Source organism: Anthonomus grandis, chromosome 1 (genome assembly GCF_022605725.1).
Source record: "Anthonomus grandis grandis chromosome 1, icAntGran1.3, whole genome shotgun sequence".
Classification (NCBI taxonomy): Eukaryota; Metazoa; Arthropoda; class Insecta; order Coleoptera; family Curculionidae; genus Anthonomus; species Anthonomus grandis.
Window position 1 is genome coordinate 18,949,117 of NC_065546.1, and position 144,179 is coordinate 19,093,295.

The window sequence follows — 144,179 nt, forward strand, 5'->3', positions numbered from 1 at the left end:
AATGTACGATGGTTGTCAACTCTATAGCGATTAAAATATCGTATTGAGGGAGTGATCACAAATATTAAATAGTTTTTTTAAGTATGGTGGTTGGGTTGGCATATATTTTCCATATTTAGATAAGAGTGAAGATTAAGAAAACGAGTTATGCGACTTGTATGAGATTCCATATGAAAACCTCATACAGGAATTTTGCAGTTTTTGGATAGAACTAGAAATTGCCCTAGAAAATGCATTATTATAAACTACATCACAATAGTCAAACAAAGAAAGTATTAATGTATTACTTAAGAAGTATTTAGTTTTAGCTGGAATGTGACGCTTTAGATTATGCAGACCCCTTAGACTTTTTTATTTATATGGGCTAAGAAACCTAACTTTCTTAGCTGCTATCTTCTTAGTTGCTATCAACAATTAATCCTAAATTTTTGGCTTCATCCACTACTGATATATTTATATATTGGATTTTTAGAGTATAGTTTATTCCCTGCTGCTTCGAGTTGAATTATATTGTATCCTATAAAAAAAAGCACATGATTTATTAACATTCAGTTTTGGATTGTGTTCAGGAAAGAGGTTGGGACAAAACGCCGTACACATCTGTGTTTCATGTCATTCAATGCATACTGCTGAAGTCTCGTATATGTCAGTTTTGTTTCCATATCACTATGCTACATACAAGGGAAATAATAAAGGTCCTAGAATAGAGCCTTCTGATACTCCAGTTTCTAAATGTACATAGTTCGATTTTGAAAGTGAGTGTTGATTTTCAATTACAACACAATGGAATCTATCAGAAAGATAAAATTTTAATAAAAATACCTGAAAAATCATAATAGTGCAATTTGGCAAGTAACATCTTATGATTAAGCGTATCAAATGCTTTACTAAAGTCTAGAAGACACCGGCAGATTGTTAGTTTCTTATCTTATTATGTCTTATATCATTATTAAGCTTTACAAGACAAGTAGTTGTACTGAATTGTTTTAGAAAACCGAATTGACACAAAATTCTATTATCTGATTATAAATATGTATTTCCAAGATTTTGAAAATAACCTGTAAAATACTAATAGGCTCTTTAAGCCCTTTATCTTTGAGCTCCCTAGGATCGAAAGCTTTAGCTAGTGGCTTGATCATAGCTTTATTCCATAAGTCAGAAAACGTATTTTTCAAACTACATGAATTAATGATATTTAAAAGTGTTTTTTTCAAAAAATGTAAACATGAGGTTAAATCTCTTATGTAAAGATTATTCTATATTATATTTCAATGAGTTGGTAGTTATTAAACTCATAGTTGTACTAAAGTTGATTCATTCATTAATCTAAAACTAAGCTCATTATTAATTATATTCTGATAAAAATGAATGAGATCATTTGAAGTGCTATAAGGTAAACTATTACAATCATCAAAGTAATTAGTATATTAGTATATTAGCATCATTTAAATTAGGAGGAATTTTGGAATTAATGCTAAGTATAATATTTAATTTTTTTACAGTATTCCAAAATCGTTTAATCTTTATTTCTGATAAATTTTTGAAGTAAGCATTCTTTTCACGGATAATTGCATATTTAGAAAATTTCTTAAATTAGGGTAGTAATTCATACAATTTTCTATTTTATACTTTAAATACCTTTTATATGCTTTATCCCTTAATCTAATAAATAATTTAATGTTACTGGTGATCCATGGAGTATAAGGCTTAGCCAGTAATTTTTTGAACTGCAATGGTGCATATTTATTAATTAGTTAATATCTATTTTAATATTAATGTTATTTGTGTGATAGAAGATTTCCCCTGGTAACTGAGAAGCTTTTTGTTCAAATAGAGGATTGCGATAATATTATTATACCTTAGATATTTCATTTTTTCTATAGATAATATTATGTTGAAAGTGGAATACACTAAACAATGATCTGAGAGTGTATCTGAAACAGGTAGAGAAGAAATTTTGTTGACACTAAATGCATAGTTTATAATAATTAAGTCAAGTAGACTAGAAGTATTATTATATGTACAAAACCGAGTCGGTTTATTCACATGTTGGGACAAACTAAATGTGTGAAGATGCCTCAAAAATTGTGTTAAATGTGTGGAGCCACTTCAAATTTTATTTCAGAATTGTAAATCTTCCGAAGGCGGTGAACTCTAACAGGTCCTTCTTTAGGACTTAGTAAACCTCCTTCAGATCTTGATGTAAAGTCACTAGAATAAAGGAGGGCGGTTTCACATTAACAAGTGTGGAAAAGATTATTAATGGGCAAAAAAGGGATAATTATGGGGTTTATATTATTTAAGTCCAGGCTGATTTAGTAGTCAGGGGATGTAAGGAAGATCTTCAGAATCTCTTCAATAATCCAAGAGGATTATCGCCTCTCAAAAGATGCGAAAAGGAGTAAATATCCATCAACCTGCACATTCAAGAAAGCAAAAATGGCATTCACATTATTGCATAATATGCAAATCCTGGGTAATAAACCCATAACAAATGTTTTGGTTGCATACTCAGGTCATAAGACATATATCAATATCAGAATTACAATAACGAGCTGATCTTGAAAGATCAATAAAAAATATTTCTTCTTGCATATGGGCACAAGAAAGTGTCAAGAGCCCTAAAGCGGCAATAAAACAATTGGCGTTACATTTTCTGGTAAAGACCAGAATACCAAGATAGAAATGTTGATTTTAGATAATTATATTATTGGACATCATTTCCCTCAAATGATCAAAAATATCGTAATTTTTTTGAATTTATTTTACCTGGACTATATTAGAAAATGTCCCGCTGGAAGTAAGAGGAGCAATGTGGCTCATGCATGATGGGGCTCCACCTCACTTCTGCATAGTATCTTTTTTCTACCAATTTTTGAATGCAACTTTTGGAGAAAACTAAATCGGGCGCGCAGGTCCACAGTCATGACCACCCAGGTCACCGGATTTAAATCCGTTAGATTTTTTCTTTGGAGGCATTGAAAGTCACTCGTTTACAAAACTCAAGTCAACACTGAAGAAGAATTAACCCAACGGATATGGGATTCATGTGATCAGATAAGAAAAATTTAGAGGTTTTCGTAAAATTTATGACTATCAGCCTCCATTGTACATATACAGATAAAAACGACCAGGAACATTAATAACATTAACACAATCATTCACAGTCGTCGCCATCTGTTATTGTCTGCGTGTAGTATTTTATAATTTCTGTTTTAAAAAAGATCGCAGATTGCCTTATGTATATATAATTTTATTGATGTTTCTTGTTTTGTGTTAAATAAAATATGCCATTCCAATGGATATTTTAACAAAAAAAACAAAAACGTCCAAGATATATAGCAAAGGATTGGTAAATTTAGACGTCTCAGATCGTTGAATCTAAATGCATTCAACACTTAAAGTGTATCATGTTCGTGTGTTTTGAACATGCAACTTTTGCTATATAGGTCAGAAAACTCGGAGCACATTTCCGCGATCAGATTTTTATATGGTCTCATTACCTCGCAGTTGAGGTATGTTTAACCGTAAAAATGTACACTATTGGTTCCAAGAAAATCTTTTCCTTACTGGTCCCTGAAACCCTCAAAATCAATTTAATATTAACATTTGGTGCGACGTAATAGAAAGCCAAATAATAGTGTATAAGAGATATGTTGACATCATAATATCTGGAGCCGCGGAAGATTATTTGGATAATATTAACTTGGAGAGGTGAAAATAAATCTATTTTTAACAGGATGGAGCTCTTTCTCATCAACTAAATGATGTAAGAATATTATTTAATATACTGTTTAACGATAAAAGGATTGCATCGTATGACCCCTCGAATTTTACTTTTGGGGTGATATAAATAATGAAGTGTATAAAAAAAATACAGAACCGTTCATGAACTTCAAACAGATATTAAGTAAATAATTGGATCAAGTGATGGAAGATCTACTTGAGGTTATTTATATATCTCAAAGCCAACTCGCCTAAATTTGGTAAAATTATTAATATTGCTATAACATTGTTATTTTTAGGTTTATGCTACTAGTGTAAATAAACATTTTATTAACGGCTAACTTACTGTGGCTTGCTTAATACAGGTCGAAGATCACCCCTTTGCGTCTTTCTTTTTTAATTTTCTGGATTGGCAGGAGTGAAACTAGCACCTTCCGGGCAATTTTTTTTTATGTGACCTGCATTGCTGCATTTCCAACTTTCAAATCTGGCGGCTACGTCTTCCATTAACTTCCCTAATCATCCGCTAAATCGATTCCTCGAAGTCGTACTCTCGTGGATTCACTTATCGGACAGGAGCATGGCGGCTGTTCGTATTCTTAACAGCTTCGAATTCAAGAGTTCTTTTTAGTGCATCTACTAACTTAGGTGGATGTGCTAGTAATAAGGCCTACCTCATTTCACCATCGCGCATTACGTTGCATGATCCTTTGCTGGATATCAGGATATGCCAGTCAAACGAAAAGTGAAATATCAGCTTCCAACTCTTGCAAAAGAACTCCCGTGATTTTTGTTACCAATTTTTCAGCTGCATATAGTACATATTCCTGGCGATAAAAAAGATACTGACTCACTAGGTCGTACACTTCTTGTTCTCCGGGGGACATTCGGGCATTCTTTGTAGGATGGTATAGCAGCATTTCATCTCACGGCCAATGTAAGGGCAATAGCCTTCTGTCTGGATGACCAACCGTTTGCATTTGGAGCCACTTCAAAGTGACGCTGAGAAATATTTCAGGATGTTCCATCAAATTGAGGTGCATCAGGGCAACAGATCCCGTATTGTCACAAACATCGTTCTTATGGTTCACTGCCCAAGGTCTACATGGCAACTCATCGAAAGTGTAGACGACTAATTGTGCAATTTTGTTTTGCAGCTATCTTCTTTTCCCTATTACTTAAAGAATTTCGTCTTACAGTAAAAAAGTCTTTTTCCAGAATTTCGTATTTTCTAAAATTTTGTTCCAACTTGGCTTAATTCTGTTTTAGTGTGTCACATCTTTCTTCCAGTTTTGCATTATTTTCCTGCAATTCAGCTTCCAGGTTGGCAGAATTTTCCTGTAACTTCACTTTTAGGTTGTCGGAATTTTCTAGCAATTTAGGTTTTAGACCTTACGACATTTGACCGATATCGCTTGTACCAGCAAAAACAAAGTTGTTTAGGCCATCGCCTTTCTCAAGTAACGCGTTAGGAGTCCACTATTTTTCTCCACTATTATTTATTTTTACCAATGTCCAGTTGACTGACGACCAATTTACACCCAACTCCTGACGCCAATGTAGAAGCTTCTATAAGCTTTTCCCGGTTAGTTAGGTGTAAATTAAAAAATCGAAAATATAAAAGATCTATTTAAATTTCGCGGCGATATTCCGAATTTTAAAACACACTTTTGTACCATTTAGCTTTTGCACTTTTAGTCGTAGCGATGTGTCCCAGTGAGATAAATTATAGATAATTTTGTTTTAGACAATTCTTCAATCTAGAATTATAGAATTCCTTCTCCACATTTTACTTGCTTCTGGTACGTTAAAAACCTGAAAACAAGATAGACATTTTTTGAATTTTCTAAAAACTTTCGAGGGGTCTGTATGCACGCATGTGCAGTATGTGCAGTTTTTAGAAACCACTTTACGAAGGTTATTTCAGATTTATTTTCGGGGAAAAAAATTGTAAGCTTACTGGACTACTAGTAATACCTAAAAAGACCTAAAACAATAAATTCAGAGATTTTCAGGACACAAAGTCAATAGTCTCAAATTATGTTTATTTTTTAAAAAACAATTACACGTGTTTCGCCCTGAGGCATCATCGGTAAAGCTATTCGTTTAACACCACAAACATTTAAGTTAGGATAAAAAATAAATTAATAAAAAATATTACTGACGTTCCCATTATATCCGGTTTCAAAACTAACTCTTTGAGAAAAATGGACTACTTTTTTAAATAAAACAACAAAGATAATTGGTTAAAATAATACGATTTAAAAAAATCAAGCAAATAGGTTTTTAAGAATATTTCGGTTTAAAAATCAATTATTGTCTGCAAAAAACACACTTTTACAAATTTCTTTTAAAAAATAACCGCAAAGTTAAAACTCCCGCCAAAAAAAACCCAGAACAGTGACGTCACAATTAAAATGACATCATCGATAACGTCCTAGACCCCGCAGCCAGTCTCCAATTCGCGAATGAGACTGAGAGCGTTTGGTCCGTGGCAGTAAATTAATTTTCTGACCCATCTCATTGAAAACCGAGTTCCTTTCAACTTTTATAGTTTGCCAGATTTCGAGTTTTCGTCTCATACGCTTTTCTGCATTTGACCTGTATGGTTGTTCACACCCAACGCGCAATCGCCTGCGACGTTGCCAAGCTGTGGTCGTTTTCGTCACCGGGTACATTATCTGAAAAGACCCGAGTGTTTATTTGATTGTGGCTGGTGATAAGTCTGGTGGATGTTTGGAGATCGTCGCTATAGTTTCTCTCGTTATCTTGAACTTAGCCGTTATGCCTCTAGAGAACCTAAATTAAGTATTGATTTTTCAAATTGATGTTTTTTGTTGAAAAAACACAAAAATCTGTTATGTTTCATGCTAAGTTATTAGAATGTGTGGAAAATAAAACTCAGGTTTTAAGTTTTAATATTGCCGACGTTTCAGCCTATATTAAATCATCCTCAAGGCGCTACAATGGATATAAGTAGTGCGAATTTAATATATATAACTAATAGTGTTTTCTTTTTCTGAACTTAGAGTAATCTAAAATAAAAGAAAATAAAACTTATTCATTTTAAATAGATATTACATTTTATACGGATAACAAAATACATTATTAAATACTCCCTTCTTCAAAATTAGTGTGGACGATATCATTGCTTGTGTCCCAACTAATAATTCAAACTGTTCTTTAAACATGCCACTCTTTTCACCCTAAATTACCACTGAAACAGAAAAAAATAATAAGATATAATTTTTGGATGTATTACTTATAAGAACTAAAAATAACACCATTATAACGGACTGGCATCATAAACCGACTTTTTAAAAACATTTTCTTCAAGAACTGCCACATCCGGATTTTCACACAAAAAATCGTAAACACATTACTTTCTAAAAACGGGTATTCGACAAAATTAATTAATAAAATTTTAAAATACAAACCGTCAATACATGATTGGCATAAAAACGATATAACGATATAAGCTACTAACACAAAAAAAAAATTAAAAACTCCTTATGTCAGAAATCTGTCAGAAAGACCGACTAATCCACCTAATAATGAATATTTTACTATAGCTTATAAATGTGGAAATATTATCAAACAATTGAACATTTCACAAAAGACAAGTACTTCTAAAGAATTAGTGCATGGGGTAGTTAAAAATAGGTATATGTATACAAGTTATAAAATTCCCTGGTTAGACTGTGAAGGAGTTAATGTTGAACAAACTGCGAGATACAAAAAAAGAAGAATTACAGAACATAAAAGTATCAGACTACAAAATCTCTTATTAAATTATCCGTATTTTATTTATTTATTATATTAATAATAATAATTATTATTATTAAGCATATTGTGTGGTTTTCTACATTTTTATGATTGTATATAATAATGTTTATACGGACAATAGGTTTTTACTTTTTATGCGGTACAAATATTTTACTAATATATCTTATTATCCGTATAAAATGTGATAGGTATGTATTTAAAACTAGTAAATTGTGCTTAAATTGGTGGTGAGTCGCCGAGCGAAACAGGAAAACCCATGTAAATTTTAAGGGGGTTAATTATTGGCTTCCCTGTACATTTGATAGAAAAAAGATAGATGTAAGATAACTTTTTGAAGAGACCAATCTGGCAAACCCTTATGCAAAGTTTCAAAAAATTTTAATAAGCGAATCTTGAATTATTCAATTAAATGTAATTGCAAAATTAGCAAATTTTTGGTTCAGGTAAAACCGAACGGGCACCAATAAAATGAATATTGTCACTGACGTGAGAAAAAGTGTCAATAAATCAGTGACAGTCGATATTTGAAAACAAGTATGAATTATTCAATCGACGAAAAAATTGCCATAATTAAGTAGCATTATGCGGGACTAGCATTAAACAGATAAAAAAGTAATGTTAACGTGTCTTACTTTGAATGTATGGTTGTGAGATTGATAAAACGAAAATAAAAACATTTCTTGTATTCGGCTGTACGTCAGATTTGACAAGCCTTATAACAAATTGTTTGCTGGCGGCTGGTGTCTGGTTTTACCTGAACCGAAAATTTGGTAATTTTGCAATTACATTTAATTGAATAATTCAAGATTCGCTTATTACAATTTTTTGAAACTTTGCACGAGGGTTTGCCAGATTGGTCTGTTCAAGAAGTTATCTTACATTTTTTCTGTAAAATTTATAGGGAAGCCAATAATTGACCCCCTTCAAATTTACATGGGATTTCTATGTTTCGCTCGGCGACGCACCACCCGGTAGACCGAAACGTCGGCAATATGAATTTTATTTGACCAAATCCAATTAACTTAACAAGAAGCATATTAATTCTAGAGAATTAATAAAGAATTTTTGTGACAGCTTTTGTATGAATTATAGTATGAAAAATGGTATTTTGTATGAAATATATATTAGCATTTTTGCATCAACCTTTCGCATGGTTGATGCAAAAATGCTACTAAAACTCCTCACTGGCTTATAAAAGCAAACAGATCAAGATAGAACTTTGGTATTGATATCTTAAGCATCTTGTAAGTCATCGATAATGCCACTGATTCAAATTCGTTAGACAATGTAATAACTTGTGATAAATCATAGTTTTTATATAATCCGTAAACAAAAAGTAATCCACGCATTAGAGGAGCCTAAGCTCACTCAGGCAAAAAGCCAGGTTGAGTAAATCTTCATTCAAAGCAATAGTGTGTCTTTATGATTTCGTCTACGTTCCGAGGATACGGTAGTTAGTCAATATTTTAATATCTATTGTCATGGTAAACGTATACTATATAAAACGTTTGTGATTAATTACTGAAAACCACCAAAATAAAAGACTACAAAAGTTAGATAATTCAACAGGAAACAGAGTGAAAAGATATTTGCATAGTAGTCACAAAATTGGTGATTAACTGCAGGTTTTTATTTCAAGCGCGTTGCTGTTCTTTGAAAATAGAAATATTCTAAAAGTGGTCTAACAAAATCGGATTGAACGAAGCTCTGAATTAACGAAGAAAATGAGAATTTCGTTTCACCAAACTCAGCTATTATAATTGAAGTATATTGTACTGGTGAGAAGTAAATATCATTTATATCGATTAAAAATCATAATGGAAGTTTTTAACATCATAAATCGTTTGCTATAATCTTCTAGCGAAAATTATTCTCAAATAGAAATTGATACGATAGTTTTCAAATTCCTTATTATATTTATGATCTTTATAAGCCTATTATAAAAACGCTCGATCAAGGAAGAATGCATTCGAGCAAACTGGATTCGCGCAAACGAAAAATATTGATTCTTTATCTATCACAGCAATTAAGTCATTTCCACCGATTTCCTTACACAGCTCCAGATAATATAGGATTTAAAGTCTATTGGGGATTATCAATAAAACTTCATTGGGAAAGTAAATGGAAAAAGAAACAGAAGTTAATTGTTTTGAAGAATGGAAAAGTCAAGACAGATTATTGGAATGAAAATACGCCACTAAAAGGTAAAAGCATACGGCTAACGTTGTTATGGTTAATGACGTTCGCTATAAGAAAATGAAGACACAGTTTTTGTACACTAAACATAGACATTGAGAAATATGGACATCGAACATACGAGGCTTTTAACATAATGATGCCACCTGCCCCACAACAGGAAAAAAATATAATTTTGCGAAGGTAAAAAAAATTAATTAAAATTAAGAGACTTCTCATCCTCCATTACAAATTGTAATTATAAATGCACATAATACCTTTTTTTATTTTTAGTATAATTAATACTGATTATATTGTATATACACTGTAAATAACATAAAACATATAAGTTTAACTGTGCATTTATATTTTTAAAAAGGTTAGATAGTATTAGCTATTAGAAATCCTTATTATTGATAAATATTAATTTAAAGGCGATTTACAATTACTATTAGATATAGCTTAACATAATTTTTGTCAAATCATTAACATTCTTCGCTATCGAATTAGTACATTACTAATCTATTAATCTAGAGAGGAAAAGAAAAGAAAACATATTCGCAAGGTCGTGTAATGTAAATAGGACAAATATGCGACTTAGAAATGTCTTTACTTTTATGGTGAGCCTACTATTTCCCTATTCTACGGGTAAGATATGTTATTGTGCTTTGCGAAGTGGTACTGAAACTGCTGCTTTTTCCGAAAGATAAAAATAATATTTTAATCGTAAGTTTATAATATATGTTACTAAACTTAAGTTTTTGGAAAACAGTAAACCAAGAAATATCACACTTGATAACATGGTCACAGATTTACAAAATACTAAATTATTCTGTAAATCTGTGACATGGTGGTGATAGCCATAGAGAGACATCACATAACTTTCTCGACTTCTGGAAGGAAAATCCTATTTTTCCTATATACAAAGTAGGGGCAAGGCATGATGTAAAAAGCTGTCTCAATGTTTCTATGCAGTCTTCTTTACGAAAAATGTTTTAACAGTTTAATGTATGACCATTTAAACTCGATGCTAAAATCACCAATACGGGCTTAGGAAAGGTTACCAACAATGGTTTTTCTGACTTTTAGAATATCTTTAAAAGTTTTTTAAGGGTAGAATGTTTGTCTTGGAAGATATTAACTTTTTATCAAGATTAATAAAATCGCCAAGATATAATAGGGGGAATTGTTCCTGTGCTCTGCGTCTGCGGATAATGACCGTAAGATCTCTTCAATGTAATAACCTCTTTACCTGTACATTTAACTTTCTTGACATATAAAGAGAATAATAAAAAAATGATGTTATATGTTAGAATTAATAATATTTATATCACACGAACTTTATTTAGATTTCGAATTAGATTTGGAAATTGAAAAATATTGTTTTGTCATATTGAATGTTCTTTTTCTTCTTTCTGACGATACTGTGTTATTGTACATATCAAAATTTACCATAATAGATTAAACATCATTGCAGCTAAAACTAAATATAGGATATTTAAACCATTATTTATTTATTTACCACATATTATTTACTTACAAAAGACTAACAAGTACAGATACCTTATATAGAGAATTAAAAATACCAAAACTTGCTGTGATACTAGAATTAGAACAAATTAAATTAGTACCTATATGAAGTTTTAAACAGTCAGCTAAGATCTATGTAATGTAGACATTATAAAAGTAAATGAGTGGAGCAGACTTTCCATATGCATTTTGTCCTTTTTTTCAAATTTTCAACCAAAGATGGCGTTGCAAACTATTTACACTTTGCTACAGTATTATGCCACAAAAGACGTTCCAAATGCACTTTGTCCCATGCAAATTAAATAATGAAAATACCTTGGACTTTCTATATGGTATATGTCCATTACCAGTAGACAAACTAACAGAAGTTTGTCCTTGCACCGTGGACTTATTGCCATTTGTTTGTCGTTACACTTGTTGCGGTTAGAAGTGTTTATTTTGAGTACTTTCAAGTTCTTTGTTTTTTACGGAATAAATTTAAAATAATGGATTTCCCTGTGACAGGGGATCATATAGTTGGTGATACGGATCGTGGTAGTAGAAAAAGGAAAAAAAATCTTACGTCTAAAGAGCGTAAAAGTAATGTCAGGTAAGTCTTACCTTTCCGGTACGCGGCCATTCGTATTTGCCAGCGGATCGTGTTTTCGGGCAAATAGAACAAGTTACACGATCCTACAGTACAATAAAAACACCTACAAAATATCATGAGATATACTCCAAGAAGGGAGACGTTAGACAACTTGGTAAGGACTGGGTTGTTTACGATATAAAAACTGCGTTAACCTCTTTAAAGAAAATTGAACGGATCAGTGCGGCCAAACGGATTATTATTAAGAGATCACAAAACAACAGCAATATTTTGCTTAAGACCGAGTTGTTCTACAGAAATGACGATCCATCCAAGCAATTTCAAACGTTATTAAAATGCGGAAAAAAGCTTTCGACTTTACAGCCACCAACAGGCTGTAAAGTTAGTAAAGTTAGTACTTAAAACTAAAAGGTATAAAACACACGTTAACATATTATTAAAAAAAAAATGTTACAAACTAAAAGCCCACTTCTAAAATGCTAAGGTGTAAAGTTAAAACTATCTTAACCTAGTGTCTCATTTATCCCCATCTATATAGGTTTATTTAGTATCCCGTTATTATATAGGTTTTTATGTATACTGTGTAATTTATATTTTTAAACTTTTTCTTTCTACAATTGTACCTATTTAAAATCATGATGATGAACTAGCTGCTGCTAAGCTAGTTCGTAACGATAGCTTATAATACCAACTTTCATCAAATAAAACCTAAAAAATTGAAAGTGAACAAGGAAAGGATTGCATAAAAGGGGTTTAGTTTAAAAAGTTCCTTTATTTTAAATAATTATAGGTATTCCTGTTTTTCAGTTAGATTAGGAAAAGTAAAAAAATTTTTCCACTAATCATCCCTTAGTTTAATGAGGGGATATTATCTTTTCATCTTTTTTGTGTGTTTACTTTTAAATTATTTTTTCTTAATTAATGATTTTTTTTAACGAACAAAATTTTTGTTTATTAATTGACCGAAATACCTATCTGTTTACCTGTTTTTGTTTGTAATTAAATTAATTAATCAAGTATATTTTGTAATGTCTTTGATTTTATTTTTAATTTTTTTATTTTTAAGTATAATTTGTTGCAATTTTTTCTACTTTATTCAACTAATTAATATTTTTGCTTGTTCTAAAGTAAAGCTCTCAACGAAAATTAACTATTTACTACTTCTGAACTGGTCTTAATTGATCAATCCCGTTCGGTCTGACTACTGGTTGTGTTTTATCCGATTACACAGCGCAAGTGTCCGATCACTGCAAAAATGAATTTTTGTAGGAAAAACGATATGTTCAAAAAACATGAACTATAAATTTTCAATTTGAGTTTCTTTATGGTAAATAGACACCTACAGGCATCAATTTATTTTTAAAGTCAATTTTGTCGCTAAAAAATATTCCTTCTTATATGTAGAATTTTAAAGTTAGGATTTCACAAGACTGTCCGACTACTTGGCGTATTCATCCTATAAGATATTGTGATTATACTGTGATTATACTTGTTTATATGGGTTTTTGGCACTTTAAGTGTAAGGTTATTTCCCATAAAGATCCACAGTCATTGAAAGCTGTAATAAACGTAATGTATTTTGTCGCTTATCAGGCTATGGAGGTGTATGTATTTAATTCATGAGAATTTTTATTTTAAATATGTATTAAGCGTCATTAATTGTTTTGGCATCAAAGAAGCGCAAATTTCTAAGTTGTGTGCAGTGTGTAGCCGCAGCTTAAATCTTAAATATCTATATTCTTTATATATATTATTCGCAATTTTCTAAATCTGCCACTGCCCAAAATTTTTACCCACAACACTTTGTGAGTATGAACATTTATCCACGATGCGATGAGAGACTTTTTTTTCCAGCACTGTATAACTAAAGGGACAAAACGCGTTGTGGGTAAATTGCTTTACCCACGTGGTGAAGGAAGCTTTGGCGCGCTGTTATTCTATGTTGTGAATGATTTATTTTGCCCACATCGCGTTGCGGCTATTAGGCTTTAACCAGAATAGGTTGAGTGTAGTTTAAGTGGTCGGTATGAGTCTGTGAGAGGTGGGTGTGGCTATTTCATTTATGGTTTACCATTTATTGTGTTTGTTTTCGAGAATATTCCCAAATAACCGTTTAACCGGTTACAAACCAAATTTCCACTGGTTAATGTAGGTGAAAAAATGTTTTAGCCGTAGTTGTGGAAAAAACTAATCAAGGTTTGTACATTCTGGGAACCAATGTACATGTGGGAGATTGAAACGGTTGTACAGTAGAAATAAATTTAAATTATGACATTCGCCATTTTTATCGCTATCTAAGGTTGCTGAAGAATCAGCAAAACGCTATGTTGTCTCTGGCTGTAAGTAAGGATTTGTTAAATGTAACTGCTTTAAGGGATGTGGAAATACGTCAAGTGCGTGTATAATTAAATTTATTATATAATTCTAAATGCCATAGGAGCACTACTTGTAAAATCAAATCATTTATAAGTACATTTCTATGATTAATTAGAAACGTATCATCCATTTTTCTCAAAGAGATCAAACGAAAACAAATCTACACAGATCACATTACAACTGTTGTAATGTGATCTGTGTAGGTCTAGGCCTGATGATGCTCCAATAGGAGAGAAACACGTGTAGCTTTTAAAAAATTATATGGATTTGATGAGACCGTGACTTTGTGTTCTTACCTTTGTTTTGTTTTAATTTGTATGATTATTTAATTAAAAATTAAAAGTGTTTTTGTATTATTTTTAATGCATCACTATCACCTACATATTACCTAATTAATAATTAATACCTAATGTAATTATGTTGTGATATGTTGCTGTAATAATAAATCTTTAAGTAAATTTTTTTTCATTAATTGTTTCATTAAAAACGTGTTTTGAGTAAAGCGCAACGAACAGAACGCGATGTGGGTAAAAAAGATGATCTATAAAGATCATCGAACAACACCAGACCAAGACTTTATTCGCATTGTGGGTAACTTAATTTACCCACAACGCGCTGTGGGTAAAAATTTAGGCAATTGCGAATAACGTATATATGGTTCTTCGTCTATTATATTTATTATTATATATCTAATGTAATTATTTGTGGAGATTTTAATTTGGACTCTCTCGCAACTATAGATTTTAATATTATTTCGCTTTAATCTAATTAATTCTTACGGGTTACATCTTCATGTAGACTAAACCTACAGGCATACATCGCACTCATCAACTTTAATAGATAATGTAATTTAAAATGATAACCAAGAAGAGACTATTTGTAGAGTAACTAGCAGTGGTTTTTCGGATCATGAAACTGTATGGTGTAGTTTTAAAATAGGTAAAAAGGGAAGTAGAGAGTTAAGCGGTATGGCAGATTGTTTACAAGCAATAATTATGGTAGGTTCTCGCAGCAGGCGGCCTCAGCAAATTGGAACGGTACTGTAAACTCAGGTGACCCTTTGGGAACTTTTCGTGTAATTTTAAGCAGTATATTTATTAAATCGTTTTGTGTAAAACTTCTTAAACAAAAAGAAAAATCTTTCTGGATAACCAGGGAAACACGTGTTCGAAAAAGAATTTAAAACCTCTTCACCATATAAGAAAATTCAATATGCATAATATAGCCTTTTTGTCAAATACTTTAATACTTATAGATCTATATGTCGTAGAATTCTAAATGCAGCTAAGCAGTAGTATTATTGTAGCAGGGTTCGAACTTCTTCTGATGGACAGAGGAGACCTGGCGAAGGAGCTTAGAGGTAAGGGGTCTCTTAACTAAGTAAATGCTAGTGCACTGAATACCTATTATTGTACTGTAGCTAAAAATTTATCAAATGGCATACAGTATGACACAGACTTATTATGTGTTCAGAATTTGTGCATGAAACGTGTTTCTTCTCAACAATATTTTTCAATAATTTTCTCACTAATCGCACAATAATTTTAGATAAAAAATAACAAAGCTTTAGGGTGGGATGGAATTTTCTGTAAAATAATTAAACAGCTCCCTGATAATGATCTTAAACCACTGACAGAGGCTAAAAATATTTCTTTTGCCACGGGTGTTTTTCTCATTGCTTAAAGGTTGCTAATATAATCCCATTGTTTAAGGGTGAGGATGATGCGAGCCTCTCGAACTATACACCAGTAGCAGTTTTGCTTACTTTTTCAAAGATAATAGAAAAAGTAATTAAGAAACAAATTTTAAATTGCGATCTAAAAAATAGTATATTGAGTTTTGATCAATTTGGACTTTTAGAAAAAAAATCTACAAGTGACGCAATTTTTTAAAATGGCTTTATCTGAAGTTAAATGAGCGACAGGTTGCAGCTGCACTGTTCTGTGACTTAACGAAAGCTGTCGATTGTGTTGCATCGCCAGGCGGGACATAGGAAATGCCATGAAATTTTTAATAGGGTCAAATATTGGCTTTCCTAATTATTTTAGACAAAAAAACGTATTAGAGTAATTTAAAGAGCAATTAAATCTGCAACTGACAAGATATTTTTTAATTTTATATAAAATAAAAAAATATCTTGGTTTTACAAAAAAATAGGTTTCTCCGTTTAGAAGTTATTGGCGAAAATTTAATGAAAATGTTGACTTTTTTGTAAAGGTAAACTCCCAATTAAAGTTATCATAATAAAATTGTGGTTTTAATTCAATTATTATTGAAAATTCGTACAATCGTACACATGCACACAACTTATGATAATATAAACCATGAAATATTTAAAAAAACTTTGTTCCTCAAGTAGTTCTAAATAATAATTTGCATTTAAATATCGATTGAGAAAGAACGCTCCTAAAATGTGGTGTCCGAAAATCACCGCCTAAATATTAGCTTTCTGTGGATACTGAGTTCGTGTTACATATCTATGCTGATTTTCTTTATCGCAAAACCGATAATTTTGAACGTTGAAATCATTGTTTAAAGTAAAAGTCCATTCATCTCTGAAGCAAATAATTCTTATAAAATCCCTATCCATATTTGCCTTTTACATCATATCCAAACAGAACGCCTGCCACCGTAATTAATTTTCATCTCTAAACTCCTGATGCCTTCCATATTTGTACGAGAAAAATTTAGGTTTTTTTAAAGCCCGAAACACAGTTGTATAATCAATGCCTATGATTTCTTGTAGCTTTTTTCCTTCCTTTTCTTCCACATGTAAAAAAACCTGCAAGTCTATCATTTTCTTCGTTTTCTTGCCTTTGATGATTGTTTCGTTCATTGTTTGCTTCACATTTGCAATTATTTACTACAGTTCCTTTCGCTCATGTTTGAAACAGTTCCATTAACTGTTGATTTTCTTGGTATCGGCCTTTTTAAAAGAAGCTACAAACAAGTCTTAAATTTCTCGGTAACCATTCCCTTGGTAAAATCATTTAACCATTAGTACCTTTTCTTTGTGTAGCTCATAGCTGAGTTTTTTAATGTAGAATTTTAATACACAAATTATTTGATGTTCGTCACCCGTCAAGGTAATAAATTTTGGTTGGCATACCTGTGAAAACGAGGCAATAAAAAAAGATAAATTTTCGAAAGATTTTTGGCTGTTACTCATAAACGGACAAATCAAAAATAATTAAAGCTATTTTGTTGATTGCAGATTTTGGTGCTCTTTAAATTATTCCAATAAATTTTTTCTCTCAAATAATTAGGAAAGCCCATACTTGACTCTATTAAAAATTATATGGGATTTCCTATGTCCCGCCTGGCAGTGCCGTCTGTATATGGTTTCAGGGGTAAGGCACTGGAATGGTTTTATTCATCTTTGAGTGATATAACTCAGTCCGTGTGTTTTAATGGTGCTTCCTCTGCCCAGTAAATCCTAAATGGTGTACCTTAGGGTTTGGTTCTTGGCCCAATTTTATTTTTATTTTATGTTAACGATTTTATGAGCCGAAATATTTCGGGGATTTTACTTTATTCGCGGATGATGCTACTGTCCTGTGGAGTGAAATGGATAAGCACATCTTGGCAAAAATTGTTAATAATGACCTGCCGCTACATAAAACTTGGTGCAACTCAAATAAACTTTATTTTAATGTCCCAAAAACTAACATTATCTAATTTAAATGCGACTTTTAAATTTGACTAGTGTTGACATTTAAATGTGAATAAAGTCGAAATTATACCCATTTGTAATGACGTCATTTTTGTTTAGCATATTCCAAACAGCAGCGACAATAAACTTTTGAAAAAAATTGGTGTCTGATGATTATTCATCTTTTATATACTAGGTTATGTGAAATATCCGCACTGTCAATCAAAAATATTGGTTTGTCAACTTGTTCTTGAAAGTTATTTCGAAAAGTGTTAGAGAATGCCTAAAAAAAGATATAATAGGTATAATGAACAACCGCAGGTGATGATTTTAAATATATTGGCTTTTTTTCAACTGGAAAAGGAACAAGTCCGAAACCGAATTGCACTTCAAATTGAGAGTGTGATACAGCGAGCCGCAGATGCAACAAAATTGAGCACAACAACGATCGCAAATATAAAGAAGAATGGGATAAAATCAGATCAGGATTACGCAGCCCGTATATCTTCCAAGCAAAAGACAGCAAAAACCAAAATTACAACATATTTGAAACATAGAATTCGGGACACAATTTATTCTATGTACGCCAGAAAAGAATATGTAATATTGGCAACAATAAGAGAAAAGTTCAGGGAAGAAATTGAATATTTTGAGTTTTCCATTGACTCCTTAAGAAGATGGATCAATAGTATAGGCTTCAAGTGGAAAAAATCAAATAACAGAAAATATTCGATGGACTTGCCAAATATTGTTCATAAAAGAATCAATTTTTTAAGGGAGTATATCAAAAATAGAAATGTAGGTCCGGAAGGTTTTACTCCAGTTTTCATTGACGAGACGTGGATTTTTAGTAACGGATCATTTCGTAGTAGCTGGCAAGATGATACCAAGCACACGGATTCAAGGAAAAACAGTGAAGGTAAAAATTATCTGGTTATCTTTTTAGATTTTTTTTGAATAAAAACTATTGCCCTTGTAAGAGCCCTCTAACTTCATAATTTCATCTGTTTCATAGTTTTATATAATTTCTCTCTAAGACAATATAAGGGAATTTAACTCCATACACTACTCGTATGTGCATGGAACATTACTTATTAATTATATTAAATTTATGTTCTGGAAGAATGATTTCTAAAAGAAGAGTATTGAATTATCTTTTATTTTTAAGGTCATTGTTTTGTTGCTGCTCCGCTGCTGGATCACCAAATTGTGTAGTGTCTCTGCTGCTGGGAACAGCAAGGGTTGTTTGTGGACTGTATTTTTTTATAGTTGAATTAAACAAACAAGTCCATCGTGAACCACTTCTTTATTTTAGAAATGCACTTAATGTGTAAAGAAAGTGGAGGGCTTATTTGACGGCGTTAGTTCGTCGTTGACAACAACGTGACGTTTATTCTGTCTGTCAAAAACGATTCAGGTGTTTTAATTAACGTAAACCTTAACATGCCCCTCACCTTGAAAGAATGAAAATACTTTCAATGAAAACTAGAGGTATACAAATCACTAAACATAAAAAACATGACTTAACCTAAGTAAAAAATGAAAATACGCAGGTTAGTTGAAATAAATGAAGTAAAAAATGAAAATGAACTTAATAATTATTAATAACAGACTTACTAAATTAGAACTATTCTAAACAATGTCAACTTTGCTAAATGTCAATTGTCACTAATTGGAAGAGGACACAGTTTGGTAACAGTGCATCTAATGTTACCCGATATAGTTTTCACGGATACAATGCGCACAACACCATCATTCCCTGGATAGAGGGTATTAACGCGACCTAATTTCCACTTAAACGGTGGCAAGTGATTGTCTTTGATAAGAACCATAGTCCCTAATTGAATGTTCGGTTGGTTCTTCTTCCATTTAAGTCTAGTTTGCAAATTACAAATATACTCTTTGGTCCAGCGCGACCAGAATTGTTGTCTTAGAAGTTCTAATTGCTCAAAATTAGATAATCTATTGATAGCAGTATTCTGTAAATCAGGGTGAATAACAGATTGAAGTGATCGCCCAATTAAAAAATGTGCTGGGGTGAGCACTTGTAAATCATTTGGATCTGTCGAGAGTGGCGTTAAAGGTCGTGAATTTAGAATAGCTTCTATCTGGGTAATTACTGTGTAAAGACCTTCGAAAGTCAATATTGTATTAAATAAAATCCTTTTTAAGTGATGTTTTGCCGCTTTAACACCGGCTTCCCACAAACCACCATGATGAGGAGAATATGCTGCAATAAAATGCCATGAAACTTCAAAAGATGATTCTAGATTTTCTTTAAGTGTGGGTGAATTGCTTTTTAGGAAGGTACCTAGTTCCTTCAAATAATTGCATGCACCTACAAAATTAGTACCATTGTCAGAATAAACATTCAATGGTTTACCACGTCTTGCAATAAATCTCTGAAAAGCTTCAAGAAAGGCCCACGTGCTTAACTCAGTAACCAGCTCCAAATGGATCGCTTTTGTTGTTAAACAAATGAAGAGTGCTAAATAACATTTGCTGATCTTGCAACCACGTCCCTTTCGATCCTTTATTTGAAAAGGTCCAGCATAGTCAATGCCAACATCAGAGAACGGAATTCGAGGACTGACTCGGGAACTTGGAAGATTACCCATGATAGGGTTAGGTGAAGTGGGATTGAAACGAAAACAAATGAGGCACTCTTTGATAATTCGCTTTGCTAAATTTTTACCAGATATAGGCCAGTAATTATCTCTGATGTGTGCAAGCAATAATTGAGAGCCGCAATGTATAAGCACTTTGTGTTCATGCTGAAGAATCAACTTGGTTAGGTGATGCTTGGGACATAACACTGCTGGATGTTTCTTATGAAATGAGTACGATGAGTTCTTTAGTCTTCCACCAACTCGGATAATTCCTTCTTTAATAAAAGGAGTGAGACTGAGTAGCCTACTTTTATTTGACACTACCCCAAATTTTAACAGTTGTTGATAGTCATCAAAAAATGACTCACGCTGTGATAGCTTGACTAACATGTCTTTAGCATTGCGAAGTTCAGATATTGTCAAATGGCTAAAATGCCTATCGAATTTTTTAATTCGGCAATTAAAAATGAACCTAAGGCAAAATGCCATAATTCGAGTAATACGAGTGAAAGTTGAAAATTTGTGGAAAGGAAATAAATTTTTATTTTCGATTTCCACAAATGTTTGGGTTGTTTTGCGAAGATCTGGCAATTCTGTAACAGCTATTGGTTTGTGCATGTGAATATCTAAGGGCCAATTGATAGATGGCTCACAAAGCCACAATGGACCATGAAACCACATATCTGAATTAATAATATCGTTGGGTAGCATTCCTCTTGTTAGAATGTCTGCAGGGTTCTGATCCGTAGAGACATATCTCCATGAGTCAATTGGAGTAATTTGTTGTATAGTGGAAACGCGATTTCCCACAAAAACCTGTAGAGTGTTGGGTGAACATCTTAACCACGCAAGGGCTACAGTTGAGTCACACCAAAAATAGACTTCACTGAATTGTAAAGTTAAAGAAGATTTGACCTTAATATAGAGTTGTGCCAAAAGTAAAGTGCCACATAATTCCAATCTTGGAATGCTTAAAGATTTGAGTGGCGCTACCCTAGTTTTGGATGTAAGAAGTTCGACATGAACTTTATTATATTCGTCCACAGTTCGAACATAGATACATGCTCCATATGCACTATTTGATGCATCCGAAAATCCATGGAGTTGAACAGTGACTGGATTTTTTACTGAAATACATCTTGAAATTTGTAATTTATTTAAATTAAACAGTTGCGATCTGAAATGTAACCACTTCTTGGCTATGTCAACTGGAACTGGTTCGTCCCATGAAAGTTTTAGTGTCCATAAAATCTGTAGAAGTATTTTCGCTTTAATGACAACTGGACTTAAGAGACCAAGGGGATCAAAAATCTTTGCCACTTCGGACAAAATAAGTCGTTTTGAGAATTGCCCAACTTTTGAGGGGATATCGATATGAAATGAAAGGTTATCTGTTTCACAAGACCAAAACATGCCCAAGGTTTTGTTTGTTTCTGAAGACCCGAAGAAATGATCAGGAGTACAACTTCCATGTGCAAGGTTTGATAAAAGATCTTTGCTGTTGGACTTCCATTTTCGTAAGTCAAAACATGCTGACTTTAAAATTGAGGAAATTTCGAGGCATAACCGAGTTGCATCTTCCACTGAGTCTGCTCCTGCGAGCAAATCATCAACGTAGAAATTCTTACTTATGATTTTTGATGCCTGAGGGTATGATGAGATGTGATCTAATGCTAACTGCTTAAGACACCGTGTGGCTAAGAAAGGGGCACTAGCCGTACCATATGTAACAGTGTTTAAAGCGAAAATCTTTAGATCATCCTTTGGATCACTTCGCCATAAAATTAATTGTAAAGGGCGAAACTCTTGCTTTACCTGTATTTGCCTATACATCTTGCAAACATCTGCTGAAAAAACGATTTGATGCTGTCGAAATCTTAAGATTATAGAAACTAAATCGTCCTGAACTACTGGCCCAACCATTTGAATTGAATTGTAAGATAAACCAGTAGTGCTTGGAAACGAACTATTGAAGACGACTCTGAGCTTGGTAGTTTGACTTTTCTCACGTAGCACACCGTGATGGGGAGAAAAATAACAAATTTGATCATTAGAAGGTATAAATGGTGACATATGATTTAAACTTTGATACTCGGACATAAATTCCTGATACATTTGCTTCAACTTCGGATTTTTATGTAATTTTCTCTCTAAGGATAAAAATTGTTGTGTTGCTTGAACCTTTGTATCACCCAAGACTTCTAAAGACTTCTTTAGTGGTATCCCTACAATGAATCTGCCATCTGAATCTCTCTCAACATTTTCGATAAAATGTTTCTCTGCTAAGAGTTCTTCTTCTGAAAGGATTGGCGATGAGGTTGAAACCTCTTCAATTTCCCAAAACTTTTGCAACTGATTTTGAATATCTAAGGTTTTTGAGAAATGACAAAGGGTATTCTTTGATGAGTTAGGAATGCCTATGGGACCTGACACCAACCAACCCAATTTGCTATTCTGCAGAATAGGCTTATTGGGGCCTAAAGTAATGCGTTCCGCAGAAATAATATCCCAAAATACTTGAGCTCCAATAAGTAAGTCAACGTGATTGGGCTCAAAGAATGCTGGATCAGCTAAATGATAGTTAGTTGGAATATCTAGAAATTCTGGATTGAAATATGTGTTAGGTAAATCACCTGTGATTTCTGGAATGACTAAACAATCTAATGAAACATTGAAGTTGTTATAACAAGACTTGAATTTGACTCGACATGATTTGTTAATATTAGACACTGAATGCCCAATTCCTAGGATTGAGGAATTAATTTTGTATTGTGTTATGCCTAATTTATTCACAAAATCTTGGGATACAAAATTAGACATTGAAGCATTGTCTAGGAGGGCTCTGCATGAATGCCCTTTACCATGAATATCGAAAACTTGCACCACTGCTGTGGCTAGTAAGATTTGACTCTTAGTTGAATTATATAAGGCAACTTGACCTTGAGTAGTTTCCTTACTTGAAACAAGGTGGCCATCTTCAACTGGAATTAAAGGTTGCTGTTTATGAAGTAATGAATTATGCCGTTGTTTACAATGTCTACAATGACCATACCGACATTTATCTAGTTTGTGGCCACTGCGCAAACAATTAACACATAATTTTTGTGATTTAATTGTAGACCATCTCTGATCTACTGAAAGAGCAGTAAATTTAGGACAATGATAGATTGCATGCTGTTGTTTACAATAAAAACAACATAAGCTAGAACTCTGATGAGTTGACGGTTGATTGACAATGAAGGTTTTGCGTGGTTTACCCTTGTGCATTGCTACCTTATCTAAGAAATCTGCACGAGATGACAGGAAATCATATAATTCTGCCAAAGAGGGCAGTTCTTCAGCGAAGCCTGATTGTTCCCATTCCCGGATTGACTCAACATCTAGCTTACTGGTTACTAAATATATGATTAATGGATCCCAAGAGTTCGTTATAACACCTAAATTGTTAAGAGAGCGCATATTTTTCGAAATAATGTCTAGTACATTGCGAAATGAATTGGCAGAATCCGGTCTTATATCATAAATATTGAATAAGGATTTAATGTGATTATGCACTATTAATCTTTTGTTTTCAAATCTTTGACAAAGAATGTCCCATGCTAAATCATAGTTTTCATTTGTGATGTTAATAGCCTGAATTGATTGTGCTGCCGCACCCTCTAGTGTAGCCTTTAAATATTGAAATTTCTCGATTGGCTCAAGGCAATTATTTTTGTGAACTAGAGAAGTGTATAAATCCCTGAATTCTAGCCACTTATCATATTGGCCAGAAAACTTAGGCAATTCAATGACAGGCAATTTTGTGTTTTTCCTTTTAATAGAGACCTGACGTTGTAAGGATGTAATATAGGGTAGTGAAGAATGAATGGATTCATCGTGTATAACTTGCTGATCACTTGAAGTTGTTTTAATTGAAATAAATTGTTTAATATCAGCAATTGTTTTAAAATATAAAGTTTCAAAATCATTTAGGTCCTGTTCAGTGAAATTATCAGGATCTAAACCTTCGAGTTCAAAATGAATATCTGAAAACTCTGTGAGCAATTTTGTTTCTATTTCTTTCAATCTCAATTCAATTTCAAGAATTGTTGATGGATTAGCACTTTCCTTTGAAGAATTAAAATAGTTTAATAAACGTGATAATTTTGAACTAATCATACCCTTCTTTCTTACTAGATTTTGAATTCGGGGTAGTGTTTCATCTTCATCTAACTCGTTTCCACCCTTTGCTCCTTTTCTTGGTGCCATTATGAAAAACTCGACAAGGTTTGTTTTAGTTTAAAAATGTGCTCAATTTCCCAAAGAAATATAAGAGGTGTGAAAAATGAGCAGCCCTTGAGGATCCAAATGAATTACAAAGATATGTATTTTGTACTCTGACACAAATTTGCTAATATGACAGAATTGCACTATTAGAACTTCTTTACAAATTCTAATTGTATATGCTAAGATTTAGCCTATATGCGATAAGATAAATATAATGTAAATATGAATGTAGCTGATTGAAACTATGTACATTAAATTCTAAAATAACACTTCATTATGAATACATGTGAATTTTGGAATGCAGTAGTGGGTATGAACGACGACGATGACTATGACGACACTTGATTACGTAATATATGAATTGAAATGCGATTAATTAAAAGTATTAACGCCTCTTTTAACACTAATTACTGACTATTGTATATATATGTTCAATACATTAATGCGGGCGAAGCCACTCAGCTTGAACTGCAATCCGATATTACAGGAGCACTTCTTTTCCCGTGATTGACCAAGTGATGAATAAAGGCTTACCTCCAATCCCTGGTTTTGTTTAAAAAGGATACTTATGGGTAAATTGTCCCTTTGTCTTGCAAATTGTTTGTTGACGTTGTAGAGGCGGCCTTGGTATTTGTCTTCACCTGTTGTGGCTACTGACCTCCCAAATTGTAATTGTATCGCCGGAAAATCTTGAAATCCGCTCGATGCGACCAAAAAATATTTTGTTGCTGCTCCGCTGCTGGATCACCAAATTGTGTAGTGTCTCTGCTGCTGGGAACAGCAAGGGTTGTTTGTGGACTGTATTTTTTTATAGTTGAATTAAACAAACAAGTCCATCGTGAACCACTTCTTTATTTTAGAATTGCACTTAATGTGTAAAGAAAGTGGAGGGCTTATTTGACGGCGTTAGTTCGTCGTTGACAACAACGTGACGTTTATTCTGTCTGTCAAAAACGATTCAGGTGTTTTAATTAACGTAAACCTTAACAGTCATCGTTATATCGTGGTCCACACCGGAACCAAAGATGGCTTCATCAAGGGTGCAAATTTAATATTCAAGAGTGGATTAAAGACGGGAGATTATCATGACAATATGAACAAGAAAAACTTCGAAAACTGGTTTAAAAGCTGGCTCAGCTGGCTCCAAATCTTCCCCCAAAGTCATTTATAATCATGGACAATGCAAGTTACCACTCTGGTTTATTAGAAGAAATCCCGAGAAACTCTTGGATAAAGCAGAGACTGACCGAATGGTTGAATATTGGCTTTCCAGAAAAAGCCATGAAAGATAAAATATAGAGTATTGCACGCAGAAACTGCCCTAGTGAAAAAAAGTACTTCCTTGATGAATATGCTAAACCTTTAGGACACAAAATTTTGCGACTGCTACCATATCATTGCCAGTTTAATGCAATTGAAATGGTATGGTCAGAATGTAAACGAAAATATGATCAATATATTTCCAATTTTAAGGGGTCACTTTCAGAAGTTCTAACTACATGGGAAAGGGTAATTAACGAAATTTCTATAAATCATTGGCAAAAATATGTTTTTCATACAGAAAAGGTAATTAAAAAGGCTTGGGAGGCAATACAAGTGTGTGATGCCTATGACATTCTGCCACTTGTGATTACGACTGACGAAGACGACGATGACGAAGACAATATCTCTGATTTCAGTTCTGACTCTGACAATACTGACGAGATTGATTAAGCTTTTTTTGTTCTAGAAAATTTTATTCTCTACTGCTCGTGCCGAATTCTACTTTTCAAATATGTTGTAGATTTGGTTTTTGCGGTCTTTTGCTTGGAAAATATATGAGCAGCGTAATCCTGATTTGGTTTTAACCCATTCTTCTTTATATTTGCGATCGTTGTTGTACTCAATTTTGTTGCATCTGCGGCTCGCTCTATCAGATTCTCAATTCCTCAAAGTGCAATTCCGTTTCGGATTTGTTGTTTATGTCCCATTATTTATGATTAATTATAATAATATTTGTTAATTGTTAAGTTTGTTAATAATACAATAAATACTAGAAGATTTTTTTAAATTTTTTGGGAATGAAAGTATATACACGAATATAAAAATATAATAATATGCTGCTAAAATAAATCATTTGTTAATTTCTGAACGTATAAAAATACATAGCAGACTATTAATTTCTGAAGGCGATGGTAAAGTTTTTAACCTAATATTGATTGGCAAAAATATCTACGCCATACGTTTTTTCTCACCTGGATGACGTAACTACAAATGGGTATAATTTCGACTATAGTTTACTTAGAAAGCCAATTGTTAATCACTATATCAGATATTAAATTCTTAGACATTAAAATAGATAATAAACTAAAGTTTTAACAATATATTAAACAACTGGGTAGAGATCTTGCATCAAACTGCTTTGCAGTAAGGATAATCTCCAATGAGTTAGATAAAGGTACAACTAAACAGGCATATTTTGCGTTAATTGAGTTCCATTTACGGTAGGCATATGTTTTTTGGCTTCTTGCTCTAAATAGTAAATGCATACATTATTCGTGTTGCAAAAAGGGCAATTAGGTACATGACTAAAGCCAAAGCTACACATTCATGAAATTCTCTCTTTGTTGCGGACAAAATTTTATTTCATATTGCCCTGTTTCTTTATACTTGAAACGGTATCTTTAATACAAAGATCTATGGTGGCAGTTTGAGTCAGGATTTGTCTTTTCACTCCACAAGGCAGATCCATAGGGTGCCTTTGCATTGCCCATTTTCAGATCAGTCCTTGTGCATGACTCTGTTGCTTATAATAAACCGATTTTAGGCGGATAACCACAATTTATTGGTAATTACCGCGGTTATACTTGGTTTTTACACGCCAAGCAACTACATTGACGTCATAACTTGTTTTCGGGTAAACGTTTTGGTTTAATCAGTGTTTATTCATTATAAATAGTAAAAAATAAACAAAAATAACTTTATTTGTGTGCTGCATTCTCATTTCTTATGATGTTTTCGCATTTTAAATAACCATTTAACCAAAAATGAAAAACTAATAGGCAGTTGGGTATTTACCGCTAATGTTGGTGACAACTTTGACAGTAGATTGATGACGTCACTTTTTAAAAACCAACAGCAGCTAAACGTTTTGGTAAATACCAATCGAAAATTGGTAAGAACCAAAACGCTTTGGTTATTCGCCTAAAATCGGTTATAGTCGTCAACTTTTTAAACATTTGTCTATCAGAATAAGATTTGTCAGGGTAATAGATTTAAAAGGGCAGTCAGGAAATTGCTTGTTGTAAGACCCTATTTAGATATTGAAGAATATTGTAATGATTCTTTTTAAAGTATTTAGGTTCCTACTGGTGGAAGTTTGTGTTTTTTTAGGTTTAGGTTGTATCAGCACTTCATTTTATTTTTGTGTGTATATTTCATATATTTTTTTGTTGATCGATCTCATCGACTTTTATTTTTTCGTATACAGCTTTGTTCACAACAACGAATGTTTAGAAGAATAAAACATATTTTCAATTTGAAACATTAGACAGACCCTATTCAGAGTTCCAGTCTCAATGGCTTGTCCAATTCCGGGTCTCGTAATAACCGTTCAGCTAGCTAAAAATTAAATTAGAAACTTAAAATCCCCAATATTTAGTATTTTTGTTCTAACAAAATGTAAATTAAACATATTTGTAAATTTAGTAGAGACTAAAAAACCTTTAATCTTATTTAACCCAGAAACTTGGCGAAATATACGTGGCAACGTAGCGTCGCATCCACGAGCAAATGCACATGCGTATATCATTTATCTTCAGTTCGGTCTCGGAAAATGGCGTCCGCAAAGTTTCTCGAGGAAGCTCTGAATACGGACGTCGACGAATCGGCCGTGAACGCGCTCGTGGGCTCTCTAGAGAACCAGTTAGGAACCGCGGCGGTTCCCCACACACAGCCCCAAAACTCGATTCTACAACAGAACCACGTAAACAGCCCCATTTCGAACGGCGGCACGACGGTACAGCCACAGGCCCCACAACAACAGCAGCAGAAACATGGAACGATGGCCAACGGTGATTCGATTATTACGACTAATAATAGTAATAGTGTTTCAAGTGCGGTCGATAAACAAATGAATAACGCGTTCATGAACGCTTCGCAGCCTACCGCGATAACGTCTCCGTATACCTTACAGCAGCAACAAATTGATCAAAAGCCCCCTGAAGGGGTGAAAATAGTTTATTCTCAAGGAGGACAAGTGATGGGGGGTCAACAAGGTCCCGCTGTTATGCAGCAGAGGCCCCAGGGCCAGATTCCTAATGGCACCATCGGGATGTCACCACAGACGGTTCGTTTTCTCTAGTTATATGGGGGGTGGTTTTACTCATTAAGTGTTGTCCCTGAAATGAGTTAAGTGCTAAAAACGTTGTTCTTAAATTGACAGCAAGCATAATAATATTGAACATCTCGAGCAAGCTTCAAACTGGTGATAATTTTCGAGCCCTATATAATTTCTGAGCACAAAGTGAAACTTTAACTAAGATAGATTATTCCTGGGATTATAACCCTAAAAAAAAAAACCAAAAAGGCCACTTTTTGTTTTGTTGCAAAACAAAACAAATTTTGACAGATGTCAAGTCACCTGTTCTGTGACAGTTTGTAAACCAATTAAAATTTTTTTCTATTGCAGGAAAACAATATTTCAGTTTGTGTGTTCTTGTTTAAAAAAAGGAAAAATCTTGGGAAACTCATATTTGATGCACCTTTGATATTTTTATCAGGTTCTATTTTTAAGGTACACAATTCTTGGCTTTAATATCTTCTTATTAAAATATAAATTTAGGATTTCATTTCTATTTGTTTCTAATTCCAAGCACTAAGCAAACTTTTTAAAAAAAAACAATTCTTCCTGAATACTGTACATCTATTAAAAATTGAGGTTTGAGACACTTTCAGTAGCATTGTAAATTCTAACAATTTTTATTTTTTATAATTTGCATGAAAATATAATTTTACTTATAAATCTGTTTAGTTGTCGAAAATCAACAAAACCTTCAAAAATAATAAACTTAAACCACAAAGTACATACATAAACAGTAGTAAAAAAATGTGAAAAAAAATGATTGGATCATAAAAATGACATATACCTAAAAAAAAATTAAATTTACATTATTTAGTTATCAGAAAAATATAAATATGTTACTAATTTAAGAAGACAAACATCTTTAATTTGTTGACATTTATATTCATTGGTATTTAACTTTGATTTTCTCACCTTAAAACAATAAGTGGCAAAAAGTTGAATTGGGTATCTGTCACTTACATAGCAAACAAAATATTGAGTCCTTATAAGTGACTTATATTTATATTATATGAATTCATATATTTTAATTGAAGTTTTGATCTTTATCACTTCATCCTTAAGACTCTAACAAATCTTTTCAGTCTGATAGAATTAGAGCCAAATCTGTCGTATATGTTAAATAAACAATAATAAAATGTGCAAAAGTAGCTTTAATGCTAAAAAGTGAATAGAAATACATAATTTCCAGAGACATATATAATATTCATGTACAATGTACATGTACTGAACCTATAATTTCAAAGGTTATCAGTCCAATAAATATCTAATAAGATCAGCAACCTTCTAACCTTAATCCTGCAATATCTTGTAATTATTGATCTGCCTTATTATGAGGGGTAGGTGATTAACTTATTTTACTGTCATAAATAAAAAACCTTTTCATGAAAGTCAAATGGAGAATTGGAAAAGGTATTTAGTGAGAGCTCGAAATATGTTTGATATATATATTATACAGGGTGTTACAAAATTCATTCATTCATTCATTATTGGAGTCAAAATAAGACTTTTTTCTTATAAACATGTCCTAAAATGCTCCTCCTCAAATATACTGCCCATGCCAATTGATTGATAAAAATGAATTATTTGGAACTGTGACTACAGTCTGCATCAAATTTCCTAAGAACTTATAAGTCACCATTTTCGGGAGGCTCTTTACATTCTCCATACCAAAAATGAAGTAAATCTAATATTAGAGGAGGATTCAGAGCACTTTTCCCATCTGATGGCCTCTATCTTATGTTTCCAATAAGACATTTAAAAATCTTGCATCTGAAATTTTGGTTTCAAGCATTTTTTCAGTACAATTAAACATTTTTGTGAAAATGCCTGATAAACAAAAGAGGAGCATCATTAAACTCGATTTCTTCAGACTTTTGTTTTATTTTTAAATTAATATCTGGCATGACTGACTGTGATTATCTTTTAAATAGGCTGAATTTTCATGTGCAGAAATTGACTAGACTGAAAAAACTCTTCTATATAGATTTTGATAGTAGTTCTTATGGACAGCACAATCCTATAACTAGAATGCAACATTCTTTCGATAGGTATAGTCTTGACTTGCATGTTTCTTTTAGCAGTTTTAGGAGTTCTCTCAAATTAATTAGTGATTTGTGACTTTAACAGGTTTCTTTAAATTAATTTGTAACATTGATTTATGTCTTACTATTATCTAGCTTAAGTTGTATTAATATTAGTATCTTTTGCATTTTTTTTTTGTAAAATTGGTGGATACCGTTAATAAATAAATAAATAGATTATATATCAAATTAGAAAAAAAAAGTGGGCTGTAACTGCTTTAATTTTTGTCAAATCAAATTAATTATAACTAAAAAATGCCAGAAACAATAATTTTAGATTGTCAAAAAAATTAAAAAAAGCACTTTCAAAAGATTGTATGTATAACTGTAATCAGTGTTCCAGATAATCAATTTTCTTCAAGTGATTTGCCCGGGCTGTAGCTCTGAGGGGGAGCATTTTAGTATACACACACATTTTGAGCACTGAATTTTGTAATACCCTGTATATATATATGAATTATGTTTTCTATAGAATATTATATAGAGAACTTATTATAAACTCCTGGACAAAATTATCGCACCACTAATTATTTTGTCAAGAAAATTTAAATAAAAATAAATATCAGTTAAAACAGTTATAATATCTTTTCTCATATAAAAAGCAGAACTGGACAAAAACTATGTTTATGCTTTATCATGGAACATGCTGCTCGTGAGGAGTGAGAATACATTCGCAGGAAAGTTTTCATAATTTGATACGAGGAATGCTGCGAAGACTTCAAGCGGTCATTGCAGCTAGAGGTGGCAATACACATTATTAAGAATTCATTATAGGTCTATTGTTTTATTTTTGTATCAAAATTGAAGTTAGTGAAAATCGATGCTTTTCCTTGTATTGAATTTAGTTGCTTAAATCTCGTTTTGTTAAATAGAATATAATTGTTTTTGTTAATTAATAATGCATAGTTAACAATGCTTATAAGTTTGCTTATTTTTTTATCTTAAATCTCTAAAAATCAAGTGGTGCAATAATTTTGTCCAGGAGTTTATTATATATAGTTGTTTTCTGCCAACCTTTTCAGCAAGCTTCTGTGGACTATACAACAGTAGACCTTAAAAGATCACAGTAGCACAATCACCCACATTAATACTAAGGTGTAATTTTTTAGGTACCTGAAATTTAGAATCGTTTGTCCTTTTGCAAAAACATCTTGAAAACCACTTGGAAGTGTTAAATATGTTATGCTTTTTGAGAAAGGGGAATAGCATACTGATTTTAAATTATTTGATATGTTTTTTAACACATATTGAAATAATATGCTATTTTTTTATTCAATAAAATATAACACTTGGCAGAGTAAATGCAATTTAAGATAAAGGAATTTTGGTTTGACAAACTTTTAAGCTTTGTTGAGTACTGTTAATGTTTCTATAAAATCACCAAATTTTAAATATTATTACTGCAAAGCTGCTTTATACAATTGCTATATGTCATCACTTGGTGTGTGCTTCCTTAAACTGTTATTTCATTTAAAAAAACCTGTGTGGTGTAACTAAATTTCCTTAATTATGTTCACCATACATTTTATTTCAGTTAAACTAATTTTTTAAATCCATACCTTTAAGGAAAGGAGGATAATCCATCCATATTGTGCCAGTGCAACATATAGTCTGAAAACCTTTTCATTTCTAATTTTGTTTAAATAATATATACCAATTGCAAGACTACCATTGATGGGGGGATTAAATGGCATCCCATTGGGTAATTCTAATTCTATTTAATACCCCTTAATCCTTAAGCACTACCGCAGGACCAATAATTCTAATACTTTTTGCTTTAGACCCTTGATCTTTGACAATGTTTTACATACATCTTGTTATGAAAAATGTTGACAGTACAGTTCTATATAACAACTTGTTACAATTCTAGTCAATTTTATGTAGCTCCTATTTTTTTAAATTATTTTTTAGAGGATAGGTTGATCATTGAATATATTCAGGAAAAAATCTCAAAATGAAGTTAGATGACATTACTATTGGGCACACCAAACGTTTCAAGTAATTTCTAGAATCATTGATTTATTTAAAAAAAATGTAGGCATGTGTTAATTGACAAAAAGTGTATCTTATGAGTTGAGAAATTACTTAAGAGCTATAAGCAGTGTTGCAGTACAAGTGGGTTGGATATTGTGAAACACTTTTTTAACAATTGACAGAAAACAAGAAAGTGAAATTTGCAATGAGAGTGACTCTACATTTTTTTTCATATTACTATTAGACAAAATCAAAACAAAAGTAAAAGGTCCAAGTCAGAGTCTCATTAAACACCTATATCATTTTCAAAATTTTTGAATAGTTTCGATTTGCTTCTATCTGAGCATCATCATTAGTTCTAATGTAATCTATGTAGGTTTATGTCTGGGCCTGATGATGCTCTGATAGGAGCAAAACACATGTAGCTTTTTAAAAATAAAAGAAAAATTATATATATGTTTAATGAGACCCTGACTTTGAGTTTTTACTTTTGTTTTATTTTTTTTGTGGTTTTTTGGTTTCTTGGAGAAAGAAATGGATAATATGTTTCTATTACTATTAGACAGATTTCAATATTTACTCATAATAGGTTAATCAAATAATTTTTCTTGCATCCTTTGTAAGCCACATTATCTTTCTCCAAAACCTGGTATATTTCTATTTATAGCACATATCAAAATTTTGAAATTTGCAAAACTGGACATATACAAAGTCAATGAGACCTGTAAATGACTGTTCAAATAATTTAAAGCTGTTTGGTCTCCTTAAAATATAATGTCTGACAATTCATAATTATATTTATATTAATGAATATGTTTTTCAAGCCTTTGATTGGCTTTGTTAAACAAAAAATTAATTTATTGTTAGAGTGGAGTGAATTAATTTGTTGTGTTGAGTGAATTGTGTGAACTAATTGTTCACATCTCCATTGAGATACATATGCACTAAATATGTATCTCTGTAATTTATTTGTATGTAACTTTATTGCAATTCATTCAATAAAGATATCTAGACAATACTGTAAAGCAATTTTCATAAAGCATTTAAAATTTATCTCTCTTGCTTGTATATTTTGTTTAAAGAAAGTTCAGTAAACTACTATTTTACTGGACAAAAGAACAAACATATATACAGCACAAACATAGATACAGAACAAACATATATAATCTCAAAAGCACTGATTCCAAAAATCATTTATTTATCATACCATTATTTTAAGTTAATCAATTTGACAATAAGAAAGGATAACAAGATAAGTCATTTGCAATTTTTTATATTTTGATCAATAAAGGAAAATAGCATTAAAACTACAATATTAATCATTTGTTTGACTAATCAGAGAAAATAATATTGGTCTACTCCTTTATGAAATCTTTCATCTTTAAAAATTAATTTGTTTGTAAAAATGTTATTTTAAAATCAAAAATGTTATTGATTTTGCAGAGATTATTTAATCAGTGGGTATATGAAACTCATAAATTTCTCAGTATCTATTAATCCAAAAGTAATTATTTTTTTATATTTTAGGTTCTTGGCACACCAAACTCAAACATTTCACAAGTTCCAGTCCAAAAGCCTCCAACTATAGTACTAAAAACTAACAATCCTGGGGGAACCCCAGGACTAGTCACAGTGCCTGTCAATGCAGTCCAACAAGCAAATAATGTATGTACATATATCTATGATTTCTTTCATATATGCATAGTGAGAAATTTTGGTATTTAAGTGCATTAATTTCATAGTTTAGCATTGTTGTTTCCTACACACTTAATAATAATTTTGTCCAATATATATGCAGTTCCTATTATTCTTTTAATATATGTCTGATGAAAGTAATAATTGTAACTGCATGTCTTTTACAACTCTAACAACAATTAACCAATGTAAGTTCATGCATTCCCTGTTTACTAACTACATTCTCAATAAAAATCTTTTAGACCTTATTGAACCTTTTTCCTATTTTCAATTTTACCTGTTCCTATATATAATCCTACGACTTTTCTATAGATCAAATACAGTGATGCTTAAAGTTAAATGAATCTTTTTAAACTAAGTGTCTACTAAGAAATTTAATCTATTTATTTTTTAATATATATTTTGCAGCCATGAAAAAAACACAAATTACAATTTTAAAGTTTTTTATGAAAGTTTGGTGGAAAACATATAAACCATTCTTTATCATCATGTTAGTAGCTATATTATGCACATTTAAGCATTATTTTGAGTTTATGCATATCTTTTTTAACTACCTTTTCAATTGCAGTCTTATCATAAACTGGAATAAATCATGAAAACTAAAACAATGCATTTAATTATAACACTACAATAGATCCTGTTAAAAATATAATTTATTTGAAATTTTATTGATATGAGTTGCAAAGATATTATATAATCACTAAGAATTTTTGCTATGTTGTCTATTAACGACACAGTATAGTGGTACTGTAAAAATAATTTTTTTTCATAACTACAAGAATTTTTAAGAACATTAAAATTGAAATAATTTTTTTCTATTTATTTAAATTTGGGAAAAAAAATATATGAATAGTCTGAATCATTGAATAATTCTGACACATATGAATAACTGAATCATTTTGGCAATGAATTGTTTAAAGAAGCCCCAAATAATGATGTTGCAAACCTCTCTTTTATTACTTTGATCTTTGAAACTCCTATAGCAAGCTATAACCAGAATAGCTTGAAACCTCTTATATATGAGCTGGGTGGTTATAACACATAATATGTGATAATTTACCTGCACATTTTCTCCACTAGCACCCAATTGGTTCATTTTTTTAGTTTTTCTGAGAAAAAAAGCCAAGCGACCCTGGGAACCGATATGGGATCCATTTATTTACTCATATTAGGTTCATTTATTATCCTACAGATATAACGGATAAAAATCGCATAATTCGTTACCAACCGTATATTTTCATAACCAAATTCATCAAAACTCCCATAATTAAAGAATTTTTATTTCCGATGCGGCCTTCCTAAGAGACCCTTTTTTTTCAATGCAAATATTCAATACTTTATAAGTAAATCTTCAGTAGATGAATATTTTTCACGGTTATGTAAAAATATTTACATAAACACGAAATATTTGTCTATCTAAATATACAGATTGCGGATTGAAGAATGCGCGAGAACGATTCATATCACTATTGTTTAGCATTTTGACACTCTACTTTTTGGATAGCCTATTTCTAATAGATACCTCTGTATCTATTAACATCTATCTTATTTCTTCTAATGTGATTGAAAAATACTGAATGCAAATACAACAGTTATGAGGCAGTAAGTCTAGTAAGCTTACTAAGAAACAACATATTTTGGTAGTTTCTGAGTCTACTCTCAAAGAGCTTCATTTAAAACAATAAAAAACTTATTTTGAGGTTTTCATCTTCATTAAGCAATAAAAAGTGAAAAATATTATCAGTAGTAGTGCCATTTCTAGAAAAATCTACTGATACTTATTAAGAGTAGAATCTTAAAAAAATGCATTAATTTTGTTTCAATCCTAGGGATGAGCAGGATATCAGTTTTGTGTTCTGTCAATATGAGCCAAGTAAGTTCTTTTTTTATTAGTTTCCAGTTGAACCTATTTCTACTAAAATATTTATACACCACTAGCCTAAACCTTTAAGTTTGCTCGTGTGGAAGTAGAATGGACTATCGGCTTTGTGTAGGTACTATTGAATAATGCCACAAAGCAAAGGGTGCTACGCGATAACGATTATATGAGTCTATAGTTTAACATTCGTGTAATTGCAAAATCGACGATGAATCCGTGATTAAAATTATGTCTACAGGGTGTTTCAGAACTATTGGATCAAACTTCTAGGGGTTGTTCAGTGCAACAGCAGAATCCATTTGAGTATAGGAACCCATGTCCGGAAATGTGTCACTACACCACTACGGTCTTAAGACGAGTTTAAATTTAGAAAAAATATTAATTACCTAAATAGGATCTGATGCATTTACTTTTACCTTTTGTATATGATACCAACACAACAATTGTTCAAAATGTCTTCCTCCAACCTCAATACACAGATTTAAACGCCGCATGATTTCGGCGGACTACACTAAAATTTTGATCCTCGTTTTGAATGATTTCAAATGCTGCTGTTATTCGTCCAATTAAGTCTAGCTCTGATTCTACTGGAGTTTCGTAGACTAAAGACTATACATGTCCCCACAAGAAAAAATCGAGCGACGTTAAATCGGGTGACCTAGGAGGCCAAGAAACTGCTCCACCTCTGGCAATCCAACGGTGCCCAAACCGCTGAGCCAAATACTCGCGTACTTGTACAGCAAAGTGAGCCGGCGCTCCATCATGAAACCACATTTGCTGTCTAACGTTTAGTGGAACATTTTTAAGGAGTTCTGGGAGAACTTCCTCCACGAAACGCAGATAAATAGGTCCTGTTAACCGTTCCGGTAGAAGGTATGGCCCAATTAAATAATCATCAACAATGCCTGCCCATACGTTGACAGACCAACGATTCTGATGTTTTCTTGGAAAAATTGCATAAGGATTTTCTTCGTCCCAAACATGGCTATTCCTACTATTAAAAATACCGTCTCTTGTGAAAGAGGCTTCATCGGTCCACAAAACATATCGTAAAAAATTTGGTTGTGCAATCCAGAAGCCATCGACAAAATTGAACTCTAGGATGATAATCGGCTGCAGTCATATCTTGAACTTTCTGGAAGTGGTAAGGATGGAGTTGTTGCTCGTGTAGTACCCGCCAGACAGAAGCGTTACTCGTATTCATATTCTTAGCGATGTCACGTGTGCTATTTGATTGTTCATCGGCAACTCGCTGAAGCACCTCTTCTTCAAATTCGACCGTTCTTACGGTTCCAGCAACACCAGTATCATGCATCTTGGTCTTAAACATGCCTGTCTCAGCGAGCCGCCGATGAACCGCATTAAAGTTTTTGTATCCAGGATGCTGTCGTTCGGGATAACGTTCATGATACAACCACGATGCTGCTCGTGCATTGCAGTTTGTTGCTCCGTATGCCAAATGATTGGTAAAATTTTGATTGGTACAGTTTTCCATTAGCAATAAATGTTTAAAAATTGTAAGCTGTAAAATTTTTAAAAATGACATTGAGAATTGACATTGATAAGCATTGATTTTAAACAATTGTTGTTATGGTATCATGTACAAAAGGTAAAAATAAATGCAGCAGATCCTATTTAGGTAATTAATGTTTTTTATAAATTTTAACGCGTCTTAGGGCCGTAGTGGCGTATTGACGCATTTCCGGACATGGGTTCCTATACTCCAATGGATTCTTCTGTTGCACTGAACAACCCCCAGAAGTTTAATCCGATAGTTCTGAAACACCCTGTATAAGCTTTCTTGGCAAAAACACATAAGTGTCTTCATTTTCTCATTATTTCGTATCGCAGTTTCGGCGTGATGCTGACACTGCGGGCAGACATCGACATTTACTTGTTGACAGAATTTTATTTCTTTTAAGTACAAGGTAAATAAAATTTGTCAATTCTATTTAAATCCAGAGATATATATTTAATTTGTAATACTGATAATGGTAAAGCTTCTGCTCTAATAGAATAAAGGAAGAGCGTTCAGCGTCATGATTTAATACAAAAAACTATTTGTTTGATACTTATCTTTCTAACTGAATGGGGTGCCTTAGAACTCAATATTACACCTGCTTATATTTATGTTATATATATATTATATAATGGATATTTCTAAGTATGCAAATGGTTGTGAAATACATCCACATTTAGAAGGTACACAGATTTACAGGGTGTTTCCTAATTAGGTCATTTTCAAAAATATGGCATCTGTTAAATATTACAAATATTTAACAGATGCCATGTTTTCTCCAAATTATGTTAATGTTAAATACTTATTACATTTTTGGCTTAACACTTTTTTTTATAACAAATTAGAGTCAAGTCCACACCAAACTATTAGTAATGTCAATGAAATATAAGGTAAAAGTTATGTTCATGGTTGACATTATACCCTCTTCGATAAGGGTATTTTCCCTATATCTCCGTACTGTGACTTTTCTCCCTGTAAAACATTTAATCTAGTTTTTGATATACAATTTTGGTTACCACTTCATGTTAATTCATAGACATTGGTAGACATATATTCTCTGGTTATGTTCTGAATGGTGTCTTGACCTGTGTTAATCATACTTATTAAATCAAGTACCCATTAATTTCATAATCATCCAACAAAAAACAACAATAATCTTGTGTCTGCAACTTTGCTGACTTAAAATCCAGATATGGGTTTAAGTATCTGTCAAGTTATTTAATGGGGTACCAGTAAAGAAAGGGTTTTAACTTTGCTTAGTATAAAATGGAAACGAAAAACTACACACCTTGAAGAAAAAGTGATTTTCTCATCTGAGGAATACTTCGAATCAATTTTTTTTTGTAAAACTTCCAGGTATAATTTTAGAATTAGTATAATTTTAGGATAATGATTATTACCTAATTAGTAATCATTGGAACAAAAATTATACACTTCATATTCTATTATTGGCTTGATTAAGTGTTTTCTAACACATGCAAACCAATAAATTTAATCTTGATTAATGGTGTGTTTGTGTGGCTACTTTTGACCTCAATAGGGTGGAGGATGATTTTTTTTAACGTTAATTCGAAATTGATGGATAATGATTCATCAGGCCTATCTATTGATATGTTTGAAAGGTTTTTCTTCTTAAACGGCTCTTTTTCACTGGTTAATCCTATGTTTTCTTTTCAACAGTAGATTCTTTGGGCTTCTGTTACACCCAAATATTTATAGGTGTCTCCATCTTCCATTGCTTCTTATTGACCTTGAAGATTAATTGACATAATTAGATATCTAAGAAAAAAATATTTACCACAATATGAACTTGAATAAATGCAGAATACACGGAATTAAAAGTATTTCTCTGTCATACCATAAAACCTATCTAAGTAAAAAAACCTTTGTCATTATTTTTGCAAAAAAAATTTGGAAAACTCTTGCAAAATTAAAACAATTCTTGTAAAATATTCTTTAAAAACCTTGAAAATATTGAAATTTCATTGAAAACATGTTCAAATATTTAAAAAAAAAAATCTCCAACATTTCCTTATTCCTTCCTTTTGCTCTGCTTTACTAACGAAACACAACAAACTAGCTAGAAGACTAAATTGCAGGGCACACAGGGCATTCAAACGACTCAAATAGGGGTTAGCTCCCAACAGATCTTGTCCAACCTGCAAGTGGTGAACGTGCGCCCTCAGGGGGTGCAGGCCAAGGGCCAGGCCGCCAGAGTGGTACTGAGTGCCGCCCCGGGCCTAGTTGGGGCTCGTCCCGGCACTCCTGTAAGTTTTCTTTTTTTTTTCTTCAGTCTGTTGAAATCAGTAGATAGATATATTATTATTTTAATGGGCAGTAAATATTTTGTAGATTCAATGATTGGGGGCTTTGTAACTTCTTTGTTTTCTTGTGCACAATATGATATTTTGTAGAACAATCAATTAGTTTTGGATCAAAATTTTTAGAATTGATTTTAAAAGTATTAAGTTGCACGGTAAGATATTAAGCTTTTTTAAATCTTCATTCATTTTCTTGCTTATATATTTTTGTTATGAAGACTGTATATTTTTTCTGAAATTTTAAAAGAGACGAATACAGAAATTAAGTAGTTTTTAGATACTAATTTAGTTGTTTGCTTTTATTTGTTTTTGGTATGAAATTCATATTATAAAAGCTTAGAGCCTTTGTAAATTGCATTTTTTTTCTTACTTGCTGACGAATCAATCAGAGCTTGCTTTTTAAAAAGAATTTTAAATATTGTAAAATGGTGACTATTAAACAAGAAGTTACTTAGTCCTAATTTTTCTTAGTAATTGTTTGAATTGTTCTATTTAGTAAAATTATGGATTTTTTTATATCTTACATTTCTTAGAAGAAATAGGCCAAAATAGTCCAAGAAAATTTTGTTTCCATTTCTTTTATTTACTTTATATTTTCGTTATTCCTAGAAACCAAAATGTTTCAAATTTAAAATAATTTGTGTTAATTACACACTTTACACTTTTTTCTGTTGCCAATTTCATTTATATTGTTTATTTTTTAGTACTATGACTTTGTTTGTTTATGTACTTGTATGTTGATAATGTATTTGTCTCCTGCATCTGCAATTTTGTCTTAGTTTTGTGTATTTTTCATCACTGCTTGTATTGCTTATTTCTAGATTTTTTTCACTATCTTGGTGGTGGACTAACATAAAACCTTTTCTAACAAATGATTGAATAATATCAGTCCTATAAAATTTTGTTTTGAAAATTACCTTGGAATTAATTTGGGACAAAAAATTACTTATATTACATATTAATATAATATATTATATAGATGATATACTATTATGATGAGATTGTGGTTTGATCAAAACTGAGTATAAGTCAAAAACTATTTTTTTTGGAGAATTATATGTGTTCCAAATTAGAGATATGATGGCATACATTTTTAAGCCTTTTATGTATTTTTTTTTGGGAAATCTGATATTTAACTTTTTTAAGTAACGGTTATTTCATTTCAGAGAAAAAAACTGTTTATCTTTTGACTTTCCCCATATTTGGCAAGAAACTTAAGATAGGTAATTTATCAGCTGTTTAGCTTGGAGAATTTGAAAATGGTAATAAAGAACGTTTGTTTGAAGAAGACAAGAATATTTAAATGAAACAATGTATTTATTATTACCTTTTATGAGATTTTTAAAAAATTCTTAACTATTTTTAAATGTTTTTGTTCTTCTTAACTATTCTAATACATCCCTGATCTCCCTGCAGTTCTAATCAACTGAGACCAAATAAAACCTAGAATTGAATCAAATGAAACCTAGAATTCTTATGACTTTTGAGAAAATATGGTTAATATGACCAGTAAAAGATATTTTAGCCAGTACTCAAACCCAGGTCCCTTATAGGAGCAACTTGAACCAGTGTATTATTAATTTTATAAGAAAAACCTTACATTACATATTCAGTGCAGATAATTTAGAAAAAGATATCTTATAACACATCAGTGTTGAGGTATATTCCATTTATAAAGCACCACTTATTAAAAATATCTATATACTATTGTAGAATTTTAAATATTAAAAAGATGAGATTTAACAAGAGAGTTTTAAAATGATCTGTAACAGACAGAAATGATTGAAAAAATGGGTCCCCAATGGGACCTTGTGGCACACTTTAAAAACATGGCACAACACCTTACTTAGTGTATAAGTCTACAAACCAACTGAGAAATTGATACATACTGAATAACAGGAATCAGTTTGATGGAGCATAAAGCCATATAGAGTATTATTTATTTTTCAGATTATATGAAGCTTAAGCTAAAGCATTTGAAGCAAACAATATCATAATATCCGCATGCAGTTATGGTGTAATTTCGTTGGCTGAAACATGGTTATTTCCAGACATTTTGTCATCTGAATCGGAGTTTACGGCATATGAAGTGTTAGAAGTACCCTTACAAGTGCTAAGAAAGATGGTGGCGGTGATTCACTCGCTGTAAAAAAGGAGTTAAAATCGCGATTGATTAACTCTTGTTCATCGTTAGAGCAAGATTTTGTTTCTGTACAACTACCTTAAGAATATTGTTCTTGGTGTAGTTTACCTGCCGGCCAAATCTGATATGGGTCAATACAGTGCTTTCTGTCATACACTACGGGAGATTTTTGAGGCCCATCCCAATTGCTTATTTACTATTGCAGGAGACTTCAACCTACCTGGCTGCACTTGGTTTAATGAAAATCAAAATTTTAAGGTACCTTTTCGGATGGGTGTTTGAATGTCGCACCAGTTTCTTAGCACAGGTATTTAATTACTTAGATGTTAAAGAAATGTTTCAGCTGCCAAATCCGGAAAGCACATTTCTTGATCTTTGTTTTTTTAAATATCAATGGGTCTTCTGGATTGGCAGATGATTCTTTATTGCCGGTGACTGGTTCTCGACACACTCCATATGAATGTGTCTTTTCTGTACCATATATGTCAAAGTCTCTAAAGCATACTGTAAAAATTTTCGATTTCAATAATGCTGATTTTGTATCAATAAATAATTTCCTTGCATCTATCGACTGGTCCTTTATAAGCAACACTTCTGATATAAATATTTCCCTAAATAAGTTTTATGACCTTTTGTATGAAGGAATTACGTCCTATAATACTGGTAGCTTTCCTGTATGGTTTTCAAGAGAGTTAAGAAGTTTAGTTTTACGTAAGAAAGTTGCTCATAAGAAGTTTAAGGTGTCTCAATTACAAAGTGATTACTTGTTTTCTTTCTGGGCTTCGGCAGTCATGCAGTGTGTTGAGCAGTCAGTGTTAACGCGATTATATTTTTGTTACGGAGAATAATCTATTGTTAAATCCTAGGTTATTCTGGAAACATGTAACAATGTTAAAAAGTCAAATACTATTCCTAAACATATGTTTTTGAATGATGAAACTAGTGAGGAGGGTGGAGATACTGTTAAGTTATTTGCCAAATATGTATCAAACGTATATTCCTGTAAAGCATTTCAAATACCTGAATATTAGATAACAGTATTAGATGCAGTATTGAGATGATTATATTAGATGCTTGTAGATCAATTTGATGTCAAATTTGTAGAGTTATCTTTAGTATAGGTTTTTGACGAGATTCTTAGCTTACAGCGCAAGATTTCTGCGGGTCCGGATGGCATACCTAGCTTGCTACTTGGTGAATGCGTATGTATTCTATCGAAGCCTATTTGCATTTTATTCGATTTGTTTTTAAAGTCGGGAGTATTTTCTTCTTTTTGGAAGAATTCGTATATTACGCCGATATTTAAGTCTGGTATTACTAGTGATGTCAGTGACTTGCATAATCTTTTTGAATGGTGCAACCCTAATGGTTTAGATTTAAATGTTCTGAAGTGTTATTCAATAACTTTTGGAAGGATTCGCAATCTTACATTGTTTGATTGTACTATAGGTTCCACTATTTTTTAAAAAGGGTAGCGGAAGTTAGGGATCGCTGAGTAATTTTCTGAAAAGTTAGTTCAGAAAGCGTATAGGAATCTAGGATTTATAACTAGATGCAGTCAAGACTTCTCATGCTCTGTTTATAAAGTTCTGTACTGTTCGTTAGTCCATTCTAGTTTGGAGTATGCTAGTTCTGTATGCTCTCTATTTTATAAATCGCATATTGAGAAAATATAAGTCCAAAATCAATTCTTAAGAAATTGTTCTTTTAAACAAGGTTCCATTAGCTAATGGTCATACTGAGTACAAATAAGTCATGTCAGTTCTCTCTTTGGACCCACTTGATTTAAGGCGTAATAATTCAGACTTGTGTTTTTAAATTAATATCTGGCATGACTGATTGTGATTATGTTTTAAATAGGCTGAATTTTCAGGCGCAAAAATTGACTAGACTTAAAAAACTCTTCTATGTAGATTTTGATGGTAGTTCTTATGTACAGCACAATCCTATAAGTAGAATGCAATGTTCTTTCGATAGGTATAGTCTTGAAAAATTGGTGGATACCATTATTAAATAAAATAAATAAATATATCATATATATAATATATATTATATTATAAATAAATAGTTATATCAAATAGTCTGGAGTACTACAAATACAACACAGATATTCTAAGAACAATGATAACTTGATACTTAATTTATAATGTTAAGTGTTAGGGTACATAAATTCGAGTTTATAAAATAATTATATAGTCACTCAGTAGTACCCTTAATTGTAGTGAGTATTGTTTTATTGCTCTGCTTTGTTTAAACTTTCCTATACTAGATATTCCCTGCTCATAACAGCAGATTTTTTGCTGAATGTTTAAAACAAAAGGTCTCTACTTCAAGATAACCGTGAAATATCAAGTTTGCCTACACGTGTACGTTACGATTTAATTTTATTGCAATTTGGAACCGAAATAATACTGACACTTATCACAATCATGTGTTTAGGCCATTTTATTCGCAGAGTTCTTATCTTATCAGTTTAACTTGCTATTTTCAGCGAAAATTCAATATGTTCGCAATTTTGGATAAGAATAAAAATAACGTTCTGAAAGATGACATTAAAACATCTGGGTGGACTTAAGACTGACGTATTTGGTGCATGGATTGTTCGTAGAGCATCCGGACAATATCATGTGACAGAAAGTTTCAATGATATCTGGAGTTTTTACAGGAATAAGACGTAATTTCGGTATTATGTTGTTTGATCTTGTATACGTCAAAATTCTTAAAATAAACATAAGGTAATTTTTGAATATCTTAATGGAGTATTTGCAGTTTTATGGATTTTTACAGGCGACTCTTAGAATAACCATCTGCATCTATAGATCTCATTTTAAATGTGAAGAAAAAATAGGAGAAGAAAAGTATTTACGATTAAAAAGTAGACAAAGTTATTAGGAATGTTCGGAACGATTTTTAGATACCTCAGTAAGCCCTTAAAGTGTCCTCAAACTTATTGTAAACCCCATTCTCTAATTTGGAACATCTTGTATAATTTAACAACTTACAGATTCAAACTCTCTAACATGTACTATTGAGACTCGAAAAATTTGATCCGAGCTAAAATACTTTTAATAGTTTACACGGCGACTATTAAAATTTTATTGCCGTAAAAAACCCTACTACTGCGCTTTTGAATGTCTGCTCTTCGTCTAACTGTTCGTACGTCTCTCTAGCAGCTAACCTTACAGTCGTTTCATGGTTTGCAACCCGGTCAACAGGGCGCGCTACTACTTAAAACGGAGAATGGCCAATACCAGTTATTGCGCGTTGGTCCGGCTCCTCCCACCGCCTCCAATTTGGCAACGTCGCAACCTGGTGCGCAACCGATGACGTTTCGTATGCAGACTGTACCAGCGGTGAGTATATATTTATACTACTAATTATGTAGAAAGAATAGTTTACATTTTTTATTTATAAAAGTCTTTTGAATTTGCATTTTAAATTTTTAAAAATTAGGTTATACTAGTTTTACTTTTAGAGATGAAGACAATATAGCCGGAGGAAACATAATTTTTGTTTTCTGCAGCAATTTGAAAAAAAAACACTTTTCGAGACATTTTCAGTTAAGGACGTAAAAATCTTTCGTTTTTCGAGATTTTTTTCAAATATTCTGGCTTGTTTCTTTATTGCTCTATAAAGAGAAAAAGGTCTGTCAAAGTTCTTTTTGAGCACATATCCTACAGTCAATAAAAAGCATCAATAGAAGTTATTAAGAAGACTTCTTAGATTTTGTCTGTCTGTAAAATACAATGTTCTTCTCCACCATGTAAACACAGCATCTTAATCTTATGATTAGCATCTCTACCCTCGGGTATATAATAATATATATAAATATTTACAAAGGCCTACATTAATTATCTGTGATTAGTGATCATTAGTTATCAGTGTGACTCTTAGACCTTCAAGATATCCATTTCATGGGACTACTGTGGATTTCACGAGACTGATCTTTGGATCTACCCCCTCCGTCAACTTCTCGTTCATGTTTAGAGCTGATTGTATTCATGTTCTCTACATAGAGGTCAACTTTGAATTTAGGTACCTTTTTCTGCCTGGAAAAAGTCTCTTTCTCTTCTAGCACTACTCTTTTATTTCTTGTTTCCATTGCTTTAAGTCAATATTATTGCAAAAGTCACTCTAGACTCATTTATGCATAATTTCTTTTCATTCGCGCAAGTATTTGTGGTTTCTAGAAAAACCAATTTTAGTAGATCCCCAGTTCTCATTTTCTTCGGTTTTTTGTGTGTGAAATACAAATTTTTTAAGTGATATTTGCTCTTCAATAAAAAAAATTTCTGTTCTGTAAAAGTTAAAAATAACTTTCAAAAATCAGTTTTGCAACTTTGTGTGGTCACTTCAACAAAATGTTAAATTTTGACGATCCATAGTGGCTTATTTAGTTTTAAATTTAGATAATAATCATGAAAATTGAAGGCTATCTTGCCTCATTTAAAAATTAATATAGACTAGTTAATTGAAATATACATTTTAACATCTTAAAAATGTGTTTATGGTTTGTCTTAATTTTTTTATTATTTTTAGCAAGCAGTATCATCAGCTGCAACAAATGCAGTTCAAGCTGGTAGTGGTACTACCACAGTCAGTTCGACGGCGCCCATAGTTCAAACAACGCAACCTGCTCAGGTAAAACTTAATTAAATTCTGTCATCACTTTATAATCTTATACATCATGATAACTAAAAAAAATTTTTTATATGTAAAATGAGGTGTTAAATCTCGTGATTTGCTAATTGCATCTTGGAATATAATAAAATATAGATGCCAAAATAATCTTATGATAGAAGAATATTCTATTGAAGCATCCAATTTAATGGTTTTTTAATTGAATTGGTTAAAGGATTGACTAACACTTTTAACCCTCAGAATCAGGGTTTCAATATTGGGATATCAAACCAGAGTTCTATATTATTCATTTGTCTTACTCTAAAATTAGTTCAATAGTAGTCTCCATTTCAAGGGAAATCAATGGAACTGACCTCTTGCTTAGGTATTAAATCTAATTTCTTTCTCTGCTAAGGCTTTCTTTCGATTCTGGCTGTTTTTCAGAAAACTTTAAGCAAGCTGTTACTATACTGTGGATCTGTGGATAGCTGGTTCTATATTATTCATTTTTCTTACTCTAAAATTAGTTCAATAGTAGTCTCCATTTCAAGGGAAATCAATGGAACTGACCTCTTGCTTAGGTATTAAATCTAATTTCTTTCTCTGCTAAGTCTTTCTTTCGATTCTGACTGTTTTTCAGAAAACTTTAAGCAGGCTGTTACTATACTATGGATCTGAGGATAGCTGTTATAGGAACAGCTTGCTTGAGGATTCCCAACATTTTTGAGAAGGTTTCGCTTTTATTGATGTAAAATACTAATAGATTAGACTTAATATAAAAAAACACAGATAACATTTGAATGAAAATATGTTAATAATTGTTTAAGACATGGACACTGGCAAATAACAAATATTGTATTGTATTGACAGTTGTGTACAGACATTGTGATGGGCATATAAACGTGCTAATTAATAACCTAGAAGGGAGGGTTTTGAACTGAATGATATTCTTCAGTGGTAGCTAAAGCTACTATTTTTACTAACTCTTACCCCATTTTATGCAAAATGAATATTTCGGAATATTTCAAATACTAAGACAGCTCTCCTTGTTTATTTGTCTCATTTAGTTTTTACCGGCAAGCAACAAATCTTATTGTTTTGTTTATTATCTTGCTTCTTTTTGCACTACTTCTTGTATTGTTCTTGGAGTATAATCACGACAGTAACAAAAAAACATTACAATAAGTATAAGTATATAATAAAGAATAATTCATTTTTACATCACAACACTGAAAGAATTACAAGAGATATAGACAGTTTGTCATGGTGTTCAATTAAATTGTAATTTATCATCAAAAATTGATTAAATGTTGACCATGTTAAAATAGTGAAGATACTGTTATCATAAGCTTTGGACCTATAGTTTATTAACTGGTACCTTAGATGTTGAAATCAGTATTGATAGCCCTTCCGTAGATATTCCAAAAAAAAAGACTTTGAATGCTTGAGGCATATTTTAATTTGTTCTGGCAGATTTAAGCTAAAGGAGGTAACTTGAGTACACATCTGACCATCAACCTCGTCAGATATGCATTTTTTATTTTTCTGTAGATAATTCCAGTAATACACATTCACAGAATATTATATTTATTCAATACATTCACTTTTACATGTAATTTTTCACTATTAGAGAACAGCCAACGACAATACCAAAGAAAAATGCAGAAAATTTCTAGCAAACTTGCTGGAGTTGAGCAGCAGAGAACCAAAGTCGGTAGAGAGGAATGTGAGGACGTTGATCCAGGAATTAATCGACAACAAGGTGGAGCCGGAGGATTTTTGTGATAAGTTGGAGCGTCTATTAAATGCTAGTCCCCAGCCGTGCCTCATAGGATTTTTAAAGGTTAGTATATTCTTAAAATTGTTTTTCAACAAACTAGATGGAGTCTAATTTAAAATATCATTTTAAATTGGAAAAGTATTATTCCTAAAATGATCGTCTATTATTGTCGTGAAACTGTTTCTTTGATCAATACCTTTAACAAATTTGTTTTGTTATAAACGTATACGAGTAGTACGAACTTAATAACTGTTAATAAATGTATAGACCTTTTCTTATTACATGATATTTTGTAATTAAAGTATAAAACCATAAAAGTATATAGTTTCTTCTTGTCTAAGTAATTAATATAATGTATGTTTATTAAAAATTCAAATATTTATGTACCAGTTTGAAATAGGATCATATTCACATATTTTTATTATTCGTTAATGGTTGTTGTAGATACATATTATTTGTATAAAAAGAGCTTTTTTAAACATAAAATACAAAAGTAGTATATACACTACCGCTGAAAAGTATTTGCCCACATATGACTGTTTTAAAGTTATAACTAAAAATAATAAACCCATCAGTTATACTTATGAAACGGTTTATTTATAACAAAATGAATATAACAATACATTTTTCAATTAATTAAATTTAAGAAAATCAAATGTTGGATTCATCTACATGTTCTCCTCGATTTTTAATAACAGCTTCACAGAGTTTCGGTAGTCTTCTAATTAATTTGTCCAAAGTTTCCTGAGGTATCTTGTGCCACTCTTCTTGGATGATCTTCCACAAGTCTTCTTTTGATGTGGGGCATGATTTTCGCACTTGTCTATGCAGTTCATCCCACAGTAATTCGATAGGATTAAGGTCCGGTGATTGTAGGAACCATACCATAACTTTCAGAAGATGTTGCCTTTGTAATTGACCTAATATTGCTTGCACAATTTCGACGTGTCCTTGGGGTCATTGTCATGTTGAAAGATGAAGTTTTCCCCAATTATTTGAGTACTAGAAGGAAGTACATTGTCACTTAAAATTGTTTTGTAACCCTCTTTTCGAAGAATTTCCTCTATTCTAATTAGATCGCCCACTGCAGATCCTCCGAAACAATCCTACACCATCACTGAACCACCACCGTGTTTAACTGAGGCCACCGTACAGTTCTCAGCGGCTCTTTCATTGGCATAACGGCTAACAAAAACTCGCCTCTTCGTTCCAAAAACCTCGAATTTCGACTCGTCACTCCAGAGAACTTTCTTCCAGTCATCAATGGTCCATTCTTTGTGTGATTAGGCCCCCTCAAGTCTTTTAGTCTTATTAATATCCTTCAGTAGCGGTTTTGATACAGCCAAACGTCCTTAAAGACCAGCATTATAAAGTCGCCGTTTTACTGTCGAAACACTGACCGCTTTTTTACGCTCCTTGTTGATTTTTGCTGTGATTTCAGGGGCGGTAAGGCGTCTATTGCGTTTGCTTGTAATTATAATATTTAAATCCTCCTTTGAACTTGTTGCCTTTGGCCTTCCCGATCGAGGTTTGTTGCTAATAGTCCCTTCTATGGTGAATTTCCTAACATTATAATCGACAGTCCGCCTTGGAATTCCCAAATCCGTCGAAATTTGACGGTTAGTCTTTCCAGCCTTATGAAGTCCAATGATAATACCTTTTAGTTCTACCAATAACTCTTTTGTTTTAGTCATTTTAAAGAATGTTGAAAAACCAGCAAAGAAACGGTGACACAATCGTCAATAAGCAAGCGAAATTATTTCCCAATGTTAGACAAAAACAATTCTTGATGACTAAACACCTTTAAATGTTTCAAATTTCATCGGAAACGAGCTGTAAACAGATTAGTTTTTTAGAAGAAGTGCATATTTTCACTACATTGTTATTTGCAAGACTATTTTTAAATACTCTACATATACTCTACTATACGACTATTTTCGAACCATAGTTGATAGGTATGCTGTTTAAGCATATATGCAATTTACAAGAGATACAATCTAAATATAGGTATAAAGATAAGATTTTTGTATCTAATTTAAAATATTAAAAAGAATGCATGGTGGACAAATACTTTTGAGCGGTAGTGTATATATAAAGGAAGCACACTGTATATATATACAGTGTGCTTTATTTTAATCCTACCACGTGAATAAAACTGATACCACTTGTTCTGTAAAAAAGAGTGGTATCAAAAAATCCTCAAAAAAGCATTTAAAGTCGAATGCTTAAGCAATTGACAAGGAGAGGTAGTTTGAAGGTTTATTTATGGATTTCTGAATGAATAGTTGGTGAAAAAAAAACTTTATAAAAATGATCATTATTATAAACATTTGTTTTTGACTCCATTTTCAAGGGGATACGTTGGGCAAAGTGGTTCATGCAATAGAGAACTTTTTTATCCTAGTTTTTAGGAATTAGAAAAAAAAACCAAAAAAAATTAAGTATCTTTTGGAACATAAACTTTTTCGCTCTTTCTGAATCGGATAGGCGAAATTGGGAATTCTATTACCAAAAAAATTGCATTTCAAATGACCTTGAAAGTTGACTTTGTCAAGTTGAAAAAGACTTGTAGAGGTAATTTCTTGATATCACTTGTTTTTGTCGAAGATATTTGCCTGGTGGAATTCAGATCATCTATATACAGGGTGTCACAAAATATGTGACAATCTTTGACTGGGATATCTTGTATGAAAAAAAAGAAAATTTGAATTTTTTTTTCTTACAGGACTTATAAGCCTCTAAGGACGCCTCCGAGAGTAATGTTTTTTTAAATAACTTTTAAAATTATGTAACACATTCTTACTATTTTTGACTTTCTGTAAAATAAGAGTAAAAATATAAGAAAAGCGACTAGAATTTTTATTAGTGAGTTAAAATAAATGCAATAATAAACTCGTATACTTACAGGGTAGTGCATCGCCAAGGAATGCTGGCCATAGGAAGTGCCATATAAATTAATACTTTCAAATATTGGGTACTGTAGACTTTCTTAAAGGTGTGAGTAAGATAAGCCACCATACCAAATTCATTACATTCTAATAAGCGATTTAGAATTTATTTAAAAAAATATTAACTAAAAACTCAAATATGAAACCACCCGCCAAATTATCAAAATGTTATGTTAAAGTGTTATCTATTTATTTAGTAGTCAGTATGAATAATTTTTACACTAACCAAGAGAAATAAATATGATTAAATTGTACTACATGGGGTATAGTTGTCGAAAAGTTTCCGAAGTATTCTCTGTGATTTTCCCTGATAGGCATTTCCAGAGTAAAACAACAGTGCAGAATAAATTTGATTCTAAGGGTACAATAATTAGTAAATGCAAATGCTCAGATCAAAACAATAATGATGGCAGAGCTGGAGAAAGTATTTCAAATTTTGAAATGTTTCTCCATATTGAAGAAAATAAAGGAATTAGCAGCAGAATTCTTGGAGAATAGGAAAAGATCAAAGTACAGTATTGTACACCCTAAAAAAATTGAAATACTGTTCCTTTAAATATCAAAAATACCAGGAACAAAGAGAAGGCGATAAAATATGAAGAGCAGATATTTATTTTGAAGTTATTGAAAGGGCGAATAACCACAGGGACTTTTTAAGAAATGTTTGTTTTAAGGACGAATTCACCTTTACCAATAATATGCCAAATAATGAACAACATCTTCGTTACTGGAGTAAAGAAAACGAACACAGTTCGATGTTCTCACAAGCATCCACTACCCTCAAAAGATAAATGTTTGGAAATTACTTTTTGGAACATTTACAAAATCAAATTGGATCAGCATTGAAAGAAGTTGCACCTGAAAATTAGATTTGTTTTCAAAAGAATGCCAGATCTCCGGCCCTTTGATCAAACGACTTTTTCCTGTGGAAATCAGTTAAATTTCTAATTTTCTGGAAATTAAAATTATTAGTTTTCTGAAATAGTTAGTTAAAGATGGAAATTTTAGCGGCATCAAATAACTGCGTATCAGAAGGATTGTTTGAGCATTTGATTAAGAAAAATTAGTTCACAAAATTATTTTGTATTTATTTTTAATACTTTTTGGTTTGTTTTGTTTTGCTTTCTTGTACATAAGTAGTTGTATTTATTAATAAAATCACTTAAAAACACAATAAAAAGTAATGAAATTTGGTATGGTGGCTTTATCTTCGGACCTTTAAAAAAATCTAATACAATTTTTCTGTAACACATACAGGAGCCAATATTTTAAAGTGTCTTATTTTATATGGGATTTCCTATGGCCAGCTTGGCAATGCACCACCAAATGCACAGGGTGTTTTGGGAGGAAAGGGAAATATTTTGGCAACATGTTCAGAGGGTCAAAATAGGATAAATTAACCCATATTTTAATGTTTAACGTTATATTTTAAACGTATAAAACATTTGAACGTTTTAATCCGATTCTCAACTGTTTCTGAAATAATCGGTTCTGAAGTTTTTTTGTAAGATTTTTTATTTTAAAAGCGACTATAATCCAGTGGATTTAAGTCTGGTGACCTCGGTGGCTAAACTTGAGGTCCTCCTCTGCCAATCCAACGATCAGAAAAACGATTATATAAGAAATTACGCATTCGGCGACTAAAATGAGGCGGGGCTCTATCGTGTTGAAAATACATTCTGTGTCGAACAACTAGCGGAACATCGTCCAACATGTGTATTAAATGGTCTTCCAAAAAGCGTAAATATTCTTCTCCAGTAAGACGCTCATTTAATACAAAAGGACCAAACAACTGGTCGTTCAGCATTCCACACCACAAGTTAACACTGATTTTCATTGTGTCGGTTATTAATTCCATTGCGGGTAAAATAGATAGATAGATAGGGTAAAATAGATAGGAGTAGCTTTAACCAGTGGCTCCGCTCGCCTTATAGAATTTTTACACATGCTACAGGCGAAGAGGGTGTTGCGCGCCTATGACCTTGAGTCAAGCAGGGTGACTTATTCTGTTGTTGCAAAATTAGCAATGCATTTGCAAATAGAATCATGCCCATTACCTTCCCGTGGATAAAAAAGTTAGTATGTCAAATTTCGTTCTTCATTCCGTATTTCTTAAGCTATAACTGAATAAACTACTACAGGGTTCTCATGTTTCTTTTAGGGATTTCAGAAAAATATATAATATAGATCTTTTTTGTAAAATGATTTAAACAAAAAAAAAAGAAATTAATGAATAGTTATAACTTAACTTTTTCTTCACATGTGGCATCTTTCACTTCTAAAACTAATAGCAATAGGACTATAGATAAATTCGTCACTAAAAGTAAAGAGGAAGAGACTTATAAGTGGTCACCAAAAGTATACAGAAAAAAAGGGAGAGATTCGGCTTAAAGTATTAGGGATTAAGGACTTTAAATTGGTCACTGACGGTGAAGAAGAAGAGAGAGAGAAAAACCTATATAGGAATAAATTGTGAGCTCTCTTTGACCGCAATTCGACTGCCCACTATATCTTTTCGAGGACCAAACTCAACTGCGACTGCAACTCTTGAAGCACAAAGAGTATTTTTAATATTTTATTCTATTCTATTTGGGGTACTGAAACCTTTGGTGTAGACTGCAAACCACTTCACCAAAATACTTTACCAGTTTTGCCAGAACTGTTCCTAAATATGTTAGACAAAACACGCAACTCGGGTGGTAAATAATGTATTTTGGTCTGTTTTGTGTATGAATTTACACAGTTTTGAGATATGATCTGTTTCAACTTATAGTGGCACTGAAACGAAATATTAATGGATACTCTAGGCATGCCATAATACTTTTTGGGTAGAGTTGCATTCCGATTAATGAAATTAATTCTTGTTTGTACAGTATTGCAAATGCATTTTTAGCAAGAAGTACCTGTAAACTTGAACTATCGAACGCGTTAACTACTGAACCCTTCATGTTTTTAAAGCATTATTATAACCAATCTGACATAATGACAGCTTGTTTCCGGTAAATCACATATTGAATCTGTAAATATAAATGAATAAAATGATCAAGGAAATTATAATATACGAAAAAGAAGTAAGAATCAAGAAGTGCCTACAAGCACCATCTTCCAAATCTCTAAATCCCGAATGTTTAATTAGTGTCTCTGGTACAGGGACTACAGAGGTTTTTTTCAAAAGTCTTTTGGCTTTAAATATGTTGGAAATATTATATATAATTGAATGTTCTAAATAAGCAGTGTTAGAGTTATTAGAAAATAGTAGACAAAGTAGATTTTACAGTTAAAAATTGTTCTGATATTACTTCATTATGCATTAATATGTAGGCTGCTTACTATTCAATAAAATTAGCTAATAATTTGTTCAATTTCAGAAAAGCCTACCGCTTCTCCGACAATCGTTAGCGAATAATGAGCTAACGATAGACGGGATCCGACCGCCGCCCTCGAATATCGTATTTTCGGTGACAGGTGCCGCCCCCACGGTTCAAACAGTGAGAGCGGCCGTGCCGCCCACCGGAGCGGGTCCGGGCGTTCAGCAGGTGCGGATCGTAGGGCCGGGCGGTTCCACTGTGGTCAGGGCTCCCGCCCCTGGAGCAGTTTTGCAGCAGAGGCTTTTGGGGCCGCTTCGGACGCCCGGAGTGCAACAGCAACAGGCTAGAATGGTACGCGTATATTCATCGTAATTTTTTATAGGCTAAATTTTACCTTATTTTGCATAAAAAAAATATGAACTGATACTTTTTCTGTAATTTTGGAAAAATGTACAGAAATTTGTTATATTATATGTTTTTAAATATTAATAGTTTCATAAGGTATATATTTAATTCTGGCCGTTCTTATCCAACATGCTATATATGAGAATTTGTCAAAACTTAAAACATAAGGATATGCTTACAAGAAATTAAAAAAAAACACATATTAAATCAGTATTGTCATATTGAAGTGCAATTATCAAAATTGTTGTTAATTCCAATCTATTTATTCGATTGCAGTAAACTAAAGCTTATTTGAAAGACAAATACAGTTAGCATTTTAAACGTTTGTTCTCATTGTTACACACATTAGTTCCTAATAATGATGCTAGAGGGCGCAATTTTTAATATTATCAAATCTGATTTTAACCCAAAAATTTAAATAATATGGTATAGTAGTTTTAACCTCACTTGAAGAAGCAAAAACTTAAAGACCTATAAAAATCATAAAGGATTCTGCCGCCGCGCCGTCAGAGGCGTGCGGTTATTTATAAAAATCTCTTGGTGAATAATAAAATAAAATAAAAATTTTTAAGTTAAAGTTAAAGTTTTACTGACTATTATTTCGTTAATCTGGTTATTTTTGAGATGAAAACTTATTTTTATGTTGCCTACTTAGGTACTTTTTATAACGCAGTAAAGTCGACTAGGATTATGCACTCAAACACTTATATTATTGCAAAGTACTCACCAATGCTTAACTAACCTTCTGAAAGACTATCCTCAGAAGTAGAATCATCAAGGCCAGGTTGAATTCATCAAGGCAAAACGGTATACTCTCTTTCAGTTTTAATTACGTGCTCAACACAATTTTTCCAACTATTAGTTTTGAATTCTGACATAATTTTGCTGATATTTTCAATAACTACCGCACTTAATGTTGGTGAACTGTTGCACTTTCGGAGTTGCTTTTTTAATGTGCCCCATACTAGTTCAATGGGGTTAAAAATACAATAATATGGAGGCAACCTTAAAACGGTGTCACCATTATTCTTAGCAATGTTATCAATAACATACTCATTTTTAAAGTTATAACCTTTAATGGTATTAAGCAACTCCTTTTTTAAGGGGATTTTGTTAGAGACTGGACTGTTCTTAATTTTCATAAAAGTTATGATATCTTGTTTTTTAGAGCTGTTGTTTGGTATTTTATTTAATATCCTAGAATGGTAAGATGCATTGGCCATAACGATTACTGAGTTTGGAGGAATGTTTGGTAGGAGCTGCTCAGAGAACCACTTTTCAAATAATGCCGCGGTCATGTCTTCGTGATAATCAGCCGACGATTCAGAAATATTTTTAGCAGATAAAAGTAAGGCATTTTTAACAAATCCTTCTGTACTGCCAGCATGAACTATAATGATTCGCTTTCCTCTTGAACATGGCGTATTCAAAACACAATTTGTTGAACTATCAACCCAACCGTATTTAACTACGTCATGCGTATCAAACCAAGTGTCATCTATATAAATAATATGTCTATTTAGGTCCCCATACAACTTAATACTACGTAAATATTCTTGCCAAAGTTCAACAATGCGCCGCGATTCCATAATAACCATTCTATTATTTAGTTTTTGGTATTTAAACCAGCACTCTCTTAAGATACACCGGAGTGTTGCTAAGCACTTAGTCATAATCAGGGTACTCGACAAGTTTTTCTCTAATAATTTCCAATGTTGGAACCAAGTTGGTCTTATAAAAGTCGTATACTATACGCCGGATAACGTCTTTGGTAGCTTCATCAACTCTTCTAAGTTTTTGGCTGACTCTTTTTCTTTTCACAGAATGGTCTGTAACATCTCCCACTTTTAAAACGCGATAAATTGTCGATGACGGAATTAAAGTTAATTTATGAATACGTTTAATTATTGCATTTTCTGACATATCCGGACTTTCTTGTCTAAGGCAATTAAAAATATTTAAGATTACTCTTTGATACTGAACATGTAAGTCTTTATGTCCAAACTCGCTGGATTCCTCACTACCTACACTACTTGTCGATACTGTATCAGCTACCTCAATAGGTCTCCAGAAAGCCATATTAATAAACAAAAAAAAACAATAACAACACTAAAATAACTATAGGAATTAACAAGGAAATAAAAACTATTTAATTATATCAAAAAAGGAACAAACATCAATGTAACTCCACAAACTTTAACAAATCGCAAATTAAAAATCAAAGAAATATTATAATATTCATACAACACTATCATTAAACATCAGAGCAAGACTAAAAGAGCAAAGCAATGTTTTCAAAACAGGCCCGGTCCATAAGTCTTCTCGCCGGAACGCTTTTAATAGTTTTTATGGTCATTCAAGTGACTTTAAAACCACTATATATATTTGAAACTGCACTCGAAAAGTCGTAAAAAAAAAATCTTCCAGGCATTGCAAATACTTGTCTGGAAGATGATCAATGCCTGGAAAAACAAATGCTGACACTGCCTGCTTGCACGAAATTAATTACACCATAATTAATAGACCGAATTTTTAATAAATAAATACAGATAACCTCGCACACAGCCTTTCTAAGTTTGTAGATTGATTTTTGCAAGCAAAATTCAAACTTTGCGAGTGCTGTATAATACGTATGAAAAAAATGGATTTATCAAAAATTAATTTAAATTCAACCGACACCGAAATATTTTTGTTACATATACAGTAATGTTCGGATATAACGAACCCAAAAAAAATCATTTAAATTGGTTCGTTTTATTCGAAGTTTGTTATAACAAGTAAAACATAAATTATATGCACATATTTTGTGTACTAATAATAATTATCAATAATATCATAACTTTTAAACTACCAGCTCAATTTTAATCAAATTTCGCATGGAGGTTATTGTAGTGAATTATCAATTACTGGTGAAGACAATTTTTTTAAAAATTGCCAGTGGCGTAACATACGGAGGGACTTGGTATTTTTTTGTCTCAAATCTGCGAGGTGATAAAATATTTTTTTATAAGAAGTCAACTGTTAGATTCTCCATTTAATTTGGGAAAAAAAGTTACTCCGTAATCTATACCGTATGTTACGCCACTTGCAATTTTTTAAAAAATTGACTTCATCAGTAATTGACAATTCCCTACAATAACCTGCATGCGAAATTTAATTAAAATTGAGCTGGTACCTTAAAAGTTATGATAAATAAACAAATAATTATTCTTAACTTTAAGACCCTGTAACTTTGTTATTAAATATTTCTGAGAAAAATTTTATAATGAAAGTCTATTTCTTTTTCAATTCTCTATCACGCATTAAAATTAATGACGTTTGAACTGGACCACCCTGTATATAACAAAAAAAAAAATTTTTTATTTATTTATTTTTTTTAAAACTTTGTACTACATTCCTACATTATTTTTGACGGTTAAATTGTTTACATTATTATTTCATCTTCATCAAGTTCTTCCTGCTTTTCATGGCTTAGAACCATATTTGTAGTTATTGACACTACAATTTCATCATACTTTAAAATTTCTCTTGTAACCATATCATTATCGATATCCGCATATTCGCTAGAATTGAAATTAGAAAATTTCTTAACTTGTTCGTCCGCCAAATTTTTCATGTCTACATCTGAATTAGGATCCGATTCTTCTGATGCTTTTTCACCCATTAATTCAGTGTATATCATCAACTAACTCATATTCAAACTCCTTTCTTGAAAATCCCCCATGCTTGAACAACAAAGTTTTTGCCAATGCCATATGAACAATATTTATAGCATGTAAAAGGTCTATAGAGAAATTTTGATTTGTGTTCATTGCATTTAATATTTTAGTAAAAATTTTTCTGTAATTACAATTTTAAGAATATATTATACTCCTTAATCCATGGGCTGGAGTTTGAATTTGTGTTTGAAGTTGTGGATACCGCACAAAAAGTTCGTTATGAAAAAAAAAATTTCTAGATAGAGAAGAAGTCTTTAAAATCCTTTATTAATGCATAGGATACTCAATGACCTATATTGGTGACTATTCTATACACAATACTTCACTCAAACTTTCTATATCAGGTCATTTGTCAATAAACTATTTAGTTTTAGTACACACAACCCTTATTTTTAAAGGTAAAACTTCAAGAGGGCATTTTACATTGATTTTGACATTTAAAAAACTAGTTATGTTTTCTATAACTCGTTATAAACATGGACAAAACTAATTATGAATAACTTAAGTTATTCAGTTATTAAGTTATTTAAAAATTTAGTAATCGTTTTTTTCTTAATGACGATTAACGACGAATAAAATGTAAATAGAGCAACAAAAAAAAATCTTACTAAACGCATCTTGTATGACATTAACAGGAAATCTATGAAATAAAAAAACTAACAAAATATTTGCGCATTCTAATTGGCCGAAACATTGTGCTAAACATATTTACCCACGTTCATATGAACTTTTCGATTTAAAATCGTTCCAGATCGGGAATGCGACCTTTAATAAGTTGTTATACACTGTAAAAGAAATGTTTAAAGTGTATACTTATTTTACTATTCTTTCGTGGTTGGGTTTATTTATATTATAAACCTTACTAATATACAGCTAGATCCTAAAATGCATTACCTACGAAACTAGGTAACAACAATCCGACAACCAGTGCAAACGCAGGCCCAAACGGCCGTTCAGCAGCAACAGTTACAACAACAATCGATCTCGAGCACGCAGCCTCCCGCCCTACATCCGGTATACGGCGCGGGGACTCCACAACAGCTCCAAGGGGCACCACCTAATGCCATAGTGGGGCAGCATCAGGTTCAACAACGGGTCGCCGCTCCTCCTCGGACTGTGCAAGTGAGACCCGGTGGCCAGACGAGACCGCCCCCACAAAGGGTTGCTACAGCCGCCGGGGGAAAGAGTTTATCGTCCGCGGCGGCCGGTAAGGGAGCTATTGCGGTCGCTAACAGGTCGCTTGCGAAAGAAAAAGGTGAGTTTATTCAGCCTTACTTTAAAATAATGAAATTACAAAACCATAGCCGTTTAAAAATATTTGGGATAATACCGGAAAAAAATTATAATGTGATGATTATACTTCGAATTTTTGATAATATTCCACGATAAATTAATTCTTATTTATCATTTCAATTTTTTTATGTACTTTTTTACACTTCAGCTTTCTATGCCCAATTACCACTTATAAAACTGAAACTAGTGATAAGAGTTTTTTTTTGTTTTTAATAATTTGATATGATTATTTTTTTAGATCGGTGGATAAATAAGGCCATAAAAAGAACAAAATTAGGTCTTATAAATAAACGCATTTAATTAATAGAAATAGCATAGAATAGAAAAACAAAATGAATCACTAATTTCATTTTCTGATTTTTTTGATTTCTTGAATAGGAGGTCCTTCCGCGTTCTTGAATTATTTTTTAGTTGACGTAATACATCAGACATCTTGTCGAGTTGAATTATTATTTGTCATTTAAATAAATTGGTCTCAGTTTTTATGAAAGGATTTGAGTGTTCACTAATATTTGAAATGTTTACTGAATGTATTTCTGAAAAACTGCAGATTAAACAGATATATGCTTTGTAAGAATTAGCATTTCGCGGCCACATCGAAAGTACTGACTCTGTAAATCGAGGTATGATTTTAAAGAGCTCCTAGCCCTTCTTTTTTTAATAAAAGTTCTGATGAAGTAAAAGATCAATATCAAAAAATTAAAAATGTTTTTACCGGCGACTCAAAGACAATACAAACCGAAATGATTCAATGTGTTTCGGACTATATAAATGATCACGTTAAAAATGAAATAAATGATTCATTTTGTTTTTCTCTTCAGGTTGATGACACAACAGATATAACTCAGTGTTCGCAGTGCTCAATTATTATACGATTTGTCAATTCAGAGGGCTTATTAGTAGAAAGGTTTCCAGGACTTCATAATGTTAGTTCTGATAGAACTGCAGAGAACTTATTTTCTGTATTGAATAACATTTTGTATAATTTTGATTATAAGAGTAAATTAGTAAGACAGTGCAAGTAAATATGCAAGATGTATTCCAGCCATCACAGAAACTCGATGGTCTTCAAACTGAAAATTGATTAATAGTACTGTAAAGGAATGGCCGAAGTTAAAAGAAGTTATGGAAGCTATTATTAATTCTAACGAATCTGATGAGAAATCAGTTAGACTTGCCTCGGGATTTTTAAAAGAGATGAACGACTTTGAGTTTACTTTTTTGTCTTTAGTGTTTTATGATTTTATTTTCTATCACAGATATATTATTCGATATTCTTCAGAAAAAATCGTTGGAAATAAACTTCTGTATTTCTCACATAAACATTGTTTATGAGAAGCTCAATAGCAAGCGAAATGAGGATGTTTTTAGCGCTAGTTTTTAAAGAGCTAATGCCATAACTGAAATAGAGTATTCCATACGACGATTTGCTAATTTTCCAACGAACGAAATTAAAGGACAGTACATAGCTCTCTTTTATGAGATTTTGGATCATATTTTAATGGAAATAAAAGTAAGGTTTCCAGATTGTGAAAAATTAAGATTTCTTGACCTTGCTGATACTACAAAATTTAAACCTCTGATCAATCATTTCCTATTGATTCATTTACAAATTTGTTAGTGTTGTGTGATGGAACATTTTCGAAAAGTCAATGACTTAAATCTGAACTTTTTTAACCTTCCACCTATTTTTTAACCCGCGAGCCGCCACTGTTACCTATATTTCTAAGTATAACTTTCATTTGTTTGGCTTATCAGAAACGTGGTTGACACCCCAACATGGCTCTAATACATTATTGAGAAATGATCGCGCCGGAAGAGACGGAGGTGTTGAGATTTATATTAAAAAAAAATATATTAAATTCGAGAAAATAGAACTTTACAATATAGATAATACTTGTAAAATCATTAGCGTTAAGATTCAGCACAAAAAAAAACAAGTATTTTTTGCTTCTATCTACCGCCCACTCTCCTCCTATATAAATTTATTCATGAATAGTTTAGAACACCTTTTAAATTTGTCAGTATCCTTTTATGATTACGTAATTCTCACAGGAGATCTAAATATTAATTTACTACACAGCAGAGTAACTCTAGATCAAGATTTTACACTTTTCTCCAGCCATTTAATTTAAATCAGCACATTACAGACTCCACTTGGATAAATATTAATGCTCAATCCTACACTCTTCTGGATGTATTTATATCAAATAGTAACTTTTTTCTGAAAACCACTAAAGCAATACCATTCTCAAAATATTTGTCTGATCACTGTCTCGTTTATAGTGTTTTTGACCTAATTGTTGAAGTAGGGTAAAAGTATTCGGAATATAGAAACTATGCGGATCTCCATTATAACACCCTTGAATTAGATGCATATTGTTTGCCATGGGAAGATATTTATCACATGACAGATGTTAATATGAAATAATTCTAATTTAACTCCAACATTTTAAATTTAATTAATAAACATGCTTCTATTATTGGGAAAAAACTACTGACAGAGAATATAGACCATAGATTACTCTTAATTCTCACAAAGTCAGGTTTACGATATTATCGACAACAGCGAAATTATACCAAACACGCCATTGTACAGGAAAAAATTGCATATATTAATTCAGTCAGTTTAAAAAAAAGAAAGGATTTCTGGGCAAACGCAAAAAGACTTAACATTACTTACGACTAAAATCCTGATGTTGCTTCTCACTTGACTGATGTAACTAAAATGAATAACCATTTTTCTAATTGTAACAATCGAGCTGACATTTCTTCTTACCATAAAATTGAATTTTACAGACAAAATATATATAAAGTGGCGATTTTTTTATATCATTATGAAATGAAACAAGCCTGTTAAAAATTGTAAATTGTATAAAAACAAATGCAGCCACTGGTGAAGATGAAATTTCTATGCGTGATATTAAACTGTGTTTTCCATTTTGCAAAAAGCCTCCTTTAAACATAATTAATATGTAGCTTAGAAAACATATATCCAGATACATGGAAACCAGCAAATATTATACCATTAGCTAAGATATCTAATCCTGTAAACATTAAGGATCTGAGACTAATTAGTATTTTACCCGCAGTTTCAAAAATATTAGAAAAACACAATCTAAACAATTAACCATTTTTTTTTGAATCAATGAGCGATATTCGAGATTGTTAGTCTGGTTTTCGACAAAATTCAAGTACTACCACATCTCTTGTAAAATTTGTCAATGATATTAGAAGTAATTTGGATTATAAGGAAATAATATGCGTTGGTTACTTTTATATTTTAGTAAGGCTTTTGATACTATGAATCATGAAATGCTTTTAGCCAAACTAACATATTTTTGGATTATCGCAGAATGCAATCATTTTGTTTTAAATTGTATCTTAAAAACCGAGCGCACTGTGTTTGTTTAAAAACAGAATGTGGCAATAGCATCAAATCCAACTTTTTACCTATGGATGCAGAAGTACCACAAGTAGATATGCAGAATGTAGCAGATATGCAGAATGTCCAAGCCAAAATACAGCAATACACTGATGACTCTTGGATATACCTTTTTTTTCTCCAGCTGATTTTCCCATATTTTAACAAACTTTTGATGAGGAAACCAACACGATTAATCAGTATAAACAAAATCACAACTTAATAAGACTTAATGCAAGAAAATAATCAATTATTCTTTTTGGTAACACTAAAAATCAAGTAACAGCATTATCTGACACTATTAATATTCAAATATATGACACCTCTTTGCTAGTAGTTACTGAAGCGAAAAATTTAGGAATGTTTTTTGATAATGCCCCTTTATTTCAAACTCACATTAAACAAAAACTTGATATAGCATATATGGGTTTAAGAAAATAAACTACTTAAAAAAACTATTTGCCACCAAAAACTAAATGTTATCTATGCAATTCATTTCGTGATGTTTAGAATTTTTAAATTTAATGGACAGATGACATCTAATAAGATGCTATTGCCACATCCTGTCCATAATTTTCGCAAGATTGATATTACATTGATATTACACGACCTTTTTGATGACTGTTTTTTATAAACTAACTGCCTTATCCAGTATGTCTCCTCGATCAACTGACGAAAGTCTTAGTCTTAGTATTGTTTTTGTGCTATATTTGGGGAAAACATGGAAATTTACGTAGTTATTACCCACGCAAATGCTTCGAAGATTAACTCGCGATGTATCGAAGTAAAGCAAAATTTTGAACCAAGATGCGCTAATGGTAGATTCTGAATCTGAGGACAAGGATTTTAAATTAGATCACCACATGAATTAATTGATCTTACGGAGAAAATTCAATTTTTTATGTCGTTTAATTTAAAAAAAATTATGTTTTTATATTATTTTTGGATTTTGTATGCCCTATCTCATATTTAAATCTATTCCTAATTTACTTTCAAAAAATTCTCCATGTCGAGAATATTCTCCGATTTTTCGATCTCGAGAATTTTGAATCACTAATGTTTACCAATGTCACATCAAATAATTCAGAAAATTGAACATTAAAAAAAAAAGAAAAGCTAAATAAACGATATTTTTTACATACTATTTTTATTTCATTTTTACTGTCGTAATTAGCGGAAATAGTACTAGATTGCCTATTTAACGACTTTGAGCTCCAGTAATAACGAACTTAGCAATAGTGCCGACTCTTTAAAAATCCTCTATATAATAATGCCAAGAATTTACATTTTGTATAGCTTTATAAACTAAAGCAGATGTTACAATAATTTTCTTAATCTTAAAATGTCAGTTTTCAAATTTAAATAATAAACATGTCCAATTTGTTGGGTTTACAGTTTTATGTTCCCGAGAAAGGGCAATTCCATTGTTAGGTCTTCTTGCTATTCCTGTTTATGTCTTGGTTTACAATACTAAATACCGTTAAAATTTAGTTATTAAACTGGCTCAATTAATGTTATGCAGATGTGTACTTCAGGTATTTTTCCACTTTCACGCATGACAATTTCCGGTATATTGCTGCAAGAAATAGAAACCTGACTTCTTCTGACGTTTTTTTTAGTTGATTTCTACCATTGGCTATAGACATCCAACTCCTCCGCATCAATATTTTATAATTAACTTTAAATATTAAGGGATTTCGCCATAATAAGTCTTATACTATTTAACAGTGTAAAAGAGTAAATTTTACATAATTAAAATTCTAAATTGGTAATTTTTAGTAAAATTTAACGGCAACATCGAAAATAGTCACGCGGATTTGTAGCCCTAGAACTGGGATATAACTTTTTTTTGAGAGATAACCTCTTAAACTTGGACAAGAGTCTTAATTGGCAAGCCTATGAGTCTTAAAGTGGTCTTACACTAAGACTTGAAATTCAAGGGTAGATTTGGTTAAATGAAGGGTTATTATAAACCTTTATTGTTACATTATTTCTTTTAAGCAAATTGCCAATATAATTGTAACGACAAAAAAGTTTGGTCAAAAGTCTATAAAATCTAACTGTTTTTTTGCATTAAGTTAGTTTCTTTAAGAAAAAATGGACGAATACTTTCAATAATTAAACCGGTTGTACAGATTTTGGGTGAAGGTAATATATTTTAATTAATAATTTAATTGGTAATCATCGGGGATAAAACACGGTGGCACCTATACAGGGTGGCTATTTGAAAATGAAACAGAGCCTATTTTGGGTCCTCCAGAACATTTGCGAAAAAATCCTCGGACCCGTCAATTTTTGATTCAAGGAGGAACCATTTTTTTGCTAGTTTCGCCCCCCTGAGGGCAAAGCTCTAGCGGGGGTGACAAGGGCCCCCAAAATTTTAAATGGAACGGGGGGTCGAGTGATACCTTATTTTGAAGGTATTTTTATGTGGATTATAACCCTAAAGTTTTAAATCGTTACTATTTGCCTAGTCGATACAGGGGCTAATAAAAGTTACAACAAAATGTTAAAAAGTATAATTTTAAATAAAGGGCTTATAGATAAAATCAATCAAGTAAATCTTCAAAATGTTGGCCTTCGACTTCCATACAATAATACAGGTTTTGTTCAAACCTTTCCCGTACATTTTGCAAAATTTCTGGGGTGATTTGACGACATTCATCAATTATTCTTTGTCGCAAATGGTCTAGCTATGTTGGCTGATTAGCATAAATTTTAGTTTTTAAATGGCCCCATAAAAAAAAAATCTAACGGGCTTAAGTCCGGGGAACGAGGAGGCCATTCAATAGCTCCTCTTCTTCCAATCCATTGTCCTGGAAACGTTTGGTCCAAATATTGATGAACCCTTGCAGGAGAGTGGGGTGGCGCCCCATCTTGCTGAAATACTAGACGATTTTCCAAGTACTCGTTGTTATTTTCTAGTATCTCCACTAATGCTGGATGAATTGTATTTTCTAATAACTCAAGGTACATCTCTCCTGTTAAATTGCCAGGTAAAAAAAGGGGCCTACGATATGTTTACCAAAAATGCCAGCCCAAACATTTAATTTTTCAGGAAGTTGTGTATGCACCTCACGAAATATTCTAAGATTTGAATCAGCCCAATAGCGACAGTGACGATTCACAGTCCCATTTAGGAAAAAGGAGCATTCGTCAGCAAAAACATACATTAAATAGAAAGTGTGGATCATTGGCGGCTTGTTCAGATATAGTTTTACAAAATTGTACTCGCCTATCAAAATCGTCTTCGTTTAGTTCTTGTACGAGATGCATTTTGTACGGATGAAACTTTTTTTTTTTTAATATCTTCTTAATGCTGCTTCTCTTAATACCAGACACGGTTGATAACTTCCTTGTGCTCAGTGTAGGATCTTGCACAATATGGCCTAAAATAGCTACTTCTGAAGCTTCATTCACCACTGGATTATCCATTTCGCGCTTTTTATTAGCCACATACCCAGTTTCCCTAAATTTTTGAACCAATTCCAAAATGTACTTGCGATGGACCTGTCGATTAGGGTGTGTTAAAAAGCTGGGCAGTTCTATTAGCATTTTCATTGTTCGCAAAGAAAAGATAAATTATTTCAACTCTTTCAGCAAGTGAATAAACCATTATCACACCCAATGTTGTAACTAACTAACTTTAAAGAGCTATTTGTTTGACACACTGTGATCTGACAGCAGTAATTGACAACCACTATTAAACTTCAAAATGTTGCTATAATAACAGTCTCAACAATAACCAAGAGTTCCCTTGCAGAATTGGCATAGATACCTACGGGTATTAAAAAAAAAAGAACAGAAAGTACGGTTCACAATGTAGGAGAACAACATTTTTTGTATTTATTTAACTGCTAAATTTACAAGCATTTTTTTTTCATAAAAAATGTTGACATATTTTTGTAACTTTTATTAGTCCATGTATCGACTAGGGTTCTAATCCACATAAAAATACCTTCAAAATATATAGTATAGTATCACTCGACCCCCCGTTCCATTTAAAATTTTGGGGGCCCTTGTCACCCCCGCTAGGGCCTTGCCCTCAGGGGGGCAAAACTAGCAAAAAAGTGGTTCTCCCTGGAATCAAAAATTGACGGGTCCGAGGATTTTTTCGCAAATGTTCTGAGGGACCCAAAATAGGCTCTGTTTCTTTTTCAAATGGCCACCCTGTATATTATTGAAATCCAGTTGAATCCTCACCACTTTACTAAAGCGGTTAGTTGGCCTCTTTTGTAAAAGATCTCTCAAGCAATCATCTTCTTTAAATCTTTATACTTCAATATTCATAGTCCTCACTTTCTATAATCTTGCCTGCTCCTGCTTCTTCTTTTGCCGTCACTTATTTTCCCTCGTTCATTATTACCAGTTTAATCACTCCCGCGTAATAATTTAAATGAAACTAAAATAAGTTAGTTTTAAAATCTTTTAAAAACAACGCAATTTTTAAGACAATTTTATTAAAGCTTTTTTCTTTATTAGAGAAGAAAAGTTTTTCGGCCGCCTATACCGGCGACGATGATATCAACGACGTGGCTGCCATGGGTGGTGTCAATTTGGCGGAGGAAACGCAAAAAATTCTCGGCTCCACCGAATACGTGGGCACCCAAATCCGATCCTGTAAAGAAGAAATTATGTGTTCAATGGGTTCCTTACAGTCCAAAGTATGTCATTTTGACTGAAACCGAATTTTATTTGAGATACCTTTTTTTCCCTATTAGATAAGACAAGTTATGTCAAAACATGGCCTGGAAGACCCTAGCAATGATGTGGCCGCATGTATATCGCATGCGGCGCAAGAGAGGCTGCGCGACCTTGTAGAAAAATTGGCCGTTATCACAGAACATAGGTTAGAAATAGTTAAAAGTGATTCTCGATATGAGGTCACGAATGACGTCAAAGGTAAATTCGAATACAGCTTTACAAATAGATATAGGTCTTATATTAAATTTGTTAAAAATTAGGTCAATTGAAGTTTCTGGAAGATCTCGATAAGGCAGAGAGGAAAAAGCACGAGGAATTGGAAAGGGAGATGTTACTGCGAGCGGCGAAAAGCCGTTCAAAAACAGAAGATCCCGAACAAGCCAAATTAAAAGGTGTGTATTGCGATGTTTTCTTTATGTAGCTTTTCTTATATTGAATTTTTGTCTGGTTTTAGCTAAAGCAAAAGAAATGCAAAGGGTGGAAATGGAGGAACTGAGGCAAAGGGAAGCGAACGCGACGGCATTGCAGGCGATAGGTCCTAGGAAAAAGCCTAGATTGGATGGGGAAACTACTACAAATTCACAAGTAAGTGTATAGGAATTGAATTAATTGGTATTTTTACAAACCCATAATAATTTTGTTTTATAGTTTTTTTAAATATTTATAATCAATTCATCGCTTTATAGCTCATAAAATCATTGCCCTGAAGTAATAAGGCTTTTATTGCTAAGCAAAACTTTAAAAAATATAAAATAAAATCATTTTTAAATTTGAAAAAGGTATTGGTGTAAAAAAGTTATGTAAACAGATGCAAAATTAAGAGTTGCAGGAAAAATCCGTTCATTTTTTTTTGTGTCGTGATCGTCACGCTGTTGCTGTTCCTTAAAAAAAAGTATATTTTAACGTTTATAGTTTAAAATTAGTTATAAACTGCAAACGATAAGATTCGGCATAAAAAAAAGTCTTTTTTCACTTATTTAACAAACTCGATGTAAAACAAGCCGTTTGTAAGATATGTAAGAAACTCTTAAAATATGTCGGTGTAACCACCAACTTAAAACAACATTTATTCAGAATACATACAAATCAGGAGAAATAAAAATATCAAAAGACCAAACAAAATTAATTCTCAGTTTCAGTTATAGTAATAGCCGAAGTATCTCCTTCTAACACAGTAGAGCCAGATGAAGCCTTGATAGGTCCTCTCACCTTCTCACAAATCACTTCCGTGCTGTGCCGTTCACGGAATAAGAAAAACTTAACCTCTGAATTACTCCTAAAATATTAAAACAATGCCGCATCATTATTAAAATTAATTTTAAATCAAGTTATACAAGTTGCTTTTACGACGGACATCTTGATATCGAACGGTAACAAAGCCTACATAACTGTCAGTTGCCATTTCATTTAGGAACATAAATGTGAAGAGCCAGTTTAAGCTACAAATTTGGGTAGTTCTCCTAATGGCGAGAATATTGCCCTGGAATTTTAAACAAATGGGAACAAAATGATAATTGTGGTATCTGATAATGCTGACATTAAAAAAGCAGTTTACAAGTATTTTAAAAGCACCATCTTATGCAAAATTTCTCAAGCTATATCTTCGGTAGACAAATTGGGCACTAAAAAAGGTAAAGATATTGTTGTTTACTTCAAACATTGTGTTGTTGAAAATAATAAAATTAAAAGCATTTAAGAACAAATGATTTTACCACTTGGAAAGTTAAACATAAAGTGGATCTCCTTGGAACAGTACAGTTATTATGTTTGAAAGGCTCTTACTTCTTAAAAATCCCTTAATACGTTAACTGCCGCAAGACGTTTTTAAGTATTACAATGTTATTACAATTACATCCTATACAGCTGATGACCATATATCTATATTATCTGTACGCCACCTGAACCGACGGCCTACAACGACAGAGCTGTGTGTTCAGATCAATTGGATGCCAGCGATTCAGGCGTAATTCTCCGTATGTGGTTAAGTAAAGTAAACAAGTAAACATATGCATCATTGGTAGCAATCTGAGCACGCAAATACAAAGAGGAGAATATGCAGCCAATTGACCCGACAAATCAATTCCTGCCTTTCCGACATTGTAATCAATTATACACTGCGGTTTTTCAATTTCTTCTCTCTTTTTATTTAATTTTCCTGTTTTTTACCACGTTCAGAGTATGATAAGTAGAAAGCATTAAAACATGTTGTTTTATCTTTCTATTTAGAAATAACAATTCCATCTTCATTTCCTCTACCTACCACTTCCTTTTTTAAATTTTGCTGCCACAATTTCTTTTGGTAGATCTGTCCTGTTCGCTCGTACCAACCGCGTGAGTTTTTCGATCCAAAAGTTGTTTAGCAAGAGAAATGCTGGTGTAAAAGTTACTACATTACTAATAATACTTTTTCAAAATGAGAAAATCCAATATGGCGTAGGACATAATGTTGTAGGACATAAAAAGTGGAAATGAAAAAATGTTTTTAGTTTTCCGATGTCTCTTTAAATAAAGTCGGTGGAAGGTAAAAACGATTTTGACAACTTTCGATTTTTTTCTGATAACTCCGGAAGTATCCGGAATTTTAAAATTTTGTAAACGTCATTTTATTAAGCTCCAAATTGCGCAACTTTGCCTCCATTTAACCGACCCCGTAACTCTTACTCTGATATTTGATTTATTTCATTTTTATAAAGTTATAAGATGTTTTAAAAAATCGTGAAATTTTATTTTTTTAATTATTTATTTAATAACTACTTGGTTACTTTTGTATTGCCATAACTTTCCTAAGCTTATGGTGATTAACCAGTTAGCAACCCATCAGAGCAAACTGTTTTAATCTTTAATTTTCTACCTTCAATTGTCTCGAAAAACATCGCTCTGTGTGATGTGCAACAAGAATACTTGTTTGTAGGAAAAAGTATGTAGTTTTCAAAAATTTGAAAAAAAAATAACCTCAAAAAATTAATCACAAAACAACTCCTTACCCTTGCAAAAACTAACCGTCAAAAAACCCTTTTTTCCAAATAATTTTTCAGTAATCACCATTTGATTTAGGGTCAAAATTTATGATAGATAATTTTTTTTCGAAATCTTATTCTCGTTTTTTACAATTACAAAAAAATCGTTTTTTAAATTCATCCTTTCAATGCTTTTAAAACTCCCTTAATATGCATTTTCTACCCTATACTTATAAGAACTTTTTTTACTATTTTTCTAGTAGTAGTACTATCAGCCGAGTACTATCACCCTCCGATTCTTTTAGACCATTTCAATGACACCCTGTATATACTAACACAATCATAAAAACAATTTAAAAAAATAGAAAGAAACATTACCGGTTTACCCGTGCATTTAGTTGATTGTTGAAATAAAATTCTCTACATTTTTTAAAAATACACTTTCTGTCTAAAACCTTATACTTGCAGGAATTTTGTTGTAAATAATGACAGCATTGTACAAAAAACTACGCCTAAAATATGTTAAATAATACGGAGGAATGCTTATCTTATCCAAAAATTTTACGTTGATGTATTCTATATCTCTACCTATTTGTTAAATAGAGGGGCGAAGATGTAAGATTAATTTTGTGGACAAAGGCACAAAAGACAAAGGTGTAACCTTAAAATATTTTTTCTATACAAAGCCCAACTTGTTAATTTTATATCATGGTATTTTCTTAAGTTAAATATAAGTTGCAACAGGTATTTTGAAATTTTCGCGATTTATAAGCCGTAAACTTATCGAGGCAAGGATAATTAACTACGTTACAATAGTCAAGAATAGGCAATACTAAAGATTCACATAGCTTTTTTCTGAGCTTAAGATTTATTATGCTTTAGCTCATTTAAGAGATCTTAATGCGAAATATGGTTTTTTAAGAAGTGAAGAAATATGAAACTTAAATCTTAGCTGTTTTTCAGAAGACCCAGATTTTTTACCTTTTTTTGTAAATTGTAGTTCTGTTATACCATTATATAACTTAAGAGTTTTCCGAACATAAGGCAACCTCTTTTTTTGTCCAAAATGCCTAACAGAACATTTGGATACATTAAGTTTTAAATTATTTAAATTATTTTATTGGTTTCAGATCAGTTTTTTAATTTTCATTGTAACTAATTTATTTTAAATGAATGCCGTAATTGTGTAAGGAAGTGTGCCAGAATGTGAAGTTCTCTGTTATCCAACACTACCATTTGTTTTGTTTTTTTAATGTATGCTGAAAAAGCACTGATTGCACTTGACTAGAATGCAGTCTGATCGAATCCATAGTATTCTACACATAATGTCATGAATTACAAATCGTTTAGTATCCAAGATATCATATTATTGCCCTTATCAATAGAAACTGTTATTTTAGCACTGAAGTAGCAAGTAGCGTTGATTGTGATTCTTGTGAAAACTAGATTACCACTTGGAAATTATTTCGCTTTTTACAAGGAGACTAGAGCTGCGGTTGTAAAAATTTACACATTTCCATATGTCTGGAAACTACCCAATTTCCAGCAGCGATTTATGATAGGAGTAATGACTTGATAAAAATTTTATATTTTTATAAAAATTTGAGGTCGCAGAGAAATTATTTAAAGATGTATATACTGAGAAAAAGTGGATCTTAGATTCAAAAAATATGGTTGCGGCCTCGACGAAAATGCAGAGATTGCTCAAACATTACTGATAGATGAAATAATGCAAACATTAGTGTCCGAAGAGAGGGAAAAAAAGTTAAACAAAAGTTTCTAAGGAATAAGGAGAACACTCGCATCATTATCCCGAGTATCAACAAGTGGCACTTAGGCTTATTTTAATCAAAAAGTGACATCAGTCTTTACTTTCTTTCTGGAATTTTTCACTACGCCATCAATTGCTACTCTCATAATAAGGCAATATTTAGAGATGCCGCCATTAGAAAGAAATAAAAATTCTGGAAAAGAAATATGTTAATAATACCATAATTGTACACCATGGCGATAGTATATTTATTTACCTGTTTTTTATATTAAAAGAAATATTTGTTTATATTTTTTTAAATACATTTTTACGTTAGATCAATGATTTTCAAAGTACGTTTTCTTCTAATCAAAAAAAGCTTAAAAGGAACTAAAATAATTATGTGCTATTTACCTTTAGTTAAATGATCTATCTTAAATATTATAAGAATGATAAACTTTTTCACGATATTATACAGGGTGCCTTTAAAGTTAAGTCAATTATTTTAACTGAAGTGCTTGTAGGACTCAAAATGGATTGATACACCAAAAATCATATATACAGTATCGGAAAAAAATTAAGCGACGCTATAATATTTCTAAAAAACTTTGTGACTGTACCTAGTATAATTAGGAACAATTATGTAGTATCAGTACATACCTTTGTTAATCGTATTTAAACATTATTTGCCCCTTGTGATGAATAGCAAGAGATTAGTAAATTGTTGTATGTTTTTATGCATTTTTTCATGGACAAAAATAAAGCGACTTGGTCGATATTGTTCATACCATTAGTAGATAGTTGGTCGGTATCAAATCTATATTTTGTTTAAAAATGCCTCGTGGTAAAAGTTTTTCTATTCTCTTTTTCTATTATCTATCGAATTAGAGGAAAAGTAGTTAACCGAAAACAGACGGGTAGACCGAGAAAAACTTCAAAGAAACTGGATAGAAAAATTAAAAGGATCTCCCAGGCAAATCCTTTTCTGTCAGCAAAGCAAATTCTGGGTAAAGCTGGGGGGTCTAATGTTTCCTCTCGAACGATACAGCGCAGACTATTTGAAGCAGGCTTAAAAGTATGCAAACCTGCCAAAAAACCGCTTCTTAGTAAGAAGAATATTAAAGCACGTCTTCTGTTTGCAGAACAACATGCTCACTGGACACCAGAGCAATAGAAAAAAGTACTTTTTAGTAATGAGTCAAAGTTTAATTTGTTTAAAAGTGATTGAAATGATGAAAAGTGGTGTTCAATATGTTTGTCGTATTGCAGGTAAAAGACATGACCCAAAGTATGTCCAGGGTACTGTAAAACATGGAGGTGGCAACGTGTTATTGTGGGGTTGTTTCTCTGGCTATGAAATGGGACCAATTTACCAAATTGAGGGCATTATGGATAGGTTTAAGTGTTTAAGTATAAATATATCCTTGAAAATGCCATGCTACCTTATGCGGAATGGAATATGCCACTACGTTTTGTTTTCCAACACGACATTGATCAAAAACATAAACAAACGTCACAAACATACAGCAAAATGTATAAAAGAATGGTTTAATGAAAATAAAATAGCCATTCTTAAATGGCCAGCCCAATCGCCCGATCTTAACCCGATCGAAAACCTATGGGAAATTGTGGATAGGCAACTTAGAAGTAAAACCTAAAAAACAAAGAGTACATTTTTGAAGAAATTAAAAATATATGGAAAAATATTGATCAAGATATAATTGATAATTTAATTTCTTTCATGCCTCAAAGGTGCCGCCAGGTAATCGCAAATAAAGGCTTGTGGACTAAATATTAAGGGCGCAATCTGATAATGTTTTCTTTTATTTTTATTGTAAGCGTCACTTAATTTTTGTCGTATAGAAATATTTAACTTTTCTTTTTCTTTTTATGATCTTGTTTATACGGAAGAATTTTGGTATGTTATGTAATAAATATATGTTTATTAATGAGTGTATTTGTTTTATTGAGTTTTAATTCTTCTTGCGTTTTTGTTTTTTTAATAAAAGAAAAAAACTGTATCGTCGCTCAATTTTTGTCCGAAACTGTATAATAGTTACATAATAAAATAAATAGTAAAACATGTAAAATTGGAAAAAATAAGAATATTAATAAATAATTTTTTGATATTCTCGGCGAATGCTGAAGTTCTTACCGTTTTTTGTTTACTGCTTTTACCGTTTATCAAAATTGGTATTATATGATTTTCAGCAGGAATCTATGGTTCAATCGGTTGTATCCGTGTTTTAAAAGTGCTTATTTCATGATGTCTCATTACTTTATGTGGAAAAGTGGCCCATGTTTACTAAAACAATGAACTGGTGGATATCATACTTATGTATGGAGAGTGCCAACAAAATGCAGCCACAGCATGCAGGTTGTATGCGGAAAGGTTTCCGTTAAGACATCAGCCGGCCTCACGTATGTTTATAAATTTGGTTATTACTTCGTGACGCAGGGTATTTTAAAGAACAACGAGGAGGCCAGTCTGGAAGAGCTACTCAATCTGATATGTTACAAATTAAAGAAGGCATTTTAGAAATGGTCGAAGACGACCCAACAATAGTACAAGAAGTTTCTCCGAGTAAAGCATAGCAATACGACAAGAACAGTATTATCTTTATCATTATCAAAGGCTTCAAGCATTACAACCTGAAGATTTTTTTTTTATGGTAAACACAAGCACAAGAGGAAAGTCCTATGTCACTCTTGGAGTGGTGCTTGCGCGAAGATATTTGTGGGCATTTATCTTGAATCGCTGCAGGTTGTATGCGTCGGGAAATATGTGAGGTGGAAGCCCGTTCCACAAAGAAGATGTTCTCCAGATGAATGAGTCCCGATACAGCGACGTCCTTAGGGTTGGCAGGTGGACTCGATGTTAATGAGCCGCAACTGCTAGACGCGTCCTTCTTGCCGGAACAGCCCTGGGTGGAATCAGGCCTGCCAGCTCAGAGGAGCACTTACCGTGATAATAACGGTAGAATAAACAGAGATTCTGAGAACTTGCGGCTGTCGTTGATTTGGCGGACTTAAATGTGGGAACAAGTGTGCTATCGTCCGCAAAGCTGTAGATTGGATTGACAGATTGATGTTCCTAGCAAATCGTTGATATATATCAGGAAAAGGGTGGGGGATAGAATGCATCCTTGAGGGACTCCAGCGTTAATGTTAAATTTGTCGGAGAGGTGTCCATCGACGGTTACTTGGATTGTTCGTTGTTCAAGAAAACTTTTGATCCAATTCAATAATGAGTATTGTATGCCGATTGAGGAGAGCTTGCTTAGTAGTCCCTCATGCCACACTCTATCAAATGCCTTGGTATGTCAAGAGCGACTGAGCGAGACTCGCCGTGCTTCTCCATGGCCTCCGTCCACAAGTGTGTGACGTAAGCCAGAAGATCGCCGGTGGATCTAAGCTTTCGGAAGCCGTATTGATGATCGCTGATTAGTCCAGATGATTCCAGATATCTTAACAGTTGTTGGTTGACTGCTTTCTCTATAATCTTCGATATTACTGGAACTAGTGCAATCAGGCGGTAATTGGAGGGCATCGTCTTCTTACCCTTTTTGGGTACAGCTTTCCTAGAGGAGTAGTATTTTGCCAGTGGCTTTTAGATCATTTAGGCAGAAATGAAGATTTTACTTATTTATTTTTGTATACAGACGACTCTACTTTTCTCCACTTTGACTGACCGATAAATTTTATTTAAATTTTCTTTGGCACAATTATTAAAAGTTGTTCCTCTAAATGTGAGACAGAATATGTGGAAACATCTTGTCGGACTTGCATTGTCTTATTTATTTAATGTAACACGACGTTTCGGTTGGTAAGTATCTCCAACTGGAGATAAGTGGAGATACTTACCAACCGAAACGTCGTGTTACATTAAATAAATAAGACAATGCAAGTCCGACAAGATGTTTTCACTGTACCATTGTCTACCACCTTCAAAAACACAGAATATGTGGTTACTACATGATGGGGCACCACCACATGTTAGACGAAAAGTTCATAAACGTCTAAATAACAAATTTGTAAGTGTATCATCATGGAGCACTAAATAGTCCGAAAGAACTTCAAGAGCGTATTAAAAATTCTTGTAATTTAATCCGTGGACACCAGGATTTTGTTTTCAAAGCTTGTAGTAAGAGCCGTAGATTCGCTGAGCAAGATTGCGTGTTAATCAAACAAATGGAGACACTTTTGAATAATTTTTGTAAAAACGGTACCACTTCTTATATATAGGTGATTTTTGTTATATTATCTTTTTGACGAGTTCTATACAGTGCTAAAATAAAGGACTCAACTTTGAAAACATAATTTAAAAAAAAATTAAATAAAAAGTCAATAATAATCCTAGGAGGGGAGAGACCTTTAATGTAGATATTACAAATCCTTGAGTTTGATATATTTTTTAATAACAGCATTGTAATTTTAGCCCCATTAACAGCATCAAATAAAAAAATTATCTCGTTGAGGAAGCATTTGCAGAATCATGTGTAGTGGGCATTTTCGACTCTTTCTACAGAATATGAAGTGAAATTTTTGTCCCATACCTCGCGAAGCACCCTGTATATTTTATAAAAATAATATAATTCAATTTCTTTATTGCAGGCACCTACCTCAGGCCCAAACAACGCAGTGCGCGGTCAGATGCCTCTTCGGCAACGCATCAAAAAGGTCACCATGCGAGACCTGCAGTTCCTCTTCGAGTCGGAAAAGGATCTGGCAAAAAGCAAACTGCTGTACAAGGCGTACCTTAAGTGATACCGAGCTTACGCGTGGTGTGCGAGTACGGGCGCCGTCGCCGTTAGCGTCGTTGTGATATTTGTTGCTTGTTGGCGGGGGGGCCGACAGTTCTAAGAGCTGAACAGACCGCTGTTCGAAGTCCTGAGAATTGGGACGAGGTAATGGGTATATAATTGCGGTTGCCAAGGTTCGGAAGATGGGCAAGGGAATAGAGAAAGAGTTATTAAATAATGAAAGTGACATAGAAATTGTGAACGTCTCTAAAAATATACAGTTTTAAAGTAAAATTCTGATGTTGATGAAGCATAGGCCATAATCTTGTATTTGTCTTGTATCTTCACATATTTTTTTAAATTTTGCAATATACTTATGTATTAACGGAATATTTCTTTTACAGTTGCCATTACACTGCAAAACCAAATGTTTAAAAAAATATAAGATCGAAATTAGATAATTCCAAAAATAAATTTATCTTTTATATTCTGCACATTAAAGTTTATTATTAAATTAGTTTAATTTTTGTTTGGCCTCTGCCTTTCTTGAAATCTGATTTGATTGTTAGCAGTTTGAAGAAGCTGTAAATATCTTTTTAATAAGAAAACTTACCTATTTGTCTAATATACACTATCGACAAAAGTAGAGAAACTTCTAAAAATTGGGTTTAATTTTAATATGCCGAGAGTAATGCAGTTCTATACATAACGAAAATCAAAGATTTTATTTAAAGAAACAAAATACTATAGGAACAAAAATAGAGAAACCATTTTTTTTTACTAAATATTTCAACATAATACTTATTTTTTAAACTAATAAAATTAATGTGGGTAGAGTATTCCTTATTGACAATAACCTCGTGACATCGGTTTGGCATGGATTTCAAAAGCTTTATAATGGTTTTTTCTCCAATAGAATTCCAGAATTCTTGCTTAACTTTTATTAGATCATTTGTATTGCTGATCTGATATCTTATAGGCCGGTCTAGTTCCTCCCAGAGGGATTCCATAGGGTTAAGATCGGGATTGTGTGCAGGAAAGTTCATAGCCCTAATCTTTTCTGATAAAAACTATTATAAGATCCATAATACTCTTAATAACATGTAATAGTCCTATACCGTACCCAGAAAAGCCACTTCATATCACGCAGGATCCACCACCATGCCTTACTATTAGGCGATGTATCCACGATATTCCATCAGACCCAAAACCCTAATCCAGTTATTGGTCGTCCAATGCAAATATTTTTTCGCAAAGTTGAATCGGGCCTTCTGTTTCTTCTTACTGATTAGCAGGTTTTTAACGAATTTTCTACTAAATAATCCTGCTTTCCTTAGACATTTTTGTTGGTCTTAGAACTGACATTATCACTAGGCAATTCACTTAAAATTTTATTTGCGGATTTGTGTGGACCATACTGGGCAATTTTCTTGATGATGAATGATCATTTCAATTTTTTTGGTTGTATTTCTCGGGCGACCACTTTTTGAATGCTCTTTAACGAAATTCGCAATTTAAAATTAGAAATTGTGTTGCTTATGTCCACTTGTTGTACACCACTCTTGGGTGCATCAACTATTTGTGTACGAAAATCTTCCGCGAGGCATATTCACTAAAAAACTACAGATCTCACGTAAAGGGAAATAAATATTAACATTGGTTAATCCTTATGTGAGTTTCTCTTATGTCCTAGCTTAAATATTTGGATTCATACTATAAATAAACAACTGATAAAAGGAAAATGGAATGTGATGGAAAAAAACGCCGTTAAGAGTTGTAAGAGCGACAATATTTTTAGGAAATAGTAATTTAAATACCGGTTTTTACAATATAAGGAATTTTAAAAAGTTTCACTACTTTTGTCCGATAATGCATATAACTTTCTAGCATTTTACTGATTACTAGTTATTATTTCACCATATTTTCGAAATGCTCCAGGACAAAAATAAAAGTTGGGGTCAGAATTCCCTCTAATACAAAAAGTCCACATAAATAGCTTATCTCTTTTGAGTTATGAAGCCTTTATGATTTCAAGAAGAAAAAAGTTAGTCCATTACGCCAAAGTATGCTCTTTTCGCAGTCTGTTTAACTGGGATATGGCCAAAGCCACCCCTATGACACCTTGTTACATAATTCTGGAATCAATTCGAAGTAATTCAAGAACTTTGTGGAACAGGTGTATCTATAATTTGGGTCTATTAATATTACTTCCCTAAAATGCTTTTTTTTTTTTAATTTTGGAAGGAGTCAGATTAAATACTGGTATATAGTTATATATCTGTACCCCAGAGCCACACTATGCCAAGTCCAAAAACCTAATTTTGCAGGAGGCGCATTTGAAGTTTTTAAATGATGTATTAATATTATAACTACTTTGTTTATTAGGGAATTTTTGTGAATTTGGTGTAATCGTATTCTTTAATAGTGTACTTTATAAGAACCTAAAGCTTTTGAAAATTAGTAGTTAATTTTTCTCAAAAATGGACCTCCAATAAATAAATATTATAACTGGACTTGAAATATTTTAAAATATTAATGTTGTTTTATATTTTTACCTTGATACTAAAAAATAAGTCACTAGAGTCAAACCGTTTATTTTTCCACCTTAAAAATAAAATAAAAAACACACTTAAAACAGTTTTTGGTGAGTATTCGCAATAGCTGAGTATTAACAATAAGAATAGAAAAGTAGTGTGTATTTATGAACATAGGAATAACGATTTTTTTAAAATTATTGGCACTTATTTTAATAGAACAATAGTAGCTTTAAGAGGTACATTGTTTCAAAATTACTTTGGCAACTTTATAGGAACTACATAAAATCAGCATACATACGTACTACAACTGAAACCAAAAATTTAATCTTCTGATTCGTTCGAACCATGTTGTAAATTTTTATAAAAATCGTGAAATCTGGTAGGTACCCATTGAAGCAGTTTCTGGAGGTGAGTGTATTTTTTGGTCGATATTGGCTTGGATCCAGTTCTTATTGCTGAAATACCTCCTGCATCTGCAATGGTATTTAACCGTCTGGTTTTTCTGTTTAAATCAACGTTCAAGAAATTTTCTTCGTCAAAATTGGTTTTGTAAAATAGTACACCAGGGCTATCTCTTCGAACCTGTAATTGGACTGAATTTGAAATAAAAAAATCCATTCCATTTTCAGATTTTTAGTTTGCAACATAAGGAGCTGCCCTGCCCTCATAAAATTGTTTAAAATTTTTAAAATCGACTACTTCCATGTTAACAACATTTAACTTTTTCTTCAAGCCGCACAAGCGAACCATTTGCTGCCAGTCCCAGGGAGTCATTATTTCAAACTGTGTTTTTTTTCTCTCTCTTTCAATCAACGCATGGTCTCCATCTGCTTCGAGATGGGTGTGACCTCTTGCAAGATATTTGTGGTTAATTATTTTAATATTGGGCTTGAGATGTAGTATCCAAAAATAGGTCATAACCATGATTAAGTTACGATTCTGACTAGGGCAATTATCAGACCATATTGTGACTTCTTGGGTCTGGTCAGTTATATTTTCGATAGCTCATTGCCACCTCTTCCGGATATACTTTCGTCCCACATTAGACAAAATGCATTTTCAGCAGCTGAGTCATGAATTATTAAATTGTACGTCCCTAACTTTAACGAGTAAAAACTTTGGCTATTATGTAGGTCCGGAGTTGGAAGGCACTTTTGGAGATCGATCATCACAACCTTTTCAGTATTATTTTCCCTAGCTCTTATTTTATCAGTCTTCTTAAGGCTATATCTATTGCCAGAATCTTTTAAATGGTCTTTATATTTGGTTTGAATTATTTGCCTTTGTTCTGCACTTGCCTCTTGCAGTTGTAATTTAAATCTGTCGCAAATATCACATGTGTCAGGACTCTTAAAAGCATAATTAAATTCATAGTTAAATATTTCGGCGTAAAGCCATTCTTTTGCTATATTATCTATTTTCAGATTTTTGCAGTCTTGGTAAAGAGCATACATTCGTGATATATTTAGGTGATTGCCCAAGTATTGTTTTTTCTCGACTATAATGTGACTCATGAACAGGAAATTTCGAGATATGATCTCTTACACTATTTCGCTTCCGGTATTTTGTTTACGGGGGTGTGCTTACCCCTTTTGTCTGGTGTGAGTATTCCGCCTTCTTTATTTTTTGCAGACAACTACTTTTGAACCGTTCACTTCAAAATGATATTTGTTCATGTGCTTTCTTTGACCGCTTCTCTGTCCTGTCCTTTCCCGCACTCTTTGTATTGGTACTTGTTCAACATGCGACGCAATGAACTGTCTTCTGGTTTCAAAATTCCTTTTAGAATTCCAAAACTCGGTATGGATATTCTGTCTTTTTTGTTCAGAAATTTTTGTCTTGCATTTCAGCTTACAACTATAACTGCATGAAAGTTTTATTGCCTTCCCCTTAACAAGTCTGTTGCTTTCTGTAACATATTCAAGTCCAGCATGCTTTGCAGTTTTCTTTGTATTTTTCTTCCACAGCTCGGGGTTACTACGCCTCTTTCTTCCCTTTCGTCGATTGCCCGCTTCCTCCCCACTAGAATCAGATTTACTTTCAGACTCATCATTTTCATTCACTGCCCTCTCGTATATGGGATCAGCTACATCATCATCACTGTCAAAATCCATTAAGGTTTGGTCGTTTTCGGAAATGTCGCGTGAAGATCCTTGGAAGGGATGGTCAGCAGTAATATGTGAGTTTTCTCCTAATGTAGACAAAACCTCATTAGGATCATTTTTTGAAGTATGATTATTTATTTCTTTTCTATTGCCAATACCATCATTTAAAATTTCCTCGGATACGTCTGGGGATTCACAAAAAATTTGTCGAACAGTTGTAGAAGGCAACTTTTTAGAAACTTGACGAATTGGCGAAAGTTCCTCAGACATCAATCTTATAGAAGTTTGAACGGGGTTGGAACAAAAATTATTCTCGGGAAGATGGATTGATTTTCACTCGTTGAATGATTGAATGAGTTTAACGTAGTTCCTAGATCTTGGCTATTTTGGTTGTCCAAAGCTAAAACTAAAAGGAATTATTGAAGATATTTTAGAAATGATTTCTCCATTTTGTATAACTAATACCATCGTTTAAAGTTATCTCGGATTCTTCTGAGGATTAAAAAAAAAAATTGAATTTTTTTAGAAAGCAACTTTTCAGGTACTTGACGCATTGTGGGAATCTCTTCAATCAGGCGTCAATGTCATAGAAGGTTCAACAGGATTGAAACGAAAATGATCCCCAGAGGTTTTTTGATTTTTACTAGCTGATTTAAAAAACGTAGTTTATGGCTATTTGGGGGTTCTAATGCTAAAACAAAAAGGAATCATTGTAAATATGTTAAAAATGGTATAATTGTGGAACGATAACTCGTATAAATGACTATCAATACGTCTATTTATAATTTTAATTTGCTAACAATTTTTATTCAAGAAAACAAAATACATAAAATTCCTTAACTTAAAAAATGCCAAGTCGCTTCTTTAGGTAGTATTTAAATATGCTAAGTCCACCCTAACGTATTAAAATGATAAGAATATACCCCTAATAAAGAAAAAAAATTAAAAACTGGAGTTCTAAAATACTACTAAAGGAATATAGTTACTTACTGTTTTCTCTTTCCAGTTATTGGGTATTTTTTGCACTTGTAAATTCACTAAACTTTTCCTTATTACCATCTAACAGTTCAAAGATTTTTTTGTTCTCTCCGACATTTTATAACATTTATATTTTTACAAAATTTGCGTTTGTTATAAGGCACCTTAACCGGCTGTAACGAGTGATCACACCAAACTATAATAATATTATTTGTGGTTATGAAAGCCGGTTATTTGACGGACTCGCGGACTTGTCATATGCGCAGCTGTAATCAAATTTAAGGCAAACTAAGCTTACTGGACTTGGCTTATATATGCTCTTGATAAATGATGGACTTGACATTATTCTTCCTAGGCTAGGCTACTATCTTTTGAACTAGCGTATATATTGAAGCGGAAATATTTGCAATGTATTTGGGACCGCAATATAGTGACATGGCATATTTAACTCATTGTTGCCAATTTTGGACTTGGCATAGTTTGGCTCTGGGGTACAGATATATTACTAATATTGGCACATTTAAGTTTTTAGTTAAATAATAAATAGGATTATAGATGAGAGAGAAGAAACTGTTTAATTCTAAACACACATGGTGATAATGCATCAGATTGCGGAACCTTCAGATCAAGTTTTAAAATGATCTTTTTTTGCTTTTTTGCGTTAGCAAAAAAACTGTGGTTTTACAATTTTAAAAAATATCAAAGTTTTCGTTTCTTCTTTGATGGTATATTCGACCTTTTCATTTAATATTTTAAAAACTCCTTGCAGCCTTAATGTTTTTTTCAATGGTTAGTGTTCTACAAGGAAATCTTGGACGAAAATGTGTAATTTGATCTTTTTTGTGGAAAATTAAGGTAACGAGATTCTCTACAATTCCAAAGTCAAAGTTACATGGTCCCAAAGTTATAAAAGAGTTAACATTACAAAATATGATATACCAAAAAGCTCTTTCACCAACCATCCAAATTCACCACAAATGAGTAATTTAAATGTTATAAGAAAAAATACTACCAAAAACAAATTATTTTGAGGACTTTGACATCCTTAAGTTTATTCCCAATATTTCTAGAGCTTGATACTTTACTAAGATAAATTAGCATCATTCACTTACATTATCTTGTTAAAATTTTTTTATGTCTCTAAATTTGTCGACAAATTTCTTTTGTTTTCTCATTTAGCTAATAATGACGGATAATATTGTCCAGTAAATCTTCTGTCCCTTTTCTAAGTCACCAATGAAGATAATTACAAGTCTTTTTGTATTCTCTGGAGCCCGAAAGTTCTGACTTCTGTTTCGTTTCGATAGTGCAATGGTCTATTTATGCTTCTAAGTAAATAAATCTGCAAAGAAAAAGTTCTGGGTTTCAAACGCATACAGTCCCAGTAAGTCGTAGAATAGACCACACGGTTGCGTTTGTTTTTAGCAGAGAGAACACGCGGCACCCATCACGCGGATATTTTTTCCATTCCCAATGTAACACTTTAGTGAGGGTACCTTTTTAAGCTCCCTGTAGCCTCAACTATTTCGCGCGATTTTAACCTTCGTTCACTTAATACCAATCGTGCATTTTTTAATGTAAATAGACAACTTTTGGGGCATCTACTTCTACCGGACATCCTGAACGATGTTCATCTGCTGTTGATGTACAACCACGTTTACATTATTCAGTTACCGATTTATAAACTGTTACAATACAGTGCTCGATATACGATGAACTGCGAATACAACTTTGAAATACTACTTATAAACTGAAATAAGACTTTTTCAGATACTTTCAATATCCCTGTATAAATGACCCCTAAAAACCCTTATTTTAGTTTGATATCCATAATAAAGATTGAAAAAACCTGTTCTCATTTGATCTCTTCAAACAAAAATATGTGAAGTAATTGACGTTAAGATTTAATTAAGTTTTTCAGACAAAAGTAGATATGATGGGGAAATAAATGCAAAAATTTATCATAAATTTTAAAATAAAATGAAAAAGTTACACATTGTTCCTCAAATTGTCAATTTACAGATTGGTCTAACCCAATGGCTCTGCTAAAAAAAAGGGCAACAAAAGAATCTTTCTTCTCCACTGAATAAAAAAGATTTAAAAAACATTTACAGATTTAGGCTTATTTATTTGAAATAGATACATAATATTATTAATAAAAACAATTTCTATGTCCAACTTAATCTACCAATTAAACTCATTCCTTTGTCGAACTTGGTACTGCATAGAAGAATTCCAATTGGTGCTCTTCTCCAAAAAAATATGGTACAGAACGTTAGGTTATGAAAAGTAGGAGAAATCTAGACATAATTGGTGAGTGAAAGGATTATTGTTATGAAAATTTGATGAACTATTTGCCTTATGTACTATTCTTATATATTTCAATTGTAGTGTCCAGTTAATTTGAGTCGAGTAAAAATTAGATATTCTTTTTGTTTGTTGTGATAACTTCTTAATTAAGCTTTTCACATAATATAAAATATGGATCCAAACAATAACTGATATTAAATTTAGGGTTACCTATTAAAACTGAACTTAACGGTCAATAAGTAAAATAACTTGATATAATAAATATGACTGCGTATTTTGCACAAAATGTGAAAACCCCTGCTTGTTTTTTTGAGGAAAAAATCAAAATAATATTTTTGTTACGCAAGTTAGTACTTTTGTACAGGTGGTGTAAATAGACAGGTTGTTAAATAAAGTAGGAAATTTTTTGTATTTATTAATGGTGTTAAATTTTACAATAAGGCAGATAAGTTATGAAAAAAATATTCTGACTTTTAGTTTGTGGTATTATATTATGGTCTTGAAATGAATAAATTTTGCAATAAAGTCGATGATAGGGTTGCTACGAAAATTTAAAACAATCGCTATATTAGACAAATCTAAGTATCTGGTAAAGGTCATAACAGAAACAATTAGTAAAAAAGTAATTGTCATATCTGGTATTTAATTATGGAACGTATTTGTTTTAAATATTAAAATTTTATTATTTGTTTTATTTTCTTAGGAAGATCAAAATTAATGAAAGTAAAAGAAAGAAGAAATATGACAGTTCCATGATTGATCTTTTAGAGATGACATTGAAAATATATTTTGTTATTAGACTAGAAAGTACTATAGAAAGTTACAAAAAAAAATTTAATGCATTGAACCGGTGTTCAGACGCGTAGGCACATTGCGGGTATAAAAAAGGTTTATTTCATAAGAAAAAAAGAGACTTAACTAGGTTTAAAAATATACACACTAGGGAGTTATCATTAATTTATATAAATGATTTAAACTTTATTTTACCTCAAACATTTTTTTTTTAATAGAAATTAATGTGGTTAGTTTTTCCCTTTACCGGACGCAACTTCCCCCGTTTTCAGATAGTTTTTCATGTTTATTATGTTGATCTGAAATAGGCTTACAAATTTTGATTTTTATCTTTTAAAAAAAAAACTTGAGGTTTAGTAAAAAATGATTTGGCTCTACCAAAAGTTATTTATTATTTGTATATTTTTCAATACAGATAAAATTATTTTAAAACATAAGACGTATATAAAAAAATAATAATTTTACATTCAAAATAAAAGAAATGTGACAGACTTGCAAAATTGTAAAACTGCAAGTTTTGACAAGTGCAAAATTTGAAAAACTTGTAAGTTAAAAGACTAGGAAAATTATTTGGTACACAAATGATATCAGTAGTCTTTTTGGGCAGCGTCCTCATACGCAATGTCAAGAAATTCGGTACATTTCAAATGATACTATCGGGTGCATTAATCACACCCAATATTTTAGCGTCGTCTTCCTAAAATCTCTCTGCATAAGAAGCAAAAAATTGATTTGTGTGAGATTAATCCTTTACTAGTTGGTGTTTCATTATTTGTTTTCTTTAAATTCTCTTATTTTTTTAAACTGGCCTCTTTTCTATTTATCATTTTTATCTTTATAATATTTTCTTCATGTCTCAGAGAATATGGTACTTGGAAGGGTTGCTTTTTGGATAGGTATGTTTATCAAGGCACTTATTTCTGAAGTAGGAAGTTTCTTCAAGTTTGACGAATTATTATTGCCAGTAATTTCAACGATTCTTTATGGCTTTCAGAGGTATTGTTTATGTTGGTGTCTTTTTTTTTTTTTTTAGAAATTCAACAATTTTCTTGTTTTTATTTATGATAGTCCCTTTATTGCTGATATAGGACTACTGATTATAAAACGGACTTCATTGGTGTCTTTATTAGAATTTTCAATAGTTAGTAATATCCGTGATACTATCTTTATTGGTATTATTGATGTTCTTATTGGGACTTTTAGGATTTCGTCGATATATCGATATATGGATATATATCAATATACAGGGTCTTTCACAACTATGGAATCAAACTTCTAGGGATTTATCAGTGCAAACAATTTGAATATAGCGACCCATTCCCGGAAAAGTGTCACTATGGCACTACGACTCTAAGACGCGTTAAAATTTAGAAAAACGATGAATTGCATAATAGGATTTAATTCCTTTAATGTTTGCCTTTTGTACATGATATTACAACAATTGTTCAAAATTTTTACCTTTAAGCTTACCTTTAACCTGAATTCACTGATTTAAACAACCCATATTATTTCGGCAAACTTAGCTAAAAATTTGATAGTCTTCATGAATGATTTCAAATGCTGCTATAATTCGTCCAAATAGGTCTTGTTCTATTTCTGGAGTTTTGTAGACCAAAGAGTTTACATGTCCCCACAGAAAAAAATCTAGCGACATTAAATCGGATGACCTAGGAAGCCAAGAAACTAGCTCCACGTCTGCTAATCCAACGATGCCCAAACCAAATCCTGAGCCAAAATCTCACGTCAGCCGGCGCTTCATCATGCTGAAACCACATTTGCTGTCGAACATTTATTGGAACATTTTCAATAAGTTCTGAAAGAAGTTCCAAGAAACGCCGATAAACAGGTCCTGTTAACCGTTCCGGTAGAAGGTATGGCCCAATAAAATAATCATCAACAATGCCTGCCCATAAGCCACAGCGTAAAAAAATTGGTTGTGCAACGATTTAATGAAGAAGACATTGACAAAATTAAACTCTAAGATAGATGATAATCGGCTGCAGTCAATCCTTGAACTTTCTGGAAGTGGTAAGGATAAAGTTGTTGGTCGATATGGAATGCAGCTACAAAAAACAATCTGTGTTATCTTTTTAAAGATAACAACACACAAGCGCCGGGAAATTGTTTAAAATCATCAGACATTGACATTCACATTTTGAACATTGTGATGATATCATGTACAAAAATTAAATGCATTAAATTCTATTTAGACGTACTGAGACTTTTCCAGACATGGGTTTTTTCTCACTAGCGGCAAAGCAGATTAAAACCGTTAAATTTTATTTTTCGCTGCCGTTTTTAATTTAATAGAAGTTCTTCGATCCCTTGGGCCCCAAAATTTTACCGGATTTTGGAAAAAGACAGAATTCCGATTCATCTGTATTGAAAATCCTATTCTCATTTAACATAATATCCAGAAGATTATTGACTTCTTGGTAATATCTTTGCTTTCGAAGCCATAACCTAATGCTTTCTTCAGTCACAACTGCTCGTGCTTTCAAACTTTCAATCTGAAGATATTTCTGGGTGCCTTTTCAGAAAATTCTGATACCATTTCTCAGCCGGTCTTCCATTTTTCAATAGGTGTTCTATTTTTGCATCTTTTAATATTTTTGTTTCTAATTAATCTAAGGTAATTTTTTTATATAGGGGCTCCACTTTTGGCATGAGCCATTTGACATTTTCTGCTCTGTAAATTTTCCTTGAACCTTGTTGTGGAGAGTGCTTTTGAAATACTGTACAATACAGCAGCTGCTCTTACACAGACATTATCTTCCTTTACAGCAATTATTAGGTATAGATTGCCCAGCAGCATCTCGGTAATATTTAAATAAATTTCTTTTTTGACCTTTATATTTTTTATTCCGGCAAAGAATCAAGCTTTGCACGCCAGTTCATGTTTCTTGGTTTCTCTAAGAGACCAAACGAAAACAAAAACAAAGGTAAGGACACAAAGTCACGGTCTCATCCAATCTATATAATTTCTTTAAAAAAGCTTAAAAGCTACACGTGTTTCACTCCTGTCGGGAGTTGATTACAACAGGAGTTGTAATGTGATCTGTGTAGGTCTAGGCCTGATGATGCTCCGACAGGAGCGAAACACGTGTAGCTTTTAAGCTTTTTTAAAGAAATTATATAGATTGGATGAGACCGTGACTTTGTGTCCTTACCTTTGTTTTTATTATTATTATTATTATTATTATTATTAAAACAAATTTACTGGTTTTCGGACGCTCCGAAAAGAAATTTTACCGGTTAGCCAGACAGCAAATTTTTAATTGAAAATGGGAAAAAAGTTAAGCTTTTAGGATCTTTTACTTTTTTTTAGTATGCAATGAAGCTAAAATAATAGACAAATTCTTATTCTACATCAATACTCACTAAATTGTAAGCAGTAGACCACTTTAATTTAAACTAAAAACATTCAAAAAAAGGTGCAACGTAAAGGGTTGATAATCAACTAGTTCTGTCAAGTTTGTTGTCTGCCGCCAGGTGGCGCTGACTTTTAATATAGGAAGAGTTACTGGGGCAAACCTCGTTACAAGCTATTTGACTATTTTCGATCCCGATTTTCTTGATTTTGATTTTTTACGACGACGGTTTTTAATCAAAATGTCCGAAAATTGGTACTGTCCGGCTAAAAGGCTCATTCACCCTATGTGCATAACATGTTATATAAGCTACAGATTTACTTAAACCCAAAATCAACATTAAATTACTTAGAATATTAAATATTTCTGCAATCAAACTTACAAACTGTTTAGATTCTTATAATTTTTTCTTTCCAAGGACTAGCCAAACACACAAACACAGCCTTGGAAAAAAATTATTTTTATTAATAGACGTTTAAAAATGCCACATTGATCAAAAAACTTAAAAATATAAATTCGAGGCTGCACGTTGCCGAATAGAATAGTTTTTGGCGATCTGATATTCGTTCGGCCGCTTTGGACTTCCCCGGTCCTCGTATTGATTTTGCGACGGTACCGCTACTTTTAATTTTTGAGTCCTTTCACTTACCGAAATTCTAGCATCCTAAAATATATTAAAGTCATATATTACGCTCTTCACATGGTGAAATTTTTTTAACACATATTTAAAAAAATTTTATTGGGAGGTCTCTTAAAATATCTTGTTAGCCTCTTTGGTCAAATAAACATAATGTTTTAAAGAATAAAATTATTCCTCATGGACACATAAACACAAATTTCAACATTTAACTTCCTGTTTCCACTTTTTTTGTCTGGACCTGAGCCTGGATATAGTAAGGAAGGCCTGTCGACAGTAGTACCTCTAATACTGTTTTCAATTTCATGAATTTTTAATAAAAAATAATTTAAAGAAATGTTCTTATGAAACCTACAAAATTTTAGAAATGATTTGTACTGCTCCAATGCAACTTGTGAGCTTGAAAGATATTTTTTAAACCAGAGGAACCTTGAAGAATATCCTGTTCTTCAAAGCCATGTTTTCTAAAATCTTAAAAGTTGCTTAAAATTCAGGATAATAGATTTCTTATTGTGGATAATAGATTCTATATGTGGTCCGTTCTAAATGAAAAGAGTTTTATATTACAGGTGTGGAAAGTAAGTCGGTATATTTTCAGATAGTTTTCTTTCTTGGTAAAGGCTTTCTGGATAACCCATATTTTTATTCTGAATCTACAACAGCATCTCAAGTTGTCCCATATCTTGCTTTAATTTGTAATGTGTGAAAAAGTTACAAACGATATAATTAATTTTTCTTCATGTAGGATAAATCTCGTTCATCGTTCAAACTATGTATTTAAAGGTAATTGAAATATTAATCATTTGTCACTATTTTTTTGTTAAAATTCTTAGACAACCCCACAATAATTAAAAAGTTTTCTATATGATGTTACTTTTACAATTGGTTTCTAAGCAATTATTTTATGTAACCCTATCAGACGACCAAATAATCGATTTTTTTAATTGTCCTGCCAATTTATTGATCTCTAGGTACGAAATATGTTACACAACATTTCTCAATAATAATAAGATGCATAGTTCTCGACCATATTGCTTTTTTAGGACAAAAAGAAACTTGTAAATATTATTATGCTGAAAAATCAAGTGTTTTCTTTTTTTAACGCAAGGTGTAAATATTCGTCGAATTTTCTATATTTTGAAGAGTCATTTTCTTTATAAGAAAATGTTTTTATAGATATGGATATATGTTAATATTATGAAGGTAAAAAATCATGATGTAACGTGCATGCGAGGTTAAGTTTGTTGGTAGTGTAATTTTGTTTGTCGAGTGCCCTCAGGTGTTTCTCATTCTTTTTTGTATATTATTAATTAACTTAATTTTTTAATGCGGGTTTATTGAATCATTTTATATAATTGTATTAAACGCTTTTTTATTTATATCATATTATTGCACAAAAAGTTGGTTATTTACATTTTCAAACAAACGAGTCCCTCTCTGCACGTTATTAAGAAAAAAACGTGTAAAAAGATATTTTGTAAGTAGATGTAAAGTTTTGTTTTGTAATATGTACGATAGACGATAACTATATATAGTTTTTTGTTATAGATTTAATATTTAATATAATAAAATACCCTTGAAAATTACTAGTTTTTTGTTCGACTGTATGTTACAGATACTGTTGTTAGCAAAATTTCAGATGTGCCCTTTCTTAAAATTCGTATAAGATCATATTTAATTTACGAAATAATTGAATTTTTGTTTTATATTAAAAAATTAAGCCAAAAATGTTATTTTGGGGCGCATCCGTAATTTTGCTGATAACATGATACCAATAATTTGTTCCGTTTTGTTCGGAGTATTTGTATTTATTTTGTAACCCTTGAAACGTTCCATATCTATTTTTATTAAATTGTTTTTATAAAAAAGGATATAGTGTCTTGTTTATTATTGTTCGGCCTGACATTTCGTATTTGAAATTACTTATACTCAACAAAATAAAAAAAAGTATTTTTGAATCTGTTGAATCTTCTAATTTAGCCCACAAATTATACAGAGCAAGAAGTTCTATATTAACAAAACATACCTAAAATAGTTTACCATGAAACTGATATGTTGGTAATTTGAAACCTTTGCTTTTTTCTCGAAAAGTGCAGTTTATTATTATTAAGATCTTATTAATAATATATGTATACATATAAGAAACAAAATTGAAAGCCGCGGATTCTGATCGGGTAATTAATTAAGGTTAATCTTGATACAGATTTGTTCTGTCTATCTGGTCATCTTTGAGAATCAATTGATGAATCGATCAAATATTCATTCATCATTTATACTGACTTTCAAAAACCTTTAAATCTGATAAACCATTATGCACTTTTGAAAAATTGAGTTAATTACTTCACTGACATACATGTTATAGGGTGGCATTTGTTGAGCACTGAAAGCTATATTAAAGCCATATTTTAGCGAGTAAGCGCCTTACTCCGTTTTCTTACAATATCTTAAGCGTTACGTCATCATCATTTTTGCGCTCGAATGACGTCATGTCTAACAGCTGTCAGAGTCTAAACATTTGCTAGGTTGATATGGGTATTAAATTCATTTTCAAAACAAATTTTATCTATGAGAAAAAAATTAATATGAACTGAGACGAGACTGATACAAAACATGTGCGACCACCATCGGGATATCGTCGTGTTCATTTTGCTGCTTTTAGAAGAACAAATTATCGAAAGCATTGTTTTAGCGTTTTTTTTTTATTACTAGGAAGAGAATGTCTTCATCTACAATACCTATTTCTGGAATCAGCCCTAATGTCCAGAGCAAATCATTTCAGATCCATATATAGGGAAGACTGGATAAATTTATATCTAGATATAGACTTTTACATGTTATTTCGAATGGAAAAACGATCATTCTATAAACTATTAGAAATTGTAATGTGTCCTGACGTAGCAAAAGTGTATAAGGGTGGAGAATTGCCTGTGGGACCTGAAAAGAGTCTTCCAATCACCCTGTGGTGGCTTGGAAAGGGAGATACATTAACTTCAATTTCTGATCGGTTTGATGTAGCTTTTTCCACAGCTCATCACTATGCTAATATATTATTAGAAAGGCTTGTGGGTTTATTACCAAAATTTATTTCATGGTCGAATGAAGAAGAGTGCTTGGCCATTGAACAACAATTTAGGGAAATTTGTGGTTATCCAGGTATTAATATATGGTTTTTAATAACTGATTTTGCATTGGGTTTTTTTACATTATTTTATCACCTTTTTTATTATATTTTTTAAATGGGTGATTGGAGCTATTGATGGCTGCAATATAAATTTCAAGGCTCCCCTGAAACAGCGAGATAGCTATATTGATAAAAATTCAAACCATAGCATAAAGATGCAAGCTGTTGTTACTGCTAAAAGGATATTTACAAATATAAATGTTGGATTTCCGGGTTCAGTTCATGACTCTAGGGTACATTGCCAGCTGTAATATTTACAAAAAAATGATGTATTTTGGTTGTGTAATATTTCATTTAAATTTTATGTTACTTAATTCTTTTAGATTTTTAATAATAGTCAGTTCTTTCAAACACAAGAAAATATCCAAAAATATTATCCTTTAGAAGACTACCATATTTTAGGTGACAAGGCTTATCCACTTTTAGGTTGGTTGTTGACGCCTTTTAAGTAAGTATAAAATAATTTTAATTTCATTTTTGTGAACATATATTTTTTTAAATAAACTGTAATGCCATGGCATAGCAGCTTTTATTTTATATTCTTTCTTTCTTAGAGACTATGGAAATTTGAATCAAAGGAAAACTATGCACAACTTAAAACACAGTAAAACTAGAATTCCAGTTGAACACACATTCGGTATATTAAAAGGACGGTGGAGAATATTAAAATATATAAATGTAAATTGTCCTAAAAAGGCAACAAAAATCATTGTTGCATGCTGTGTCTTGCACAATTACTGTTATGAAAACCTGGATGAATGAACTGGTGAAATAGATGAAAAAGATAATGACAATGAAGTTGGTATATTAATCCAAATTCAAAATGAGAATCTTGGATTTTATAAGAGAGAGCAAATTTGTGACCTTTTTGTCTAAAGAAGAAATGTTAGAAGTGTACAAAAGTGTAATTAGCAACATGTTAAAAATCAATGAAGATAAGTAGAATAAGATAGAACGGTTAATGTAAATTTTGTGAAATTTTAAAAAGTTAAGATATAAATGTCGATATTAATGTTTGAACTAAATATAGGACAAATTAAGGAAATAAATATAAATAGAATTTACAAAATCTTTTATTTATATCTTAGGATAAATAAGTTTGCATTAAATATGGGTTAATGGATAATAAATAATATTTCTATATCTTCTTAAATAAAAATTTAGTAATTAATTATTCATAGCATATAATATGTACATATTAAATAAGGATATATAGTAGATTAAATATAGGAACAAATAAAAAATAAACTCACAACCATTCAAAAAAACAAACATTTTAGGTAAATCTTACTCAAAAGCTATAAAATATGTGTGTGATACAAAGAAAACATATTTTATATGAAAAGACTGAAAATCTAAACTTTTATCCAATAAACACATTTTTATAGAAACTAATAAATTTAAACTAAATTACTTTTATCTAACATATTGTTTAACACATTGTTTATAGAACCTAATAAATAGAATAATAAGGCACATATAGGACTAATCACTATCAGAAGTTGAGTCATGTCTCTTCCTTTTTTTATTTTCTTTTTTCATTAAAAGGGCCATAATTATATCATGGCGTTGAGCTGCAGTAGTTTCCAAATAGAAAAACATACGTGCTATCTCACCTTTTCGTTCTTCACTGTCTGTTTTTTGAAAATCTATAAGCTCTTTCAGTAATTTATTTTTTTCAAAATTTTGATCTGGTTTGCTAGTTGTCTTAACTGACTCATATTTATTGGGCCTTTTATTCTCTTGCTCAGTGGATGGTCCGGCTACTGGATCAAATACAGTTGGATTTATATTATTTACTCTGAGACACTGTCTATTAATATTGAAGGGGTAACTTTATCTTTGGATCCCAAGATTTGATCAAGCTCATCATAAAAAGGGGGTTTCTGCACTTTTCCTTGACCAGTCTTTCTTCTCTCATCTTGATATTTCATACAAGCACTTTGCAGATTTGCAAATTTTTTTCTGCACCTCTCGGTTGCCTCTGACCTGAGGCCAACAAAAAAGTTGTTATTGTTCATTCTATAACTATTTTCTGCCATATTGTATTTTTTGTGTTTTTTTTATCATCAAATCACTGGCATATTTTGCTCTTAATTCTAAAAAGGTATAGGTAGCTTGAATATCTCTTGGAGTAGGTTTCTTAGAGCACCAAACCAATTGTGTATCCTCAGGTACTAATTCAGTCTTACTTTCCTAAAAATTATATTACAAAATTACATTACTAATATATGTTATTAAATAACAACCTTTTCCAAGAGAGCATGGCTTTAACATTACCCAATGAAATAAATAGTACTTACTTTATAAGCATTGTTCTGAGAGTTGTTTATTGCATTGCCCTCATTGTCTATCAAAATTTCAGATAAATTAAGCTGTTTCCTTACTGCTTTCTCATAATTTTCTCTAAATACTAAGTCCCCTGTAATAAAAATCAAATCTTAAGCACCTTATATTTACTTTTATTATTACTTATTTTTATATTATATATTTTATTATACTTATTTTATATTTTATATTTATTTTTCTTAGTACATGTTTACTATATTATTTATTAGAAAGTAAATATAGAGCTCCTAAATATAGTAGGAGCCACACTATAAGAAAATGGCAAACAGAGGTACCCTCAGTTAGTGGCTTTTTACATAAACATAAACTATTGTGAAATAATTTTATCATTCCTTTTCAACCACTTACGTTCTACACAATGCTTACTTTCTAGCATGGACGCTGTGTCCTCATCAACTTCAATCATTACACCATTTATCACTTACCCTTCTGACATATCAGGTTTATTAGCGGTCTCGGGAGACCGCTAACAAACGCTTAAAGCGTCTTACACGGTAACGTCATGACTTGATCGCTCGAATGAGATGTCTTAAAACTCTTAAAGACGCTTAAAACCGCCTCGCTAAAATATGGCTTAATATAATACCACAATCTAACAAGTTGAAATCTATATACTTTGATAATACACATAGTATTAAGGACTGCTTATTTATTCAGAGCCGTTTTCTTGAACGTTTGATGTGCTGAAAACAGACTGAGACTAAATGATGCTAGGTGTTGACTAGTTAGTTATTCTAGATGAAAAGACCCCATTACCTACAATTATTTCATTGACGATACCATATTGAGCAGGCTTGATCACATTATTGATCTTGACATAACCAGATAAAAATTGAAGTATGGCTGCATCCACGATACAATAAATATGGGCTGCATCAAATGGAATCCAGTTTATCAGTTTCACATTGATGTGTTTGAATTTGTTCAGCGCAAGTTCAAGTATACTGTGGCTTACATAATCAGTGTTAATTACTGCTGGATTTTATCATTGCCAACTACCGGGCCGCTTTAATATATTCATGTATATCGGTTTTACCTTCAAAGGAATTTTTTCGCAAAATTTTTATGTGGGTTGAGCTAATGGCTTGACAGACCCCTATTCTCCTATATATTTTTACTGTTCCCTTAATTAATTACAAGATATCCTGAAACTTTTTTTGCCAAGGCTCTGGATATAGTAATCCTTTAATATATTGTTGTGATCGCCTTTATATACCATTTATTATATGTGCCCTATGTTTAATCGGATCTGTAATTTGTGTGATTGGGATACAAATAGTTTTTCGATTCATATGATCGTTAGTGCCAAGATTGATTCTTACTTTCAGAACTGGGATTAGTATGTAAATTTCATTGTTTTAGATATATTGTTTTATTTCAGTCGTGCCTGTTGGACGTGATTGTTGATGATGAGGTGATTTTACATGCAAAACCGCTATTTTTTATACCGGACTTAAAAGTACGCAAACTATTACAAAAAAAATCATCAAAAAGGTCACATATGAAAGTATTAACTGAGGAAGTAGTAGGTTGCAAAGAGTAAAACGCTTTAGACAAAAGTCTGGATGGAGGTAGGATGGAAAGTCGTACCTTTAACCGTTGACTATCCAACGGATATCTCGGGCGTCACTCTCAATTTTAATGTGGATGACGGCCAATCGGGCATCCTTAAAACAGTCGAGAAATTAATCTAGGTCACCTTTGTGAGTAGAACAAGCCGCAACATTGTAACAAAACATATATGTATTTATAACCAAACATGTCAACTCTCGGCTAACAACTAAACTTTACCAATAATCCACAACTCTTTGTTCAATACATCTCTAAACCAGATAGCTCCAAGGAAAATAAATCATAAAACGGTGGATATTTACAGGTAAGTCACCCAGTGGATGTAAATGCGGTTACCTCAAAGACTGGGATCTGGAGCCTTTCAGTCTGGAGATCAGGCATGCGCGGTCGTAGCCGTACCTTGTCTAGCGGTAGTACTGATGGGAGCTGACAAATTGTACTTGCCTCTAGCAAAATTCTATTTTGCGGTTTAAAAGTGCCGCTCAAGAATTCGTCAATTGGCAACTTTGATCATGAAATATAATTTTTAAATTACAAATTTAACAATGTATTTAGATACGATTCAAAAAAAATCCGAATTCAAAGCGGAATTTTAATATTAATGCTACATAATTGTCATTTTATGGATACTGACTTTTCAAATCCTACATAAGACTAATTACTACATAAACCACTTCTGATACCAATGATTATTACGATGTTATACAATGGAACCAGTGGATTTAATTTGCTTTTTTAATGTGTATAAGCCTTGGAATAAAACTTTTGTTTATAAAAAGTGGCGATTAGGCGTTCATCAGATCTTCCTTAATCCATGGTTGGTTCAGAGATTTATCAAACTTAAAATTCCATGTTTTCTTTTCGTATCTTCTCTCATTAGAGAGCAAATAAATGTTTGGAACCAATAAAAAGGCGTTATTAAAAATAGCTATTTTTTATGTACTTAATAAAACCCTAACAATGTAATTAAATTATAACATATTTACAAACATTTCATGATACCTTAAAGTAGCTATGACACCATCTTTGTTAACAACATCAGTATTATTAAAATAAGTTATCACTTGACCATATTTGGTTGTCATTTTGCCTCCAAGGGCATTTAGGATTGCGTTTCCAGCACAAATATCCCATTTCTTTATAGCTGTTATATGCAAATAGGCGTCAACACTGTTATTGGCCACTTGGAGAGATTTATAGCCTAAGAAAACATACTTTTGTTGGGTTATAAAAGCATGTCCTAAACTTACCTGCCCCAGCAGCAATGACAACTTCAAGATTTTTAAAATTCTTCTCCAAAACTTCCTTAATAGTGCCACTATGAGATCTTGAGATAATCACTTTTGTATTTGTTTTACTTTGGCTTTTTATCTGGAAAAAAGCAATTGTAATAAGAAAAAAAATGGTGATATAAAATTACATTTTTTTTAAGGTCTGGTGATAGTCCAAGCTTCACTACTGCCCATGAGGTCGTTTTAAAAAATGGATTATGTATGACTCCTATAATTGGCTGGCCTTTTATAGCGACACATACCATTGTGGTAACATATTGGTAGAGTTTTTCTAAAATAAGGAAAACAAATTTATGTTAAATCTACATATTTTATATTATTAAACCACACCGGTGTACTCATGAGTGGCATCTAAAGGATCAATCCAAATAGTCACATCTCCTAATTTAGCAAATTTGTCTTCTATATTAAGGTTTGGCTTCGACGGCATTTCATAGATTAAACCCTTTTCGCAAGGCACATCAGTTTCCTCAGAAATAAACCTAACATGAGGGAAGGCGTCCTTTATTATATGTTCCATTACGCAATGGCTTAAAAAGTCTGCTGTTGTAACACTGTCATCCATACCTATAACAAAACATGAAGCATCAATTCGCAAGAAATTCAATAAAACAACTACCCCGAAATCTACACTCAACAGACGAAAATAATTGTCAACACAAGTTTTCGATAAACATGTGGTGTGGTATGGTTAATAGTTCTTTAATTGGCCCACACATTTTAGAAAATCGCCTCACAGAAAAGAACCTTTTTTTTGCGAAAAGAGTTAAAAGCATTACTCATTTAGAGTGCGGAAGTCCTGTAGTAGTGTAAATTTTTCAGAGCAATGATCACCAAAATTGACCTTCTTTCTGTACATGACCAGGTAGATAGGATCTGAACCACTCCAGAAGAGATCCTCTAAACTCTTAACTTCCCAACTTCCATATCAGTTTTCTACATAATCAAAAGCCTTGGATATATCACAGAATACTGCTGCAGAAATAAGACCAGAATTAAGGGTGCTGTAAAGAATTAAAAAAGATTGACAATGGTATCACCGTTCTATCTGGCTTTCTGAATTCTAAATTGAGTTCCGCTTAAAATGTTTTAAAAGTTCTATCTAAAAAAGATACCATTATCATCCTCAGCAGTCCCTCAATAATCTTAGATATAGTAGGGGAGAGAGCTATTGGTCCAAAATTAGGACTGCTCTAGTCCCTATCCGTAGGAATAAAAAATATATCTACAGTGAATGATTCATGTATTGCATCTACAAATACCTGATGAAGGGCATTCAGTAATAAAGCCAATAAAATCTTTACAGAATTTTTATCTTATCCTGTTATGTTTTATTTTTACTTTCCTTGATGTTATCCTTGAGCTAAAATATTAGTCGGTTTAAAGAAAAAGAGTTTCCCGCACACTCACATGTCCCATATAATCTTCCTAATTCTCCTATAACTATTTATATAGATCAAAAATGATTCATTTTGTATAGCTCATTTTCTAACATGCAAGGCTCTCATGTTTTTCTCTAAAACTTTTAACTATTTGTACATCATGGCTCGTTTTGTTTAAAGTTTTTATTGACAAGATAAAAAAATTAAAATTTTCCAAATTATTGCTTGCATTAAAATCCAAACTTTGTAAAATTATTAGTGTAAAATCTGCCACGTTTAGTGTTTGTGCGATTTTTAGCTTTATATAATTTTACATGAAATGAGACAGCTTCGTGATCAGAGAGTCCTGGATTGATACAGTGACAAATAATATTGCTATTACCTCAATTTGAGCTCACATAATTAATAAAAGAAAATGAGTGACCTATATATGTGTTGGTTGATCAATTTGCATGCTCAAATCAAAGGACTGCAACAGATTGCATATTGACAGGGTGTAACGATTATTCTGATTAAGAAGTCTGCTGAAATCGCTTACACCAACATTTACTGAAATAGGTGAATGTTACTGAATTAACGATTCTAATTTTTCGAAAAAAAGATCACAATTTTCAGGAGACCTGAAAATCCGCGAAACTAATTCTTTTGGAATAAGCTATTGAAAATGCAAAAAGTTTTTCATTAAGAAGCAAGTTAAAATTTATTACGTGATTTTCTCCTATTACAGTTGCTATATAGATACTCTGTTATTGAATAAGAATTATCAATAATTATTTCTGTTAGAGAGGTGGAACATTTTTGGGTACTAGAGTCACCTTTATATTAAATCTTTTTATTGAGATAAATTAGACTATTATCAACCTGCTTAGCAACCTCACTATTTCTTAGCTGCTGCCAGTTCCTCCATTAGTCACATTGGCCCATTGTTTTTTGGATATAGAGCTTTCGATTGCTGAGTTTAACTTGCTTTATCTGGGTTTTAACCTGTTAAGTGGATAAATTTCATTTTAATGTACTTTATTGGCCTGTTTCCAAAATATATATTGATCAAACATTTGTTGGTTTCATTTTGATAAATAATTTCTTTCTCCAGTGAAGTTTTTTGATTTTCTAAATCACACATCTTGGCGAAACTTAAGAGGCTTAAGATTTACTACATTCAAAATTAGAACATACGGTACAAGTTAGAAACATTTTTACCATAATTTTCGACGAAATTTAGTAGTTATAGTAGAATACTTTCCCCGAACTTAATCTGCGCCCTGAGAATTCTTTTTGGGCATACAAGAACTGCACCGATATTACTGGACTGGAGTTTCTCCAAGCCAATAATCCATATATTAATTTTGGTAAGCAAAAATAAAATATTTTTAATGTTTTCTTTTCAACATATTGCCTAAGTTGCAATATGGCAAAATTTCTCCTACTCAATTTAGAGCATACACTTTGAATGTGGTTGTTCCAAGATAAGTGCTGATCAATACAAGCCGTTACAGACAGTGAAAATTTTTGTAGCATTTAGCCGTTGAGCCTTCGAGCCAGCGAGCCGCCCGCGCTGCAGTCATAGCGAAGGAGTTGTCCAGTCCGCTTTCGAATATTATGTTTTATTAAGCATTTTATTAATAATTATTGTATGTAGGTTTCGGTATAATACAGTATTCACAAATTATTATTTCATAAACAACGCAGAGTTAAAAAAGTACATTAGGTATCAAGTATATAATACAGAAAGGGTTAATAATACAGTATTTACATGTCAGCATAACAACCTATTTATTTTATTTAGAAAATATGTTGCATATGTAAATGAAAAGGGGATATACAGGGCATTCGAAAAAAATTTAAGTATAGGGGGATGATACTTAAGATTTTTAATTAAAGGGGGATGATTTCATGTGCGACAATAAGGCGTTTTGAATATATGTATGTTTAGTCGGTCTTGTTATGGATATACCTACAGACCGAAATCAGGTAATGTTTATTTCATGATGAATATTTCATTCAATCTGATAGGTAGGTGCCTACTTTAACGAAAATAGGAGATATTGACTCTAAAAATTAGTTTCAAAAAATTCTACGCATACTCGGTTGCACACGGTCGGGTCGTAGTCAACTTTTTTTCTTATGATCGACACATTGAATTTTTGGACAACATGTCCATGTTCTACTGATAGAAATACTAAAGAAATAACTTTTTACCATATTTAAATGCATTGGATATCAATAAAGTGTTATATAATAAAATGCATTTTGGAATGATTTTGTTAATATTGAAAAAAATATATCATAAGTGGAAATGTATTCAGTATTGTAGGTGCACATACCGTGTTGTCCTCTGTATAGGTATTTTTTATTCATGCGAATTTATTTACCTAAAATATGTCTTTTCTTCAACTTAATACAAAATCTTGCTTTAACCTCTCATGTTTTCGACATTGCAAATCTATAATAACTATATCTATAATATTGCATAAAATAAAGAAGTTTTTCTATAACGCGCATTTTTTTGTTTTTTCACTGTAAAAATCTAGAGAGAACTATTTGAAACATTTTCAGAACGGATTATTGTTGCACATTCAATTACGCAACTTTTTTCCGTTTTTTTTTTGTCTCCCGCGGTTTTTAAGATTCCCTTGTTTACTTCGCACACCCTGTTTAGCAAAAATACTTAATACTGCTCTTAATAATATGTGCACTATTGCAGGATCATGTATAACCCCAGGCTTTTAGACAATAGTTTCCGGTCTCGGGACATAGACAGAAAATAACAGACCAGAATTTACATGTAATCTAGCTGTAAACACACAGATAAAAAAAATATATTAAAAAAAGTATAGCCTTAAGTTATCCCGAAAAAAGAAAGCTCTAATTTTTATATTGCACATGCACTCCTGGGAAAAATTAAAAATCTACCTCTACCTTCCTTTCTATATGTTAATTTCGCCACTCATTCACGATTTACCATTCTATAACTCTGCTATAACAACTATTGAATACCATCGAAACTGAAACTGATGCACAAGCCAAGCAATGTAAACAAACATAAAAATTTAGCGCCAATTCTTTTCGAAGAATCTCTCACAATCGGTCCGTCTCGGGTCTTGGCATTCGGCGCAGCGAACGCGAGCGGCTCGTTGGCTTCCGCTCGGGGCTCCATGCTACTAGGTTTACACTGTCTGCAGAGACAACCAACGGGTTGGCTGTCTGTACCGGCTTGTCTGATCAATTATAATTCTAGGGGCGCACCCAGCTAAGGGGCAGTTGCCCTACCCCCCTAGAAGATAATAAACGTTAATTTTCCTGGCAAGTGGGAATTAAAAACGTGTAACCTTCTCTGCGCAAAATCAAGTGTTAAAAATAAAATATCTTTTCAGTCAGATATTTTGATTTAATTTTTTTTTTATCTATAATTAAATTTTCTACAACATTCCGAGATGGTCCGAAAAATATAAATCAATCAGAAAGTTTTCTCAAAATTTCCCAGAGCTTGTGAAATCTCTAGAAACGTTATCCGTAGACGGAAATTATACCACCAGAAAATCTGTATATCAGTTGCATTCAGCCGTTACAAAACCAGTGTTTATTATTGCTCTACAAACAATAGCCAAATATTCAGCAGTTTTAGAACCAGCAGTTACCGCACTGCAAGCTAAATCGATCGACATGATCTCGGAATTCGGCTTGAAAAACGCGAGCTGTTGCAATGGCTTTGAACATAGAAATTTCGATTCCACGTCTTGGTCACAAGCAAACACATAGAAGTAATCCGCCATCAGACAATCATAACGAATATTGGCGGCGTTCCCTGATAATACCATACATTGATTCCCTCATATCATCATGGAATGTTCGATTCTCCCAAGAAAATACTCCGGCATTTGCTCTAAGCACAGAATAAACGATCTCACAGAAGCGAAGGCTAGCCGTTTTTACCGAACCGGTTTTTTGTTCAGGCTCCTCCCATTTACCCCCATTCTAACGGGTACAACTGTCGTCGCCCACGTGGTGTATCGGGTCATAATTAGTGTATTAGTACGAGCGTTAGTGTGTATATTTGCGATATTTTGTAATTTGCCGTTTTTTATTTTCATTAAAGTAGGTATACAAAAGTTACATTATTATGTATTATTCATTATTTTTATGGTTGTTTAAAAGCTTTGAAAAGTTCAGAATATTCCCTAATTAATTTGTCGTGCCGTGCAAATAAATACAGAATCAAAATTATTTAATTTAATAAACATATATGTATATGCCTAAACCATATGTATCTATGTATGTGTACATACGTGCAGGTACATAACATTGTACATAGATAAAAATATTAAGGTTGATTTAGGTATACAGTATTTTTATGTGATAAAGAATAATGACTTTAATTTTCAATTATCTGTCTTTTTATGGACTGGTTTACCCATGCAAGTGCATAATATAGTAGTAGTAAAACCCTTAAAAATCTTATATTTTGTTCCTAATGACTATCATAATGGACGGCGACTATACAACGTATAATACCTTTATAAAATATGGACGTATGTGTGGCACCTACATATGTATATAATAATACATACATATATCTTTTTATATATAAATATATAAAAGCCGATGATACCTACTCTTAAATGTGTTGTGTTTAAAACATACGAGAAAACATACCTGCGTATAAACCTTCCAGCTAAAATTTAATTTAAAAATATCTACCTATGTACATATGTATATGTATATTATTAACATATGAACATCACACAAATAGCAGACTTTTTCTCAGCTAGTGCCTTACTAAAGGCAAATATTATTTACCATTATAATAAAACAACTTTCCACAAAAAAACACAAAAAAAGTATACTAACCTACACCTCTATCGTGTATCAAAATTGTCAAATAACAATTTTTATAAAAATAATAATTATTCTAAAAAGCAAGGACCAATATAAACCTTCACAAAAAAAAATCCTATTTGAAATATAACTAAATTTTGTAGTTTGCTCCCGTATTATATGAATATAAACATTTCGATTTTAAAAATTAAAGCACTTCGTTCGGTGTATGCGTTTACTACAACTTTACGAGATATCTCGTAATATCTCTCACGGATATCAAAGGAGCCGACGCAAGCCTTCGCTTCTGTGAGATCGTTTATTCTGTGCTCTAAGTAAGTTACATCCCTTGTTTATGACCAAAACCAGCATTACAGACTTACATAAGAATGTAGAATAATTCCAAGAATTTTATAACCTGGATATCACCGGAGAACTGAACCGTTGACATAATTTATGGGTGAAGAAGGCTTTATCAGATGATCAATTAAGGGACATAGAAGTAATTGAAGCCAACATTTTATACCCTGCTGTCAGAAAGGCATTGATTATTTTAAGCACTATCCTATGTAGAACGGTCCTTCAGAACGCTGCGAAGAGATAATATTTTGTTTTCTGTCAATCAAACTAATTAATAAAAGTCAATTTTAATTTTTTTTTTATATACCCGACCGACCATCTTTTTGAAACAGGTATGAGCTGCCCCCCCCCTAGCTGAAATCCTGGGTACCCCCTTCTGTAATTCCCTAGAAGTTAGTGGAATCTTTTTGTATAAGGGTTGTTTGTTTATTCTTAAGAAGTAGGCTAAAGTCCTGCACATTCTAATTGGTGGAAAACTAAAAAGTTGGTTTTTGTGTTATTGAGAAAAAGACTTTGTTTTTAGAATTGTATTCCACCATTCACCTATATCCCTCAGACACCAATTTACCTGTGTATACAGTGATCCATAATCATGTTCACTTACAATAGCAGAGGTATCATCAGCAAAAAGTGTTATATAATTTTTGTTTGTAGTCAGGGGTAGATCATTTAGAAACACAGAAAAGAATAGGCCCAAGTACACTACCTTGTGGTACTCCTACCCCTATAGATGTCCAGTCTGAAAAAGTAATACCATGGCTGTCAGTTATTTTCACTGCCTGGGACCTCCCAGCTAAATAACTATAACTCCCAGCTAATAGGCCAAACCATGAACTCCATAGTGGGCAAGTTTTCTAAAAGAATATTTTGATTTATTGTATGAAAACTCAAAAAATATACCCAGTGGTTTCAATTTTTTGTTAAAACTTTCAGGAATATTTAATACCTAAAGATAGAGTAGTAAATAAACAACCTGTTAATGATGGATGGATACGTGGCACAAGAAATAAGAAAATTAGAAAAAACTCAAAACAAATATCCAGAACCACTAAAGGGATGGAATGAAAAATTTTAAAATTTGCTGAAATCAAATGAAACCGGCTCAACACATATCATTCCTAGTTCTGTCTGGCTTGTCACCAGATGGGAACAAAATGTACTCGAATATATTAACCAGCAACAGAACTTAGACAAAGAAATGACTACAGATGTGAGAAAATAGATACAAAACATAAAAAATACTGCAGCTCCTTTCAAGTAGCTATATGAGTAGAGCAACAAGCGAAACTTCTATGCTCTAGTTTCTGTCCACAAGGGATAATAATTAACAATTTTCTAAATCTTCAGAGATCAATCAATCTCATATTTTATAAAGAATAAAAAAAATGTAACTATATTGAAAACAATGAACTTTGTACCCATAGGTACATTATTAAGCAATTTAATAGTTTATGACTTTCCCTAAGACCCCTTGTAGATTTGTAGATTGAGAAGGGAGTCGTTTCGGCTGATCCGCCGCTCAGCACTGCTACCTGTGAGATATTTTGTGCATAACTCTACTTGTCTTAGTTTGTCTCAAAAAGTCTTAGACTTCTGCCGTACAAAGCTATATTTTTGGGAGGTAGTTGTCCCACTTCTTGAGGTGTTGGTTGTACCCCTTCCAGGTACTTAAGCCTCTTGCAGAGTTGGGTCGGGCATTCACAGAGCAGGTGTTCTGCTGTTTCTGTGGCATTGCTGCAGAATCTACATTGGTCGTCCTCTGTTATACCTATTGCCTTTAGGTGATATTTCACTGGGCAATGACCGGTTAGGAGTCCGACTGCTGTTCTGATGTCTGATCTGTTCATGTCTAGGAGCTGTTCAGCTCTTTTTCTAGAAGTGGTTATAAACTTTTTTGCCTGTCTTAGTCCTGGTGCTCTTCTCCAGTGCGACAGCAATTGTTCTTTTTCCCACCTGTTTAGGTCTTCGGTAATGTGGGTCTTCATTAAACCACAGTATGGCTCTGGACCATAATATGGTGTTTGAGCCCCTTTTTTTGCAAGGCGATCGGCTTCTTTGTTCCCCTCTATACCCCGGTGGCCAGCCACATTAGTGTTACTTGATTCTTTGTTGTAAGGCGCTTTAGGGTTTGTTTGCACTCCCAGACTAGCTTTGAATCACATTTAAAAGCTTTCAGGGCCTTTAGAGCAGCTTGGCTGTCTGATAGTATAAATATGTGTTTTCTTTGGAGGCCTTGGTTGATGCACTCTTCTGTGCATATGTCTATGGCAAGCACTTCAGCTTAAAAGATGTTAGGGTATTTGCCCAGTGACTTTGAGATCTTAATGTTAGGGCCTGACACGCCCAGTCCTGCTCCTTCTGTTAGTTTGGAACCGTCTGTGTACCATAGCGATGTATTGTCGGCTTTTGGTACTTCTTTTTTCTCCCATGATTGGCGATCATCTATGATCACTTCAAATGGAATTTCTAGATCCAGCATGGCCGTTATGTGGTCACGTGGTTTGCTGGCATTTTCCAGTTTAATTTCTTCGAGGATGCGCAGGTGACCACTTAAATCCCCAGGCTTGAATTTGCCGGTTTGGAAAAGCCTGTAAGCACTGTTAATTGCCTCTTTTTTCACGCTTATGTGAAGTGGAGGCATGTTTAGCAGTGTCTCTAAGGCTGTGGTAGGACAAGTAGACATTGCCCCGGTTATTCCTAGACATATCAGCCTTTGGACTTTGTTTAATTTGGTCTGTGCGGTTATTTGTTTGGTCTTCGGCCACCATACCAGCGAAGCGTATGTGATGATGGGCTTAATGACTGTTTGGTAGATCCAGTATACCATTTTCGGTTTTAGCTCCCATGTCTTGCCAACGAGTTTGCGGCATGTCCAGATTGCCACTATGGCTTTGGAAATGGTCTTGTCTAGATGATTGTTCCAAGGTAGTTTGTGGTCCAAGGTAACCCCCAGGTATTTCACCTCATTAGAAAATGTTAGCTGAGTTCCGTTTAATATAAGTGCTCTGAGTTATAGCTTCCTTTTTCTGGTAAACGGCACTAAAATTGTTTTTCTAGGATTTAAAGATAATCCTTCAGTTTCGCCCCAGTTTTGTATAGTATCTAGGGCACTTTGCATTCGATTCGATATTATGCCCTCGTGCTTGCCCCTAACTATTACTACCAGGTCATCTGCGTAGCCTAGAACTGTGAATCCGGATCTACTTAATATGTTAAGAATTTTGTTTACTACTAATGTCCACAGTAGAGGTGACAGAACCCCTCCTTGGGGACATCCTTTTACTGTGGTTACTGTTGCTGTCGCTCCATTTATTTCTGCTGTGATGGAGCGGTGCTTGAGCATTGATCCTGTCCACTTTACGATGGGGGCCTCTACCCCCCAGTCTTGCAAGGCTTTTGTTATGGACAGGTGTGAGGTATTGTCGAATGCTCCCTCTATGTCAATGAATGCAGTAAGAGCAATTTCTTTACAGTCGTTTGACTTTTCTATGTCTCTTACGAGGCAGTGCAGTGCACTTATTGTAGATTTGCCTGCTTGGTAGGCAAATTGTCTAGGGTGAAGCGGTGTTCTAGAAAGAGTTACGCTTCTTATGTATTGGTCGATTGCTTTCCCCATTGTTTTTAGAAGAAAGGAGGTTAGACTAATCGGGCGATATGATTTTGCTTCGTTTTCAGGACGACGCCCGTTTTTGGTAAATTTGGTAAAATTGGCTTTTTCCTAAGACCCCTTAAAACATTCTTTTGTACTTGGGTCTTTAAAATTTCCAGTGTTTTCACTGATTTCTCTTGCTTTTAGTGAACAACTTTTGCTCTTGATTACCTCAAATATAACTAGAAAAACTGCACACAATGAGACCAATAGCTGCATTGATAGTCACACTTTTTCTTAGTGCAAAGAAGCATATCTTCCTCTAGTTTACTTTGCAGTATCTGATTGAAAAAAAGCTTAACAGGATGCAGGTGCATCATAATATGCCTAAAATTATTCGTGAAATTATAAAATTCTAAATTATTACTGTAATTATACAATAGTAGTTACTAATTTCATTGAAAATGCATACACTTATTTTCATATGACTAATTTTACAATATGCCTGCTATATGTATAATTTGTACTTATTGCCTTTTTATTGCATAATAAAAAGGCAATTCATTATAAAATATGGGTGTGTTTTTAAATGAATTATGCAATGAAATGTTCACCTCAAAAATAATACAAAATCACAAAAGAATACCTTCTTTGGTCTTCCCCTTTGACTTTATTTCAATGTGATCTCTTGTGGATACCACCAGTTTGCCACCAGCTTCAGCTGCCTGGATTGCAGTTTCAAGTAGTTCTTTGAAGCTGATTTCGTTATCATATTCTTGAGAGGGATGCTTACCAAAGTGGAAGCACAAGAAAATCAAAATTATTAGGGCAATCAAAAAGTACCCTCGCTTGTTCAGTCTTATTGAGCCTCCAAATACCATGGTGACCTTTAAGTTAAAGGTTTACATTTTTTGATGCAAGTATTCAATTAACATTAAATAACCAACTCTTATTTTTGTTATATTATCTTTCTGTATAGTTATTTGTTAATATATTTTTATTTTCCTTTTTGAGGTTAGATTGGATTGGATGTGATTACAGACAAGCAAACTGATATATAGGATTTTTGTTCGTTCACGTTCGTTTTGTTGCTACATATTGACGTTGCGCCGTAATCACGTGTTAGGATGGAGCTTTGAATGATAAAGACAGTGCATCGGTAAAGTAGCGGATAAATTCAATAAAAATGAAATGGACCGTCTCTGAAAAAAATGCTTGAACTCGTCGATTTTAATATTTGGTTTAGGGTTTTTCCACGTGGAAATTAAATATACAGGATGACTTAAAAAAAAAGATATGACGTCATTTTTTAAGTGGAAACCGCCTTTTTTTTAATGCAAAATCAGAATTTGATGGTCAAATTGAGCACCAAATTAAATGGTCAAATTGAGCACCGTTAACAACCTGACAATAACCAAGGCGATTTAAAAATTCTTTTTGAACGTTGTCAATGATATCTGGAGTACTATTTCTAATTTCCTGGCATATTTGTTCTTTTAAATCTTCTAAACTCGCTGGTTTAGTGACATACAAATTACTTTTTAAGTATCCCCATAAAAAGTAATCGAGGGTAGTGAAACCTGGCGATCTGGGTGGCCATTCAATCAACCCTCGTCTACCTATTCAACGATTTGGAAAAACTTCTTCTAGATAATTGCGAACGGCGAAAGCATAGTGTGTCGGGGCTCTATCTTGCTGGAAAAAAGATCATGTTGGTGCATATGCCAAATGTACCAGCAAACAGACAACCCTGAATATCCCTACGCCAAGGGTGACTCGCTATTGGTCAGCGGCAGGTGGCCTGATCGGGCTTGGGAGAGGAGATAGATAGTTTTTGACCGTCCTCGGTGCTTTATGTATTCTCTCTCGTGGTTAATAAAATCTAATAAATCAACAACTATCGAGTTTTATTAAAAGAACCCAACAGAACATGGTGGCAGCGGTGTTAGTGTTAGTGGTTTGTGGTGTTTACGTGTAAAAAGTGGCGAGCGTTTTGTTACTTAACCGTGGATCTTTCCTGGCGATATATCTATCGACGACGCTAAAATGGCTACTACAGCAGAGGATACAGCGACAACCACAACAGTTGTGAGTTCTCAAGCACTTTCCGTGCTGGTGTCTCCACCATAAAAGTTTGATTTTTCAATGCCTCAAGCATGACCCCAGTAACGAAAACATTTTGAGCGCTTCATGTCAGTGTCTGGACAAAATGCAAAGCCTGATAAAGAAAAAATTAATATTTTAATATATATTCTTGGCGAGGAAGCCGAAGAAGATATTCTGCAATTTGTGCAAGTTCCTGAAACCTATGCAGCGACAATGCAGGCCTTTGAAAATCATTTTATTCCCCGCAGAAATCTAATTTTTGAACGCTATAAATTTAATAGTCGATGCCAACGGCCACGTGAGCTCATAGAGTCAGCTTACATTCAGTTGCAGAGCACTGCCAATATGGCCAATTTGAAAGATGAATTGATACGTGATCGTATCGTCGTGGGCATGCTGGATCGCAGAACCAGCGAAAGACTGCAGTTACAGTCAAATTTGAGTCTTCCGGACTGCATCATAGCAGTAAAGCGGGCAGAGCTGCAAGAGAAACAGAGTAAGGAGCTGCGAGGAGGTGCGGTGGCCTCAGTCACAAGGAGCCGGGTGGCTCATAAGCAGAATTATCTGCGAGAGCACCATGATGAGGTCAGTGATCCTGTTGCGGTACAAGGGTGCGATTCTCGAGGAGCAAATGCTAAATCTTTCCGTTTTTCTGACATAAACGGGAGAGAAGAGGAAAATAGGAAGAATGGTGCCAGGAACTGTCAATTTTGTGGGTTGGCAGAGTATTCCAGGGAAAAGTGTCCTGCCAAGCAATCAACATGCCGTTCTTGTAACAAAAAAGGGCACTAGACTACTGTTTGTCGAAGGAAAAAGGTTAGATCTATCCAATATATTGTAGAAAGTAGTGATTATAAAACAAACTCTACCAATTTATGTTGTGAAAATTGTTCTAACAATATTAGTCCTTCAGGCCAGTTTCTAGGTTCAATTAAATTAAATTTAATATCGCAGAATCAGAAAGAATGGTTGATTTCTTTAAAATTGTTAGAGTTAAATAAAGAATATAAATTCATTATTGACACTGGTGCTGACATAACTTGTATACCTGTTTCTTTATTAGATGAAAATGTAATTCAAAGATTACATAGGACTTCTAGAGTCGTGACAGGCCCTTCAGGCAAAAGATTAAATATTCTGGGCATTATACATGGTACATTAAGTAATTCCAAAAATAAATGTTTTACTGACATCTATGTCATTGAAGAGCTATATAAACCCATTTTGGGTCGATCGGCAATTATTGATTTAAATATATTGCAATTTGGTGATGGATTTAGTTCTGTGAATTTTCTAAAATCAGAACAAATTGATCAAAAGTTTCCTACAATTTTTGATCAATTGAGCACTTTCAAAACCGAATTTAATATTAAGATTGATAAAAATATTCCATCATTCATATAATCAGTTTGGGTCAGTCTTATTGTTAGTGTTCGAAAAGATAATAATAAAATCCGTCTTTGTGTTGATTACACTAAATTAAATAAAGCCGTGATGCACACGCATTTTCCTATAGGGAAAGTTGAAAGAATTCTTGCTCAAGTTCAGGGATCTAAGTACTTTAGTCGTTTAGATACGACCTCTGGATTTTATCAAATTAAATTGGGTAAAGAATGTCAGGATTTAACGTGCTTCATAACACCATTTGGACGTTTAAAATTTAAAGATTTAGTCATTACGGACGCTATGTCCCGAAAATTTGAGAAAAACTCTAAATTTCCTGAAAATGACGAGCTAGCCTTAGAGACAAACACTTTTATAAACTTAATTACTACAAATTTCGAAATTAAACCAGATTTCTTGGAAGAAATTAAATCTGAGAAAAATATAGATTCAATTTGTTTAAAACTTAAAGAATACATTTACTCAGGTTGGCCCCAAAAAAATAAAATAGACCCAGAACTTTCTAATTATTTCCAATATAGACTATGACGTTTCAGAATGTGATGGTTATTTATTACGTGGTTCACGATTAATAATTCCTCAGTCTCTTCAATCGAAAACTTTAGGTTTCATTCATCAGGGTCACCAAGGTATAGTAAAGTGTAGAGCTAGAGCCAAGTCTTCAGTTTGGTGGCCAGGACTATCTACTAAAATAGAAAATTTAGTTCGCAATTGTTTACGTTGTATTGAGTTTAGATCTAACATAAAAGAATCTTTCTGTAAAGACGATTTTCCAGATCGTGCATAGCAAAAAATTGCACTTGACTTATTTAAATATGAGGGAACGTGGTACCTCATTGATCTTTCGAAATTTTCAAACTTCAATCAATGACCGAGAATGTAATTATCACCAAGTTGAAAGAGTTATTTGCTAGATATGGTTTACCAGAAGTAGTACGTTCAGATAATGAACCTCAGTTCCAAACTGAATTTAAAAATTTTGCTAAAAGTTTTGACTTTGCGCATATAACAAGCAGTCCTAAATATCCGCAGTCTAATGGGTGTATCAAAGCTGCGGTTATAGTTGCTAAAAATCTTATAAAAAAAGGTGATGATTTGTTTATATCTTTGTTAGCTTATCGGTCCACCCCTCTGGAAAATGGCTTCTCTCCAGCAGAGTTATTGTTTAATAGAAAAATTCGTTCTACTTTGCCAATTTTACCAAAACTTCTTAATGAAATCATTGACACAAGCCCAGTTTTCGAAAGGGAGGGAAAAAACGAAGAAAAAATGGAAAGAAACTATAATAGGCGTCATCGCGCAAGAGTCTTTCAGAAATACATGTTAATGAGAATGTATGGGTGACAGATCTTAAAATGTATGGGAAAGTCATTCAAAAGCTTAGAGAACCAAAGTCATAACTTGTCGAGACCAATGGTGGTGCTTTTAGAAGAAACAGATGGTTCCTAATTCCAGCTAAATATCACACATTTGTTTCGAATGAAAGCACTTCTAAGTAACGATTCGTGTAGTCATAGCTCTACTGTCACGCATACACCCTCAACTCCCAAAACTTTCAATCCTACTAACACTAGGTTAGTACTTGCCCCGGGCAAAATGTAGAAATTCAGTCTGTTCTACCAGTAGATATAAGTCTTAGTGAATGTGCCGCAGAATCTGAAGTGCAATCTCAACATCAGGGTGAATCTGACAATAATCAAAGTACTAGTGTTAGAAGTAGGCCAATACGTAACGTTAAGAGACCTTCTTATTTAAAGGATTATGTTACTTGAGGCTTCTTATTATAAAAGGGGGGATGTTCTGTCAGGCTTAATACTGTACATTTATTCTAATTACGACAACCCTGAATATCCCTACGCCAAGGGCGACTCGCTATTGGTCAGCGGCAGGTGGCCTGATCGGGCTTGGGAGAGGAGTTTTTGACCGTCCTCGGTGCTTTATGTATTCTCTCTCGTGGTTGATAAAATATAATAAACCAACAACTATCGAGTTTTATTAAAAGAACCCAACAGAACAGCTTTCATTGCCGTCTGCTTTTGTGCAAAACATTTACATGAAGGTACTGTAATTCTAGCAAACAAAATAACATATTATGTGTATAACCATGTAATGTAAAAAAGTTGTATTTAAATACATTTAATAGAAAAACTTTGCTTAACAAGTTTTTCTATTTAATTCATAACTTTTTAAAACTTAATTTTAGTGTTGCAAAATTTAGGTAGGAGCCAAACTATATATTTATATTATGACTTAATATATAATATATTGACTTAGATAAAGAACTGCACAAATTTTAAAGAAATCAGATGAGATAACATGATCTTTCAGGGCCAGATGTACCAGACCAGGCCTTTGTATCATCTTGACCATTTGATGGTTTCGATCTAATTCATTGTAATTTGATTAACCGCCTAAGGGAGACTAAAGTTTCAGTGAAAGACGGAAGGCTAATTGCGGCCGAGATAAATAATATTTTGCGGAGTCAACAAATTTACTAATTTCATCTTCAAAAAGTACAGGTCTTTTACCCGACGATCCCGAGGCAAGATTTGCTTTTTGTAGATGGTTATGTGAAATAAATAATAGATAAAATGATAGATAAATAATAGAAATGTGGATTTTATAAGGGCGATTCTGTTTACTGACGAAGCCACGTTGACGAAAAACGGCATGATAAGTATCTATGCTGAAGAGGATCCTAGGGCCATAGTTGAGATACATCATTAAGTAAATTTTAAAGTGAACGTTTTTGATAGCTTTCTTTTAGGATCTGTCATTTTACCAGATAATTCGAATGGTGATTCATTTCTGTTGTTTCTACAAGAAATACTGCTTGATTTGCGTGATGATTAACCTCTTAATTTAAGACAAAATTTTTGGTTTTAACTCGACGGTGCTTCAGCTCATTTTGCTATAAATGTTAGGAACTATCAAGTATTATTATATACATCAATTTTAAAATTAAGATATCTAATAAACGGATTCTCAGGCCGACATTTACTAAGAATACTTTTTTACAAAATTTTTACAAAAACATAATTAAAATTTTTTACTAGAAATTTGTTATACAAGTTTTTGGGGTACAAAAAAGTTTTGGTATTTTTAACACATGCAATATACCGCAGTTGGCGCCCTCTGCAAGGTATAGCGAATCCGTGAAACGGATTTCAATTTCTCGTTCCAAAAAACCCCCTCACACCAAATTTTAATTTAATATCTTATGAAACACTCGACTTGCTTCAAAAAAACGATTTTATATTTCTTATTTTGACGCTCTGTATATTGAATACCAAGCGCCCAATTAAAAAATGGCATCACGAAAGTCGCATTATTTTGGTCTACCCTATATGTTGCCGGCGGATTGGCCTCCTTTTTCCGGATATCAAGCAACTATGGTTCGCCTGTATAAAATTTTTCTTTTTAAATATTTTCTTTTCAAGGAGCGATATTTTGATAGTAATTTGTCAAGTTATACCACAAACAATTAAATTTGATCTGGGGAAAAAAATAACATAGATAAATAAAAATAAATAAATAGTCATATATTTTCAACAGGTAAGTCACCCAATTACAGGAAATACAAGAATAGATAAGTAATATATATAACAAAATTTTATTAATCCAACCCTATTTATTAATATTTTATATAAATATAAGTTAATCTTACAAAAAAGATTATAATTATAATAATCACAATAACACATTAAGAATATCAGTCACAATAAGAAATTGATTTTTAAATAAGATTAATTTTGTGTACTTCTTTATTTTTATATAATATATTTTTTTTATTTATTCATAAAAATTGAAGTATTTTTTAATACAAGACACTATAAAAACATTGAATTGAATTATAAATAAACCTAGTACCATAAATCATAAAATAAGTCATATAATCATTATTTATTTACCATAAATTTTCTTTTTGTAATTTTTGAGATATCAATAATTATTTGTATACTATGTTGTGAACAGTTTAGTTTATAGTGCGCACTTAAAGTAGAAATGAAAAGAGTTCGTTAATGTGCCCAATCTCACCTAATCGGACCGAATTGTTTTCGAAAAATTCGTCAATGGCTTCCACTAAGAACAAAAGTTCTGCACAGTAGTGCAGTAGTGCACACCAGCCCTTACTATCTTCAACTAAAAAAAAATATTTGAAATAATGTTGTCTTCTAGATAAGTTCTTAGTGACATACACGAAGACGTATTAGAGGAGAACGTCCGAATTTGGGCCATGTTTATATTATGGGCTACTCTATTATTGGCAACAACGCGCAATGATACGATGCGCGTTGTTGCCAATAGATAGCGTAGATTAACAGTTTTGATCTGCGAACAACTCTCAAGCTTCAGCTGTCTAAACATAGTTGGCATAGAAAGGTAATCGACAGGTTGATATTATTTTGTATTTTCGTGAAAATTTCTTAGATATTAAAATTAAAAATTGGTAGGTGTGGTCTTGAAATATTACTGTTTAAGATGTACTGCTGAGTTTTGCCTAAAATTGCATTATAATACTTTGTTTCAATGTGGACATTTTTGTTGTTATGTTTGGAATATGGGCCACTTAACTGTCTGAAATATGAGCCAGGCCCATATTTAGACCATATTTAGTATAGACTTGAAAATGGCACGATTTTTTTTTTTTAGGTAAAAATGCCCCGAACAAATGAAAATTACGTTTAAAAAAAATGAGAAGGCAGTGGAATACCAGTGATATGACGAAAGCTATAACTGCTGTTAAAAAAAATTTATTAACTTGTAGACAGGCAGCAAAAACATTTTGTGTACCAAGATCTACTTTACAAAGGCTTTCTAAAGTCGACGAAGATCCTGACCGCATAACTGCAACTACCCTTGGAAGAAAAACAGTTTTAGATAGTCAACTGAAGAAGGAGCTTGTTGATAACATTCTCGCAATGGAGGCAAAATTTTATGGTCGCACTAGACGAGACATTTGAATTATAGCGTACAATTGAGTTGAAAAAAATGGTAAGAATAGCCCTTTTAGGAATGAAATAGCAGGAGAAAGCTGGCTTAATGGATTTTTACGTCGCCATAAGAAAATACTTTTCCTAAGAAAGTCAACTGGAACGTCTATTGTTTGAATTTGGAGCAGGAATACAATAAATACAAGTTTCCACTGCGCAGAATATTTCATGTGGATGAGACAGGCCAGTCAATACTGCAAAGTAAGATCCCTATTGTAATTGGTCGAAAAGGTAAATGACAGATAGCTGTCATCACTTTAGCAGAACGATGATTACTTGTGACGTTCGTTGCGTGTATGAGTGCTGGTGGACAATTTGTACCACCAATGTTAATTTTTCCCAGGAAAAATAAAAATGATTAGTTAATTCGCGGAGCTTCCCCGGGGACAATTTATGACGTACATCCCAGTGGATGGATTTATCAAAATCTCTTTACGAAGTGGTTTCGTCACTTTATACAATTCATTAAACCATCTGAAGATGACCCTGTTTTGTTAATACTGGATGGACATTACAGCCATACCCGCAATTTTGAAGTTATTAGCTTAGCCAGGGAGAATCACATTTCAATATTGTCAATACCCTCTTATTCTACGCATAAATTACAGTCCTGATCGTGGAAAAAAGTCTTCTAGTCTAAAATTATAACATCTCCATACAAAAATAAGTTAGAAACTTCTATTAAAAAAGCTAAAAATGTTAGTGGAAAAAGAAAACAGAATGTGTAGGTAGAACTTTTTCCAAGGGTAAATAGAAGTCCCAGCCAAAACTTCCAAAAGGAAAAAAGATTGTTGAATCGTCTGACTATGAGAGTGAAGATGGCGAAATATCCATTCATGGTGATGAAGATAACACCATTGAAGAATTCGAAACTCCTTCTGAAAACAAAGATGCAACGTGTATTTATTGTGAAGGACTTATGTCAAGGGCGAGTCGTGAATGCGCTGTTTGATGTGTAATATGTGGTCACATAAGGCTTGTGCGAACAGAACGCGTCGAATATATTTGCGATTTTTGTAAATGAGTATTTTTATGTCTTGTTTTTTAAAAATATATATTTTATTATGATTAAATACGAGTTTTTGTTACTTTTATAGAGTGGCCCATATTTCAAGCACTTTTCATAAATCTTAAAATTTTATACGTTTTGATTTCTGAAAATCAAACAATTCCTATTAAGTATTTATTTAAAGCCATGCTTATACCTTTAAAGTGGATGTTCCCAGTAATTAGCTTTTCAAATTACAGGTTAATTCGTCTAATATCACCATTAATATTTTCAAAAAACAAAATGGGATCCATATTCGGACCTTTTGCTACTGTTGCTACAATACAATTTTCCCGTGACATTTGACAAACGACCTGACAGTGTATTTATATATTTGACAATCTTGACATTAACAGAGAGTAGTGCACGTTTGTTGTTTTAAGGTTTTTCTCCAAATTTTTAAAGCCTTCAATTATGCCAAAACAACCACGCAAAAGAAAAATCAAGCCTTCCTCTAGTAATGAATTGGGGTCACCCACCGACGGCCTAAATCCACCTAAAGAAAAAATCCATGTAAGGGATGATTCGGAAATGGATGAACTGTCTAGGGTTCTTTTTGGAGACTCATCGGCCTTTTTGCGGAGCTTGGAGGAGGCGGAAGAAGAAGATTGTGTAGCAGGCCCCTCAAACCACTCCCAGTCCTTACTTCATAGAGACTCTGGTGTGGAGAGCAGTAATTCTGAAGATAGTGACAATTGTAACCGCAAACCTGCTTGGTTTGATGATGATGATGAAGGTATTGAGGTTGGCGAAGCTCTTGACGCCCAAGGACGTAAGCTTCCGAGGGGAGGTTTAAACGAACGCGACAAAAAATACTCAAATCTTTTAAAGCATAAATTTGAGTCAGTTGTGGGATGTCCCAGTTGGGCTAAGTTAAAAAGACCCAGAACAGAATCTGCAGGCTCTGATGAAGAAATTTTGAGGACAGTAGGGTTTGTCACAAAAGCCCCTCAAACCTCTTTATTATCTGGTTCATTAGAGTTCAAAAAAGTTAAAGATTTAAATTGTGAAACTTACAATGAAGGACCATTTATCAATGCAGTTGAGTTTCATCCATCATCAAGTGTGGGACTTGTTGCTGGGAATCAAGGTATTGCTAGTCTTTTTGCTGTTGATGGCAAGAAAAATAACAAGTTGCACAGTGTTGTTTTTCAAAACTTCCCTATATTATGTGCTAAGTTCATAAGAAGTGGCAATGAAGTAATATTGGGCTCTCGCCAAAAACACATTTTTAGCTATGACCTTTTAGCAGCTAAACCAACAAGATACAATCTCCCTCCTTCAATGACACAATGCAAAAAGTTTGTTGTTTCACCAGATACTCAATTTTTCGCTGCAGCTGGCAAGTGGGGAGAAGTACACATTCTCTCATCCATATCTAAAGAAAAAATAGCTACTCTTAAACAAGACAGTGAAGTTACCAGTTTAGAATTTAATTATGATGGAAGTATGCTATTTGGGCATTCAGATACAGGAGAAGTAACTGTGTGGAACATGAAAACCAGAAAAGTACAACATAAGTTTATGGATGAAGGATGTTTACAAGGTACAACTCTTGCTGCATCTTCATCAAACCAATTTTTAGCATGTGGTTCAGCTCAAGGAGTGGTAAATCTGTATGCCATGGAAGATGTTTTACATAATAAAGTACCCAAACCAAGAAAAACTATTATGAACCTCACCACAGCAATAACAAATTTAAAATTCAACTCGACTAGTGAGCTGTTGGCATTGTCATCAACTGAAATTAAAAATTCCATAAAACTATTGCATTTAGGAAGTAGTACTGTATTTAGCAATTTTCCACCTTTTGATAGTAAACTAGGAAATATAAATTGTGTAAATTTTACACCAGGAAGTGGCTTCTTAGCTTTAGCAAATAGGAAAAGCATTGTGTCACTGTTTAGGCTTAAGCACTTTAAAAATTATTAATGCAATTTGTTGTACTTAATATGTTTATTTGTTACATAACATTCACTATGTATCATTTCGATGTAGGTATAACTATCCCTTAATATATTCCTAGATGTTAGTCAAATAAATTTAAGAAATGTAATTAATTAATAATTTTTTATTTGCATGAGCTTTTGCCTTTATTAACTCTGATAATTCCACTTCTGGTATGTAAATAAGATACTGTAAGTATTTTGAAAACAAACAAAAAGCTCCTAACATTTCATTTATTTTTGATTTTGAAGAAAGGGAAGTAAAAATAGCATTTGGTTATTTTGATTTTTTTATAATTTCAGTTAGCTTAAAAAATAACTTTGATCAATAAAAACTCAAAATTACAATAATTTAGAGTAAGTTTTATTTGTTATTGCACCTTCAAATTTTAAAAACTAGTATTACAAATTCGTATTAGTAAAACTATATAAATCATTTTTTGTAATAATTATCACAAATTATACATAACTGTAGGGATATTATTTGTAGTATAGTTGAATAAAGGGGATGCTTAAAAAAATTCTAGACTAAACTTTTATTTGTGCTGTAGCTTATTCACTGAAAGAGATTTTTAAATCAAATTTAGTGACTAGATTTCTTACTGTTTGCTTGCAATATGAATTTTCTAAACTTTTTACATAAGATATTTGTAATCTAAAATATTATTCGATCACACACAGTTCTTGCTATTACTATGCTATTTAACTATACTATCAATTACTACTATATTGTTCTGTAGGTAGGGAGTTCCGTTGTGAGGCCGCCCATGATGCCGAAGTCGCCAAAGCAGTAACAGAGGAAGTCGCATCCAAGGATGCGGAAATTAATTTTTTTAAATCGCAAGAAGCTTGCAAAGCAGAACAAAAAGAGCTTCAGAGAAAAATTGATGCTCTAGAGAAATTAGAGTCCCAAAAATATCTACAGAATGGCGGGAAAAAATGCTCTGACGTCATTGGATTGAAACGAATACCTCAAACGCGAGCTCGATATATCCAAGAAATTAATACAAACCTTGGAATATACCGTTGATCTACAGAAGTCGTAATATCGGCGTATGAAGGAAATTCGACGATGCCGATAAGGAAATCCAGCATAACCTAAAAGGTAAACAAAACCAATGCCCTCTTCCCCCAAATTCCACCACTGTAAATCCGTCAATCCAGCTGTCAACGTCAACAGTGTCTACACCAACGTCGACGTTGAAAAACTTAAGCCAAGCACCCATGGCAAACGACACAGCGGAACGACGAAATACGCCGTACAGCAGTGTTACGAATAACTGTTGGGGTCAGAGTCGCTGAAAGTAGTTCAAATGCTTCATGCTCTTTCTACGATGTCTATATTTGGGAGGAAAGACATGGAATATGGGGGCTCTTGTGTGCTAACCAGCAAGCAGATTGAAGCAGTGGAGGAGACTTAAATAGTCTGCAGAAGTGTCGAGGGGACAGTTGAGAATTCAGCAGCAGTTTTACGTATAGAAAAAATAGTCGTAATTTGATTGTATAGGCCTCCGTGCACAAATTCAGAAAAAATTGAAAAGAATAATCTATAAACGATATTTTAAATTATATAAATAATAAATATTGCCATTATAAAATTATTATCTGTGGGGACTTCAATGTTGATCTATTGACCAGCTCAACAAAGGAACGGCAACTTGATGATCTAATGAAAAGTTATAATTTCTCACAAAAAATATCACAGCCCACGAGAATAACAAACAACACTGCAACATTTTTGGACCATATTTACGTAAATTTTAATAATTCATTATTAGGTGAAATAAAATCAACTGATCACGAGGGACAGATTCTATACAAGTCTCCGAGCTGAGGCCTGCCCCCTCAGAGGCGAGGGTAAAAAAGAAAGTGTACTCAGATTCAAAAACTAAAAGTTTCAAAGAATTGTTAATGAAAGAAGATGGGTGTTATGTATTCAATTCCACAGAGGTTAACACTGGGTATGGTGTCTTTAAGGATACTTTTCTAAGAGTTTTAAATATAATATTTCCTTTGAAAAACTTTAGATTTTGGATCTCAAATGGAATAAAAGTCTTTTCAAAAACAAAAAGATTGCTATTTAAGAAGAAAAACAGGTCTGAACTTGACTTAAAAAAATATAAAAAATATGTTTGTGTTTACAAAAATGTTTTGGTACAGGCAAAAAGATATTATTTAAATTACTATATAACACATTTAAAAAATCCCTCTAAAGCTATTTGGGATGTTGTAAAAAAATTCACAGGGCAGGTAGCAAAAAACAAAATGTCTTATTGAAAATATTAAGAGAGGTAAAAGTAATTTAGAGATTTTAGATGAAATAAACAATTATTACATAACAAGTCGTTTAGACCTTCAAATAAATCGGGACAAGGCTTTAAAACAAGTCTAAGGAAAGAATAAGAATATATATAAAGTAAGAATAAGGCTTTAAGTGTAGAAAATTCACTGAAGTCCTTATTTTTTTACCCAACATGTCTAAATGACATAATTTCAATAATACATGACCTAATAAGTAAACAACCAGTTGGAAGAGATGAGATTCCTGTGCATTTAATAAAATCAGTTACCGCAGAAATTGCACACCCACTCAGCTTTTTAGTGAATCTCAGCATAGAAATCGGGACTTTTCCAACTAATCTTAAAATTGCAAAAATAATACCAATTAGACCCGTTTCTTTGTTAAACAATTTTAGTAAAGTTTTTGAAAAAGTTATATATGAGCGATTACTAAGTTTCTTTGAAACAGAAAACTTGATCTTAGATTTTAAAAGCTTAGCAGAGCGCTTTTGGCGTATGAGCCATCATCAGTGCTAATTGTCAGTTAATCGCAGAAGTTTACCATAGTGGGAACACATTTGATATAATTAAAATTGTACGTAAAATTTAGACTCACTTAAGACTATAGATTAAGTAAAGTAAGACTTAAGACCCTGTTTAGTGTTATACCTGTATAGTGGTCGGAATAAGAAGTCACACGTATATAAAATAATGATTGAAAAATACAAGAAAATTGATAATATTCACCGTGAAGATGATCTCTACAAACCGCCATTATGGTACTTTGATTTGCTTGATTTTCTGACCAAGATCAAACATGACAAACGACAAATAATATCGATAATGAGGGACAACAAGAGGAAAGTAATATATATTTATTAATAATAGAAGTAAATTCTATAAGCATTCAACTCTCTTTTTATAACATGTAATACAAACTATGACCTACTGAAAAACTAAATTATGACTGACCCTCATTGGTAAAATAGCCACAGAACTTGTCTCTATTTTAGCATTATTTAAAATTTGGCCCCTTCTTCCTCTTTAAAGGTCATGCATTAAATTAGAATCACACCTGTCTCCTAAATCAAGAGACTAATCTGCAGGAATATTTTCTCTATCCATACTTTCTGGAGGTGTGTAATTTTGTGGAGATTCTTGGCGAAGAAAATTATGTAATGCGCAACATGTTAAAACAACCTTGTCAATGTTTTCCATTTTCAAATCTATAGCAGTGTGGATAACTCGCAAACGGGACGCTGAAATGTCGAAATTATTTTCAATAGTACGTCGGGCTCTGAATAAACCGATAGTTAAAAATTCTTCATTTTCTAGTAACTGTTTCCCTGCTATATGGCTTGATAAGCTCTGGATGCATTTTTGCAATTTCTTTAGAATTAGCATAGATACTGGATATTGACTAGCTTTTCATAAAATATAATATTAGCAATTACTCCACTATTAGAGATTCTACCATTTGTGCCAATATCGCAGTAGATAAACTCACAATTCGCATTAGTTATTGCCAAAAGAACTATGCTATGCGTCTTAAAATAATAAGATCTGCTTCCCTTGGGTCGAACAATTCTGATATGCTTGCCATCAATACTGCCATCGATGTTTTTTTTTCCATTTTGTTTCAAAGTCGACTGCTATTTGTAACCACTCCTGTTCGTTCTATGGAATTTAAAACAAAAGAAATTACATTACTTACCTCTCTCTTAACTTTAAAGTAGGTAACTAATAAATACAAGTTCTTATCATTTAATTAAATTTAGCAACAAAATTTAAAAAAATGGAACTATTATTAACTACTACCGGATTATTGTTATATGATAGCACCTCACCTTAAGTTTTGTTCATCACTTCACAATTTACCTAAGTTTATTATTATTATTATTATTATTATTATTATTTAAATTAGTTAATGGATTTTGGATTTGCATCAAACATGCTTCATTTTTTTATATACATGTATATTTTCTTTGCGTTGTATTTTTATTTTTCTTATAAAATTATCACGTTACAATCATTTATAAGTCGCAAAAATAAGTCGCTCTTAAATAATAATAAAATAATATAGCCGTTAAAATAAGTAAAAAATTTGAATTATTGCAGGAAGGTTCACATGACCGGTTTGAAAAATATATCGCTGATTTATTTCGAGCAGTACATCCTGATCAACTTAAGTTTGTAATGAAATTTATCTCTGATGTTTTATTTAAGGCAGATGTATTATCCTTAAATAGATGTTTCAATATTATAACTAACGAAGAACACCCGCTTCCTCAACAGTCTCAACGAGAAATCAGAAATACTTTAACCATCAATATGCCCCTCATTGTGTCACCAATACTGAACCAACTGGATAAATTCCAAGTCAAGGTATTCCGGATTGGAAATTGGCCAAAAACAGCGTGCCCAACAGCTACAAATAATTCATAATAAAACCACACCGGAGGAACCTGCTAGCACAAATTTTACTTTCTCCAATATTGAACAGAATCCGTACTTCACATCATTCCATCACTAGCAGCACATACCATAAAGGGGCATCTTTTCATTAGCTAGGAAATTTTCACAACAAACAAACAAAGAAGAACATCATCACTCACTACTTGAGATTGACCAGACAGATCAGACGACCGAACCCTACTTTCAGGAAAGGACACAAATTCTAATCCCAAAAATCTTGTTCAGTATGTTTTGAATTTTAAATCCAATGAGAGTATTTAAAGAAATAAGAAACGTGGTATAACCAAAATAATAAAAGCAAAAACTAAATTAATAACAGGTAGTGTTTATTTATGTATTTATTATAGAAGACGTTTTTTATTTTTTTACTTCTTCAATAATAATTATTTAGTTCATTTCTAATAGAAATATTTTTTAAAAGTCACCTTTAGGTAGTCTTTCTTTAAAATCCTGTAGATAGCGTCACAAGTTTACGGTATTATTTCTCTCAGTGATTGCTTGGACATGATGGTGGTGAAGTTCTAAATCTTTGTAGCTTCTTCCTATTGAAAGAAATCTTAAAGAGGCACTAAGTCTCTCATGAGCTGTCATGGCTTTTCCCATGTATGTGTTTTGCCTTTTAATGTAAGGAGTAACAGATTTTAAAAAATGGTTGTAAGTTTCAGTGTCCATCGTCAAGTAATTACGCCAATCATCTGGTTCAAGTTCACGTAATAATCTGACATGAGAAAATGTCTGTCTTTTTAACAGCCTTTCCCTCGATTGTTTTAATATTCGATTTTTTCGTTTATTTGTGCTTTTTATTGCAATGCAAATAGCATAGAGCGACGAAAGGAGCCTTCTTCCATAACGAAAAACGTCGCGAAACTGTGAAATTTAACCGATAACTTGGATACGTGTGGCCGCTCTTCTTTGGTACTACGCCCTTCTTATCGAACGATTTGGATGAACGTTTTATCGTTTGGTGAGACGTTGTGTCTGGACCGCCCTTAATATTACGCCCAATTTTTTCCTTGTATCTGCTTCTGATACTAAAATGTCTGGGTCTATCTTACGTGGTCCCATTTTTGGCAAATTGCTTGCCTAAGATGTAAATGTTAAGTATTTTCTTTTAGATTCATTTAAAGACATTTTTTTAAATTTGAAGCCAATTCATAATTTATCTAAAATCTTTTCAGCTTTAACCTTTGCAGTGTGCTATGATGAGTCGTCAGAGTAAAATATGGCAGTATCATCTTCGTAGCTTATTATTTGTTCCAAAGTACTCATTTTAAGTCGTTGAAATATATAGAACTACATACATAACGACATACTAAATAATAAAGGTCAAAGTACAGTGCCCTGAGGTACTCCGCAAGTTATTTTTTTGAGGGTACTTATATCATTTATTGCCTCAAGTTGTTTTCTATTGCTTAAGTAACTTTTAATCAGCTTATAAACTATTCCTCTAATGCCATAAGAATAAAGTCTTTTCAACAAAACCGAGATCAACAGTATGAACTGCTTTCGAGAGATCAACAAATATTTACAATGGTTTTAATTTGTTCAAATTGTCATATAGATAATTGGTTTACAAAAGTTGAAAAAAGCATTTTCTGTTGATATTTTTTCTCTGTTTTTCTGAAATGCAAACTTTATCTCTGAAACAACAGAATATTATCCTAACAAAGATATTAACCCTCTCTTTTAAGTTCAAAATTCATTTGCAATATTCGAAAGTCACGAGGTGCGCCTATAGTTATTAACGTCTTCTTTCGAGTCACTTCTATGCAATGGTATAATTACGCCAATTTTGAAAGATTGGGGAACTATACCAGACTCAAAAGAATTGTTTATTATCTAAGCCAAAGGATACGATATGCTATCTCATTTCTAATTCTTTTAGAATTTCGGCTTAAATTCCATCAATACTAGGCGCCTTTTCCTGAAACTGGCGATGGTTTTTATGACTTCTGTAGGCTGGGGTAATATTTTAGCCGCCAGAATTTTTCCAATTTCACTAAAATATTCATTAAAATAATTAAACAAAAAATCTTATTATTTGTTGTCTTTATTGAAGTAAAACTTCTTTACGTATGCCAGTAAGGTGGCGAATGCGGTACGAAAAGTGTGAAGAGCCGAAGTGAACGGTAGTTGAGAAGGAGATATGAGTTAGGGGAGATAGAGTTACGATTCGTATATTACTGTAGGAACAAGAGAGAGTATATGTATACATACATACGTATAGCGTATAATATGTAAACAGTGCATCCGTAGAGTAGTGGATAAATTCAATAAAAATGAAATGAACTATTTCTGAAAAAATGCTTGAACCCGTCGGTTTTAATATTGGGTTGGGTTGGGTTGGGTTGGGTAGGTTTTTGCTAAAAAAAAAGATATGACGTCTTCAATATGTTTTTTTTAATGGAAACCACTTTATTTTAATGCAGAATCAGAAAGAACGCATTTTTTTTACAAAGGATATGGTATAAATGAATAGTGGTTACATAAATTTTGAATGAAAAATGATGATAAAATAAAAAATTAAAGAAACACCTATCTAAATTAAATGATGGTTTTTTAGTTGTTGTTGTCAGTATCAAAAAGTAAATGTATTTTGGTGCAACTATCTGAAGTATTTTTACATTTGCAAATGGTATTTATTCTTTTTTAGAGGCGAAAGCAGTGTCATCCTGCATTAATTATTAGTAACTACACTTTATTACCTACTGTTAATGTATGAAATAGGAGAAAATTAACCGAACGTGAAAGAATCGAAATCTTGTGCATGATTGGTTTCTGAGATATGTCGCGTACTCAAAAGTAGGTGGTTTAATTGTTTAATGCAAGTCATCCTGATCGGTCATCTATTACCCAAAGCATGGTAAGCAGAGTTGAAGCAAACTTTCGTGAATTTGAGCATGCTTGGGATACTCAAAAAGCTGGTCCGGGTTTAATAACTGAAGAAGATGAGCTTAACGTTTACGGTCATGTATTGAAATAATCAAAGTTACACCCTTATTAAATATTCTTACTTCAAGAGCTATCGGAAGATGATTTTGATCGCCGAAATGATTTTTGTGAGCAAATGCCGCATTTATATAATGATACCGATAATTTTCTAAAAAGGATACCTACTATTTTCCGACGAAGCAAAGTTTACTCTAAACGACCATGTGAACATACAGAATCGTCGATATTGGCGACCGAAAACCGTCATTGGTTCACAAAATGTCATACACAACACCCTCAAAAACTAAAAAGTCAATGTGTGGTGCGCTATAGTGGAAGGAAGAGTTTTAGGACCTTACTTTTTTGATGACCCTCTTACTGGTGAGAGGTATTTAAACTTTCTTCAAAATGATCTTATCCCCGCTCTGATAAAATTGTATCTGGATTTTGAAGAACCCGACATGCATAACGTGATATTTTTTTTCAGCAAGATGGAGTGCCGCCACACTATGCTTTACCCGTTCGCAATTATCTAGATGAAGTTCTTCCAAATCGTTGGACAGGTAGACGAGGGTTCATTGAATGGCCATCTAGATCACCTAATTTTTAATTCCTGATTTAATTCCCCTCGATTATTTTTTATGAGGATACTTAAAAGGTAAAGTATATGTCACTAAACCAGCGAGTTTAGAAGATTTAAAAGAACAAATACGCCAGGAAATTATAAATATTACTTCAGATGTCATTGACAACGTTCAAAAAGAATTTTTAAATCGCCTTGGTTATTGTTGTAGTATTGTAATGGCCCTTCACTCATTTACTTTTTCCATATTTCCTACACTAACTTTAATAATTTTGACATGCTTGGTAATTTTTAATCTTATATTATCATCTGTTACGTTTCTACATTATCTGCGAGACATTAATGACTGTTGATTTTCCATTTTTAATTCATTTCCTAAGTTATTATATAATATATGTTAATTCTCGTTTGCAATCTATTATTTTTAACATTAATTTTACTATTCAGAGAAAGATTTAGAAAAATCGGGTAATGATCTTTAATATCATGGTTCAAGATAAATGTCAATGACTTTTTTCATTTTTGCTACAGATTTTAACTAAAAAATGGTCAAGGCATGTATTGGATTGTTGTCTTTTTACTTTATTATTATTAGAAATAAAATAATAAGAGCCTAATATATTTTTGTATAAGTTCTCTCTTAATACACGGAAATTTCTCTTTAGAGGATACACGGAAATTTCGCTTTTTTTTAACGCTTACTACAATTGCAACTGGACGGAGCACCAGATAATTATTATCCTAACCAGTGGATTGGAAGAAGAAGTCCTATTGAATGGCTAGCTAACATCTCTTAAATTCTTTTTGTGGGGTCAGCTAAAAAATCTGTGATTTTTAAAATGTAACCTGAGTCACTTATCCAGAGATATATTTGTGAAGATTTTTAAAGTAGGCTTTATTATTGCCTTGAAAATAACGGAAATCATTTTCGGCTGTAAATTAAATAACAATATAAATTTCAAAATAGTGCTTTTATTTATTATTTTCCTTAATAAATAGAGATCATTGCAAAGAATTTTTGAAGGGCATCCAGAAGATGTGCCTATCACTCGACCCGCCTTTCTCTGAAGAAGAATAATCGTATAACTAGCGTTTTGGATTTTCCTTTGTTTTTTTTTAATCTGTATTTATTTGGTCGTTTTTAGTATATGTGGATTTTTAAGTGACTACAATTGTTTTTTTCTTTGTCTCGTTTTTTATTTTCTTCCAGAGCATTTCTCACCGGTTTGCTGGAAAGGATCAGAAAAGGTAGTTTCTTTCACGCCTATTTTTTACGATTGCATAAGGTAGAGGAGGTAATCGACTTTTCATTTGGACTTTCTTGGTTGGGGTTTGTGGTGGCTTCATTATTTGAGAAGAAGGCATAGAATGACTGTCTACTAGTGATAACGGCTTCGCGACGTTTACTCAAGAAGTTGAAGGCACTAGATCTGGCAAGATATTGGCTTCCCCAATTTCATGTAAGTTGAGTTCTAGGTGACGAGATTCACCAATTGTCGTTGAAATTAATTCTCTTTCTGTTGTTTCGGGTAAGTTGATGAGTTCGTCATCTTACCTACTTTGTTATTCGCCAAATTACCCTCCCACGTTATTTCAAACAAAAACGTTGGAAATAAAAACAGTAAATCAGTTGTTTTATTAATTCGTTTCCTAAGTCACAGTTTAAACATGCATAAATAGCTTGTAATGATAGATAAAGTGACACTGATCTAGCCACCCGAAGAGGTTATTTTCGTGTTTACTAAAATTATAACGCAGGATACGTATTGCAATACTCTTTGCTATCTGTAGCCTAACCGAAGATCTACGTCCGGCGGCAAACCAAATAGGTGAGGAGTACGCGCCAAAAGAGATGTTTTGACAGGGTCACAGCTTTTTAGCTAATTGCAATTCATCATATTACCTACTTCATCAATTTACTTTCCTTTCCCCTACAAGGAATTTTGTATATTAAATTTTTATTAAATTAATTTTTAGTAAAATCTTTTTCAGTTGTTAAAAATGTTGATTATTACAAATAATGTTTGTACGATCATATAAACTTTTTACCGAATTAAAAATAAGAATTCTAGTTATATGTTGTAAATCTTTTTTAATTAAAATATCAAAAAAAGGCAGCTGACCATCAGCCTCCTTTTCGAGAGTAAGTTTTATAGTAGATTGAAGGTCTATTTCGTTATGGTGATATATTGAAAAAATATCATCAATAATATATCGCCACTATATTTTAGGTTTTTTATCGAACTAATGTATTAATAATTTCAGATTCAAAATTTTCCATAAACATATTACTTAGTGTGTATATAGTATATTGTATAGTATAGTATATTGGTGAGATAGGAGAACCCATAGCCATACCAAAGTTTTGTTAATAAAATTCATTATTATATTGGAAATAGGTAAGTAGTTTTTCCACAATAGGTTAAAAGTTCCTAAATTGTACTAACACTTAGTGTTGTGCGTTCTGCGTAAATTAACTAATTACATTAATTCATTATGAATTTGTCACAACAATACGGATTTTACTTAAATAAAACCATTTTTTGAAACATTATTAACTTTACTGATAGGTGACCCCCGCATTTTCCATACATTGAATAAGGCGATTTCTAGCGTTTGTCATGAAGAGTCATGTCAGCATAAGTTGATCCCTTGGACCTCCCAGTAACACAAAAAAGGGACATAGAATAAGTCCCAGGGACGTCCCGTTACATCTCATAAAATCTTTGGGACGTGCTTTTGGAACAGTATAAATAGAATCATCCCAAGTTGATCTCATAGACGTCCTTTGGATAGTCCTATAAACGTACGGGTGACTTATTGGCTGTATGCGGGACAACAATATTTACGTCTTTCTGATATTTATAGGATATAAAAGAGATGGAAGAGAAGCTATACCAAGGCGTATATTTTAGAAAAATTGATATGACTTTTATTTAATTATTATAGAGTAAAGATTTTTGTCTTTCACCTTTTAGCCTTTCAGGGGCATGGCGCAACCACGACATAATCTCAATCTCAATATCTTTTCTTGTAACTTGTGTAATTTTTGAATTAAGACATTTTTAAACAAACAACTCTTACTTGCATGGGTATAAGTTTCTATTTTTGAATGAAGTTCTTTTACGGATTTTGTATTGTAGAATAAAACTAAAGTTGAGCAAGTCCATTCCAGACAAAGCTCTGTCAATCATCTCCTCTCCTACAGGTAACCTCACTGTGATATATCAAATGGAAACCCCCATCATGTGACATATCATTGTAAGCAGCATAAATATGTTTATTCAACAGTGCCAAAAAAATTAAATCGGTGGACATACCAGCGAATAGTGAACTAAAACGTGTGGTAATACTGAATATTTTATCGACGTCCTACTTGGGTAGGTCAAATATCTATCATATAGGGTGATACATGATTTTAAAGGATGTGCAATGTACCATTTAACGGTGTATAAAAACTGTAAGTTTATAGACTCATAAACCCTAAGGGTGTAAAAAGGTGTTTAAAAAATAAACAGTTTTCATCAGTTCACATAATTTATTTTATTAAGTGCTCAAAATCAATTAAATTATTAATATTTTCAGGTGCGGTTCTGTAAACCTTTAAATATCCCTAAAGGAAAAAATCTAGTGGTGTTAAGTGTGACGGCTGTGCGGACCATTCAATTCCACCACGCCTGCCAATCCACATCTCTGGAAACTGTTCACTAATAGCGAAATCTATTGGGGAAAAAATGTAGCACGAGTGCGGAACCAGGGCACAATTTGCAAACCATTGGTGTAATTAGTGCAGGTTTGTGTAATGTATTGGGGCACCAAGGAGGTGGTAGTGCTGTTAAAAACATTTTTGGGACATCCGGTATACATATACACATGTAAATATATAGTATCGGACAATTAGACCAACTTTTTAAATCAATAAGTTTAAGTAGCATGTAATGATTTATATGTTTTAGATTAATTGGTAAATAAAGTTTAATTGAAACACAGGTGAAATATAATATTTACATTTAATTTTTAATAGGTACAATCCTTTTGTATTATTAAAATAACTAGAATAAAGATTTTGGTCAGCATTATGTATTGGTGATCGACGAACACGTTTGTCCACTATTTTCCATAGATTTTGTATGGAACTTAAGCCCTGTAGCCTTTTCCCTGCAGGACTTCTTACAAATTTTTTTTTGAAAATATAATAAATTTAGATTCATCAGCAAAAAGTACCTTTTTCCAACCGTGGGTGATCCAGTTTTCATGAAACCTAGCAAAAAACCTTCTTGCGTTCCTATTTTTTTTAGATAAGACGACTAAACGACGTTAAATAGTTGGAAGATACGTTTACGTCACCAACTGCGGCTAAAACCTTAGTCGAAGACATTCCTGGATCATTTATACTAAGGCGTTTAATGCGCCTGTCCAAGTTTTTCATGGTTTTTCTTATTCGACCACCACGCATAAAGGTCGTAGCCCTACCCCGGATTCGGTCACTCTTAATAGTTTTTGATACGTCCTTTTGAACCAATTCTTGGCGGTCAACAGTTTTTATCGTTTTTAGTTTTGTTTTTAATATTACAACATCAACACCTTCAAATTCGGGAAGTTTCAATAATTCTTGTAGCAACTCGTCCCAATCTCTTTTTAATTTATTCATATGATCCTTATTTCTAATGTCCCATAATACATCATAACTTTCATAAATATGTAGAAACTTCATAATTTGATTACTATTCCACTTCATTTGTATGTTTCTCGTCCAAAAAAAAAAAACAATTGCACGTTGTCAATGAAAATAAACAATTCAACGCAACTAAATTTGCCAGTGCCGCAACTTGACTGTCTGCTAACCTTCAAGTGGTTAATAACTTATTTAAAGTTACACATAGTAACTTTACTGGCGTTAAGTACTTTCTGCCAGTAAACTATTAACAATTCAAATATAAAATATGCTTTACCTAACTGTCTCACGATTAGCGATACCTAGTATGTACGAGGCGACAGAAAAGACAAAATTTTCACCAAGAAGTTATCTTGTTTTTTGGAGATTTTAGTACTCTTTAAATTACTCTAATACATTTGTCTCTAAAATAATTAGGAGAGCCAATATTTGACCTTATTAAAAATTACATGGGATTTTCTATCTCCCGCCCGGTGGTGCAACACCCTGTATATTTAATATGTCGAGATATAAATATAAAAATTAAGAGACGTCCCATGAATATCCTAAATCTGAAAATCCCACTTAGGAAGTCCTAGAGACGTCCCGCGGTATTTTTAATTGGACCATTTCCACAAGGACATATTATTGCGACCAATATAGTACGTCCCTAGGACAAAAAGTGTGTATAATTAGTAAATTTTAATTAATCTTAGAAAATAGTTACCTGTTTGTGACTCGATATGTGCAAAAGTCGTTTTTTTCAGGAGAGCATTTTTTCTATTTCAGAAAAACGTTTATTGCTAAAATGTATATCTAACATAAAAAATGATAAATAAGCATATTATGTGTAGGCATAATATATGTAATGTATTCTTTATTAATGAATACAAAAGTTAATAACATTTTGTATTTATTAATAAAAATACATGAAAAATAAAGTTTTTTTCAAAAATCGATAAGTACAGCTCAAGTTTATTAAAAAATAACTTTTAATTAATAATAGGTAGGCAAAATTCTCGTAAATGTATAAAAGATGCATATATTTATTATGTAGCTGCTCTCAAATATCTATCTCTGTATTCTCACATGTATGGTCATGTTCCTCAACGGACTTCAAGAATGTCATTGTTATTAATTGATAACACCACTAAAGACATCCTCATAAAACAGTTTTGCTTCATTTGTGAGTCGACACCTCCCAGCAGCTTTCTCACATCATTTTTCTTCAGATCGCTGACACGATTCATTGCTGGTAGTTCAGCGGATGTTCCTATGACGTTTGCACCTTTAAATTTTTTTTTGGAGACATCGACTTGTACGTTACTACCGTGATAGAAAGTACGTATTTTACAAAAAACTTTATTATTTATTTTTTCATATATTAATAGTCGAACCTCTGAAATGTTAAGAAAGGAAGGAATAGGAAGTTTTTTATTTTAGATCTTTTTTGAAGAAGACTTATAATCAAAAATTTTCCAATCCTGGCCCAAAATATTAACGTTTCAATGTTTGTTTAGGATCTCATAGTACTCTCGTGGTAGTATGATTTCTTCCTTTCTACGATATTCTTTTTTTTTCTACCCTGCCGAAAACTCTGTCAGCAGGCATGAAACTATGGTCTCTTATAAGAAAAAAGTGTTTAATGTTACTAAAAACCGTTGATTATTGCAAAAAATTAATAAGAACAGTCAAAAGGATGCTGTTTTTGTTTTAAGAACTGTATGAATCTGAAAATAGCTCCAAATTTAATCCGCTTTTGCCTTTAGCATTTTTTTCATCTACTTGAAAAAGTTACTGCAGCAGTTCAGAAGATATCTCATTGCAACCACGTCCTGACTGACTTTCTAGCCAAACAAATAAACTGATGTCCTCATGAAGTTACTTTTGACGTTGGTGACGTACGGTGCCTAAATTGTATAACCAAACTTGTCGTGAGTAAAAAACTTCTCCAACAGACATTTTCGGCAATGGCTGGTTCTGTTGACAATCGAAGCAAACTTTTATTGTGTTATATTTGTGGTTATTTAAATATCTAAAAAAGGTTTTTTGTCCTCATTTTGTGGAGTTTATACTTTGTGCGTAAATCATTTTTTTGCTGCAATATCTTAGTTTATTTTATGTTCACCAAAAATTCTTTGCAAATAAAGCATGTATCAGAATGTGGATTTCCAAAAGCGAGACTGAAGTTTTTACAAAAGATTGCTTATATTTTGAAGTCTTTTTACTTAAATCCAAAGAGCAAATATATACTTACATTCATAGTTAATCATACATAGAAAATAATGGCGAAGTCTAGCCTAGGGCTCCTCCTACTCAACCATTAAAACTAGATATCATAAAAGAAGAATAAAGGATGTTTCACACCAAGGTGACATTACCACTGACCCCAAGCTCACGCGCATTCATTAGAGCGTCGCGATCTTTTGACGAGGATATTTTGAGCGTTGGAGTTTATCGTGTCAAGACTTAAGCGCTAGTGTTTTTACCAAAAATGGACAACGTGGATGAGAAATTAATAGAAATTGTTCGTAATAAACCCGAGCTGTATGATCAATCGAACAAATTATACAGTGATAATGTCCACAAAAAAAATATATGGTCAGAAATAGGGAAGGCATTAAACAGAACAGGTAAATAATAAAGATTAATTTTATTAATCTAGAAATAAATGTATAAACAATTTTAAGATATTAAGTTAGATGTTACGTTTGACATTTAAATCATATAATTTTGCCAAGGGACCGCACCGCGCCTTCCTATGAGATAAAAAATCTTGTAAATATTTTTTTTTTGAAAAGCTCTGGCTGCTGAGTTTCCCCCCTGTCTAGATAAATATCTTAAGTTGTTTTCTATAACTTAATCAGTGTTTGAAATGGTCGAAACTATTCCATGACGAATGAAGTTGTGTAAGATACACGTTGTTAAAATTAATTTTTCGGCATATCATTCCATTCAACATCAGCAATTTCAATCTTCTGCCATAAAATCTGAATTTTTGGGTGAGAATTCCAAATGCATTTTCAACTACCCTGCGGGCGCGAGATAATCGGTAGTTAAAAATACGTTTTTCAATTTGATTTTCAATATGAGTTCCAGGAAAAGGTCTCATTAAAAATCTTTTTTAAGGGAAAAGCCGGATCTCCAACGATAACGTATGGGGCAAGTTGGTGAGTCCCTGGTAGGTTTGCGTCATCCGGAATATCAAGTGTATTTCTTTCTAACGATAACGTATGGGGCAAGTTGGTGAGTCCCTGGTAGGTTTGCATCATCCGGAATATCAAGTGTATTTCTTTCTAAGCGCTTTCCGAGATTTGAATTTGCGATCCCTCCATCACTACTTCGTCCATAAAATCCGACATCGACTACGATAAATCTATAATTCGCATCGACAAGTCCCAATAAAACTATTGAAAAGGACTTCTTATAATTGAAGTAAAGGGAACCCGAATTGTAAGGAGCTTCTATAACAACATGTTTGCCATCCAAAGCTCCTATATAATTGGGAAACTGCCATTTTTGCCAAAATTCTTGGGCAATTTTTTCCCATTCTTGTTTGGTTGGTATTGACATAACCTCCTTCATCATAATTTTTATAATAACATCGCAAACTTCATGTACTTACTGTTTGTTGCCAAAAACCTGGAAATAAAAACATATTTTATTTTTCTAAATAACTCGTGTAATATTTAAAGAGCTTAAAACATTAAATTAAAAAGTTTTACAGCCGTATTCGGCATCTTAATCTCTATTAAACCTCTTTTATCTAAAAAGCGCTTTTAAAATCAATTTGTCTTTATTTGACAGGTAAACAAAAATAGAAAAATAAACAGACATATTCAGCAACCGTTTTTACACCTCTTTTAATTAAAAGCGCTTCTAAAAATTTGTTTTTTCAATTTTTGTTTACATGTCAAACAAAGATTGACTAAGACAATGAAAGGTTTTAAAAGCGCGAATATGGCTGTTTGGGTTTAACCTATATTCTGAAGCATGTTTTTTTTATTTAGCCGATGAATGCAAGCAGAGATGGATGAGTTTGCGAAGTCAGCATCGCAAGGTTCGTCAGAAATATACTACTGTAAGTGGCCAAGTAGCTGTGAAGTATCGAAAATGGTAATTTGAAGATATTATGTCAGTTTTGGAGCCCTACATGAAGGACAAAGAGCGATTGTCATCAGTAGATTTGGAGGAACAAGAGAAAAACGTTGAAGAAAGTGAAGAAGAGACAGACAGTACTCAAAAGGGAGAACTGGAAAAACAATCAGCTCAAAGTTTGGAATCTCAACCAATACCTGGATCTTCAAAGCGATCTCTGGACCACAGACAATCTAAACCAAGATTTATTAGATCTAAGAACACACAAGAGACAGCTTCCTCAACCGTAATGAAATATTTAATTGAAAAAAAAGAAAGTGCGGACAAAACGCCACAAAAGGATTTCTTGGTTCTCTTTTTCGAATCAATGTTGAAAACTATGAAAACCTTTTCTCCTATAGATCAGCATCAAATAAGGGGCCAAATATTTAATGCAGTATCGCAGATGAGACCAAATATTTGATGCCAATGCCACAATCTCGGCACTCTTTACCTCAGCATGGCTCTCATAGTATTCAGATACAAAATTCAACAACTGGAACAGACTTGGTGTATTTGGGAAATACAAGCAATCGTTATGTCTCAACCCCAATCACTTAACCCGACCCTGGTTCATCAAATTCTGGCTGGAACAATATTAATTTTTTCTAATATATTTCATTATAATATAAAAGTTTTGTTAAAATATTAAAGATATAGGACATTTTAACAAAATACGGTCATGCTTATTTTTTATTTAAATGATGGAAGGTTTAAATTGAAAATGGCCAAGTATTGAATTTACAAAATGTTACTGCTTTAAATATTAAAACCTATTTTTTTATTAAAAAAATTGAAAAATATATCTACTTACCTTAAACAAACTGCTAGTTTCTCTCTTGGTGAGATTGCCGCCCGAAATTTAGTATCCTGTTTCTTGAGGTTACCACCAATTATTGAAAGCAACATTTCGAATCGCTCTTTTGACATCCTAAAATACTGGAAGAACTTAGTTTCGTCATCAACTAATTGCGGATATAGTGTATGAAATTTCCCTTGCGTGGATCTGTACTGCAAGGAGGGATGTACCCATTTTTTTTTTCTTTTGGGTTTTGGCTCATCTTCATCTAACAGCAAGGCGATCAACAACAACTCTTCATCGGAAACATTCATTTTATCGAACGAAGGTTACTAGCATGCATCTTCGTTAGGAAAATCAGTGATCCTAGTGTGAACACGCACGAATCTTGAGCGTACCTTGAGCATCGTATGAGTGGAGTGTGAGCGTCATCTTGGTGTGAAACAGCCTTAAAGATACAAAGTGCTCAAGTTCCTTGCACAGGTAAAGAGAAGGGGACGTGCAGCAAACTCAGAATAAAAGTACACAGATCATTGGTGTAATAAAATATGATTTTTAAACTTAAACTTTTAAAACTTTTTAAACTTTTTAACTAATTAAGATTTTGATGAGATTGAACATATTAAGTCACATATATTAAAGCTTGAAAGAGGAAAGAACGAAATTTAAATTTGAATTTATTAATATTTAGAATTTTAAAGTGGTTAGGAATATGGTTGTAGAATTTATTAGCATTAAATGTAAATGACGTTTTAAATAGAGCAGTTTTAAATTTGGGCATAGTAAGTGATTCTTTGCTTCTTACATTTAAGTGATGAACTTTGTTTGTTGGAATAAATTTACTCTTGTGTTTTTGTATAGAAGAGATCTTAAAAGTGATAATTTCGATCGAATAACAATAATATTAACAATCGATCCTTATTGGCTCCTAAAATGTGCCCTCTGCTCGTACATGAATACAGTTTTTTTAGATAAAAAGCATTTGGCGTTATTAAATTTTTATTCATGGAAAATCTAGTCAAACTCACACCTTATATATAAATATTTAAGATATTTAAAACCTACCAACATTAAAAAACAAGTTTAATTAAAAGAACAGAAATTTTCTACTTTTTACTACTACTGCTGAATTATTTAATTACGTGCTCGTAATCTAGCTTGGATGCTATATCAGCCTCGATAGACAAAACTGCGACCGCAGAAAGTCTTTCCTGTGGCACTGTACTCCTTAAATAATTCTTAATAAGTTTTAATTTTGAGAAGCTCCTTTCAGCGAAGGCTGTACTATTGGTATTGTTAATAATATTCTAATGGCGATATATATGTTTGGGTATATTTCTTTTAAGTTATTATTTTTAATATATTGAAGTAACTGTTTCATATCTGTTATGAAGTTATGATAGATTAGGGATCATTATTTTTAATTCTTCATATAAATTCGTAATGTTAAAAGTCACTGCTCTCACCCACTCGTAGGACTGTGTGTAAATCTTGATTTTTTTTTTAATATTTGATCGTGTGGAATATTTTGTAATTTACTTATATCATACAGGAAACCTAAATTTTCATGATGTTGATATAAAGGCATAAATCTCAAATCCATATTAGTAATAATTGAATCAAGCATAGTATTAAAAAAATTTACTTTACACCGGTTTTTGGGAGACTGTATAGGTTGATCCTCGACTTCATAATCAAAAACCCTTTTCTTTTTGGCTACTCTTTTATTTTTAAATTCGTGTGGCAGATCATACGAATATAATATAATATAATAAATTCTTGAATATCAGCCAAGCATTTTTCAAATACAGTTTGCCGATATTCTTTGATCCAGTCACAAAATTTATGTAAATGTTCAAGGGCAATGCTTAAATGGACTTGCACAGATTGCCATAGTTTGCTTATTACAATAACACGCGATAACAATTCATACCATTCATGTAAAGATATTATAAATTCTAAACTGAGCATTTTGTTTAATACTAGATCACAATCACTGAGGGTGTCTGATTGATCTGTTTGATTTTTCAAACTTTCTATGCATCCCACGACATCATCAAATTGAAATAGTATGGTCTTAACTAGCTCGATTCCACTTTCCCTGGTGTCTGATAAAGGCTTCATAGTAAGTTTTTATTTATCTTTCTCAGCGTTTGCCGGAACCTGACAATAGCAGATAGTTTTTTTGGATAAAACCAAAAAATTTTTTTGCTGCCACCGAGGAATTAGCGGCGTCTACCAACAGCATGACAACCGTAAGGTGTGAAAAATGTTCTGGGATTTATATTTAATATTCGAGTTTTGACTCCACTATTTATGCCTGCCATATTTGCGCCATTATCGAATTCTTGGCCACGACAGTTTTGAATATCATTCTTTTCTAGCTCTCCTAGTATTGCATTACTTAAATATTCTCCTGTTGTAATTTTTTATTGATTTTTTTTTTATTTTGGTTAAATAATTTTTCCAATAGTTTTTATTTTTTTTACAACAAAACTATGGATAACCAATCGAGGAAAACGAATGACCAATCTTCCTGAGATGATTCTACATCGATTTAAATAAAACCTTGAATTGAAGAAAGTGGGAGGCCAACTTTGTTAAATTATATTTCAAAAATTGAATTGTCTATAAAAAAAAACTTGTAATGACCTAACGAAATCTCAAAGTGACCTTTCATGACCTAACGATAACCTAACGATTACAAGTTTTTTTGAAATTATTTGCGAAAAGTGGAAGGCTAACTTTATGGAGCCGACTGCGAGGCCGTGGGCTGTGGCCCACGTCGTACGCCCCTGGTTAGAAGTTTTAACATAATATTTGGCAAAAACATTTCTATTTCGCTTCTTGTTAGAATCATGGACCATTCTTCGTTTGGGAACACAAATGTCCATAAACTTTAATATTACTTGATCCTGTTCAATCTTTTTTAAGTTAAGTGAGTATATCAGTTCTCTAAAAGCTAACATATTTTTATTACATAATATGTTATTACTTAAGTTCAAAATAATGTGACCCAAGATATCATTTCTACTTAATTCTCCCGCATGACAAACTACCCTCTTTTTCTTTCTGTCATCATAGTCGCAACCAATATCAGCATCACTTAACCTCTCCTTGCTACAACGGTTGCTTTTCGGTCCTTTTTTAGAGGCCGTTGTTTCCTTCCTCCCTCAACATAACCTACGCTTTTGCTATATTCACCGTCATCCATTGTTAAAATCTATTGTTTAAAAAAAAGTCATTAAGCGCAAATTTACTCTACACTATTCGAAATTAAACTAAACATATTATTAAAGACAGAGAGATAGATTAAAACTAGAAAAAATCACAGCGGCGTATGACCAATGAAATCATCAAATCAATTATTTTAATTGTTTTTCTCCATCAATTTTTTTTTCTACTACTACGTTTTAAGTTACACATGACATTACATGATATTATAATGAGGATATCTTGGATAAAGTGGGATAAAGCGGCACAAACACTTTTATATCCTAGAAGTCTATATAGGTTTTTGAGAGATGAGTAGTGTTTAGTTATTTAATTTTTTTTTTCCTGAGCGATTTATTGTTTAAAGTTGCAAATTTTAATGTAAGGTCTATATTTACGGATTTTCTAGTCTAAAAATTTAATACTTAAATATGACTGATATGGTATTTCTTACAGAGACATGGCTGTCTGATGGTGAGGTTTTTTCTATTCCTGGTTACCGGTTTGTTCATAAGGATAATGTTGGTAGAGGTGGAGGTGTGGCGGTCTATTTTAAGAGTACCTATTCCCCAGAAATTATTTCATTGGAGTAAACTGTTGCATATTTTTTAGAATATTAATTGATTCTAAAATTAAAAAAATTTTTTTAAACTTTAATATTACTTGACCCTTTTTTAAGTTAAGAGTATATCAGTTCTTTAAAAGCAAAAATATTTTTATTACATAATATGTTATTACTTAAGTTCAAAATAATATTACCCAAGATCGGCCCTTTTTTAAAGGTACGTTGTTTCCTTCCTCCCTCAACATAATGTACGTTTATATACTATTACTATATTCACCGTCATCCATTGTTTAATTCCACGTGGTTAAAAAAAAGTTATTAAGCGCAACTTTGCTCTACACCATTCGAAATTAAACTGAACATATTATTACAGACAGAGAGACAGATTGAAACTAAAAAAATCACAGCGGCGTATGACCAATGAAATCATGTCTGAACTTGTCGAGTTTTAAAAAACCGGTCCTTAATTTTGCTTTTATAATTGGCCGCCATTTAACGCCTTTCATTTATGTTACACAGAACACAAATATATAGAGCTAGCGTCCTCTCACTTAACAACGGAAACTGTTGTAACTAACTTGACAGTTTGACGCGCCTAATTGGACCAATCAAAATGGTAGAAAAATGTTGGTGGCTAGGGGCTGCACGCAGGGGAGAGTATTGTCCCCTGCCTTGTGGTGCCTTATGATCGACAACCTGATAAATCTTTTAAACAATGCTGGCCTATACACACAGGCCTACGCTGATGATCTGGTAATCCTTTGCCCGGGGAAAGACGCCGTCTCAATGCGGGGCCCTATGATGAGAGCCCTGCGTATGGTGGACATATGGTGCCTCTCGGGGGGTCTCAGGATTAACCGCAAAAAAGCAGAGCTCGTACTATTCACGAGGAGACGTAACTTTGGCACGCCCCCTGTTATATCTCTAGGTGGCGTGCAGCTGCATTACTCCAGGACAGTTCGATTTCTGGGAATCAAGTTAGATCCCAAACTCTCCTGGTACGATCATGCAGACACCAGCATGAAGAAGGCCACCTGCGCGCTATGGGCCTGCAGGCGGGCTTTCGGTAATACCTGAGGTCTGTCTCCTAAGATCCTCCACTGGATCTACTCGCGCATTGTGAGACCTCTTCTCAGATATGGAGCTATCGTTTGGTGGCCATGTACGGAGAAAGCGAAAATTCGTGCTCAACTGGACAGAGTCCAACGTCTTGCATGTCTCAGCATAACGGGTTCCATGCGGACGGCGCCAACTAGAGCGCTCGAGACTCTGCTGAGCCTTCCGCCTCTGGACCTCGTTGTGCAATTCAAGGCAATGAGGACTGCAAGCAAACTACATGCTGGCGAGACCGGTCACGCAAAAATTTGGTCACGGGCCATACAGGAATGTCCTCTCCTTCTGATGGGCAGTGATTGCATGGCTCCAGTGACTGTGGACTGCGAGGGATTCGTGACGCACATT

The 144,179-nt window shown here is 32.6% G+C and overlaps 3 protein-coding genes across 11 annotated transcripts; 2 read left to right on the forward strand and 1 right to left on the reverse strand.

Annotated features, from left to right (window-relative positions):
* The first annotated feature begins 28,485 nt into the window (after window positions 1–28,485).
* On the forward strand, window positions 28,486–92,629 carry LOC126750113 (transcription initiation factor TFIID subunit 4). Of its 9 annotated transcripts, none has more exons than XM_050459630.1 (13): window positions 28,486–29,036; window positions 34,634–34,771; window positions 40,299–40,466; window positions 45,837–46,016; window positions 47,203–47,304; window positions 48,914–49,126; window positions 55,380–55,670; window positions 60,350–60,698; window positions 68,643–68,824; window positions 68,882–69,062; window positions 69,125–69,256; window positions 69,319–69,449; window positions 78,186–92,629. In XM_050459630.1, the coding sequence occupies exons 1-13, from the start codon at window positions 28,524–28,526 to the stop codon at window positions 78,336–78,338; spliced, it is 2,733 nt and encodes a 910-aa protein (XP_050315587.1). In that variant the 5' UTR covers window positions 28,486–28,523; the 3' UTR covers window positions 78,339–92,629. The 9 variants fall into 9 exon arrangements, with proteins under 9 accessions (XP_050315587.1, XP_050315592.1, XP_050315604.1 ...); XM_050459635.1 differs by having other exon boundaries at window positions 45,849–46,016; XM_050459647.1 differs by lacking the exon at window positions 78,186–92,629 and adding an exon at window positions 72,082–72,110 and having other exon boundaries at window positions 45,834–46,016.
* A 6,431-nt stretch (window positions 92,630–99,060) lies between these two features.
* On the reverse strand, window positions 99,061–110,624 carry LOC126739360 (putative inositol monophosphatase 3). The gene is made up of 5 exons (XM_050445012.1): window positions 110,230–110,624; window positions 99,768–100,004; window positions 99,566–99,708; window positions 99,396–99,516; window positions 99,061–99,346 (listed from the first exon to the last, which is right to left on the reverse strand). Exons 1-5 carry the CDS (start codon window positions 110,462–110,464, stop codon window positions 99,117–99,119), a joined length of 966 nt encoding a protein of 321 aa, XP_050300969.1. The 5' UTR covers window positions 110,465–110,624; the 3' UTR covers window positions 99,061–99,116.
* An 8,853-nt stretch (window positions 110,625–119,477) lies between these two features.
* Window positions 119,478–121,195, forward strand: LOC126741714 (U3 small nucleolar RNA-associated protein 18 homolog). Its single transcript, XM_050448259.1, has one exon. The coding sequence runs from the start codon at window positions 119,550–119,552 to the stop codon at window positions 121,065–121,067; it is 1,518 nt and encodes a 505-aa protein (XP_050304216.1). The 5' UTR covers window positions 119,478–119,549; the 3' UTR covers window positions 121,068–121,195.
* The last annotated feature ends 22,984 nt before the right edge of the window (window positions 121,196–144,179 follow it).

Bases quoted from the DNA above. Each gene is read 5' to 3' on its own strand.
- LOC126750113 (XM_050459625.1), top strand. From the start codon at position 28,524: ATGGCGTCCGCAAAGTTTCTCGAGGAAGCTCTGAATACGGACGTCGAC. The intron at 47,305-48,913 runs GTAAAACTTAAT...TTTCACTATTAG, and splicing joins AAACAACGCAACCTGCTCAG to AGAACAGCCAACGACAATAC. The intron at 69,257-69,318 runs GTGTGTATTGCG...GTCTGGTTTTAG, and splicing joins CGAACAAGCCAAATTAAAAG to CTAAAGCAAAAGAAATGCAA.
- LOC126739360 (XM_050445012.1), bottom strand. From the start codon at position 110,464: ATGGTATTTGGAGGCTCAATAAGACTGAACAAGCGAGGGTACTTTTTG. The intron at 99,517-99,565 runs GTAATTTTATAT...GCTTTTTTCCAG, and splicing joins CACCAGACCTTAAAAAAAAT to ATAAAAAGCCAAAGTAAAAC. The intron at 99,347-99,395 runs GTAAGTTTAGGA...ATGTTTTCTTAG, and splicing joins TGTCATTGCTGCTGGGGCAG to GCTATAAATCTCTCCAAGTG.
- LOC126741714 (XM_050448259.1), top strand. From the start codon at position 119,550: ATGCCAAAACAACCACGCAAAAGAAAAATCAAGCCTTCCTCTAGTAAT.